Source organism: Phalacrocorax aristotelis, chromosome 6 (assembly GCF_949628215.1).
Source record: "Phalacrocorax aristotelis chromosome 6, bGulAri2.1, whole genome shotgun sequence".
Taxonomy (NCBI): Eukaryota; Metazoa; Chordata; class Aves; order Suliformes; family Phalacrocoracidae; genus Phalacrocorax; species Phalacrocorax aristotelis.
In genome coordinates this window covers 35,069,932-35,205,186 of record NC_134281.1, presented here as the reverse complement: position 1 = coordinate 35,205,186, position 135,255 = coordinate 35,069,932, and the positions used below count along the sequence as shown (strand labels likewise).

General features: G+C 45.1%; 1 protein-coding gene across 4 annotated transcripts; it reads right to left on the bottom strand.

Annotated features, from left to right (window-relative positions):
* Positions 1-56,682: 56,682 nt before the first annotated feature.
* On the bottom strand, positions 56,683-134,805 carry TEDC1 (tubulin epsilon and delta complex 1). 4 transcript variants are annotated; one of them, XM_075097157.1, is made up of 8 exons: positions 134,607-134,789; positions 133,167-133,245; positions 125,838-126,040; positions 112,076-112,246; positions 105,673-105,771; positions 83,911-83,997; positions 80,804-81,016; positions 56,683-57,921 (listed from the first exon to the last, which is right to left on the bottom strand). In XM_075097157.1, exons 1-8 carry the CDS (start codon positions 134,733-134,735, stop codon positions 57,565-57,567), a joined length of 1,338 nt encoding a protein of 445 aa, XP_074953258.1. In that variant the 5' UTR covers positions 134,736-134,789; the 3' UTR covers positions 56,683-57,564. The 4 variants fall into 4 exon arrangements, with proteins under 4 accessions (XP_074953258.1, XP_074953257.1, XP_074953259.1 ...); XM_075097156.1 differs by having other exon boundaries at positions 56,684-57,921; positions 134,626-134,805; XM_075097158.1 differs by lacking the exon at positions 105,673-105,771 and having other exon boundaries at positions 56,696-57,921; positions 134,626-134,805.
* Positions 134,806-135,255: the final 450 nt, after the last annotated feature.

The following is a 135,255-nucleotide window of genomic DNA, read 5'->3' as shown; positions in this document are numbered from 1 at the left end:
TGTGGCTGGTACACAGCTCTGCACAGCTGTAGAGACAGGGAAAAGCCACCTCCCCATTGTCCCCAGCCTGTCCTCCCCACTCAGCCACCCGCCAGAGAGGTGCCAGCACCCCAGGGACAGGCAGAGTCAGAGTGGTAGGCGCTGAGCAGCGTTGAGGGGCTGAGTCACAGGGAAGCCATGCCTCTGCATCCCAGGGAACATCATGGGAAGAGGAGAGAGAGATAAAGATTATTTATAGCTGCAAGAGCAATTATACAGAGCTGGTGTAGAGGAGCTGGCAGGCTGTCAGCCACGCAGGAACGGTCAGCCTGGGAGGTGGTGGGACAGGGGTCCAGGATCTCATGGAGGGTCTGGGGGGCAAGGCTGTTCCTGTCAGGGCCGGGGCATGCCTGAGGGTCCAGCTGGCTGCGCTCCATAGGAAAACCAGGAACAGTGACTGTCCGTCTCTGCCTTTCCCACATATAGCTCTGGGTTATAGTCCCCAGCTCCCCATCGCTCAGCTTCCTTCAGAGCATGAAAAATCCCCTTTGCTGTTTTCTTGCTCCCTTGGACCAGGGATTTGTTCGGCTCATTGCTTTTTCTTCCCAGAACAATTTGTTGCATTTCACATTCATTGCTGTCTATTTTCCCATTCTGGCTGTTGGTGGATTTTGCTTTTTATTGCTAATTACTCTTCTTTCTCCTCTACTGGGAGAAATACTTCCCAGTTCATTTTTAACTTATGTTAAGGAAGTTAAACAATATTTACTAGAGAGAAATATTTTTAAATCAGGGGGTCTAGACAGGCTTCTGGTGGCTGTTTTGGCTTTCAGCTCTTGCCAGAGGCCAGCGATACCCTGAAATACTCTCTTGTACCCAAACCCATCAGGACTGAGGTGACACCATGGTCTCACTGTGCAATTTATGGTTGGAGACCAAACGGCTGTATAGGGAATGCACAACTGGATGCCATCCGGGCAAGACAACCGCTCCCCACAGAAGACCAGGCAGCTGCAAAATTGGGTTATATTTAATTTCAAATGCCTTGAAGGTTCCTGTTTGATTTCTGGGAGGATTTCAGACGAAGAGCTAATAGCGGTTCAGTTGAGGAACATCTAAGACTCTTTGCAGGGCACTTGCTGTGCCTTTCTGGAGAAGCTGGGGTGTTACTGATTGCTTTTCTCAGTGAGGAGGAGAGGTCCCAGGTAGGAGGAAGGCCAGGGGAATGGTGGGTTGCACAGCTTGTAATGAGTCCCAGCACTATGCACATCACAGGCCGGGCAGTGGGCAGGCAGGCTTCAGGCAGCAGCCTGGCCCCAGGAGGATGAACTGCCTAGAAATGGCTTTGGAGGCAACTGATGGCCTTTCAATGCATGTTAGAAAGAGACAAATTATTCAGGCCCAGAGCTGCAGAGGAGCAATTTGGATAACAAGAACTTATGTCTGATGAGATAGATCTGTCAGCTGAGGTTTGTTAATCTGAAACTCTGGCTGAAGCTGTCAAGCCAATAAAGGACCGGAACTGCTGGCCTTGCTCCTTGTTCTGCGAGTCAGCTGGCTTGGTGAGGCAGAGGCACAGGAAGGCTCAGCACATCATCCCTCATCTCCCTTGGGTTTTTTTTTAGCCACTGGAAAACTTGAAAAAAAGGAGGTTGGGAAATCTCACCAAAGTCTCTGTTAAAAGGCTGCAAGCTCCAGCTTCAGAAATTGTGCAAGGCTAGTTTTATGGTAGGTGGTTTGACCTTTGTTCTGCCCCCACTTACATTATGTTGCAGTGTTTAGTTAAATGATCGCTTACTCCTTTCTCCTGGGGCTTTTCTCTCATTCCAGTGCACATGGAGCAAAATTAAAGTTGCACAGGAACCACAAATCTGGCTTTTCCCAACATTGGAGTTACTTAATTTGCTGCTTGAGCAATGTTTGTTTTTTTTTTAACAGAGCTATTTGTCTGTAATATCTTAAATAATTTGGTATTAGTTCCATTCCCATAGAATTCATGGGATAATTAGCTCTTTGTTGTAAGTGAGCAGCATATAGCACCATTACCTTGCCTCCCCTAACGTGAGGCTTTGCATGTCACCGTGGTATGGTTTTTCTATTAAAGGAGACTGGTTGGTAAATGCTCCAAGAGGCTTTCTTGATTCACATGCTGCCGACCAGGTTTCTATATTAAAAACCCAGTTGAAGTTCCCCAGCAAAATGTGTGAATTAAAAAAGTTAGATTGTATTAATTCTTTCTTGAATGTCCCAAGGATAAGCAAGCCCAGGATGCTGCTCTCTGTTCCCATACACTGCTCGGTGTTAATGTGCGCTAATTTTCCTGGGGAGCTAGAGATATCGCTGTCGAGTGTTACTCCTACAAATAGGTTACTGGAGCTTTGTGCAGGGAAAATGGGTTTATTTTCTGCAGAGAGGATGGTGCATCTCAATGAATACATTTTCCTTGAAGGAATTTTCCATTGTAGGAGTAATAAAGTCTTCTCTTGGGTAAACTGCTCTAACCCTCTCACCTGTGGGATGTGCGTCCCCAACCCTCGCAGCCTCATCACAAAGGTGCTGGCAGGGAAACCCTGGCCTGGCCAAAGGGTGCTATTAAAAGGCAAGGAGTGAAAACAAGCCATCCACGCTCTGTGGGCTGGCTGCATAGCACAAGTAACCAGGCTGGAGATGACTGGTACGATGGGCAACACTGCCTGGTGTCTACCTGAGACTGAAAATGCCACAGCAGCTGGAGGATTTTGTATTCCTCCCCAAACCCCGCAGCGGCTGGAGCTGGGGAGGGGCCATGGGGAGGGAGGTCATGAATTGTAGCTGCATGGGAAGACATGGCTCTGGAAAGGAGCAGATAATCGTGGTGGTGGTGAACTCCATGAATCATTTAGAGGGATGTAATCTTGCTCCATACGTTATGTGTCAGTACGTGGAGAACATGTTGCATTCATTAGGATAATAATTGCATAGTTAATCTTCTCTTTGGAAAAAAAAACCCCAAACTATATTCTCTAGACTCAGAGCATTTGCAGGGCAGAGACAGGCTGCCTGCTACACTGTGCTCCTGTAGTAGAGAGACTGGGTACCAAGCACAGGGGCCCAGGGAAGTGTCAGGCTGTGTCAAAGGAGGGGAAAGGGAAATAGCTGAGTGGGGAAGAGAGCTGGGGGTAGGAAATACTGCTTCAATAGGCCAAAAGGGCTAAATTAAACATGAACTTTTCTGTGGCCATCTGCAAGGAGGTCAGGGTGGATGCCAGGCCCAGGGTGTAGGAAAGCCAAAGGCTTTTGCACACTCACATCTCTCATTTCCAGCCAGAAATGCTCTGGCCTCTGAATTCTGTTAAGCCTTTTCTATGAGATTAAAAGCCGCCCTGCTGCTAGAGATGGTCTCCTTGCTAGGGCTCCGCAGTCGTGATGGGCTGAAGCTCTGCTGCCCTTCTGCAGCTCCCTGGAGGGCTGTGCTGGGGAGCCTTGCAGAGCAGGATGGGTGTCATGGGCACAGGACGAGCAGCTGCTGTCCCCAAAGGACCCCATGCACTACTGGGTGGTGTGGGGGCCCACAGCCACGCAGGCAGCCCCTGCGGGCACCACGTACAGAAAGTGCTGCCGCACATGCAGCCCAACTGCCCTCATGAGGTGTGCCAGGTACCAAGGCTCTGGGCAGGAATTAGTTTTCATTAGCAGTTTTCCAGGCTTTTAGGCAGCCAAGCAGCCATGCCTGAAAGACTCTGGGGTGAGCTATCATTATCACACAAAGGTAGCTAAGCTCCCAAATCCTATTAGTGGAGAGAGAAGAGATGCTGTGAATGGCCTGAGGCAAGACGGCATCCAGCTGTGACAGCCAGGGAAGGGCAGCATCACCTTCCCACACACCTCGCCTCACCCCACACTAGCAAGGCTGATGGTCTTTTCTCCCCCAGGCCAGCCAACATGGTGCAGCACGCATCCCTCCAGAACTATGCAGCATCCATGGTACCCACTATAGTCCCTGCTGGGGACTGCCTGTATCACCCACCTCCTGCCACTGTCACCCAAGGGGTCCACTGCCCACTCCCCACTCCGTGAGTGCCTTTATACATGAGGGAGCTAAAATCCAGCCCCTGGGCTCCCCTGTCAAGCAAAGATGAGGCTGTGGCTCTCCTGCTGACTTACATTGGCTTGGCAGGTGAAGGTTACTGTGCAAATTAACTATATTTAGCCTTCCAGGTTTTTGTAAGACACTTGATTCAAGCATTACATTACATTTCGATTTTAAAAATACTGTTGCCTAACATCAATAAAGCATAAGTTAAGAGGCAGAAAAATTGTCCAGGCTAGAAATTGCCATCAGCAGGACATCATCATCCACAGCTGCTGCCGCTGACCCAGGGAGGCCTCCGGTCTGTCCCATGCCGCAGGCAGGGAGCAGTGCCCTGCAGTGGGCAATGCCCTGGTGCAGTCCTGTGGGCATGTGCGAGCCCTTGCACACATGCGTGTGGATGCTCAAGGGCATGCGGCCACGTCTTTGCTCCAGGGGACTGAAGGAGAGCTCTCCTGCACAGCTTCTCCTGTCGTGTGCTGCCCATCCTGTCACGGGAGCCTCCTGCCCATCTCTGTGCAAGTCCTGCTAACAGCACTTGCTGAGACTCTTCCAATTTCACAGCTCTAATTTATCCTTCCTGCTCCTCCTCCTCTCCAGCGGCATAAGCCCATAAGGTTTTTAAAAGTGCAGTCACACTGAGAGACCTTCAAAGAGACATGTCCCCTGCAGCAAGCAAGTACCAGTGCCTCTTCTTTCCAAAAATCATGGCAGTGAGAGATGCTGAATCCCTTTCGAAACAAGAAGCCCCGTGGGACAGAGCTGTGCATGAGTGATGCCAGCCAGCCTGGGGGACCGGGATGGGTTGTGGGTGCCTGCAGCCCTGGAGGTGGTCTGCTGTCCCCAAAGCTCTTGGGGAGACACAGCAGCACCCCTAGCTGGGGATGCCTCTGCTCAGCTCACACACCATCGCCTTCCACGCTCCAGCATTGATTTTTCGGTCCAAAGGGCTGAAAATAATCACACAAGGGAAGGGTGGGCTGACTTTTCTTTGCAAGCAATTTTTATCCTTCTCTGATTGCCTGGAGTGTCCTTTGGACTTTCTAATGATAAACTGCCAAAAAAAAAGCTAGTGATCTTTGCCATTTCTGTATCCTTCTTAATGACAGAGCATTGCAAAGGGCTTAACAAGCCACCCCCATGCAACATGGCAGAACACTGGCTGTCCTGCATCTCCAGCTCCCAAACTGGGATGACTGGGAAATTTTTCATTCACCAGAAATTCCAGCAGAAATTCTAAGACAAAAATGCCATTACCCAGGAGGGTCCGTGGCCATGGCTGGACCTGTAGAGCAAGGACCAGTTGGGAGTTTGCCAAGGAAATGCACACTTATTGGAGATGTATGGGGCTACCTTTCAGGCCCAGCACCCAGACCAGGATTCTGGGGAGTGGACACCAACCTTGCACACCCAGAGACCTTTTAATTGCATTTCCCACCCTGATGGTGCAGTCAGAGCTGGGAGCAGGGGAGGATGAGAGCACAGCCAGCTCCAGAGAGCTTTCTGAGGCTTTCCGTGTGTTATACTCTCCATCAGGTGATTTTCACCCCACAGCAAGTTTGAGGGAGCACAGTGCGTAGCAAAGAATTACAATAAAATTGAATTATTCTGGCATGAGAAATTTTTCACCTTGCCATTTGTCAAGCTTTCTGCATCTTGTTCCGAAGCAAAGAAAAATCACCCGGTGATCTGTCAGAAAGAGGGAAAATTGGATGGCACAGCATCTGAGCAGCCCTTGCAGTGCTCAGACTGTCTGTCAGGCTGCTGGATGCCTCCAGCCCACCTCCCTGGTGTTGTGGCCTCTGTCCCCAGTGCCAGGTTATTGCTGACAAAATAACCTGCAGCAAAATAGCTAATGTATAACATCAGGCAGGACAGTCCCGCTGTTTCCAGGGACAGGTTTCCTTTGCCCCCCTGGGGACTTGAAGTGGGGTGGTATTACAGAAGTTGTGGTCTCCTGAGCCCCCCTGTACAGTGTACAGGAAGACTCACCTACAAAGATGAATTTCGTATTGATTTCTGTAGCTAGATACCCGGTCTACTGCAATTCTTTGTTAGAAAGCTGAGCAGCACACGGCAATGGGAAACTGCAAGGAGGGCTTGAACTACAAAAGGGTTTTCTGAAAATCCAGGAGAATCTCATTTTGGCACAGATCTTATAGAAATAACTTGGATTTTGTTAGCAATATAAGGAAATGAAGGAAATCCCTGCCCTTGCCTGCTCTGCCCAAAAAAATAATTTTGAATTTGTCAAACTTTGTGAAATTGGAGTGAAATGCAATTCATCTTGTATTTTTTACATTTTTTTCCCCAGAAAAGTCTTGGGGAAAAAAATGAATCAAAGGTTTGCCAAAGTACACCAAGATCTATTTCATTCAGAAAGCAGAAATCTAAATTTGGACTCTAACCAGGTATTTGACCACCCAATGCCATCCCCAGGCCAGCTCCACCAAACTGAAGTGGGCGGCATTCAAAAGAAAGACACCTCCTCCAAATGCCAACCATCTCTCCTTCTGCCTTTGCCATCTCTGCCACTGGGCCATGTACTACCTATGCTCAGGCTCTGAAAACCAAATTTTAGCCTTGGGGAAGTCCAGATCCCACCATGCATCATCCTCCCTCTGTGCTGTCACACCCAAAAATGAAGGAGACAAGGCTGGGATCCACCCAGTGCCTTGCTCCTGCTCAGCAAATTTGGTGATTGCAGAGAGCCTGGGTGTGCTTTTAGACATGGTGGGGGAGTGCTCTGGACCCCAGACCTTGGTCTCTGCCTGAGCCCTCTCCAGAGTCTCCTGACGTGCTTTATCCTGCTCCTTCGGAGGTCCTCATCAGGGCAGCGCCCTGCGAGCACCCCAGGCAGTGGGAGCACCCACTCCTCCTGCAGCCCCCAGCAGTTTGCACAATGCATAAGGGGGTTTTGCCTACTTGTACTGGGGTTTGTTGAAGTATACAGAAAATGCCACCATGAAGGAGGAAAGTGTTTTGCTCTAGAAGGGACAAATGGGGAGATGGGGAGTTTTGTAAGGAATGTGTTTCTTCTTTCCTCTGAAGTGAGATTACACACGAATTCACATCTTCCTCCAGAAGATTTTGATGATATAGCTTTTTTTTTGCATGAAATGACTGTGTCAAAGGGTATCCAGCCAACTCTCTTCTGCTTTACTACATCTGTTTTGTCTGTGAATACTGCTTCTCTCAACAGACCAAGTGCTTTTCTTCTATTCCCTTTTTTTTGGCCTAGAAAAGATCAAACTCATAGAGTTTGTTTCAACTTGGTAGAAGAAGGTGTATTGGACTTGGCATGTATCATTGAGGTGGACGAAGCAGCGAGACACAGCTTAGCGGCCAGATGGTTCGAGGGCTGGGGAAAGGGACGATTCAGCCCCCAAGGCAGCTCAGAGCAGAGCTGGGTCTGGCTGGGTGCTGGTGCCTGGTCTGAGGTGCTGAGTCCCCTCACCATCCTCTCCTGCCACACAGTTCAGCCAGGATCTTTGTCCACTCCACCCCCACTCCCCCCACCCCCCACATATTAGACACCCTCGTTAGTGCTGCTGGAACTGCAGCCCTGATTACAGCTACTGGCCCCGGCAGGGCATCTGTAGGGGCAGATAATGAGCCATGCGTTTGCACAATCCCATCGGTCACAATTATCAATGGCTTCTGCAAACGTTGGGGACCAGCCACAAGCACTGTGCTTGCTCAGGGTCTGCCGGAGGTGAGGTGCTGCTCCCCAGCCAAAGAGAGACAAAGCCCCACAGACCTCCCACCTGCCAGCCCCTCCGTGACCCCAGCCCAGTGGCTTCATGGCTGTTCATGGCGCATGGCGGGGGCTCCTGTTGCAGACATAGCACACCACCAGTTAGCTAAGGGCAGGCCCCTAAAACACAGGCAGAAGGAGCAGAATATCAGTGACGCCAGAAATCTTAATCCTTGCCTTGCAAAGGGTTGACTGTGCGTCTTAAGGGCTTTTTCCCCAGCCCTTCGAGCTCCTGGTGCTGCCTGCAGTACAATCCACCTCTCTTTGAGCCGAGGCTGCCTGCACAGTGCCAGCTGGCAGGAGTTCCCTTTGACAGCCCGAATCCGACAGCAACCAAACACCTTGAACTCCAAAAGGTATCACTGCAGATATTAAAGAGAAAAAAAAGGTGCTGTCCTTGTGAAGAATTTTTGTTTTTAAGAAGAAAAGAAAGCCACAAGCCTTTTTCCTGTTTTTTTTTTTTTTAAAAAAAGGTTAAAAGTCAGTGGTTTTTGCTTTGTTGTTTATAAAGCTGTTCTTAAAAATTGGTGTTGAGAGATGTGTTTTGCCCCTGCCCAGAGTTGGTACCCAGGGCTAGGCTCTGCCTCAGCACCACCCTGTTTCTGATGGGTGCAGAGCTGGACAAGTGAACAAATCGCTGCTCTTTTGCTTCTCTGACTATTTTGAATAGTAAGAAGGACCTGTCTTGGTTATTTTGTGTCAGCGTCCACACAAAATAGCACTCCTTCAGAGTTTTTGGTGGCTCAGAAATACCAAACAAATTAATAATGTCATTTACCGTTCTGCAAGAAACCATTTCCTTGAATCTCAAATGAGAGAGGCTTTCAGATGTGACTGGTTTGTCACTAGTCTTTACATTTTCCTTGTGACACAACTAATAATTCTGTTGCTTCAAATTAAAAAAAAAGAAAAAGGAAATATTACATATGGCGTGTTTTTTGAACTGAACACTTTACGTTTTTTTCCTCTTTTTTTGGCAGGGAGGAGACAAATCCAACTTTCCAAATTCTCCTCCAAGACATTTGGCAGGAGGTTTGCCCCGGCCCTGAACAGCAATGGACAGGAACCCCTGGCAGGAGCTTTGCTGCTGCCTTCCCTGACTGCCAGTGCCACCCCTCCGCCCCCTCCATCCGCTCCACAGCCTCTCCCAGCCAGCCCCAGGGAAATGCTGCTGCCACACAGAGGTCTCAGGCATGCATGCCATAGGGACCTCGGTGCCTTCCAAACCTGCTCTCAGATAAGCAAGAAATACACATTAATCTAATTACCAGTGTCCTGTAAGAGCAAATATTTAGCTAGTAAAGTCAAGCAAAGGAAAAAAGAGCTTGTTTAAAATAGAGCTGAGGAGGGTTTGTAGAAATGACATTTTCCCCAAAAGCAATGTCGTTCTTTGAGCTCATTGAAATGTCGCATCCCCAGCACGGCATCTCTGCCTGCCCATGTATCTCAGCCCACTGGAGATGGAGCACAAGGGACCTCGACCCAACTCTGAGCCCCAAACCTGGTGATAGCCTGCTCTTGCAGAGGAAAGGCAGTTTGCATCGCTCCCTCCGCAGAGGCTGCCGTCCCTGGCAAAGCCAGTCCCGGAGGAGTGTGCCGACCCCCTGCTGGGTCCAGCTTGCATGGATGCTCAGCTCCCAGCAGTGCTGAGCGCTCTTTCTCTGTTTCCCCCTGGCCATGGATCAGATGGCACCTCACCTGCCCTCTCCTTGTGTTGGCTCTTGCCCATGTCCCTCACCGCCCTTCCTCCCTGGGAGCTCCTTTCTCCCTCTCCACGGGTATGTGCAGCTCCAGCATAGGACCCGAACAGGTGTTACTGGTGAGAACTGGTTGGGACGTGTTTGTTGGGAAGCGTATGTGAGGTTTGTAGTCAGGAACCCCCAGCTCTCCAATGAAACTTTAACAACACACTGCCTTTGCTCCCAGAGTTATTGCTATTGGTCTGTGCCAGCTTGACTCATTAAGCTTGATGTTGTCTCTATGCATTTTGAGTCTCTCTGGAGCCTCAAACTGTACCCCTCTGAGGGTTAAAAGAGCCATTGCTCTTCCATGTTCCTGCAGGATCAGCTCCCCACATCCCTTACAGACCCCAGGCAACAAATGCAAAGGACTGTCCATAGGGAAAGCAAGAGCAGAGCCTTCTCTCCAGAGCTGGCCTTAACTACACAGTAAATTTGGGTTAATTATGAACACATGCGCCAAGATAAAACTTGAAGGAAGAGCTGAGCATCAAATACACAATGAATCTAATTAACGTGAACACAGCTAATTAGATTTGAATCTGCTCACAATATTGCATGTGTGCTTGAAACTGCTGGCTTTATGGGAGTAATTAAAAAAAGTTAAGTAGGGTTGGATTCACAAATTAAGCAGCCCCAATGATTTCCTTTTAAGCATGTGGTCTTTCCATATATTGTTTTATTTGATTTCTTGAAGCAACTCTTAGTTGTGGACCATTTATTCCTCCAGAAGCTGGCAGATTTGAGTTCCCTGAGCTGCCACTGCTCTTGCAGAGGGAGATGAGGATTTGCAGGAGGAGCCATTCAGCATAACCCTTGAGGGGGGAAAATGCCTTCTGCCTGGGAAATGGCCTGCAAAGCAGCAAGGGCAGGAGCCCAGCAGTCGCTTGGCCAATCAATTTGGTGCGGTCAGATCCAAACTTCTCCCATAGGCCCCTAGGGGCTTCCCATGGTTGGGAATGATGGAGATCAAGGCAGGTCCTGCCCATGCAGGCTGTCCACCCTGATGTGATCCTGCCCCGCTCCTGAGACTGGACCACAGCTGCTGAGCACACCTGGGAGACACTGGGAGGTGGTGGGTAGGAAGCTTCCCAGGGCCAGCCCAGGTGATGGGAATTGGCCTGGGGCAGGGCTGCTGGGGGATAAAAGGCAGCTCCAGGCTCCTTAAAAGGCTTTGGGGGTGGGAGCAGGGCTGGGGATGTGGCATAGGCTCTTAAGAAGAATTGGAAGCTGCTGTGAGGGCCTCATACCAGCTCTGGGATGCTGGGCGGGGAGAAGACAGTGAATTTATGGCTAAGAAACTAGTGTTTTGTTTCTTTCTATGATATCTAGAAATAGTGAATATCTGCTAGGGCAGCCCCTTTCTGTGGGAGGGAGCACCCAAGGGATGAAGCCTTTTGGGGTGAGCCTAGAGGGGGGGGATGTTCCTGGAGAAGGGCTGTGTGGGACAGCCAGCAAATTCTGCTAGTCCTCCCAAACCACAGCACAGCTCCTGGGACTCCTTGCGGTCTGCTGTCTAGTGGTGGAGGAGGCCTCTGTATGCAGTGGAAGTACATGCATTAAATAAGATGTATGACATATGTTAGAAGGGCTTAGCCCCTAATGAAATCGGACTACCTTGAGTCCTTAAAGCTGTCACTTTGGCAATTTATTTGACTTTTCTTCATCAACTGTAAAGGAGGAGGGAACTGTGCTCTTGGTCTGTGTTTCATGTTTCTAACTCCTGCTGCTTCTTCTTGCTGCCACATAAAGATGTGGTCTGGTTTAGGCTCCTGATAGCCTCTTTATAGCCAGAAATTCACCATGGCTGAAGCTGTTGGTTAAAGATTGCCAATGTATCCCCATGGTCTGATCAGTGGGATGGAGGTCCAGTCTGGACCAAAGGCCTGCATGCACCCTGCAACATGCACAGCCCCAGTGTGCATTTTGTGCCTCATCCCTGCTCTCTTGGGAGCCTTGTGTCTGTTTTTGAGGCCTAGTTTTTTTGTGTTATACCTAGGAAGAGGTGGCTTTTTGTTCAAACTAACTGTTTACAAAGCAGAGGAAATGAACTGCAGGGTTGGAGAAATGCACTTGCCTGGGAATTTTGGATACTAGTGCATCCAGCACAGGCAGTTGGCTTTACTTAATTAAAATGATTGTTGAGCTGAACAATCTGACAATTTGATTAGATTCAGGCACCTGTATCCAGATAACTGCAGTATTATGCATTAGCTGTTATGGCAGAAATGTTGCTACTGCACTCAACAGCTCTTGCCTGGCACTGTGTCAGATGGCTGCCCTGGTTTATTGGGGTTCCTCATGCTGTGTTCCCCTCCTGTCCCTGCCTGTGGGTCCACCCTGGAGAGACAGGAGAAAGTGTTGCATCCCTTGGTCATGGAGCAGGGGGCTGCTACAGGCTCCCACAGCTGAGATGCATGTTGCCTCTGCCTGCTCAGTCACGCTGTGCTCTGTTCTCAGTGTTCCCCCTGCCCCAGCAGTCTCTGTAGTTCAGGCTGAAACTTGTCACCCAGGTTGCATTGTGACAGTTCCCAGGGCATGAGCCTGCTGCAGCCCTTGGTGCGCCAGGTCCCAGTAGCATGGCCTGCAGAGCAATTTTCCAGTGTGAAAAAAAATGAGCCTGACCTTTCACGTGCTTCTTTTTCTCATCCAACGTGCCTGAAGGTTTAGCGGATCAGGAATCATCTTCTGTCACCATCCTGGTAGCAAACACTCAATGGGCACCGAGACAGGCCATAGAAGCAGCCCTGGCTTTTAGGGAAGTTAGGCTTTTAAAACTCCCAGCCCCAAGAGCAGAGGCTGGAAAAGTTAATTTCTATGGGATACATGCCTTGTTGGAAATGCCTAGGTCATATAAACATCTCTAGGGCTGTAAGGAGCTGGAACAGGCAGTGGTGTGCATGCTGGGCCACAGTCACGCATGCTGCATGCATGGCCCTGGGCATGGAGGGTGGTCTCAGCCTGTGCTGAAATGGCCACAGCGTGTGGCTACCTGCAGACCCTTGGGTTTGTGTCACTGCCTGATGGAATGGTGCAGTGTTCTGGCAGCAAATCCCAGGACCTGCCACTTGCAAGCTGTGCAAGTGGTGGCTGGCTGTGCAATGCTGCGTGGCACACAGACCACAACAGCACCCTCTGTCAGACCCTGCAGACCTCCCCCAAGCTGGCAGAAGCATCTCCGGGACATGGCTTGAGTGGCTGAGCAAAGCCAGCTCTATCAGGTCATCTGTGTGGGAGCTTGCTGGGGTCAAGACCAGGAGAGTGCCAAGTGCTGATGTGCAGCTTTATTGTATGATCGATCCAGTGATGGAGCTAGCTGGGAGTTAATGAAGCCAGCTGTGGAGTTAGACAGGTGAGGATTGCTTGTGTTCCCTTAATGGGGATGAATCACCAGCAATACCTTCCCATTCCTTACTGTCGGGGCAAGACGGATGGGCTCCCCAGCAGGCCCCAGCCCAGCTCAGGAGGTGCCATAGGGGCACAATGCAGCAGGGTGCCTGGTCCAGAAGCTGCAAGAGGGGCAACCACACCTCCTGGGGAGATGGGATGCTTCCCAGGGAGCAGCAGCCAGGCCACGATTTTGGGTGCTGGGAGGGAGAGTAAAATCCCTGAGCTGACAGAGCAATTTCATGAGTCACCGCGTCCTGAATTTCACTCCAACCCACCCATCTGTCATGACTTGGCTGCAAGACAGAGCCATGAATGAGTGATCTTCCCACACAGAGCAGAGCAGAAACAGACGGGAATACGCCCTGTATTTTCAAAGTGGAGGTTTTGATTACCATGGAGCACAATAACTGACAACCGTCTTGTGGAGTAATTATTGTTGTGAAAGTAAAAGCTACCACCACTTGCCACTGAATGTGCGGTGAAGCACTGCTTTGGCAGCACAAGATGCAGCACAAAAAGGGTTGTCTACTTGCAGCATTACAATGAATGTGTCTTGGGAGGAGGGATATGGGCTCTGATGGGGAGAGGGAAATGTGGCCACAGAGCATTGAAGCCTTTGCCTCTGCAGGATGTGCAAGCTCCTCCAGGAACCCAGCCAGGATGTGGCAAGGCTCCAGCAAAAGATCCTGTAGATCATTGTAATGGGACTATGTCTTACAACTGCACAGTTTGTGCAAGAAAGTGATGTTGAGATCAGCTGAGTTTTGTCCTTTTAGAAATTGCGAGCTGGTCTATTTCCCTGTTTGAAGACCTCTGACAGCTCAGTGATGTTCACAAGCCCCTGTGCCAGCAGCAGTGGATGGGGAGGCTGGAGAGATGGATGTGTGGTCTACTCCTCATGCCTAACCTGCTCCCTCCCATCAGCTGTGCAAATTGGAGTTATAGCCGCAGCATTTCCCAGCCTTCTTGGATCCAAAAGCACATCAGTACTTATTTTGTTTAATTTATGTTCAGTCTTCTGCAAAGAGCTTCTTACAGTTCTATCCCCAAAAATATGTGCAGAGGAAAAGGTCAGCTCTTCAGGGCCCACCACTTTATAAAGCCCGTATCCAAGGCACATAATATTGCAGCTATAGTAGAATTGGTTTCTCTGTTACCGAAGCATCCTCAGGTAGCTGGTGTGTTTGTCAGGCTCTGAGTAATTAATTTCTCTCCATCTCAGCTGTTTTCCACAGCACTGTCTGCATGTTCCTTGGCGACCCCACCACCCAGCGCAGAGCTGTGGGATGCAGAAAGCCTTGCTCTTGGGAGTATTCCCAAGTCTGGTGGTAGGATTTAGCTGGGTTTGGAAATGGCATTTGACCCTCCTTTTTCACAACACATTTGCTAGTGGCAAAGTGATATATCTGAGGATGGGGGGAAAACCCAACCTCTTTATTGCTCGGTGAACAGCTCACTTGTTCAGCTTTTACTGCTTGGGTAGTACCAGGCACTTTTGGAACCAGTCCCCATCCAAAGTCCATTTCATTTCAGAGCAAATCAAACTCTGGTTGTTTTCTTCCAATTGTGTTTCTGGCTTATGAGGAGCAGAGACAGTTCCAAACAACACTTTTTCTCTTGAATGTTAATGAATACTGGGTTTTATGGAGCTGTCAGAGATCTTCCCAGCAGACTCAATGTACCAGGCTTTTGTAAAGGGGCGGGGGGGGGAAGACTTTTCCCCTTCTAGCTTTGGATGGCTCCCTGCATATAGTGCTGAAACTCCCAAGGACATCTTTGCTTTCCCAGGAGAAAGAAGCTGGTCCATCCTCCAGTGGCATGTGTGACTTCCAAACTGGGGAGGGATGTACAGGGAAGCTGACATGAACCTGCGTCCTTGTGATTGGGGTTACTCGCACAACTGGGGAGCACTAGATGTCAGGCTGTGTAAAGCCTTGAACTGAATTCAGGGAAGCATCCAAACATGTATGTGACTTATTATAAGCCAAGTTACCTCCCTAAACTCATTTGCAGAGGTGCATTTCAAGCAGCATTCTGCAAAAAAAATGATTTTTCTTACTGGTTCAGTGACCAGAGGTTTGGGGTTTTTTTGAAAAAAAAAATCCTTATTTCACATTGAAGGAAGCACTTGTTTCAGTTCAAAAGAAAACACTTCAGTTTTGTTCTGCAGTACTTACTGTTCTCATTTAAATTTAGCTTGATTTCTAAATGAAACATTTCTAACGGATCACTGGAGCCTTTCAGGATTGTTTCTATTTAACATTATGACTTAGAAACCATAATATTTTGGGGAAGGAAAAACACTGCCAAATGTATGATCGTTTAGGTGAATCTGAAATGGTGAACAGCCTCTAAATGGATGACTCGATCCTGAGCCTTGTTTGGGGTCCACTGATGCCAAGGTAGCCAGGCTGAGCTGGTGCCTTGGATGTTCTTTCCAGGCATGAATAAGCCCCAGGTCTTTCTTTTCTTACATCCAAGGCTGGATGCTGTTTTGGCATGCCATGCAGGCAGGGGACCGGGGATGACAGACTTCCTGTGGGGAGGGGGTGGCTGGTTTTGGTTTTGGGGCATCCCCGGCCCCATCCTGGCTCATTTGGGTGCCAGGCTTCTTGCCCCCAGTCATGGGCTGGGTGGGGGACTTTTAAGCATCTTCCCCATTTCTCCCCCTGCCTCCCACACCCCTAAATTATTCAATTCATTGCAGAGAGCTCATGAATTATTGATCCCAAGTTTGGTGTCTCCTAGCAACCTGTTCACTTATTCCATCACCATCCCTGTCCAGTCTCTTGGATGCATGGGTTGTCTCTGGCCCTTATCCTGCAGTCTCCCCTTGCTCCCCATGCCTGGAGCATGGCTGAGCCCTTACCGCTAACTCTGCTGGGGGAGATGGGAAGGGTTTGTCTGAAGCTCTGAAATGAAACTGTCCTCTAAGAGCAAAACCTGTGGGCTTGCTGCCACCTCGGGAAGAGTCAGCGCTACCCTGTGGATGCTTTTGTCTACCCTAAGCTGCATCAGCTGCTCCAAAGCTGCTTGCTGCTGCCAGAGCCTAGACCACTGTGCGTCAATCTGGGAGTCACCTCTTGGAAACCTCTAGGAGGTCTCCTGCCTCTGCAAAGGCAGGGAATGGAGAATTAAGGAAAGCAAGCCAGCGGGGATGAACTTTTCCAAATAGTGTAGTTGGGAGGGGAAAAAACACCCCAAAACTAACTCTGTCTTGTTGTAGAAAACTAATTTATTTGATTATTTCTCTGGGAGAGCAGATGAGTAAGTGGCAGATGACAAAGAGCTTTGCAGCTCCTCCCAGCTGTCATCTCCCTCCTGTATCTCCACCTCTGCCCCATATCTGCAGCCTGCATGGCAGTTACTGGAGACCACCCAGCAGCTGGATGGGTGTGCAGGTGGGCTGCAGCTGGACCTACCTCTGACAGCTGCCAGAAGTTGATCTCTCCATCCAGCTGTGCAGGGTCCCAGAGGAGCCAGGGTGAGTGTTGGTGGATGGAGCTGTGCTTCCCTGCACAGCGTTGCTTCAAGCATTGCCTTGTTAAGCTGCTCCTTGGCACAGTTTTCTGCCTGGAGGGCACCGTGCTCAGGTGAGTGGGATCCAAGTGCTGTGTTTCTCAGGACTACCCCTGCGCTGCATGGGGAACCTCGAGCACTTTGGTCCCAAATCAGTGATCCTTCATAGCTCCCCTTCAATCTTCTCTGTGCTTTTGAGTTTGCAGCTGGCTTTGGGGCTGGCATGGGTTCAGAGGGTGTACTTGCAGCAAACCTTTCCTTCCAGCTTCTGCCAGGGTGGTCCCACACTCTCCGCAGGTGCCTGATTGAATCCCCAGTGACTGTGTTAAGATGGGGCTGATGCAGCCCCATGCTACAGTTTCCTATAAAATGCCACCTTGTCTCCCTATGTTTCATACATAATTAAGAGGATCCTCTAAAAATAAAGTTCTCCAGGCAGCCTCTGAAGCCTGAGTAATTTGCCTCCAGGGTCACAGGAGAGGTAAAGTGCTCTGTTCTCCCTTGGGGCTGCTCGTTAGCAGAGAGGCTGCGGTTTGGCCAAGGTCCCCGCAGGGCACTTGCTGCTGGTACAGCTCAGGGAGCAGAAACCTGCCTGGTGTCGTGCAAGATCATGGTCTCTGCCATGCAAGAGAGCCCAGCCCGGGCTCTGCCTTTCTCTTATTGCAGGGCCAGCCTGTGAAAAACCTCCACTGATGTTTTTTCTCCCTTGTTTTGTTGTCTTACCAGTGACCTGCAGTTAGTGTAGTGCCATGGGGGTTTCAGAGAAGCATGTCATACAGAGCAAGAACAGCATAGGTTGTTCTTGTAAGTTGCAAGGTAATAGCAAGGAGCTGACTATATTTAGTTGTTAAATGTTGACTTACATGAGTATACACAAATGCATGCTACCAAACTGAGAGCTGTGCAAGGTGAAATATAGCACAGCTGCCCATGGGAATGTCTTCTGAGATGCTACATCACCTCCAGCCTGAGATTTAATACCCCTAGGTAAGATAAAAAAAAAAAACCAAGATCTCACCATTCCCTCCAATGTCCCCTGTTCTTCTGAGATACCTTGATGTTGTTCTGCTTTACTAAATCCAGGTTTTATGCACCTATGTCCTACTATCCAACTACTTCTTATCTTTACCCATATTTAGTGACTCTCAGTATAATATTTTAACATTTGAAAGGCTAGAAAGGGCAAAGTTGGAAAAGTCTGTCCCCTCCTGTTTTCAGTGTGCTGGCAACCCACAGATTATCTGCTGCAGATTCTTTTTTGATCAATGGATTGATAAACCAAGGACCTTCCTTATGCTCTTAATTATGCCGACTAATTATGTTTCCTTCCGCCTGGAGAAAAATCCCTGCCAGTTTGCCTGCAAATCTGAGCAATGGCTGCTGTTTCCAAGGGTGGGAGTGACAGGTGGGCAGCACAGTGGATCCCAGTTCTTCCCTTGGTTAATGGCTTTGGTAGCAAATTCCAGTAAAAGCAGATCATGATCAAAGCAGCCCAACTGCTCTCTGCTTGGTGTTCACCCTGGGTGTTTCCAGGGCTCACTAATAGACTTGCTTGTGCCCAGAGGAACCCTGAACAGCCAGAGGTGGATGGTTTGGTCAGGAATAAGAACACAATGGGCAGCAGGCAAGAGTCCCGTTGCATTTTCTGCTGGTCCATTAGTCCTTTCCCGATTTCCCAAAATAGCAACCAAAACAAATAGTTCTTTTTTACTGGTATGACAATAATAAATGGTTCAGGAGCAGCTTCGTGCCCTGCTTAGGCAGGGATGCATTTCTGAGCTCCTCTTAACAAAGCATCCTACTGTACATGCCAGTGTGACTCCAAGTGTCAGCCCAGGGCCCCGTGCTGTTGAGGTCTGGAAGACCAGGAAAAATCCGTATATATTAGACCTCCTTACTACTTTCCATGTGGTAGATACTTAAATGGTGGACCTTAATGACACAAGGTACAGTGGTTAATAAGCATCTGCATGTCTTTGAAAAGATACTAAGCAATTAATTGAGAATAAGCCTGTCATGGACAATTATACATAGCAGCAGGGCTGGTTTTGCTCTTGGATGGCCATGCTCTGTCATGCCCCATACGTTGCCCGTGACTCTGCTATGCAGCTGATGGTGCCCACTGATTGCACAAGCATTTTTGCGCAAGTTCAGCTGCTATCCTGCAGCAAGGTGCCTGCCTGGGGTTTGCGGAGGTATGCGTGCAAAGGAGATTTGTCCAAAGGAATGATATTTGCAGCATTTCCAGTGCTCTGTGACAGGCAGGTGTGTGGTGATGCTTCTGTTACAGGCTGAGAGATAAGGGAACTGTCGATGAGAAAGCAGCTGGGGACTGTGCTAGACAATAGCTCTTAATTTAATATAATGTTTCCAGACTGTTGCTGTTGGTATAGGACTTCTACTTCTGACGCTTTTGAAACAGACCTCATCTCACTTTTGCTGTTTTATTTTGATCTAAGCTCTCTGGAAGGTGATGGTACAACTCCAAGTCTTGCTGACGGTCAAGGCTCTCCTTGCCCATGCCAGCCTGAGCGCGGGGCTCGTGTCCCATGGCTGCGACTTCAGCAAGGCTGGGAAATGGCTGAGATGTATCTTACTGGACAGGAAATCAATATCTAGTTTTAAGATACTTTTCTATTGCTGTTGATTGCTTTATATCAAGAGGCAGTATATTCACTTGGCTCGCTGGTACGTTATTTTAGAGCTTTGGGGTTCATGGCAATGTTGAATATTTTTTTTGGTCTTACATCAAAGATGTGAAGTCTTCCCCATCCTCTGACCTTCTTGTTTGCAAAAATAATGCTTCTTGCTTTGGAACTAAGGGTTTCAGAATGGAAAATGTGTAATTGAATTGGAGACAGCTGCTAGGATTTGCAGAGAGCCTGAAATAGTTACTGCAAGATACAGACTGCTGTGTGCATTTCACTGTGCTCCTACTCAAAGCGCGGGAGGCATTTTCATTACGTGCTTATCAGCACGTCCAAGGAAGAAAAGATCAAATAGAGCTGTAATGCAGGAAAATGAAGAGGGGAAGAAGAGGGAGATGAGCAAATTCAGCTGTGCCATCTGGTAGCAGCTTGTGAAGGCTGCAGGGAATGTCCCTAGATTCCTTGATGTTGCAGGGGCATCCTGTGCACAAAGCTCCTTCTTCACCAGGGTCAAAAAGTACAAACCTTGCTGGGGTCCAGGGATTGAAGCGGCTGGAAATTGGAGAAGTTCCCAGTCATCCCTGGGGCATATAGTTAGGCAAACCCCCTGGCTGCAGAGGAAGACAGCACCCCTACACCCAAACTCTGCTGTCCCTGGAGCAGCTGGGACACAAGGCAGCTGTTATTTTCTTTTTAATCTAAGCAAAGCAGGACCCTGGAGGAGACAGCAGAGCACGGCTCTGATGCCAGGGGCATTGTGTAAGTAGGAAGACTGAGGGACCCTTGATGGATCCTTAATCTCATTACCCATCTACAGGAATGGCAGGATTCACCTTTTGCTGTATTGTTCCCACCCAATTATCGAGTGCTGCTGGCCAAAGCTCTGGTCACAGAGTTGGCAGGATTGCTCTTGCAGGCAGCACAGGGGTCAACAGCTCTCTGCTGTTTTGAATGGATGGGCAGCGAGGGCTAAATGTGAGAGCTCAGCTGAGCTGACATATTAGGGATGAAACAGCCCATGCAGGCTCAGATCTCTGCACATCATCGGCTCCCTGCAGTCGGGAGGAGAGAGCGGCTCACACAAGCTCCAGGCTCTGTCTCTGAGTTGCACCACGGGCCAGGCCAGTGCCAATATCTGACATTGGTTCAACTGTTTTATTTTCCATGGAAGTGGCCAGCTGAGGATAACGCTATAGAATAGTTCAGGGAGAAAAGGAAATTTATGGAACACCGATAGCCCTTCCCCATGTCTTTTTGAAAACAAGGTGGTTTCGGCAAGCAGTTCCCTGCAAAGTGTTTCCAGCAGAGCTGATAAGAAGCTTTCCCTTTTGCTAGGAGACTCCTTTGGGACTTTTTCAAGATGCAAAGACAAGCCCTGTCTCACCAAGCATCTCTTGGCTACAGTGGGAACGTGCAGCGCATTGAAACAACCCACCACCACACACCTCTGCTGCGGTGTCCTTGCAAGATGAGCACCAAGCCCACAATGTCCTCATCCCTGGCCGTGCTTGTCAGCCTAGTGTTGGGTAGGTGGCACCTGCGTTTGTGGAGGTGCCATGTCAGAGACCCCAGCTGACTGGAAACTAAATGGGCTCATTTGGCCACCATTGAGGACCTCTGGGGAACACCACCTTCCCATCCTGAGCAGCACTGCCCTGCTTGGGGCAGCTCTGAGGACAGCCTGTTGCTCTTCCTCTGCTCTTTCAGCTGCTATGCCTAGCAGAGTGGTCCACAGTCCTGCCCAGCTTACAGGCTGTCCTCTGTAGACCCAAAGTATGATGGGAATCTGCCCCCATCACTGCAAGGGTCACAGCTTAAGTGGCTGGAAACAAAGTTTGGGGCAGGTGATGGTGCATCAGTAGTAAACCTGCCCTGCAACCAAGCTGTCCTCTGTTCAGGAGCAATGGGCAGCTGCCACCTATGTGGGCTTCTGCCTGCGAAAATCAGATGCTTGTTCTTCAGCACCTAGCAGGGTAACACACTCTGAGGGCTAAGCACAGCTTTCTGCTCCCTAATCCTGAAGTGCTGAGTGCAGCCACTTTTTGTAGATTACAGTTGTGCATTTCCAGCCCTGGGAGAAGGCTCTGCAGCCCTGCTTTACAGGCAGCTCACCCCATGCACTCCCACCTGCCCTGGCCAAGTGCAGCCCTGTGAAAGCCCACTCCTGCTTCTGCCATTTGCTGCTGTCAGATCCCTCCAACCTGCCCCTTGGGTTCCAATAAGCAGCCATGACCACCCTTTGCCTTGCTGGTGCACTTGTCTTGCATGGGAGTTCCTGTTTGCACAAAAGGAGCCTCAGCCATGCACCAGCACCTGAGTGATGCCGCAGCTGCTGGCTAGAGAGGGGCTCTGGATGCTGCAGCATTCAGATATCTGTCCGTTTACAGCACTTTATAAATTTAGGTTGGGAATATTTGTTTTAATGGCACGACCCATTTAGCACATTTGAACGTCTCCTGCCAAAGTGACAGTTTTAACGTTTCCCTTTAACCAGTACAGACTGTGCCACCCCTGAGTAATGTGTTAGCAAATCACATTGTTAGTGCTGCGCAATAAACCACTCTTATCTCATTCTGGGAGAAGCTGCAGAGGCCTCACCGAGATCACACTTGCTTCATGAGCCAGGGGCCAGATTTGGACCTGGCTGATATTGGCTGGCCAGCACCATGCACAAAGGCTAAGCCTCCAGGAAGGGGTGATGCTCTGCCTGAAACGGGAGGGTTGTGAGTCCCAGCGGTGCTGTGCACTGCTGTGGAAATGCTCTCAGCATCACTTGAGGGTGGAACAAGCAGCAGAGGCTGAACTCTCCTCTTGCCTCCCATTGCTTGCTCTGAAGAAGTGCCCTGGGACAAAGGGAAGGCAGCAATGGTGAACACCGAATCCTTCAGTAGTGGCAGCCCTGCCAGCCCCATGCTGAAGATATCCTAATTTGCAGTTCTCAAGCAGAATAAAAGTTGTCATTTGGTGTTCCTTTCAAATCCTGGAGGCAAGAAAATGGGACAAAGGGCCTCAATATCTCAACATCCCACCAGAGAGCCTGTCACAGGTCCCTATGACGGAAGACGCCTAAGGAAGCTTGGTATGATCTACTTATTATTCCCATAAAAATGAATTCTTCAAATTTTTTGTCAGATGGCTTCCTTGATACGGACTCATTTATTTACTGAGGTGGCCGTATCTATGTAACTTCAAACATTGGGAAAAGAGTAAGCATCGGAGAGCACCAAGGTAGCCCTTCAGGTTCTTCAAAGATGGCAATATGCTTTCTCCAGGAAAGCTTGCAGACCCAATCGTAACTGCCACCTCAAGTCCAGTGAAACAACAGCAATGTCTCAGGAGAAGGCAAATGGCTTAATCCAGAAGAAACAAAACCAAATATGGTTGGAGAGACGTGCAGCCTGTGCACTACCCCCAAACTGTAACCCTCCAGAAAATTTCTTCTTGCCTGCTGGGCTCCAGTCCAAGCCTGGCACTTCCCAGGAAGCATGGGCATCCTGCAGCTACCTCCCACCCACGCCTGCTCTTTGTGGTGCTCCTCATGCCATGGGCATCCCAGCCCCTGCCCTGAGCCCCTGCCCTGAGCCCCTGCACCAACCTCCTGCCCTTGGGGGATCAGAGACACCCCCCAGCAGTACGGTGCTCACTGAGCACGTGTCTGGGCCAGGCATGTGGGCCCTGTGACCCTCAGCACACCTTCAGCTGGATCCACGCTGCAGCTGATGCTTCTTGTATTTCTGTGTGCTGGCCTGGCACTGTAAATTACATCTAACTGTTGTTACCTGCAGAAAGCAAAAAATAAATCTCTTTGGCCAGGCATGCCTTGTAGGGCAGGTTGCTGTAGAAGTTCAGAGCACTTTTGGCAGCTTTGCAGGTTGGAGGTTCCTGTGTCTTGCTATGGGGAGGAGAGCAGCACTGGCCAGCCCACTGCAAGAGCTCTTAAATCCTGCAGCGGCACTAATGCCACACATATCAATTTGCACTGACCCTAAAAGCCACGGGATGAATTTGCCACTTAAGAAGAAGTTTTTAATGTACTTGCATGCTTTAGCATTGTTAATGGCTTAATGAATTAGGCTAATGATGACTTTTGCATTGCATATAGGCCTACATATTAATGCTTAGCTTGTTCCATGGGATGGAAAAGATAATTTCTCTTTCCTTTCAGGCCATTAGGCAGGCTGGAAAGAGGAGGAGATGAACAAATGTTGAAAGTGTTGGAGATGAGATGCCATGTCAGGCAGCACTGGTGAGTACCTGATCATCTGACCAGGAGAGCTCTGCAAGTCATGGGTCCCAGGAAGATGACTGAAGCCAAGCAAAGGAGCTGGGGAAACATGAGGAAAGGGTGTTACCTGCTCTTTGGGAGGAGGGTGAGAAAGAAACAGGTGTGGGGACCAGCAAGAGAATAAATGCAGGGGACAGAGCCTGGGACGTGGCAGCTGGGGAGAGGAGCCATGGTGGCTTCAGTTCCTTCTCAAAGACCACTTGCAACAAAGCTACATGCTCTCCACGAGGCCATTTCTGGAGCATTTAACCCACGTTGCTCCCTGACATCCTTGCACAGCCAGCCATAATGCTGGGCAGCCAGCAGGGAGTCGGGTCTGGACAGGTTAGTGACCTAACAGCCTGTGTTTCAGTACAGCTGCTATCCTGTCCCTTCCACAGTTGTACCATGGGGTCTCTGCAAACCCTGGCCCTGCAGAACCTGGAGGTCCTCGGTTTGGCTGTTTGCCCTGGGATGCTCAGGGCTGTTATTGTGGGAAGGATTTAGCTGATGTCTCTGCCTAAAAGTACATGATACACTGCTTCCAGACCTGCTGCCAGCACTATTTTTTCTTCACTAAGTAAAAGAGAGGAGGAACTGGTGCACTGTAATGATTTTCCTCTCCCTAGGCTTGGCTGAATATTGATATTGGCTCAAACACAAGGAGGCACAACAATACCTAAGGAGCAGCAGTTGCAGGCAGGCCCTCAGGAAAGCCTTTCATCTCTAAACCAGGCCTGGCCTCACAGCTGCAAGGCTCAGAGAGGAGCAAAACAACCATTTCTGCCCTGGACACACAAGAAAAAGGAGCAGCACAAAAGGATGTAGATATACTGGCATGAGTCCAGTGGAGGCCACCAAGATGTTGAGGTGGACAGAGCACAGGACAGACTAGGAGAGGCCAAGAACACTGGGTCTTCTCAGAAAAGAAGGCTTGGGGGATGATACTGCTGTCTGCAGCTACCAAACCAGGGGGGTTTTTGAGGGGACAAATGAATGCAACACGAAGAAATTCAGAGTAAAGCTTCCCAAGGAAGAGACCCAAAGGAAATGCAATGCTTCCCACCATCCCCAAATCTCTGTGCTCCCTTTCTCTTGCCCCTTCTGAACTGGCAAGGCACCTTGCATGGGTTTTGTTTGCACACCTCCAGCTGTTCCCCCCCAGTGCAATCTCTTCCTTTTTAAATAGCACTCCCAGCAGCCACAAGATGGAAAGCTGAGTTATGTCTGGCTTATGAAGTTGCTAGCCGGAGTTACAATGAACTGTACTTATATCACAAATCATGTGCCCGACCCCTTTTCCAACCATGGCTCAGTTACAACTTCTCTAATGTGAAAAATGCTCGAAGGGTGGAAGCAGCACTTTGTGCTGGTCAGGAATAAGAAGATCACAGCTTCCAGCTGGTACTTGGGTGAGGTTATCCCCAAAAGCTCTCCTAGAGGATTACTCCTCTAAAAAATATTACACTCGTGATTCAATGGGACATTGATCATGCAGGCTTTTATTAATGATTGAGGACTGTGATGATACAGTGTAATTCTTCCAAAGTGCTGTGCAGTTGCAGATGAAGGCACCGTCAGGACGCAGAGGAATTACGAGCGCTCACGAGGAGTTTAATGCTGCACACAAATGGACCGATGAGATCCTTGGGCAGATGAAAAGGAAAAAGCTAAGCAGAGATATGGGCTGGTATTGCCACTTATTGATTTGCCTACACGTCTAAAAGCACATGTAGGAAAACCAGGATTGCTCAGAGAAGGGTAATCTCTAAAAGCCCCTTGACAGGGAGAAACCTAATGGTCTCAATTCATTTAGTTTGTCTGAAGATTGAGACGGTTTGAACACAATTTTGTAAGAATCTATGTGAGGAGATTATACTTCCAGGTCTATTTATTTAAGGGCTTGTTTATATACAGGGCTCTTAAATCTAGCAGGCAAAGCCATAAAAAAGATTAAGGACAGAATGTTTTTATGCAGGGAGCATAATTGACCCTCAGACACTCCGCCACAACTCCAAGCAAGCTGTTCCATCATGAGGCGTTTTAAAGCCAGGTTTCTATGACTCTTTAAAGAGCCACGATGTAGCTAGGAGTAAAATCTCTTACTAAGCCATCTAGAACAAGTAAATGTTGCTCTGGGGGATCTGAGCAATGCCCAATGCAGGGTATCTCGGAGCAGATGCCCTCCCATGGAGTAAGGAGCACCCATGGGTGTCCAGGGACTGTCCCCACACCTTGCCAAGGAGCAGGCTTGTCACACATCAGCCTCCAAACAAAGAGTTGGCGTGCTAGCACAAAAGACAGTGACCAGCCAGGCAGCAGCTGATGGCCCAGGAGATGCAGCAGTTCAGGATGTCCACCCTTGCATTTGCAGACAGAACCCACCAAGGACATCAGGGAGAAAACAGGGGCTGCTCCTCTCCCCCATCGCCTCCCTTTATTTTTTCCTGCCTTGTTACTGGGTAACTTTGTTTGCCCACCATGATTCTGTTTTCAGAAGAACTCAAAACCAAAGTGTTTCTTCTTCAAACATAAGAAATGATTAATCAGAAACTTTGCTTGTCTTTTTTTTTTTTCTCTATATAACTACAGCTGGTAGGAAAACAAAAAAAAGCTTAAATAATTTTGACTGCAGACATCAACAGATCTTTTTGCTGCTCTTGACTAACCTCACCTTAAAATGAAAGCTGATTTTGAGGTTTTAAGGTTGTCATAGGTGTGTAGCACTTAAGACAAGCAGAGTGAGGTGCTGGTGTGGCATGGTAGGGGGAGAGTCCTTCCTCCAGCCAGGCAGAGGCCCCCTTTGCCCTGTTTGATGCATGGTCTTCCAGACCATGGGCTGATTTTCCTCTTGAGGACAACCCGCTTCTGGTGCTCCTCCTGCAGGATTTGCAAATGCCCAGAGGCTTCTCTATGTTAAGCAGAGGCCCTCAGCAAAGCCAGGGAAAGCTTTGATTTCTCTCTTCTTTCATGGCACAGAACCTGCTCATGGGGCTTATTGCAGGCTTAAAGATAGCTTGAAAAATGGTCAAGTTAGACTGCCCAAATACCTCCCAGCGCTTCTTTTGAGAATGGGTCACTTCTCTGCAGCGACGGGTATGGAAGCAGGCAGTGTCTCTGCCTTGTATGCTGCCTTCGTGGACCTGGACTTTCCCTGGCAGATTTTTCTTTCCCAAGAGCAGATCAGATTAAACTGTTATCTCAATCTAAAATGCAATGGATTTCTCTTCTGGCTGCCGCAGCCCACGTCAGAAGTAGATATTATAGCACAACACAGCTTGTGAAGCGCTAATCAGACACCTAATGGGAAATGCTTAGAATAATGAGCTGAGAAAAAGGTCTGAAATTCATTCCCCATGGCAAAGGGGAAGCTGGAGGGAAGACAATTTGCTGGGGTCCAGGAAAGTACTATATTCTCAAAAAGAGATATGTGAAACAGTCCTAAGCCTATCTTCTGAAAATTACTTAGCACACCCTAAATCAGTTAAAATGGGACTGATGGGTTTTTTCATATAGCAGAGGGTCACTGCCTCGCTTTTATTTGTGTGTATAAATAAAGTGTGTAGGGAAGAGTCTATTAATGCGAGTGAAGGATTCAGAAGCCACTGGGATGCGCCTTAACCCAGGCAAGCATCACCATGTCCAGGCTGTGACAAATTCACAGCGGTGACCACCCAGAGCTTTGGGGTAGGTGGTCCCTCCTCTCCCTCTGCTCCTTCTGCCTTTAAGCTGCACCCTGCCCCAACCCACGCTCCTGCTGCCAGCCATTGCCGTTGCGCTCAGGCTTCATCTCGGCGTTCATCAAAGTGCAGGATGCTGATGGATGTGATCTCATTGATCTCATGCAAACTCTGGTGAGAAATACATAATACATGATCCTGGATTTAGATCTAGCAAGCTGAATCACTGCTTCTTCCTCAGGATGTTTTAAAGTCTCTTTTTGGCTGTACAGGACCTTGGGTCAGATTAGGGGTGGTTGGATTTGCTGGCTTACATCAGCGGCATATAAGCGTTTTCCTTGGTGTTCATAGGAGTACCTGTATTTTCCCATGCACAGATGCTTGGGCTTCATCTTCTGCCTCCAAGGCCAAGGAGGATGGGACTCAGAAAATGCACATATTTTATTGCACCTCCCTGCAGGTAGAAAAGCACCAAAGGGAAGCATGATTGACATCAATGTATATAACCCGCCAAATCGTTTCATCTTGGTGCTGGTATTAGCAGCTCCCTGGTCACAAACTCTGCTCAGAGGCTCTCCATGGAATGACTTCTTGTATGTATGCCAAGCCTGGACTGCAACCAGCTCCAACAAATAAATGGGTAAAAACTGGGTAAAACAAGAGACAATCTTTTTCTCAATACCTAATGGTTAAAAGTGCTGGTTTTAGTCCCCACCAGTGGGGGAAGGATGGAGGCCAGGGGAGCTGGTGTTCCCCCTCCATCCGCCCCACTCTCCTGGCTGGGCAGGGGCAGCCGTGGGCACTGGCCAGCTCTGGGCAGCATGGCTTGGTCCTCCCTTGGGATTTACTCCTCCAAGCAGCTTCCCTGGCTTTTTGCTGCTGTACAATCACGCTTGATTAGTTTCTGGAAATATAGACCAATATTTCCATTGCAATTTCTTACAGTCACTGAGATGTAAATTCAGGAGGAAGGGAACAATAGGATGGTGCAGGAAAAGGCTTTCAGAAGGCAGGGGAAAAGGAAAACCCCCTCCATTTATTAGCATAGAAAGGCTTATTGTAACTTAATGCTTTTGAGGAGCCACACCTGCCTGGAGAGTTGTTTGCAAGGACGCTGCTGGGAGGCAGTCCTGAAGCAAAGGAACTGGATGGCAGAGCAGAAAGTAGGGGACCAGGATAGGCATGGCACAGCAGTGAGTGCTGAGAAAAGGCTAACAGGAAGAGAAGAGTTAATTGCACTTGGAGTGGATTCAGCCACTGCCTTTGCTCTCACAGGATGCATTGCCCTTTGCACCCCCTCAGAGAGAGATTGAGAGGAGATGTACTTCTGAATATTGAAAATCAATGCTTCTGTTGGTATTTAGAGAATTACTCCCAGGTCCTACATGTCAGTATTGCATCAGATAATGGAGCAAAATATGGCAAGAGTTGAGGTTTGCTGCTGCAGCTCCAGGGTGCCCACCTGGGAGCACATGCCTCACCCAGGAGCAGCATCCCATCTCCTCAGCAGCGTGCTTATCATTGCACAGACGCCTGCCAGAGCAGCAAGAGCAGTCCTTCAGTGTGAGGAGGAGGCACTTCACTGGCGCTTGGTTAAATTCAAACTGAAATCAGCCTGTGGGTGGTTGCTTGAATCCTTGCCAGTGGGAAAGAAGGGGGGAAAGAGAAATTATTTCTTTACAAATGACCTTTTTCTCTTGGGTTTATCTCTATTTTCAGTGTTGGTTTTGATCAGCCAAAGAAGACAAAATGAAAGGAAAATTAATTTAATTAAAACATAGCTAAAAAGAAAATACATTGGTCAGAAATAATGATACCCTAGTGTAAATGTCCAACACATCTCACTTTGCAAGGCCAGTAGGTGAATGGTCCCCCTGCAATCCCTGTAAAAACACCAAAAATGGAGAGGCAGCTGAACAAGGAAACCCCAGGAACAGATTGAGCTGGTTTTGGCATGTTTCGTGGGTGAGTCACATCTGCGTGAGAGACGAAAGCTGGTCAGGACATCATAGGGACTTCATTGCTGTGCATTTCCAGCACACATATGCTGTGCTGGGCATCCCACTGGGGGCCAGAAAATCGTTTCCATGCTCCAAATTAATCTCCTCCACAGGGTCCAGCCAGGCAGTGCAAGGGCTGAAGCATGTTGACTGCTTTGCGTCAACAGACTTAAGCACTGAAAAACCATGGGGGTTCTGCTCAATAACACACATGCAGGGGAAGAAAACCTATGAATTTAAAGTTATTTGTGATTCAAGCATTGAGGCCAGGTACAGGTGTGATGGACACACTCTCTTGCTACTTTAGCAACAGCAAAGGCCAGGGCTGAGGAGTGTCCTGCAGGAGGGACGCAACTGAGAGCAGCTCCCAAAACCCCAGAAGAGTCAGTTCTCAGTACATCGCATTTAAGCACAGGATTGCAGTCAGATGATGCATTTAAGGGGCGAGGGATGTCAGGATGGAAACTACTCCAGCCACCAAGAATATCTCTGTGGAGCTGCAGCCAGGCCCTGGAAGGGCTGGACTGAAGGATGGGGCTGGAGACACTGAGGTTTTCATGGGCCGACTGAGGATGAACCATGTGGCAACCAAGTGGCTTTAAGGCATGTGCAAATAACACACAGCCCTGGCATGTCATCCTTCCCTCGCCACAGAGAGTAGTGGGGAGAAATGACTGCGGAGGCAGGGCCAGGGAGGAAGGAGAGGGAAGGAGCCAGCAAGCATTACAGAAGTCCCCCGAAAGCTCAGCGGGAAGGTGTGGATCTCCAACCAGAAGAGCAGCAATTACATGTGAAGCAGGAAATGTGATGAGGATGGTGATGCTGATGGAGTAAAACACTCACTCAGGTGGCTGTCAACACATGTGTCACTTAGCTTTGATGTCTCCCTGGCTTGAACAATCTCAAGGTGCCAAGAGCCTGAATTTGAGGTTCAGCTTGCACAAAAAAACTGCGTGCACAGTGCAAATGGGAAAAAGCACATGGGGTGAGGGACTCCTGCCTATGCTGCCTGGCACGGTAGCTTCTGGCAAGGGATTCCAGAGCTGGATGTGCAAAGAAGTAATCGCCTGTGGCCAGCAGTACCCCAGGGCTTGGAGTTTCTGATGGAGGCAAAATCTTTTGAACAGACTATCTAATCAGTGGAGGGGAGCGGATGTGGTCAGCCAGACCCTGCCATAGAAATAGGTCTGGTGTTGCTGAATTGGTAATTGGTGATGATTTTAACGGTGTGCTCGAGCCCCACAGGAGAAGCCGCTCTGCTTCAGAGAAGATGAGCCTTGACACAGGTTTCTAACAAGGCCAGGCAAAACACCGCAATGAGAAATGCAATCAGAGATGATCCTGCTAGTGTCAGCATCTCACTGGGAAGCTGGTGTCAAAAGGAATAGATCCAAGAGGCTTAGAAAGCCCAGGCAATTCTGGCGCCAGGCAGAGCCTCAGGCACCTTGCAGGGCTAGGCAGGGAAGATGGGCATGCCTAGGCTGCGGGCAGGGCAATGGCTGGCATCAGCAGGCAGTGCCCGTGAATCTCTAGGGTCACATTTCCCCTGGGTTTTAAGCTTGGCAGAACAGATGGCCTCATGGCCACAGCCAAAACTCATTTATTCTGAGAGCTGAGCTCAGCCCCTCTATGAGAATAACCCAGCCTGCAGATAACATCTTGTGCAGCTGTGAAGGGCCGAGGCTGATTTACTAGCTTCCTTGTAAATTTAGTAACTTAGAGTTAACAAGAACAAATGGAGGCTCAGACCGTAAGCACGGGCATGCGGATGACGGGTCTCTCCTCCCTCTGTAGAAGAAGTCGTCTCTTATGGCTGCAATGTTGCCTGAACTGAGATTTTCCATGTTTTAAAGGATTTGCATTTGGGGATGCAACTGGGGAACCCTAAAACCAGCTTAGAGCTCCCCAGTGGTCCCTTCTGGCCCTCAGGGAGCTCACAGGTAGCAGGGTCTGGCTCTAGCAGCACCCAGATCATGTCGCAAGAGGGCTTTGGGGTGTTTTCTGCTAAATAACACATCAGCCCTGAAGTTAAGCACACACTGAATAATTCATAAGAAGAAATGAATTATTTAATAACTTCTCATTATTGCCATTCTAATTACACACCGTTAACTTCATACCTAAAAGATGCTGTAATATTCTTCCTGAATCATATCTTGCTGGTCTCACATTTGAGGGTTTCAACACGCCTGTGGGGTTGGAAGATAAAAGCAAAGCTGGGGGGAGCCAGGACAAGCCTTTCAGGGGCAGGTCTGCAATTCCACCATTCACTTTGCAGCAAAATGAAATAATTGTGAAAATCCCCTTTCCCCAAACCCAGGGCAATTTCCAATCCCCCGAATCATTGTGTGCTTTTTTCTTTTACTGTATACAACTAAAATATATTTTAATGGGAGGGGTAGTCTGGAAGCCAGAGGGTCAATGTGCAGGAGTAGAGCTGTTTATAGGAAACCAAAGCTTTTCCAAAGGGTCTCGCGGCGCCCAGGTACTCATGCAGGCTGTCCGCGATGCTGCGTCAGGCCCAGGGAGCTGCATTTTCTGGGAGAGCCGCCGCACTGGGACCTCTCCAGGTGGCTCCCCATCGTGGGCTGTGTGCTTTGGCAGCTTCCCCAGCATCGCCGGGGTCTCCGAGGAGTGCGCTAATGGACTCTGCACAGGCCTCTGCTGCTGAGAGACGAAAGGATAATTCCGGGGAAATGGCAGTTTTGCCTGATTTGTGGGAGTTTCCTGTGCTTTTATGGCAGCCCATAAAATGGATCATCTGTCTTAAAAGACGTGGGCTGGTAATCTCAAGCTCGGCTGAGGTCTGCCTTGCATACTGGGGACTGCTGGGGACCGTGGGAGGGCCCCGGGGGAGGCTCCAAGCCATTGGCCCCATCCAGAACATGTCATTGATGCATTTTCATCAGCAGATTGAGCTATCTGGGGACTTTTTGGAAAAAGTGCCTGGGCGGGGGGGATGCTCCATTCTCCTTAGGAGAGCAGGAGACAGCCACAACTCTATTTTCAGCTGAGGTTTCCAAGGCACTTGTTTACCAGCACTGCCAACAAAATCTGTTAGCACATCGGCACTGCTGACAGCTCTGTCTGGAGCTGACTTTTCAGGGAAAGCAGCTCAAGTGCTGGAGGCAGTGCTGGGGCTTTATAGGAAGGATACAGCAGCCATGTGCTTGCCCACCCCTGAAACCTGTTAATCAACACCTGAGCCCAGGGACCCTGCTCTCCTTACCCTTGCTGGGATGAAACCAGTCCCTGATGACTGGTGCCAGGGATTGGTGTGTCCCCTTGGGGTGCTGCATGTTCTGGGAGCACAACCTGACCTCTCCCCACTGGAAAGCAGTCCCTGGGAGCTGGATCCTTACCAGCCATCAGTGGGGTTATGTGTCTGGGGGTGGCTGGTGCCACAATGATCCTGGCTCAGCATTTCCCTCTGAGCCTGTCTCATCAGCCAGGTCTAAACCTGCTGCATTTGTACCTGATGTTCTTGCCACACCTGGGTTGTTGCAGGACTCAGGAAGGGCCCTCCTGGAGACTGTGGTGTCATATCTGCTGTGCTCCTCTCAGCTAGTCATTAGGTAATTGCCTGGAAAGTCACTTGGGTTTGCCTGGATGAGTTTATTTATTGCACCCATCCTGCTGATTTCTCCCAGGCCCACAAGCCATGAAGAGCTTCTCCCAGGCAGTGATGCAAGTGGTTGGCATCCTCAGGAGCTCCACCAGAAGACACTGAACTGCCCTAGGGGAATAGAGAGCAGTGCCAGGACAGGCACAACCACCCTCCCCGTGCCCTTTGCAGGGTAGCATCCATACAGGGGCCTTGTCCTGTGCCCCAGGCGCTGCTGTCACTGCCGGGACCCCCATCCTATGTACCCTGACTACCTGGTGTCACATCAAGGCAAGCCCAGGAGTCGGTGTGCTGCTGCTCTGGCAGCAGTCTGGTGCATCCAGCCCTGGTCCAGGCAGGGCCTCCATCCCTGCAGAGCTGCTAAGGATACCCAGGGGAGCAATGGTACGCTTCTCCCTGCAGAAACGGAGGTGAGCCGGGGGCTGCAAGGTCCTATCCAGTCCCATGGAGCAGGGTGGAGGACGCAATTTGGGGAGCGTTGTGTGAAGTTTCCAGCCTCATGTCAGTCTCCCATCAATTTCCTGAAGTAATGAAGAGGTAATTAAATTTTGCAGGGGAAGGGAAACTTCACCAATGGCAAGAGCATATTGAAGCTCCCGATCTCATCAGGGGAAATGCTAAGCTCCAAATTAAATGCATTTACTGTTTCATGTACTGTCGCTTAAAATCGTTGTAATGAATCTGGGAATTAATTGTTTGCCCATTTAAAACAAGCCCCTCTTGCACTGTGCTGTGCTTCCCTCCTCCCTGCCTGCCATAATTTGATATTCTGGTTAGAAAACAAATCGGCATTCATTGGAAAATCAATCTTTTCATTGTTTAACTCTCATTTCTCCAGGGAATGTGTGGGAATGCAATTACAACCTCTGATATGAACCCTCTCTGAATGCTGAACTGTAGCTGGGGAGCAGGGAGGCTGCCCAGATCCCGGGAGTCACCAGGACCCTGCGCTGGCAGCATCCATGATGCTGCCTAAGGAGGAGTGCAGCATTGGTCCACACTGGAGAATAGCAACCAGTTGCCCCAGTAATGAGCCCAATAATAGAGTCTGCCATTTATCACCTGGGATAAAATGGAAAGTCCTTGTTATGGTGTGGGAGACGACAAGAAACTGTGCGAATAAAAGCCTGAGGAGACACTGTAATGTGTTTATTCAGGCTGAGAAGTGGAAGAACAAACAAAATATGGCCTTGATAGTTTGAGAAGAACCTGGCTCCTGCACTTCCACGTCCTAACATGCCACTGCTCTTGCAGTGCTTGGCCTTGGGCCACCGGGGTCCCCAGGGACAGGGGCTGCTGGCTACCCAGGGAGTTCTCACAGCCTACACCAGCCGTCCCCTCTGCACAAGGACAGAGCAATACCCACTCTGGGGTACTTTTTCCTTGTAAGAGGGCACTTTCTAACCATGCCAGGCAGCTGGCCTGGCAATGATGCTTTTGCTTCCTGTGGAGACACTTGCTCCTGAAATAAACTGCTATTTTTATTGGTAACATTGGTTGTCTTTTACACTTACTGCAGGAAAATGAATAGCCACTTTTATGCAAAAAGGTTTTACTGTGATATCAGAAAGCACTAATGAATATACAGAACCAAATCATACAGTACCCCATGAGCCAAAACTGCTGGACAAAGATTTACAGCAAAACAAGTAGCAGGCAAAGATAAAAGCCTGCAACAAAAGCGGGTCATATAATTAATGAGGGACAATAAATTTCTGAAAAATTGAGCGGTCAGTCCCTTCCATGCAGATGCCCAGCTCCATTTTAAAGCTAAATAACTTGTAGTTGCAAAGAGTTAATGCAGCAGATAAAGCACCACTGCGAAAGCAGCTTGTGCATTTGCAAGGGAGGAGGTTTTCCCCAACCCACCTGGCACCTGCCAGGGTGCGCTGGGCAGGCGCTTTGGTGCACAGATGCCCCCGGAGCATCGCCCCCCCCCTCAGGGCATGGGCAGCAGAAGGGCTCTTTGCCCACCTGCTAGAGGTGCAAACCTCTGCCAGCAGCTTCCCCCCTGCCAAAACAAAAGGTCCTATCGCTTGGCTCCATGGGACAACACCGCATTTGTCTGCGAGCCTGGGGCACACATTTGTCCCCCAGCTGAACTGTCACTCACTGTTTGCTTTTCCTCGTCCCCTCCCTCTCCCTGTTCACAAATTAGCAACAAATACATCCAGGTTGTACTAATTAGTTGTTTGAAAGATTTCAAGGGACAGTTTGGATGAGCATATGCCACCGCTGGGAGCTGTCTCTGGCAGGCTGCTTCCCCACTGCCACCTGGCAGCTGCCCCACAGCCACCCTGGGGGCACCCACTGCCCACTGGTGTCCCCCATGGGGCACTTGCCCAACGCAGGGGGCAGGTCGACCCCCTCTTCCTACAGCCCCAGCAGGTCTCAAGGGAATATTTGGAGTCCCCAAAGTTGAGTGTACAAGTACGGTCATGCTGCCAGCATCCTTTTGCACGGTGGGTCTACAGCTCCCCATAACCAGCCTCCCCCTCCCATTTCGGCTTCAACATGCATTTGGCATGGGGGGGGCATCAGCAGTGGTGCCATGAAAGATAGCATAGTGCTCTCTGCAGCACCATAATTGCATTCCCTCCCTTTTCTCATAGTCTCACTTAGCAATACTATATGAGCGCTTTTGTCAGGCACATATTAGGAACCATTTTTCATAAAAAATTAAGGGCTATGGAAATAAAGTGACCTCTCCAAGGGCTTCAATTACACTGTAAGGTAATTGTGTCTTCCCCCGGCCTCTGCCACAGTGTTTGGGAGTCTTCAGCAACAATTTATGTATTTATTACAGTTTAAGTATCCTTAGCCCTCAGCTCTTTCCAGTAATGAAAATATATAATGCAAAACCTGGCGAATACAGACCGAGCCATGTGTAAAATATGACGGCAATCCTCCTGGCCATCACACCACGGAGAGAAGCGGCAGTAACCCCCTACATCCTCACAGGGCTGCAAATCTGGTCCCATGTGCCAGGCTTTGTGAGACCTCCGTAGGGCATGCATAGGTGGCAGGACAAGGGGAACTGCGGCAAAGGGTTGGGGCTAGAAGTGGCTGGACGGCGACTGGTGTCAGGGCAAGGCAGAAAGCCTTTCCTGGGGAAAAAAAAAAATATGTATTTATTATTCTTGGCACTAAAGGATGCTTGGAATTGGGACAGAAAGGCAAAAAAATACTTAATTTTTTTTTTTTTCTGGAAAAGCCTACTTCTTTGTGCAAACTTTTCTTATGCATGGAAGGGCTGCAGCAGCAGGAGGCAGGCTCAGCTCGTTACACATCAGGCTAGGGCTTTATCTCCCTGGGAGTTTGCCCAAAGAAGAGCTAGGACAGTAAGGCTTTTCTTCACCTCCTGTGAGGTGCTGCAGGTGAACCCCAGCACTCGTAACTATGCCCTGATGCTGCTGTGTGTTTCCATGTGAGCTGGTGGATCTGATCAGGGCAGCCACTGTGACAGGAGAAAAAATGGTGTAAAACAAACAAAAAAAAGCCCTAAGGTAATTTGGGTCCTTCCTCTCCATCCCCAGCCTTGAAGGGGGCTAAGCATGTTGACAGAAAAAAGTAGTCTGAAGGGACCAGGCTTTCTTTCCCCCTTGGCTCTGAGGAGCAGGTCCTCCTGGGCTGCTCAGCACAGCAGAAGCCTGTACTGAAGATGCAATAGGAAAAAGAACCTTGTAAGATGGCATTGGAATAAGGAAAGACAAAAAGCAATTTTTTTTTTTCCTGTCAGAAAGACACTGAGTCCTATACCTTGGGTGAGAAAAGATGCTTTAACAAGAAAAAGATGTCACTAAATCACGGGGCTATAAATCACTCTTCTTGCAATCTTGCAGCAAAAATACTTAACAGCTGTTCTGTCCAATATCAATGCAGGAGCTTGTGTTGGGGATTGCAGCTGATCTAAAGAATTTGGGCAAATGGGGCCTGGCCTCTTGTTTTATAGTTGTAAGAGAATTATACAGCAGCCAGGAACTATTTCCTGCCCTGCTGTGCTGCTGGCTTATGCCACGAAGGCAGTGCAATTGGCATTGGATGTGCCTGAAAGCCTCAAGGACTATCTGCTGGGGACTCCCTGGGAGAAAGGTGTTGTAATAAAAGCCTTTTGATCATTCATTCATGTGGCATCATCAGGCAATCTAGGATATTTTTTTTCTACTAAAAGGAAAGAATTAAAAAGTCTGCCAATTTAAAGCAGAGATCAGCACCCACTCCCAGCAACCTCCTTCCTGCAGGGTCCAGATGGTGATGCTGTGGGGAAACCTCCACTGGGGATGTGGGTGACCAGGGTGAGTGTCAGGAGAGTTTCCAAAGGGAACGTTGGACGGTTCCTGATATAGAAACTGCTAAGCCGGATGCAAGAGGATGCTGTATTGCTGCAATGATTTAATTGCTGAAGGCGTGGTAATTGCTTAGGGAGTAGCAACCATGATCTGATTATAGTCCATGCAAGCAAACAGAGGGCAGCCCCAGCCAGTAATACAGCTACTAGGTGTTTCAAAAAGGCTAGCATAAATCAGGGGAAATTACCAGCAAAACTGACTGGGTGGAAAAAAAACAATAATTAAATGATTGTGAATGGAAAGTTAAAGAGCTCTTCAAGAAGTGTTTAAGAAACAGTGAAGGAAGCAATTTTGACAGAAGGTTAGCCTGACAGCTGTTAAAAATAAGAAAACAATAGTTGGAAAACAAGGAAGGGAAAGGTGTCTGTGAAAAAAGATGCTATGAGAAAGCACAGGAAATTGGGATGAGAAGCAAAGTAAGAAGAAAATTTTCAGCATTGGTATAGATGCCACTGTTCCAAGGAGAAGAATTTAAACAGAGTTAGAAAAGAGAACGTGGATCTTCCTGTGGGCAGGAAAGGCTTGCAATTTGGAAGGGGCAGGCAGGTGTGATTGAAAAAAGGAGGGCATGTGTTTATTCCAGCTGAAGACGATGGATGCTCTCTCTTCTATTTGCACTAAAGAGGCATATTTCAAATTTGGCTGACCTACCTAGCTGCCTCTCTGGAGCCTGAATCATTGCCTGGGCGACTCCTGCCCTGTGGTTAGTGGCTGAACCAGAGCGAAGCCACCTTCCCCTGACTGGAGCACATGAAAACAGATGGAAACTGTGGGTCTCTGGACACCATCCAGTGATGGATGGGGACTGTGCCCAAGCCACAGTGATGCCACTCCTGCCCCCTGCTCCCCATGACTTTGGAGGGCTGATCTCATGGGAGGACGTGTGGTACCAATGAGAGCAGCCATATGCCCACTGCTCCCCAGTGCCCACATGCTGGGCAGGAAAGGGCCAAGAACAGTGTGATCAGCTGTGAGCTGGGAAGCCCACCCAAGTCTTGGTGTGCCGGCTTTTAGGCACCTGGTATGGCCTTGACATTGACTTGCTAGACCTGAGCTCAACTTCTGCTTCAAGGGTAAGTGAAGAAGGCTTTCAGGTATATTCCAACCCAGTGACATTGGGTGCAATAGGCAATGTCCCCTTGGGGAAAGGCCAGCGGGTTCAGCTGAGCAGCAGCATCCCTGCCTGGAGAGGCAGGAGCTGCCGCAGTTGGGCTGTTTCAGGAGCATCACTGCTCGCCCGCCCTTCTCCAGGCAGCTTTGCTCATCTGAGGGAAGCCACTGTCCTGGTAAGTGACTGCTCAGTATTTTATTGCCCCTTCACCCATGGAAGCTTTCTGGAAGAAAGCACTTCAGAAACCCTCTGCCCTGATTTTCAGGTTCAGCTAAGCATCAAAAGCAGATCTGCTGCCTAGACAGAGCGCAATTTGGAGAGCTGCTGGCACAGCTGAGGACATCACCTCCTAATTGCAGCAGGGTCACCTCTTGGGTTGCCTGCTTTGCCATCAGACCAAAATGACTTGATCATGTTTTACTTTTGGTTTAAATCTTTCCATTTTGATCCTAAGGAGAGCAGCTGGGAGTTAATGAGTAGTGTTTCTTTTCCTGAACCCTGCCAGTGCCACAGCAATGAAGGTGTAATTATCTCGAGCTGGACATTAATCTAAATATGAGCCCGGTCTCGCTGCTTTTCATTCCCTTGTCTTTATTGATCCTTTTTGGGTTTTTTTTGACTTGTTCTTGCTTTCTCTTTTTAAAGACTTCTAAATTTATGGCCAGCTCAAAGGGAGCACTGCTAGCATAATGAAAAAATATAGCAGTTTGGTGCTGTAACTATCTCGCTGTTTTCTTGGGCCCTTGTTATGTTTTCATGTGAACACCATTTCCGTATAACCATTGCAAACAATATTGTATTAGCCTTAATTTTGACCTTGCCACAGTTTCTACCAGAAAATTGTTTTGGCTCAGGAAAGGCCAGATTTACTCTTCAGGCTGATGAAAATAAGTCCGCAAGGTTGAAAAGATGTCAAAAGCAGGCACTAAAGATCACGTTAAATGATAACAGCTGTACTTGAAGCAAAAATAATATACAAAGCTTTCATCTAGCAATTTTCATCCTTGGACAGCAAAGTGCTTTACAGTCAAATTCACTGTCAGCAGTCCTGTTTTTAAAGGTGAGCAGAAATACGGCTTTTGCTTTCTTTGCTTTGTTCCTCTACTCCAAACCAACTTGTTAATCTAAGACTCGCCGGCCCTCCTGCTCCTCCAGGACATGCCCATGCCCTCCTGGCTACACAAAGACATTCACAGCGACTGCCCATGGACTTGCAGGGTCCAGTACTGAGGCCAAGAGGAGGTTTGCTCTTGCCTGATTTGCTGAATCTTCCTTTTTTTTTCTGTCTTTCAATTGAATATAGAGAGCTGGCTTTAGTCTGAAGGCAGGTAACACAGATGCTTGGCTTTTGTGCCCTGTTGGTTCATCCTTGTGCTGCAGAGGTGACTGGAGCCAAGGCCTTGCTACCCCACCAAATCATGTCCCGTATCCCCTGATCCCGGGTCGTGTGGCCATTCCTTGGGGGCTGAGCACCATGGCATGGGCTGAGCCAAACCTTAGCCTGGGACAGGGCAAATCCAGGTGACAGCACAAATGCACCCTGCATGTCCCCAGACTCATCAGAGCTGCTCTATGCATAAAGATGATGCATCCTGCAAAAGAAGGTACCAGGACTGGCATGGACACCTGAGACTGCTTTAATCCCTCAGCTGCTGTCATGTCTGAAGGCAAAACACTTCTCCCCATACTGAACAGGGCAGAGTCAACCCGCTGGGGTGGGGGGCTGAAATGGGAAGTAAAATGGCAACCTCCGGCTCACTAGGACTTTGTTTTGCAGGGGCATGGGGCACTGCAGGGCCTTGCTGCAGTTCCCTGTGCAACACCCCAGTGTGTTTTGTCTCTGTGGGTGAACAATTTATTAAATAAACCTTGGTGTCTCACATTAGTAGTTCCAGAAGACTGTTTCTTATCTTTTTGTCCCCAGGGATGAGGACTAATCGGGATAAAACACTTGCTGCGCAGGCTGAATTAAAGGAGACACTGCTGGGAGGTCTCCCTTGCCCCAGGAGTGGCTGGTCTTCATCCCAAAAATGCAGCTGCAGAATGCAGGTGCCTTTTAAGGTCTGATGCCTGGGGAAATGCAGGCAGGGCACAGCCCTGCAGTGCTGCCTACCGGCTCCTCCCTCTGCATGTAGGTGCGGGATCCCATGGGGGACAGTGGGACCCTCTTCGCCCCACAGCTTGGCTAGGCGGCTGCACAGGGCGCACAGCACCTGTAAAGCTGTGACACCGACTGCCTGGCTGCCTGCTGGGGAGCCAAAGCTTGCTGTCTGCTGCCTGCCCTGTGGCTAGCAGGCACTTTCTCCCTGTTTCTGAGATGAACTCTGCTCATTTTAATTGAGTCGTTTTCCTAAGTGCTGCTGGAGACAGGATGGGTTTCTTCTGAGCTGAAAGCTGCCTAATGGCACCCTGCTACCTAACCACTGTTTTGTTTCGTTTTTTTTTCTCACACCATCCTTACACCCTTTCTGCAGAGAAAAAAAATATCTGAGTAAGACCTGAGATACACCAGAAATCCCCACTGAAACAGCTGCAAATGGTCTTTCTTTAATCCTGTCAGCTGGCCAAAAGGTGAGAGGTCCCACTTCTGGCTGGGCTCGTGCTGGGCCTTGCCTCTGTACCTCCTTACTGCTATAGAAATGCTGGCACTGCAGAGTTTGCTGCAGGGTAAAGCTCAGCAAGGAAATAGTTCCTGTAGGAAGTTTAATTGCAGCCATTAAGTCTTTAATCTAACTATGGTTTGTATCTCTAATGGTGATGCCATTCCTGAAATACAGGCATACATCCACATACCTGCTCACTGCTTGTTTAGCATTGTGTTTACAGCTATTTTTAGTGAACCAGAAGAAGGTAGTTATACACTTATTTGGCTATAAAATGAATTTAAAATATATATATATATAAAAACCCCACTCAAAAGCAAACCTATCCATCCTTGAAAAATAGCCCCCAGCTTACAGTCCCCCAATGGTGAGAACTGTTTGCAGCTGGCTGCCTCTGCTTAGTTTTCTGCTGTCAAGGCCCCATTGCCTGAGCCCATGCAGGACACAGAGAGCCCCTCACCTCCCTGACTCAGCCCCCTCCCCACCACTGCAGCCGAGTGCTGGCCCCAGCGTGGGGCTGGAGCTGGAGCTGCTCTGCAGGGTGTACAGGGGTGCGCAGCTGCGGGGAAAAGCCCGTCAGGGAATGGCAGTCCGGTCTCTGTCATTAGTGCAGATCAGCCTAACCCGACTGAACGGCTCCCCTTCTTGTGCTTGTGACTGAGCCGTCCCATCACGCTGTGTGCAGTCCTTCCAGCGTGCTCACAGATGCTCACAACAATTAGCAATCCTAGAACTCAGGATGAACACATGCTCCAGACCTTAATAGTAACAGGATGCATTGCATGGTGATTAAAAGAAAGCAGGACCAGCATGGCTCACCTGGTGGGGCTGGGGAAGAAGATGATGGTGACCACCATGGGCTCATTTGCCAAAAGAGGCTGCTGGTATGTCTGTGCTGCAAGTCCCTTCCACTGGCTCCTTGTGGTCTTCATCAGCAAGGAGAAGCCCAGGAGATACCAGCAGAGCCCTTTGGAGCTGTGTGATGGGCATGAAGCCTCCCCATGGGGATGGATGGCTGCCAGAGGCCCACCGGCTTCCCAGCCCACCTTACAACCAGGGTTCAGGACTCTCAGCTGTAAAGCAGAAAGAGCTTTTTTTCTTTTCCCCAGGCAAGTTTAAATGAGCTGTCCTGCAAAGAAACAGATACTTAAAAATTATAGACAAACACGTACAAAGTGGGATACCCCCCAGAAGACTGCTTTAAATAGAGACTTCCTTTCATCTGGATGTCTTATTCCAATAAAATCTTATCTGCAAGTTTCAGGGCTGCCTGGGAAATCTTGCTGCCTCACCAGGGAAAAGGATATTTAAAAAGGATTAAATCTGACAGTCTTATACTGAAAGTGGATTTTTAACACATAAGCAAAGATTCAAGAGGAAAAGGTTAGTGGGCTGTTGAAAACACAACTGCATTTAGGCTTATAAAGCTTAATTTCTAGTTAGATATTAACAGACTGAATGTGATGAGCCATGATGACTGCTGGGCTCAGGCACTGATGAAGGCAGGAAGATGCTGCAGCAGTGATGGGAAGGGAGGGGAGCCAGAACCCCTCTTTCAGCACAGGCTCACACCAGCCATGTGTCCCCATTGGGCCACTCACCCCCAAACGCTTCTGAGGCCCTGGGTGAGCAGCACGTTTCAGGGGTGAACAACAGCAGGGTCATGAAAGCAGGTATTAAGGAAGGGTTGGTGTATTTATTCACCAGAGTCAAGAAAAGTTTTGACCTGAATTTAAAGTATATTAGACACCAAAGAGCCTCCTCCTTCTCCTAGGTCTAGGAGGTCTCACTCTCCCCCCCATCGCACAGGAAAATTCTTGCATTCATTAGGACTCAGCTCACCCTACAGCTATGGAGTAACTCAAATCAAACACATCAGCTCCTTGGCCATTAAGGTTTGCTCCAATTAGCTTCAGCTTTAAAACAGAGCAAGTAAGATATAAATTCTGTTTCACAAAGCTCCTGTCTATATTTCTCCCCAAATACTGAAATTATATTTCTGCCCATTGAAAATAGGACCTTGGAAAAGACTATCTGGATAGCTCGTTTGCTGGAAAAAGAACTGACAGCCCAATTAATCTCACAGCCTGTGACTTTTAAAGCAGGACTGTCAGCGTAGGCACTCTGGGATGTAAGCAAGAGAGACTGGATAAGTATCACAAGATGCTGCTGTCCCAGGGCAGAGACATCAAGCCTCTCCCCGGTGCCTGGCACCATGCCCCGGTCTGCCTACCGGAACAGCGTAACTAACCAGGTGTCCACGTGCTGCCCCGAGCTCAGCCCTGGCTCCATGTCCCTTTGTGCATAGCTGGCATGGACACAGCTGATGGGAAGGGGACCAGTGTCCCTCACACAAATTAGCTCCAAACTCGCCTGGCACGGCGCAGCCACCCAGCCGTGCCATGCTGTGCTGTACCACACTGTGCCGCAGAGGCTGTCAGTCAAAGCTGCTGTCCCACACAGGGCGCCCGCAGCCTGCAGCCAGCACAGAAAAGGCCCCCCCAAAAACAAAGCACTTGCCATTTTCTTTTCTAGCTAACTATATCTCTGTGTGATCTCCTCCCTCCATTGGGAGGGATGCTCTCCAGAAATTCATCTCTTGTTTTCACTGTGGAGAAGCCTGTGGCCAGGCAATTCACGCACAGTGAGCTCCTTACCACAGCCCTCCATCAGCTGCAAACACAAACACCCCTTGCAAAGTAACTCCGCATGCACCTGTGAATGGGCAGCCACCACCATGTAGTTCAGCCCCACCAAACAAGCCCACCAAGCCATGGCAGCTGCAGCTCTCCAAGGATGAGTCTTCAGCACAGGCCTAACCCCCAGCATGGATTTAGGGGTGTAGTTCACACCACCATGCCTGGTGCCATGTTGGCTGTGCTTTAGGGAGGTGTGGGCAGAGAGAGGTGGTGATGGCTTTGCAGGCAGCTGGATGTGTCTGTGACCTTACCAAGTACAATACAAACCATTCCCACACAAATGATCGGGTTGGCCTTTCAGTCCATCTTAGAGAAAGCATTAATTACCTTGTTCCTAATTTTATTATTATTATTACTACCTTCTCTCCTCATATAGAAACACCTCAGGCTATTAGGCACTGCTGTGGCAACAGCCTAAATCCTCTCTGACTCCTGTGCTTAATCTTTGCCATGAAAAAGGATCTGAGTATCAATTTCCTCGGTCCCACCTCTAATGTGCCAGAGGAAACAGCAGTGCTTTCATGACGTTTTGTTCTTGCTGCTATCTCCTGATCTGCAGATTGGATACATTACACTGTCTTCTCCTAGCCTTGATCCCGAGGCCAGATTTATGGGATTAACTTCCAGCTTTCTGTACAAACTTTCTCCCAAGAGCTAACTCAAGTAATGCGCAGTGATGTCCCTCAGCATCCCGTGCTGTACCCCGGCAGGCACCGGAGTCCCCTTGCATCTTTCCTGGGCAGCAGTTTCCAGGCAAAAAGATGCCCCAGGAGGACAGGACAGTCCAAAACCTGACGGCACAAATGCTGCTGAGGCAGGACTGCTGTGACCCGAGCCATGTCAAGTGCTATCAGGAGCCTGGCAATCACTGGGAGCTGCCCCACTGCCTCCCCACCCCACCCACAGCCTGTTTCTAAATTCACTGGGAAATGGAGCAGCTCTTTCCGATGCAGACCAAAAATTCCCACTGTGGCTCACGCCACAAACGAGTTAGACCTCTGCGCTGCCCCTAACGCGCAGAAAAATTGCCTTTCAGCCCTGCACTAACAAAAAGCAGCCATGCATCACTTACCAATGCCAGGTCCATTAAAAAAAAAACATGTTTTTGCTCTGCTCTAATTGCTTCAAATGAAGCAATTGCATTATGTTCCCTCCCTTCATTGTACTTCACCAACAGACGCTCCTCACCAGCTCACTAAGTTTGCCCTCAACGTTAATTAGATCACGATGCTCAGGCGGTGGAAAAGGGGCTGCCCCACCTGTCATACCTTGCTGGGATGTGAAGAGGCTCTCAGAGGTTTCCTGAACCCCTAACGCAGGTTGGCAGCATGGGACCAGAAATCGACCAGGCTGGGCAAACGGCCTCTTCCACCTTCACCAGGGGGTTAATTTAGGAAAGAGAGAGGCTAGGCAGACCTCTGCAAGGCAGGAATGCAGCCACGCTCCTTTGCTTACTCTTGGCTCCTAACCGGGACTTTTGGTGCTCTTTCTGCATCCTGAGGCTCAGCCTGGCTCTGCTCCCATCCCAGCATCCAGGTTTCCAGGCACCCAGGGGATGCCTGGAGTCTTGCAAGCTCCAGACACATGTGGTTGCTTCTGTGTTAACCTAGCACTTAGGGTGAAAAGCAGAATAAATAGTCTTATGTAGCTGGCACATTGTAAATATGACACAGGTTAGGCCATAACTCACCTGACCTTGTATTTCATGTCATTTCTAATGGCATTTGTCATTAATAAGCAGTTCATAGCTTCCCTCTGCTCCCAGGCTGCCACTGCAGAGCACAGGGAGTCCCTCCTGCAGGCATGTACACCCGGGAGACGCTCCCCTTCAGTGGGCTGGCCGCAATGCCACTGCTCTGGGTTCATTCCCTCTCCTGCCATAGTTTTCCCATGCAACGTTTAGCAGCCAGCAAGGGACACAAGACCGAAGGGACTAGGACCCTTCTGCTTTGGATTGGCCCTATGCCACCATGTCCAAGCCAGCAAGCGCTGGGCTCCTTAGCAGAGGGACTCAAAGCTTCTCCAGGGACAGCACCATGAGCGATGGAGCAGGAACACCACCTCCTCACCGCCTCGAGCTGAACAACCCTGGGCTTCGCTGCACAAGAGCTGACCAAAGGAGAGCGCTGGGACACGAGGGCTCCAGCATCAGCAGCATCGGGACTGCTGGTGCAACAGCGTGCGCGCACACACACACTCTCCTCCTGCCTGCCTCCGGAATCTGCTTATTGCCATGGAAACGGTGGTGACATAAGGCACTCCTAACGTTACTCCAATGACTAATTGCGTTACAAACAGAGAGCCAAATTACTGGAAAAATTCCCAGGACCCAGAGCTTTGTACCTAATGCCCCAGGCAGATGCCAGAATGTGTCCTTCACCTGCAGGGATGCCAGGCAGAGCTGGACAGGGACAGCTGGGGACACTCACCTGGGCTCAGATGTGAGGCATGGAGGGGCTGTTTGGGCTCCCACCCACTTTCACTTTGAATCCTAATTTTCTGAGGCTCCTTGAGAGCGGTCTTGCACCTGTTTAAGCTGCCTGGGTAGTGCCTCAAGGGCTGCTCTCACTGGCACCTTGCTGCAGCAAGGCTGGTGGCACCACTGCTGCATGGTGTGCAGGAGGAGATGCTGCACAGCCAGGATGGGGGCCTGGACACCCAGAGAGGGTCACCATGGACTGCTGGCATCTGCCTCTGCAAAAACACAGCCAGGCTTCTTTATTCCACCCACCCCCCAAAAGTTTTTTAAGTTTAGCAATTTGCCCAAGACCTTTAAGGGCAGCCTTCCACCCTGTTGGTGCAGCAGGGAGGAGCATCGTACCCAGAGCCATCCCACTGCACGGTGAGTGTCTGGGCCAGGGAATGCTGGTTATCGCTCAGTACAAAATTTCAGAGATTTCATCCGACTGCAGAACAAGGAAGAACTCTGGGGAGGAGGCACTTCGCCACAACAGCTGATGTGAAAGGCAGTCAAGGCGTTAGCTATTCAACTATTTTGCTCTTAAAAGACAAATACCCTAAAAAGGGCCCCAGTCAGAGGCAACTCACGGGGCAGGACGATGAAATTCTTGCTCTCAGCAGAGAGCAGCCATGTGCAGGGCTGACTGCTTGTGGGCTCCTTTTCTCGGTAATCTGCTGGAACTTGGAGCCATCTGAAAAAAAGCAGGCCATCTCTGTGTGTTTATTCATTTGTATATTTTAAATCCTTTCCTTAAGATAACATGATAGCTTATTGCATCAGCAATTTATAACTCCTGGCTCCCTACACCATCCTAGCTGTTTACGGCTCTGTATTATTTACTGCCTGATACTGAAATGTTAAGGAGTTATTTGGGCACCCCAGATGGAGCCCGACACACACTGGTGTTCACATCCCTCTAAATATCCCCTCTAAGGTATTTAACCCTTCATTGCCCAACCTACAGGCAGGCCAGTAGCGGCCCCTTCCTCCCCGCAGCTCCCACCCATCACATCCTCCTCCAGGCCCTTGAGGACAGCAGGAGCAGGCGCTGACTGTGCGTAATCATGTTAATTAGTGAAAGACACTGATTTCACCCTTGCGCCACTCTAGGAAGCATTAATTACAGCAGAAGGCGGCACTATCACAGCGGCATTTCTCCCTGTGCCCGAGACACTGCTGATGCCCGGCCACTGAGGACGGGTGGTGCGCCAGCATTTAGGAATTATCGCAGTACCTTCTTACAGGGCTCCACAAATACTTTTAGCACAGCAACTCTACTCATGAATCCCCATCCAACACAAAATGTTTGTCGCTCCCAGGATGAAGTCCTTCAAGTGAAAGCCAGCCCAGTCTTTTTTTTTTTTCCCCACTAACAAATAAAAAAAATATTATTTCTCCTTTTTTTTGGTTGTTTTATTTTCTACACAAAAATGCACTTTCCCATGCTGGATTGGTTTCCCCGCAGTCTGGTGGGGACTCAGGCTGCAGCCCGGGTGAACTGCTCCACTACAGCTGATGGTGGCAGGGAGCCTGCATCAACTCTTCCCCATTAATAGGCTCATTTAGGCAGCCGTCCCCTGCAGCGCCCATTAACACACATGAGAGAGTGCCCGGAGGTGAGAGCTTCACTAATCAAATGTGCTATTAAGATACTAATCCATTTCATTAGCCCATTTCATTTGACACTTAGTGAGGCTCAGAGATGCTCTGTGTAACTGGGATGACCATGCATGGCCTGTCCTGTGGAAAAATAATCCTTTTCATTAGACTCATAATTCCTTTTTACTCTTTTATTAGTTTATTTCTAAAGCAAAAGGGCACTGGGGACATGCAGCTCTGGCAGAGATGCCGTGGATTTTTCCCTTTGTGTGTGTGTCACCATGCAGAGTGTAAGACAGGGGGTGGGGAGGATGCACAGACAGCAGCAATATCCAAAAGAAAAAAAAAAAATCCCTGAAAAATAGTCCATTCCATTGTTTGATTACATATTACTGGACTACATTTGGGGGATGTTAACTAGAAGACCCTCCACTGAATATTTGGGAGACTGACATGATTAAACACCTCAGTCCCACCTGAAATAATTTCTGATTTCTTTCTTCCTTTGATTGGTAGCCACGTGAGATGGTCTCAAGTCAGCAGACAGGCCGGATACGGAATTAAATACAGATCATTCAGGGGGCTGATAAACCAGCAAGCTAAACTTGTACCAATGCATTAGGCAGATAGGCTGACACCACTTAATTTTCAGTACGGATTCTGTGTCGCCTCTTCAAAAGAAATGAACATGACGATGCGTGACTCCGCCTGGGAACTGTACACGACCGTGGGGATTTTGTGCATGGGGAGAGGTTGTAAGTTATCAGATGAGCAGGTCTTAAGTTATCAAATAAGCATTCCTGGATATGCAGACTTTCCACAAAGAAACACACTTGAAACTGCATTAAACCTTCATTCTATTATAGAACTATTTTATGAAATAATACTTTCATCACTATAATATTCATCTCAAGGACTAGGTCTTCTGGAATAGCCAGGGAAAATACCTACATCTCACTGAAATGCTCCCACCGAGCAAAGCTATAATGCTTCAACCACAGGTTTCGCAAGCTCCTACCTGAAAGTAACATTCACCCTGGGTGTCTGAGGGTTATCTGGGAGCTGGTAGGACATGAGCAGGTAGATGCAGCCCTGGAGCACCCTGTACCATCCTGCCCAGGACACATAGTGTCATTGGCCGAGCTCCCAGGTCTGCCCAGATTCACTTTGCTCATGAATGCATCATTGCCCTCTGTCCAGGACAGCAGCACATACCTTGGTTTCCAACCCCAACATGTGAAAAGAGAGTTGATACAGCCTGGTGACATCCTCCTCGCTTTTTCTCACTGAGATTGCTTCTTGAGTCCGGGAAATGGGGAGAGTCCCTGTCCTCACACCCAGAGGTGGCAATGGGGGGGATGGGTGGCAGCCGGAGCAGCTCTCACACCAGGGCTCTTAGGGGGACTGAGGCCCTATTCATAATTTATTAGCATACAGAGTCCCTGCAGCCAAAACAGAAAAATCCCTGTTTCTTCCTCTGTTCTAACCAGTTTCTTTTGAGATAAACAATTTATGAGTAATTGATGCAAAAAAAAGTATTTTAAAAAGCATCTTTGCCCTTAGAAATTCAATCCCAGCTACTCCCTCAGCATTGTCCGGTGCATTTGCCGCCCCCCAAGCATCTGGTGGAGGAAAGCCAGATCCCACCTGTGCCCATTGGGACCCCTGGGCTGCCGCTTCGGAGCGCTCCTGGGCAGGATCCCCAAGAAGGCGGCTCTGTCCCAGGCACTGAGGCACTGCAGCACTCTGTCGGGTCCTCACAGGAAAAATGGAGCTTGAAGCTGAGTGCCACATTGCTGTGCTTGGGAAAATTGTGCCGAGAGGGGAGCAATGTGCAGCACTGCTCATGGGGATAGCAGATGGGTGGCAGGGAGCAAGCGAAAAATCCCCGCTGAGCAGTAAGACCATGAATCGCTCCCTTTCGTACCACTGCCAGCCACAGAGGCTGGAGCATGGCCGTGGCCAGTGGGCAGAGGCGCGCTCTTGCAGAAAGCATGTTCTTCTACCCCCTGGGCTCTGCAGTTGTCTCCCCGGGAAGTTTCAGAGCCCTGGGAGCGCACCCCGTCCCCATCCGCATTGCTCCCGGGGGGGCGGCAGAGCTGTGCACCGCTGCGGCTGGGGTGGCCGCAGTGGCACATCCCTGTGGCACCCGCAGGTGGATGGCAGCTCGGGATGATGGCATTCCTGCCCATCCCATCCTACAGTCCCTTCCTTCCCCGCAGCACTTACAGCCCAAATTGTGGCCGTCTGACCTTCTGCGGCAATGCCTGTTTGTCCCTGTCCTCTGCCATGAGCCACCGTCCCCCTGCCTGACCACAGCCATGCAACGGAGCCGGGAGGTGCAGACCCCAAGCACGTCAGTGAAAAGCTCTTCTTGACTTAGTGAAATAAATTACAGCATGATATAAAGGCCTATTAAAGGCCATTTTCTAGAACAAATGCTGCTCCCGTGGCTAATCAGCAGAATATTCCCTTCATTGAGAGACAAAATTAATATCGTTGTTTGGCAGATGCAACAATGCCAAGTAAATAACTCGCAATTGAGCTTTATTGTTATGATGCCTTTTGTTGCGGGTCTTGGCATCAAGACAGTGGCAATGAGAAAGGGGGAATACAAATAGAAACCTGTAAGACCCTGAAAAAAATGCATGCCCTGAAATTGCGGGGAGCTGGGTGTTAATAAGGGACATCACCACGCACAGCACAGCCTGGCCACGCTGCCCTGTCCCCTGCAGTGGTACCCAGCAGGCAGGGGGACAGGCACGTAGCCTTGGCCAGGACATCTCCCCATGCCCTGGGCAATGAGCAGCCCCACAGGCAGCCCCAACCCTTGGCTGTGGGCCTTACAAGTGCACTTCCATTTTTTAAAAGGGTTTGTAAAGAGAGAAGACGCTATGTCAGCACCATGAAAGCTGGCTTTAATCAAGGGTGATAGCATGGCCTCCTCGCGGGTGTGTTAGGATTATAAAATACATATTAGCATTTTTAATATTAATCTGTATAAGGAAGAAAAATCCTTTTTAAAAAGCTAATTAGAAAGCTCATTTACTTAGAGGACCAGAATGAATTAATACCACGTCTCAGGGCTGTGAAGCATTTTCACAGAGTGAACTTCCCCAGGCTCGTGGCTCATCCACACTTCACACGTCCGGGCTCTTCCCGCACCCCACTCAGGACACTCTTCTCCTAGCCTAGATCAGGGGCTAGTCCTGTTCTAGGAGTCACAAACCATCTCATGCCAAACATGGGATGAACTGCGCTTCAGAACTCACCATCAGCCTAAACCTTTTTGCAGCTCCCTGCTGAGTCCACGGCAGGAGTGGGCATTTTATGGCATTAACGATGCAACCCAGAGATGTCAAGTCATTACAGGGCCCTGACGCTGTCAAATGATGAGGCTGGGCAAGCACAAGAGGCAGCAACTTTTGTGCTTACAGAAGACACACAGGCTTTCACCTGCCTTTCATCCCTTGCCAGTCAGGGATGCAAGGGGACCGCAGGGGCAGGAGAATGGGGGCTGGGGGACACACCAGCTCCCCCGCCACGCTCCATGGCCAATCCGGGTCAACAGAGAGCCTACAAGTAAAATCATCCTGAGAAAAATCTCTGCCTGTCCCTTTTCCACAGCCAGACCCCTCGTGCCCTGCATCTTCCTCCCAGGGCTGGGACCTGGCTGTTAGCACAGCCCCAGCACCCATCAGCAGACAGCCCAGGGAAGCTGCAAACTCCACATGAAAGACAAAAATGCAGGCATGATTAAGCAAAATCCTTTAGTTGCCCCCCCAAGTGCTGGGGCAGATTTTGCCAGCTGAGCAGTTGCAATAGCAGCAAATATGAGCTTTTTACTTTGGATTTGTATTCGTAACACAAAGGGCATTTGGTGGCTCCTGCAAGCCCAAGGGCAGGCATGGTCCTGCCGTGCTGGCTCACCCCCTGCATCCCGCTCCCTCCCAGCACTCCGGTTGTGCTCCACTGAGCCATTCAGTCCTTCCAGAGGTTTCACAGCTCTGCTCCCTCCAGAGCAGCCGTGGGCCGCTGCGAGGCAAAGAAGGCGTCTTGCAAAACAACCAGGCTGCATTAATAAGGTCAGATGGGAGAAGGAGAGCATTACTGGGAGCTAAGAGCCTGCTTTGACAGCTACCCTAGCGAATTCGTTGTTTGCTTGTCTTTGAGGCAGTCAGCCACGCTAGAAAGCTAATGCTCAAATATTTCTTAGTTGTACTTAATGCTAAATCAAAGCATAAGGCAGCAAGAGAGTACAGCTCCCTCCCAGCCCTCGCTGCCCACCCAGAGCAGCCTGGCTGCGAGGGCCGTGCTTCTGCCCTCCCTCCCTGCTGCCCAGTTCAGCCCCAGCTCCCAGCTGGAGCTGGACCCCGGGGAGCTGCAGGGGATTGCTTTCCCCAGCTGCTGGGGGCTCCCCAAGGCACAGTCATCTACCCGGGGATCCTGCAGGACTGAAGAGAGGTCAGCCATCTGCCTCCCACTTCAAAAGAGTGAAACAAATAAGAGCCAAGAGGCAAGGTCAAACACTGGGTAACCTGCCTTACAGGCTTGCAAAGTGCTTGCACTCCCTTTATTCATGTTCAGTGCCTAGATGGACCTGCATAACGAATATATCTAGCTACACAGTGCAAGCCAGAGTTTTCAGCCAATTAAGTGTTTATGGCCATTTCCACTGCTAGATGTTTCGAAAGCAAGCACCGGAATCAGGGAAATGGGTTAAACTGTGCTCTTCTGTGTATGTCTTGGTGAGTAAATGGCTCACCAGCCCTGCAGAAAACAAACCAGAAGAACTGGATGGAGACCCTAAGTCTCATGCTGGGAAATAAAGTGGCACGGTTAACAGTGAAGGTACCTGACTGCTACAGCTCCTTGGCTTAGCAGTGGCACGGCTGCGTTGTCACTGAGGGGTGATGGTGCAGGACTGGCAGAGCCGTTTGTATGCACAAAGCCTGTCAGACCCAGAAGCTGGGCTGGGACAGGCACCACCAGCCCGGGCCTGGAGCTTGCACTACACAAGACCGGGTGCTTGCACAGTCCCCACGGGCTGTACACCTCTGTTTTCCTTGTCACCCATTTCAGAGCAGCTGGGGAGCAAAACCATTTGGAAAGGGATAAGGATAGAACTCTGGCCACGGCCCAGCAGCTGCGACACTGGGCAGGTACAGAGGGGCTGGGAGGATGAGAAGCTTCCCAGCCTGGAGGCTACAGGACACTGGTGGCAAGGACCTGGACTGTCAGTCTAGGAGCAGCAGGTACCGGCAGACTGCTTCACACAAGCTGTTGGCTCCAGGAGGCGAAGGGTGAGGATGAAAGAGCCGAGGTTCTCGCTGCAAGTGGCTGAGGGGCAGAGGAGCGGGAGCGCGATCATCAGGCATGTGTTAACTCCCACTAAGTGTGCACCACGCTGCCACACACACATGCTCACACCAACTGCTACCAGCTCATCCTCCTGCAGGAGCTGGTGGAGGAATCCTGCAGGGAACCCAAAACACTCTATGCTGGAAATCACTCCTCCCAGCAGCTCTTATTTTTAAACATAGGTTGCAGCCCTTATTTACCAGCAGGCGCAATGTTGTCAGGAGCAGTGACTGCAGATGCCTCACTTGCCTTTTGCAAAGTAAACCTCCTGTTTTGACTGCAAGCTGATTGATGCTCAGTTATTTGGGGAGGAATATTTCTAGCTACACAGTGCGAGCCAGAGTTATCAGCCAATTAAGTGTTTATGGCCAATTCCATTTTCCTTGCAAGATGTTTGGAAATCAAGCACCGGTTACATCAGAGAAATGGGTTAAACTGTGCTCTTCTATGAATACCTCCCCGCTGGCCTACCAGAAACTACACACACAGAAGTCCTGTAAAAGCTTCTCTTAAGGATATGCTTGGAAGCAATCCATCACCAGAGAGTGTGGCTTAAACACTGCACCAGTAACTCAGCCTGTCTTCAGCGAAGAATTACCAGAGCATGAAGCAAAAGGCCATGCACTCCCAGCCCCACAAGGAGGGTTAGCTGCTATGGGGGCTTCTTACAGGCAGGCTTTGCTGTAAGCCATCACCAGGCAAATGTGTGGAACAGCTCTTTACTGCCTGACCCTTGTCAGGTGTACCCCACAACCAGCATCTCTGGCAGGTGCTGATTGAACCTGGGTTTCCTGCTTTTCCAGCATGGGCCATCACCTCCCATGTGCCCATTTTCCAGAGATCACTTAGAAACAATGGATCTGAACCCAAACCAAACTAACTCCCTTTAGGATGCACCAACAGGGAGAACTGCTGTTGTAGCCTCTCTAAAAACAAAACAAACCCTGCTGCCCATTCCAGGTGTTAGTACAGCATCACCACCAGCCTTCCCCCACCCCTTGAGTTTAGCAACCCATTGCACGCAAGGTAAAACTCATTCTCTCCCAGTTTCTCCAGGCAATAACCACCCTTCTCTATTCAAATACATCAACAATTTTAGGGCAGATTCCTGCTTTCACGAGGAAACGTACAACCAGCGTGGTGATATTGCAAAAGAAAAACCACTTCACAGCTCGTATCTTTGCGTTTCAGTCTGTAGTGGGTTGTTTACACTACTCTCCAATTTCTGTGAAGTAATACTTAACATTTACCAAGCATGCTTGTGCCCATGGATGAAAGGTACTGCTTGAGTCATCTTCTGCCTGTTGCAGCATCTGCCAGAGACCAACCAGTCACTTGGTTGCTGGTTGCCAAATGTCTCCTGGAGCGGCCATTCTCCCTTCTACAACATCTTTGACTGCTGACGCAGGGCCAAGCCCAGTGACCAAGAAGATCACTGCAGCCTTTAAAACCACTGGGCTATGATGGTGGGTGAGAGAAGTCAGCCTAAACAAGGAAATGAAAACACTTCAAATGCCACAGTAATGGTATGAGGTGACAAACATCTATTTGCTCCTAGGTTATATCCCATTAAGTGTGACTGCAGTCACTCAGTTCACTTTCCTTCCCTCACTGCAGCTGGTGTTAATCCAGAGGTAATTTTCTCAAGCTTTTGAGTGGCATTCATCATAAAGCATCTCCCAGCAGTACTAGAGAGACAGCTGATGTCTTGCCAAGCTCACAAGGACCAGAAAGCATCTGTATTTCAGATGCATCGGCATGCCTCAAAAGCAAAAGCTGTGACCAGTCACTGAGGCATGACCACAGCTCAGTCCCCTGGTATCCAACTCCCGTGGAGGTGCTGTGATTTTTAAAAGGCAGCCTTCACAGGAAAACCACCCTCCAAAATTTGGTGTGTGAGAGCTTCAAGCCCTTAAAGTACCTCCTGCATTGTGCTTTCTCTGCTGGTGCCGAGATGAGGTATTGGTTTTAAAAACACTGCCGGCTCAAAACACCCTGCTCACCTTCAGTGGGGGCTGCAGAATATCTGCTTTGGTTTAAACTGCTAATTGGTGCCCGAAACAAAAGGCAGTGGGAAATTGGTGCCAGGAAATACAAACTACACTTGCCTGGGTCTTCATACAAGGTGTCTGAAGTGCACAATGCCAGCACAGCACCACGGCAGCAAAGGCGATCTTCTTTGAGGCTGTTTTCAGCCGTAGCCTGCCTCTCTTTACGTACACGCCAGGACAAGCAGCTCCAGCTCCAACCCGCTGGCTCTCCTGACAGCTTCCCATTCATAGTACAGCCACCTCAGTACAGTGATTTAAGCTGTGCGGTAAATGCAGCTGTCTGTAATTCACTGTAAACACTTTTATACTTCACGCACACACACATACATATACACAGACACATTGAGGGCCATCACTTTTACATTTCACCAGAGAGAAAAATTATTCCTCAGTGTCAAGCAGGGGAAAGGCGCTGCCAGTTGTGGTCTCTGCCGAAACAGGATCCTTGGATGAACACTGAGAGCACTGCACTAAGTGCTGTGTGGTGACAAATATTTGATACTAGCAAATAAGTCATCCCACGAGTGACTACTGCCAGTTTAAGTGGACAGCAGCATAATTTGTCATGGCATTCAGCATTAAGCCAACTCTAATAAGCCACAGCAAGGCATGAGCTAGACCTGCACTTGAATCTGAGTGCTCTTGCCACGCTCAAGAATATTTGCCCGCTCTTCTCTGCTGAAAATCCCAGGAGAACAAAGGATCTTTTGAGGGCAATGTTTTAAACCTAAATGCATGCTGTATGAAAATTCCATTGTATACAAGCTAAAAGAGGACCTAAAATGCTCAGAGATAGACTGGTGCTGCCACTCTTGTGAGCTCTAGAATATATGAATATGTTTCCCATTCATGAATAATTTTCTGTGAAATCCATGTCTGAATAGGTCCTCTTGTGCATTAAATTTCAGCAGCCCTGGAGCCAACACTGTCCCCAGGTTATACCAGCTTGAAAGAGTTGAGTGCTTGGTACCCTGCACTTACTGAGATGGTTTGAAAAGCACAGCAATGTGGATTGGCTTTTTAAGGCTGGGGCTATTCTTCCAGGAGCAGCAGCCTGAGGCTGCTTGCCCCAGAGGTGGATCTCGCTAGCCCACTGGGGTTTTCTTCTCCAGGACTATGCTTGTCACCCTCCGTGCCAGCTGACAGCACGCACACTGGTTGTGACTGACAGCCTTGGTCAACACACATGAACACCCCGCTCCCAGGGGCTGTCCCATCTGTATAGGGCTGACTGGAGTTGAGGTCCCTGGCTGAGAACTGCACTTCCCACCAGCCCTCCTCAAGCTTGGTCCTTGCAGAGGCCACCGTGTCCACACAGAGGAAAGGCTGTCTGAAACTTGCCCCATATTAAACTGAGCTGGCATACTCCTGGCTTACTAGCAATGCCACGTTCAACAGGGTGAAACCAGGGCAAAGCAGCCCTCCCTGTGCGGCTCTCCACTCACGTTTGCATTGCCACTCACTTCTGCAAAAACTGCATGAGAACCGATACAGGTGGTGCAGATGAGCAGAGGGTCTGGAAGCATGTGAAGTTTACTTGGTGCAGCAGCAACCAGGACACCTGAGCTTTGTCCACCCACTCCCACCTGCACATGGTTTCCCTGCAGAGCAGCAGTCATACTGATGCCTGGAAAGAGGTCCTTAAAGGTTCCTCGTGTTTCACTGCTGTGTAAGCCAAGAGCAGCAACAGCACCGAGCTGGGGTAGTAGAGAGAAATCCAGATTGAGGAAAGCCCATTGCTCATAGCAATTCACAAATGAAAAGCAAACTTTTTTTTTTAATTTATTTATTCCTGAAAGTGTACAACTAGAATACAAAAATATTCCTTGGTGAAAGCAAAACAGAAAAGGGTAGGAAATGAATGCCAAGAGAAAAACATTTGCATGTTTCAGGGGAAGAAGCCTCCAGAGACAGAGCTTGGAGACTCTGCAAGCTTGGAAGTTAGGGTCATATTTCTATTTTACAGAAATATCCTATAGAAGATCCATAAGTTATCTCATTGTGACTCACAAGTCAGTGGAATGGATTTCTAGTTTGTTCTCTTTGAGAACCCAATTATTTCAAGGGCATCACACCAGTAAATGAAATCAGTGTGCTCCTTTATTTATTATTAGGCATTTGTTTTTCCTTATGGTGACGGCATTATAGCTGCCACAAACATGCAAACCAGCTGAATTAAAACAGCACACTTTCTTGAGCATTTCCACTCTCTCTAAGCCTTGGTACTTTACATGTTCTCCAATACCTGTATTTTTCTGACTAATGAACTCTTCCATTTGCTGGAAAATACTGAATGCAATTAGTGCTTCAATGCACAGCCTCAAAGTATGCCATGCCTAGCAGCTGAGCACTGTAAAAGAGCTGAGTGCTTGGCAGAAGAACTAGAAATCCAAAAGATAAAAGGAAGATTTACACACACTCCCACCAAGGCCTGCCGCAGAACTTAATTGGCAAGGCCAGCAATAAAGGGGCTGCAGAGAGAACCACCAAGGTTATGGCCCCAGTGCAAGTCACAAAGCAGTAACAAGTTATGATTCCCAGGCTTAAAAGTTAGAAATTACATTTGGTTCCTCACCTTGCACTCCCCCAAGCTGAACTGCTCAATGTGTTCTGATCAAGTCAGTCTCTTCCTTTGCTCTTCGCAGGCCAGCTTTCTCTCTTCAAGGGGAGATACAAATCACTCCATCCAACCCTTCTGCAATTTCACCCAGCCTCTGCCTACACTCTTCCTGCAGCTGCTTCAGCTCTTTCTCCAGGCTGGCCTCTCTCATCTGCAGTTCTCTGATCACCTCTGTAGCACTGACAGCTGAAACAGACTCCTTGGATATAGACCTACCTGAGCCCGTTTTGCTGGCAGGGTGTTTGCTTCTGAACACCAGTCTGCATGAACCATGCTTTTTTTTTTTTTCTGGAGCACAAAGGTGTGCAAGATCTAGCAGTTTTAGTTCAACACTTTCCTGTGCCTTTCTAGCAATGGCAGAGAACCACTCCTTCTGTAGTTCCTCTCTTGTTTTCACCTGTAGAGAGAAAAAAAGGGGGGGGGGGGGAAGAAGAGTATGGTAGATTTCTGTGAAAAAAATCCTCTCACCAGGAAACAACATAAAATATGTTTGGACTAGGCTGTACCAAAGAGAAGAGAGCCAACTGTGAGTATAAACCTAAGTGGTGGCTGAGAAAACTGAATTATGCTAACACATGCTTTCTATCAGGTAGCAGCCTCCGTGACCAAAAAGCTGCCTGTAGTAATTTGTTTGCAGCTTCACAGCCTACCAGCCCCTCCACTGATGACTAATACACAAGGGCTCTGCACACTTCCTTCTCACCGAGGAGTGGGCGGTTTGACTTCAGAGCAGAACACACGGAGCAAAAAGGGAGACCCAGCACAGTGACCTTCATCACCGCTGCGCTTTAAACCACTACATTGTCATAACAGATTAATTGCCTCATGGATGGATAACAGTATCAATTGAGTTTGCAAATGCTTTCTGTACTTGTCGATGCTAAAATGGAGGGATGACAACTGTAAGCTAGAAATTCCTTAATTCTCAATTCTCATTATGGGGCAACAAATAGTAAAAGGAAAATAATGGAGCAGAGACAAAATAGTGAGGCTAAGACCAAAATGAATACCAGGGACCACAATTTCACTGAAGATCGGCCCAATAAAACAAAGCTTTCCTTGTGACAGAACCACAGTCTGGATGATAAAAACAATTGTATATACTGGGATTTCTCAAAAACATATGATTTAATGTACTCTAACAATTTGATGTGAAGAACATGCAGGATGGTAACTGCCTTGCCAATTTTACTAGTGGATTAAACATGAATTCAGTGACTCATCTCAAAGTGTTGCTGCCAGTGGGGAAACATCCATAAGAGGTACCTGAACTAAGGCCTTCAGGGAAATGGTTCTTGGTCCAATGGCATTTTCTGTTTCTGCTACAGCAACAAGCTGCCAAATCAGCTCAACCAAAATGCAGCAAAGTTTCATCTGCAGAAAAGCGATGCTGCCTCTGCAACCTGCACAAGTCCCAGAGCTCTCCTGGAACTTGTGAGCAATTCTGGAGTCCATGCTTAAAAAAAAAAACAAAAACCACAGGGAAACAGTGGGATTCAAAGACAAGTCACCCAATGACTCACAGCCCAGAAACAAGCCTTATAGTATGAAACTTCAAGAGCTCAAACTATTCCATTCATGGAGACAGATGTATAATTTGTTTTATATTCTAAAAGAAAGTGGAAGAGAAAGTTGTGAGAGACCAGACTTTGCTGACAAAGCCATAAGAAGATCAAATAGATGAAAATTTGAGCTAGATATTCAGCTTCAGAATAAGACATTGTTTCCTACTGTGAGGAAAATGAACCATGAAATGCTTCATTGCTGCTCCAGGGATGAATCCTTTAGCCAAAGCTCAGCTCAGGTCAAGCTCAGTGCTAAAGATACCCCCTTCCAGCTGGAAGAATTGCTGCTCTGCAACCTCTCCCTTCCCTGGCCATGGGCGAAGCCGAGCAGCAACTTGGGGTTTTAAATCTGCATATCTGCATTAAGATATTGGCATCTCACATATTAGGGCTTTCACAAGTTCCCTGTAAAGTGAGGGATATTTTGGCATCTCTCTGATGCACCAGAGATTGGTCAGAGATCAAAGCACCACCAGCTGCAAGGACAAGAGTCCTAAGGTAGCAAAGCCGCTCCACCTTTGCCATTGCCAAGCTACAACTGCTCAGGGTCAAACCAGCTGCCATGTCTGCCGACAAAAGGGTTTCTTCCATAGCCCAGAAGGGAGGGTTTCACTACTGAAACAAATTCAGATGCTTATGACATACAGGAGATCAGACCACGTTCTCTTACGGTGTGGAACACCGCAGGCATGAGGGCCACAGTCACAGTTAAAATTCCCACTGACACCAACTTCACCAGGGCTTCACTCATTCCACATCTTTCATCAGAATATCTTCATGAGTTTTGCAGCCAAGTAATTAATCCTCTCCATAGTTCTCATGTGTTATTCTACCCCCCACCCCTCCTCAAAAAAGATTAAGAAATTCAGTGTAAATTTCTCTGAATTTTTCCTAACACTTTAAAGGCTTTGTCAATGCAGAATCATCCGTTAATCAACAGAGGTCTCCTTTAAGGCACTTAAATAGAGAGTTGAAGCTGCAAGGAGTCTGTCTTTGCCCTTGTCCAAGAACCAAAGGTCCCCCTTTATCATAATCCCCAAGGAATCCCAGGGCATTTCTTGCTGTTAGCTAAAAGAATATCTGAGGTCCAATTCTCTACCATCACTTTAGAAGAAACAAAACTGAAAAAATTAATTCAATGTTTTCTGGTCTCCCCACTGCCAAAGAATAAATGGAAAACAATGTTTGCACAAAGTGGAGTTAACACTGGAATCCAGGATGGGAAAATTTTCCTGTTATTTACAAAGAACAAAATCACTCAGCAAACAGATCCCACAAAATGTTTGTGGTTTTTTTTGCATTAACTTCAGGCAGAATATCAGCAGTGCTGTATAAAAGGATTCCTAATGAAACGTAGGTTTTCATACTCTCCACCGGCCAAAATTGGAGAATTTTATTATCCATTGTGCAAGGCACATGACGGAAGAGCACGCTCCTCTCAGCAGTAAGTGCACTGAGTTCTAACTCATTGCAACAGCAGGAATAGGAATTACTACACTGCAGCAAGAGCAGCTGTAAGGGCAAGGACAACAGCTTTACAGTTTGGCAGTCAGGGAAGCAGAAGTATAACAAATTCTGACATCCAAGTATCAGAAGGGCACTGCGCATGTTGTCTTCTGTAGAGAGGACCAATACTTCCTGGGACAACATTAGCTAAATTTAACGGGAAATTTTCAAAATAATGAATATGAAATAAAATAAGTTGTTTAGCAAAGCAGTATTTATTTCGTATCAGCACAATCTGGAGTTGGAGAGCTAGCTCGAGTTTTTTTGCACTGTTCTCCCTGGTAAGCCCTGCAACCACATGTACAGCCACAAATACTCTTGTTGCGGCTTGTAAACTTCAGTAACTAAAAACTCTCTGGGGGTTACCTTCAAGTAACATTCTTTACTCTTCTCATCCTGAACACTTGTGAAAACACTCAATAACCTCCTCCTGTATGGTTAATTGATGCTCTTTAACAGCTTGCTGTCTCCCATTAGTCAGCACACAATGATTACTCTACACTGCAAAACAATCTCAGCAGACCACTTTGTATTAAACAAACATATTGTAAAAGATTACGAGCCTCAGCATTTTGTGCCTGCCCGTCTCGATCCCACAGCTCTGCCTTTCAGTCTCAATCTACCAGCTGGAAGTTGAATTCCCAATTAGGCAAGTAGTGCTGTCTGACAACGGCTGCACATCCTCTCTGAATAAATACAACAACATGATAATAATCATTTCCACTTCTACAGAACCAACCTCATCCCAAAGGGACCTAGTGCATTTTGAGAAAAGCCAGGCCAAACGTAGAGGGAATCAGCTGATGAGGAATCAGCATCTTCAAACTGACATATCCCGCTCTGCAGTGAGTGCTGATCTGGTTAGCTGTTCAGGACAGAACAGGGCAGTCACTCACAGACACTGTAACTGAGCCCATGGAAGCGCGCTGTCCCTCTGCGCACTGCAGGGTCAATGTACCCTACCAGGTTTCGCACTCCCAAGACCATGACAAGCTATAGCAGGAACCTCCCACGGTATGCAAGTGCCCTCATCAGCCCTGTGAGGGCTGCAGATGGACAGATGCCCCGAGTGTCCACTGAGGCAAGTACTCCTGGCTGGATTCCTTCTAGCTCTTCGCCTCACTATGCCACCAACTACTGTTTGGGACAGGGCAGTGGCCAAACTGCCCCGAGTGCTCCTAGATGGGTTCCTTTAAAAGAACTTAAGTCTTCCAAAAAGGAACCATAGGTTTTCAAAATGTATTAAAAATTAAAAGCTAAAGGGAAAACTATAACAATTTTCATGTTCTAAGAAGCAGCCAACAAGCTAGTATAGTTGCAGATATGAGTATTGCGTCTTAGATGACACAGAGTGAAAGGGACTGAAGCGACAGATGGCCTGTGCTGCCCTTCCCAAACCCGGCACAGTGCAAAGGGTTGCAGTATTCATGGACACTGCTGGCAGATTCATACACAGGAATACGCAAAGGAATACACCCTAGAATAAAACAGATCTTGCCAACATCAGCCCGAGGATGGGCTGATGGAAGCCTAATTCCTGATGTGGTGGAATTAAGCCAGGCAGGACATCCATCTAGCGTGGAAAGGATTTCCCATCTCCCCAGGCACAGCACCATGACTGATGCTGCACTTCCCAAAACGTTCAGGCTGAAGTCTGATCGAGGAAAATGGCCAAGTGAAAACAAAAAAAGGTGGGCCCAGCCCAGAGTTGGAAAGGAGCAGTGAGGTGAGGCACATCCAAAAAAGAGGCTGAGCAGGCAGCTTGGCTCAGTCCCCACCATGGTGGATTAACTTATGCACTGATGTAGAGAAGAGACCTCAAGCCTGCAAACACCTACACACATTATTAACTTCCCCAGCACTTCCTCACCCCTACCTTCTCTGAAATTTCTTCTAACCTCAGGTCCTTTTCATCCAGACAGCTATCTCAGCTATTTTCAGTCCTGTGAATCTCCTGACTTTGAATAAACTTTACAGAGATGAGCTCAGCAGGCAAATCATGGAAAAGGTAATGTGCCACACATTTCTAATAAGCTGCTTTCTTGTTTCTTGGCATGTTCCACTGTTTTGAGGCCAGAACAGCAATACCCAAATTCACCTCCTCTGGACATGAGCTAATTTGTCACATGGAGAGTCTCAGTCATTCAGTTGCCCATCTTGTGGAGATCATCTTCTGTCAACTGCTTAGATGACCTACACATTTAGCTCATTTGATCTCTCCTCAAAGAGGAGACCTTCCAGCTCTTCACAATTACTGCTGTGGCTTCCTCAGCTCCCTCACATTCGCCAGCACCTTGCTGGTAACGAGCTTCCCAGAACTTCGTGTCTCATTCCACATGGCTCAGAAACATCCGAGAGGCTGATCAGTCTCAGTTCTAACAGCTCACTAATGAAAAGTGCAGTAAAAATTATGCAGAAAATAGTTTTTTTTTCCTGCTAATCAGCAATCTGGATGTGAACTTACTTGGAGAGAATGTTACCAACATGCAAGGCAACCCAAAGAGATGCTAAGAGATCTAGGTAACCACATCATGCTATTTAAATAATTTCCAGTAATGACCTAACAAAAGTGACAATCTTCCAAATGCTGGAAGTCAACATTTCAGCTTGTTAAAACTTCATGCGGCAACCTGAAAGCCTCAGAAAGCAAATGAACACCCTGCCTCTCAGTTACGTACTTGAATGAAGCCACTAGCTAGAGATGAAATTTAAAACACAGCAGCAATGAAAGGTCCAAACACTTATTTCGATGAAGAGAGCGGGGGGAGGCATAGGAGCATTTCCATTTTGTGATCGCATTGTTGCCAGCTTTGAGGAAAGAGCAGTGAACCAAATTGTTGGAGCTCCTTTTGAAGTGGATGAAAAAGACCAGAATCATGTCATTATTTTTAAATCACAATCTCTTAAAATTATTTTAGGAGTTTTGCAGAAATGGCTGTAATAACGGTATTGTTCAGAAAAACAACTGCGCAAGCCTAGAAATGGCACATTTTCTTCCTCCAGTCCTATCTGTCCACTCATTCTCTCTTGTATTTCTCTTATGAATAGAGACAAGACCCCATATGCATACAGCATGAAATACAAATTATTCATGCCATTCTGCAGAGATACTACAAACCACGATGCCTGTCTTTGCTGGAAACACAGTGCAACCTGCTCCTTTGTGCTCTGAATCACAAGGAACAAACAAAAATCTCAGATCTTGTCTTTTTGTGTTGGGGAGTGAAAGGAAATTAGGAAATATGAACAGATGCAATATCCAAGCCACCAAGTCATACTGCCTTTGCTATCAGGGCATAATCACCCAACACCTTTCATAAACTCATCTAATTTCTCTGAAAACACCAAACAGCATTTGACTTGCAGAATTTATTATTCCTAAAGGAAGCTCATTTCTAAGCTTTATTTTAAACCTATCATGTCTTAAGATAGCCCCCTGTACCTGGGGAGTTGAATAGGGTGAAGTGAAATATTACACACTTGGAAGTATATGATTAATGAAGGGTCAGATAGCATAAATAGAAAAGACCTGTCAGGCCAGGTGGTGCACTCACCTGCCTGGCTCTGAACGGCTCCCCAGCACATCAGAATATCCCAAGGACAGGCACTGAGAGGCATTCCCCAGGTTAGAGGAGCTGCCCAGAGCTCTCAGTTTCCATGTATACTGAGCAGACTCTAATTCAACAGACAAGCATCAATTAAAGATCTGTAAGTAAAACTGAAAGTGGCATAAGCACGGAGATAGCGGCATCATTCAGAGACTGTCGGCACCGATGCTGTGCAAAAATCCTGAGAGCTTGAAACAGGCTGGTTTTAGGAGTTTTCAGTTTCCAGACTGGAATCCAGATCAATCCATGTGCTGAACCTTGCAAACACTTGTCTTTAATCAGTACAAGCCTGAATAACACTTTATAAATGATCATTATTTATACCTTTTGCTGTCTTACAGTTCATATCTAGTGTTTATTCCACCACCACCCCCTCCCACCTCCCAAGAAAAATCTTGCAGAACTGCAAACCCAGCTGACAGTCTATCTGGGATACAGAAAACGGGACAGAGAAGGATGTGCAGACTACTTTTAAGCCCTCCTTGTCAGCACTGAAAAAAACAGCACAGAGTACAAAAGGAAAGCAAGCAAAAGGAAATAATAAGCAAAAGTATCAATAACAAAAAGGGGAAGAGCAGAGTCCACTATAAACATAAAGATCTGTAAGTATTAAATAAAAGTAGAATACAATAGAAATAGTTACAAGGATCCCACAAGTCCCACCCTCAACCTCTTTGTGCTCCTATACAAGAATTTCCTGGCTATACAATACACATTGCGCCCCTTGCTGCGCACAGAGCAGCACTGGAAAACATGCACCATGGTCTGTCTGTCTGTGAAAGAAGATGCCCAAGCAGAGTTTGTCTCAAACAACATTAGAAATAGCAAGAACTGAACAAGCCAACACAGTTGCTCTCCATGTTTGTCACTGTAAAGAACAGAACAGTTATGAATAACCCAAGTGTTTTGTGTGCTTGTGTGTCCCCGAAGGCATAAAAATAAAACCTTTTTCACAGAGCAGTAGGGTGAGGGCTTTACACTTGTTTAACAATAAACAAAGAATAATTTGGCTAGGAGGCCAGTTTCTTTCCACAAAAATGTTTTGTTTGGTTGGTTTGGGGTTCTGTTTTGGTTTATTTTTTTTTTTGAACAGTGATTAAGTGTATGACAAATGCCTTCTTTCCTTAGCTGTAGACAGTGACCCATTCAGCCTCAGAGAAGCAGAGGAAGGCACCATTTCAAGGGATGCTGTGAATGCATAAGTGATGGAAAAATCAAATCCTATAGCTCGTACTTCTGGGAAAAATTATGGGGGGGGGGGGGGGGCGGGGAACAGGACCCTGCAGAGGCTATAAAGGTCAACTATCTGCTGAACAGTGATTTCCAAGAAAATTCAACCCCCAACTTTCAGAAAAACATCTAAAGGCATTTGCTACTTATAAAAAACAAAAACGAAACCCATGAGTTAAAGCAAAAGCAACATCTGCAATCAGCCGTTCTGGAAACAACACAACACCGAGTATGCAGGTGTTTTACTATTAAAAAAAACTTACTCTAATTTCAAATTCATGTCTTATAGTAACTTGCCCAAATGTAATTTCAAACCTCTAAGAAAGTCATAGAGTTAGTACTGCAGCTCTATAAAACTTGTCTCATTGAATCAAGCTTCTTTGCTGTAAGCTTTCAAGGTTTTTAATTTTCTGCAGCAATTTCTACACACTGAAGAGTAACCAGTTAAAAACGCTGGAAACCATAATTTTCTATTTTAATAGCTGAACACTTCCCACACTGTCCTGCCTAAATGAGGTTTCTTTCTTCTTGTGAGATCCTTGACTGTACACAGAGACTTGATGTTCTTCTGAAATAGCCCATTTAATACCAATGCTTATGCATTTATGGATTTAAAGTCATAACAAACTGTTTGATCAATCTAACCTACTACAAAGCACAGGCTACAGTATCTCACCCAGTAATTTCTACAATGTTCTACTACATTTTTGGTAAGCTACAAGGCCTCTTCTAGAAACATGTATTGTTTTTTTAAACACAGGTTCCAGCCGACCAAGAAACTGCACTATCCCTGCACTATCTCAGCAGTGAAATACATTTATGGTTAAAAATATGCTCCTTTTAAGTGAGTTCCACCTCAGCTACTGGGTCTTCTCATACCATCTTTCAGCTAAAGTCTTATACCATCAAAACACCACTTCTAAGAACTTGAAGAACACGATCCAGCTATAACTTTGCCTTGGTTAAATTACACGTTTCTCACCTCTCAGAAAGACCAAATAATTCCTTTATTAACCCTCCCTTAATCCTTTATAACCTTTCAACCATTTTCAACTGTGATGGTGGTATAAGTGGGGCCAACACATTTCATTGAGCTCTGAATTGTGATCTATATCTTATCCATCATTTAATGACCAGCAGCAGATAGCAACACTTAGTTGCCAATAGCCTAACAACTTTTCCATGACCCATTACCATTACCTTCTATTTCATCAGGCCATGAAATGGAAAGGTTTGCACACATCCAAAACCTGATGCTGTAGGCAGATCAAACTGGTTTGAGGTACACACATGGGTATTTCTTACTAAACTCAAATGCCTGCAACAGTAAGAGAAACAAATAATTTCTTTTAGCTTAACAGTAATTGTAACAGCTAAAGAAAAATTTCACTTTCATATAATTACTAATTTCTAATACTCGTTATTAGTTCAGGAAGAGGAAAATCTTCGGCCTTGGGAACTGGTGGTGACTAAACGAATGGGGTGATCCCAAAGTAATATTAATGGGGCATTATTTGTACCATAAACTATGAAGATATTCTAGAAGGGTTGTAAAGCTGAGCTATAGCAACTGACAGAAGATGTAATTATACAAACAGCTGCATTCCAAATTTTGCCCGGATTTGCAATTTCCTGCAATTAGAGAGGAATGTATGCATCTCCATCTTATGCATTTTAAGCAAGACATTCACTATTCAAATGCTAGCTCCCAGGCACACCTATAGTCATTTCAAAACAAATTGACAGGGAAGCCACAGAGAGGCAACATACCTATTTTATCTAGAAATAGAAGGCCGTCTTTTAACCGGGGGAGGAGTCCTCTGAGGAGAAACTAAAAACCGGGTTTTAATACCAGAAACGCACATAGCTGCACTTGACCAGAACAGCCACCTCGGTCTGGCAGGGCACTGCTGCTCTGTGCTTCCTTTTATTATATATTGAATGCTGCAAAGCATTTCATAAGCCCTCAGAACCTCATCCATGCTGTTGTCCAACAGAAAGCTTTTAGATGGTGAGGAAGCACAGTAATGGAAAGTTAGAAGTTAATTGAATCATTTAAACGAGATAATTTAATAAAGACAAGTGACCTGATCTTGTCTGAATGGATACAATTTTTAAATTTTTGGTGGGTTTGTTTGGTTTGTTCTGGGTTTTGTGTTGGGTTTTTTTTTTGCCACCCCCTTTTTCTTTTTTAGTTTTAAGATAATCAAATGGGTCTGTACTTAGACTCATGTCTCTAAATACCACATTGATAGGAGTCCAAAAAGTCAGTTTAGCTTAAGATAAAGGAAAAGGATATAGGATTAAGAAAACAGGAAAAGAACATTAAGATTTTTCAGGGTCTTTCCCTCAAAAATGCAAAGTATACTTCCAAATATCAATATGAAACACAAAAGCACGTAACTCATAAAAGCACTGCCTGTTTGCTGAGCCTACAAATATCTATTACACAGTAAGGGCTTCACCCAGCTCCCCTCCTGCGACCGAGCTGCACTGGATCCTATCCCTGAAGAGATGCACAAAGAGGCAGCTGCCTCAAGGACAGCCTTGGGTTGGATTGCTAAAGGACACACCTGAGGCAAACAGCCCAGAATGAAGGCAGCTATGCTGAAAGCCTCATGAGATGCATCCCTCTTCCACAAAGCAACAAAAAAGTTTCCTGTTGTACGGATATTTTCTGAACTTTCTGTTCCTGAGTTTTTGGCATGAGCAATTTGCTTTTCCAGCAGTTAGCTTTTGAGTAGAACAACTGAACTCAAAAGAATAAAAAAAAAAAAAAGATGGGAGTCAAAAATGTGATTATTCTATTGCAGCAACTCTGCAGGCAGAACCAGCCAGCGACAAATCTGAAAATAATAAATGGTCTTCAAAGAAATTAGCAATTTCTGCATCACCTCTGGTCAGCTAAAGAGGATGCCAACAATGCCAGCACAAAAAGAGGAGCCATGAAGCATCAACAAGATGGCCAGGATCACTGTGCTCTGGGGCCAGGAGCTCATCTAAACCTCTTTATCTACGTCTCAAGAAAATATGCAAGCCTGCCACCTGCTATGGTCCCGCTGCTCTCAGGAAGGTGGGCCAGCTCCAGGCAGGAGCATCAAACTTGCATATTTTGCCATCAACTATGAGGAAACACAGTTCAGCCTTGAGAAAGTCCCATATGCCGCACAATTCTGAATGCACACTATAGGGAATAAGAGATAAACACCTATATCCTCCTCCAAATTATAAACCTTCAGCATTTTACAGTAATAAAATTCCATTCTAACAGCCCAGCCTTTTATAATGCATTTCTTTTTAACTACAGTTTTATCTCTAGACTTTTCAAAAGCCTTGAATTCAATTAGAAGATGACACAAATTAATGTAGTAATAGGCACATACTGAAAATATATGATATGAAAACCAGAGTACGTCAGTCTAAGTAATTTAGACACTGGCAAAAAGGCTGCAGTGCTACTTTGAAAAAGACCCTGACAACTACAAATTACAAAAGAAGGCAACTGACAAGTATTGTTTTGTATAATAAATTGCTCACTTATTTTTCAATTTGTTCTTCCAAACTTTTATCTTGGGCAGCAGAGACAAACACTGATGATACGAGATATCATCTCAGATCTAAGTGACTTGGAGGGCCCCACTTTGTTTTAAGCAGAACTTTATCACTGTGCAACATGAAAGTAGCCACTTTAGAAAAAGAGTGCTCCTCATGACTTGTACTTCTCTATATTATCCTGCTTTGGGAGAACAGGATGTGAAACAAATTCAAGCATTGTAGTCCCTGTACACACAGCAAAAAAAAAAAAAAGGAATGTTTATACAAACCACTCATAAAACACATAGGTGAAAGTGTTACCACCTAGTCATGCAAATTTTCAGAAAAGGGTTTTTCTTATGCAAAAATTACAAGCGAAATTTTAAAAAAAAAACCACAACACACAAAACAAAGCAAACCACACACACAAAAAAAAGTGGACACACACACACCAAAAATAAAAATCAAACCCCATGACTTTTAGGGAGTTTCTTAACCCCCAAACTGGTTTGGTTTTCAGTTAGAAAATACTCCCTTGTCCCCTCCAGGAACTCTGCATGACCGCTGCACAACCTCCACCAGCACCCAGCCCCACAGCTATTTTCTTTGCATTTGGGGATGGCAGAAGCAGTGCATATCCAGAGCAGCAAAGGTCACTCTAGCAACCCAGCCTATCCACAACTATGGCATGGGGCAAATGAACTTTAACTCCCAGGAGGAGATTTGTCTACATAAAACATTTTCAGAGTTTCAGTGAAAAAGCACACATTTTCTTAAGCCATTACTCTGAAAATGCAGTTTCTCTTATTAGCTCACAGTTTTGATGGTGAGTAGCAGCTGTAGGTGCACGTGAAGCTGCTTGAATGGCCATCATGACTTTTGCAGCAGTCAAAGGCTGAATCCTACAGCTAACCTGCCAAGGGAAAAATCGAACAGCTCTTACGGTTTTGAGGGAGCTGATAAGATGAAGAGTTAAAAGTAGTGAGTTCTGAGCTCAGAAGTGTACTAAAGCTTTATTTAGATGAGTTTCTGGCTCAGTAGAAGAGATGTGACAATCAGGTTTACTTTTATGTCAGCTCTTCCACAAGCGCAAGGGACAAAGACACAGAAATGAGTTGGATACATTTTTCTCTTACGATCAAGTACTCTCGATTTCAGGGCAGACAACTGAGAACAAGGCCAAGGTTTTAAAAAAAGAGGAAAGTTAAGGTTAAGCTTTGAATGCATCAATGCAAACAGTCCTTCCGAAAGCACCTCTATTAACTCACCTAAAAACCAAGCAGTACTGCAAAGTACGCAATGCTTGTAACTCTTGCTGGCAGAGGAGGAACCCATCCCGACAGCCTGCCCGGAGCTGTAAAGCAAGCCAGATACCTCCTGGAAGTTACTGTCCCCAAAACCCACTCTGAAAGGTTCGGTAAAACACACTAATAGTGTTTCAGTTAGAGCTGCTCTAAAATACAGCCACTGGCCATGGTGTTTAATACAGCCTGTCAGCCAAAATTAGCTACGTCCCCAAGATATTGCCCTTGTGGAGGACATTTGTTGCAGTGACTCACCACTTGCAAAACAGTCTTGAAATCCAGCAACCTTGTGGTCACAGGTACCTCAAATCCCACCCATCATCCTCCAGGCTTTTCACATTCAGAAGATAAAGGTGGTGCTGGGCCCTGTGATCTTATATACCTTGCCTTCTGAGCCCTACAGCCATTCCTAGTCTTTGTTCATGTTTTATTGTGCTTAAACTGTGAGAACATAAGTACTACACTTATTTCTTAAAAACGCACTAAAACATTTACAGTGGCTACAAAACATGTTCTCTCATTGGAATGGGGTTTTTTTTTACAGTTTATTGTTAAATAAAGCTCATCTAAAATTTATTGGAGTATAATTCTTCAGCTGCATTTACTACATGTTTCATTGCCTTGGTCGGTATCCAACATCTTGGCAAATAATGTGAGTAAAATATTAACACTGGTTATTGATTATACTTTAACTGATCCTGTCACCAGAGCAAACATTCTGCATTTCAGTAAAGGAAGGGAAAACACCATCTTCTGGGAAGCAAGAAAAACTTTCACCCACGCTTACTTCAAACCCCAGAGTTCTGCACACAAAACAGGAGACAGCACTCAAGTTTTTCATGTTTCTCTCTTCCCTGAGGAGCTGGAGTCTTTTAGAATATGTAAGACCCATGAAAAATGTCAGGCTGGGTAATTTATTTTCAGTTACAGTTTTTGTGTGTGTTTGAAATCAGTTTGCTGATTTAGCAACTGGTACATAGAACCTCTCTCACACAGTTCAGTACTCATTCAGCGATCTGCACAGCAAGTTGTATCTGCAAATGGAGAAGAAATACTTATCTTTTTCATCTCTCTGTATGCTGCAAGCTTAACATTGACTGTTCGAGTCTGACCAATCTGCACAGATTTCTCAGAAGTGAGCAAGATTCTTCCAAGAATCTCCCAGCTCTGCTTATCGGCAGTAATTTTCCACATGCGTGCCAGCCTTAAACCAGGCTAATTAGGGGCTTTAGGTCTAACACAAATGTTAGATCCTGCTGTTAAGAGAACTGATGTACAGAGACGGCTTCTTTCCTCCTTCCAACACACGGCAGAGCACACTGCCCTCCAAGAACGATCACTTGGATCTCCACCACAGTCTCCATGGGCACTTCCCAGAAGTAAGCAGCCTCAGATCTCCTGCTAGGAATATTGATGAGCGACAAATAAACCAATGCAAGAAAAATACATGAGCAAAAAGTGAATACAAACATTAGCATCTTACTTCCTACTGTTTACAGCAGGTCCATGCTTTCTAATAACCTAAATCTGCCAATACCAGGGCAATTCCAGCAGCAGCAAATTTAATCCTACATTTAACTAATTAAGAACTACACATAAAAGCCATTAGCTGTGTCCATCCTTGCCATCCTCTTGTCCGTGTCCTCCATTGCCCCTATGATGGATGTTTCTGTTGATCTTTCTGGGTTTCCTCCCCCCCTACCCAGGCATCTAGGCCCAGCTAACCATACATTTCTAAAAGCTGCTCTTGTGGCCCTGGTAGTTCTTCAATTCCTTTTTGCTTGAAAAGCTCTGCTGACAGCTGCTCAGTGCTCCAGATGGAGGTTTGCAAATACAAAGTGGAACATAGCAACGCTCTGGGACCGGGGAAGGGGCAGGGAAGGGAATGTGCTGACTGAAGAAATACACAACACTGAGCCATCCCCGACCACTCCTCCACTTTCTGCACCCCAGACAGCCTGGATAATTAACTACTCACTACACTAACATCTTCATGTTAGCAAAGCCCAGAGAACTAGAATAAACAGCAGAAATAGCAAAGATGCAACGTGAACAGTCTGCTTTAACAAAAAAAAAAAAGCTTTTGACAACCTTCAGAGAGTTCTCCAGCAAAAGCTCAGCTGTCCCTTTGCCACAAGTCCCAGGTTTAAGGCAGCAGAAACACAAGCTGGCCCCACACTGGGGGAGGAAGGACTGCAGCATACCAGGAGCCAGCCCAATCCCCACTGTCACCCCTTGCTGTTCACAGGGTGGAGAAAATAATGAGACTTTGTTTCCCCCATCCACATACATACACTGCACATGCCTTTATTTTCATGTATGTTAACTGCACACACAGCACAGCTACCAAGCACTGCCAGTGGCTACTAGGGTACCCACAGCTCCTCATCCCCCCCCTCCAATTCATTACAAGGCTTACAGAAAAACTGGATGTGCACTTGTTTGAGTAGATAAAATTCAACTCAATCTCAGCAAGAAAAACAAAAAAAAACCCCAAGCAAAACTAGAAGGATGCAGGATTATGTTTCAGCATCAGCCTCTGGAGCTGCTTCCCTGCTTCAAATAGTGAAGCCTTAAATCAAAGCACATCAAAATCCATTCAGTCTTTTATAAATGTAAGGTCCTTAGAAACAATTTTTCCTTTTGTTAGAATCTACAAGGTCTCCAGCAGTGTGCTGTGATGAACTGGTGGTGGCAAAAAGTTTGAGTGAATCACAGGACTCCTGGGATGGCACGAAAGCCTCTCTGCATTTCAGCCTCCACCATCCCCACTTGATGGGGTGTCCCAGGTCATTCCTGCCACCACCGCTGACAATCCTTGCACCTCCCCCTCTCCCCAGCAAGAGAAAACAAAGCATCATCCCATTCCCATACACCCCCACCCCAACACACTATGAATCCAAGGAGTGTCTCTTCCAAAGTGGACAGCCCTGCATCCTCCCATCCCCATCAAGGCTGCAGGTTCAACAGGTTGGGAAGGTTAGGGGTTACTGAATTGAAAGGGGGGTGACCGATCAGGGGAAAAATACAGAAACAAAGAGAAAATGCAGGTTTCAGTGTGTCTTCTACTGTCATTAAGGAAGTCTGATATGGGCCAGGGATTAAAACCTCTTAAGTCTCAACTCTGGGTACTCCGGCACAATGTGAGCCAAGCATGCAAGCACAGCCACCACTATTCCCGGGGAGGACTCTAGTGGGGAGGGAGCATGTTCAAGCTCAGATTAATGACTTAAGTTTTTCTGGGCTGTGCTTCAGAGGCATATGCATGAGCAAGCTCCATCCCATCATATCACTGTGTCAAAGGAGTCTGGCTTGCTTTTACACGCTAGTGAACACAGAGGATCCCAAGATACAATATCCCAAGTTTCAACAAACGCTCAGTATGGTGTGAGCATTTATGTGTTGAAAACTGAAATGATCACCATTTGGAGTCAAATACTCTGCATTCCAGCTTGTGGATGCCAAATGTTTAACACAGACTGAAATCAAATCCCCCCTCGCAAAGTGTTTGCTTCTGGAATTAGGAGATTTCACCTTTTACAGTTAAGTTTGCTTCTAAGAGGAGAAACATTTTTAAAGCTTAACCATTTCACTCAACTTTTTGATCATTTACAAATCCCCAAAATGTCACCAAAGAAATGAGGATTATTTGCCCAGTACTGCACGGAAAAGAACAAAGCTAACAGTAAGAAAGCCCCATATTCAGATCAGACCTCTGTTATATACCTTTCTCCTCCAAGATACTGAACATAGTGCTGCCTAGCGATGGATATCAGTTAAAATGTCATATTAATCAGGGATTCACAAATCACCGAAATCCCATGGCAACACAGATGTCTTCTAGTGAATGTCCCTGAAAGGGGAAATGGTTTCAGGGTCATTCCAAGCACATAACCAAAGAAAGAGCTGGGGGCAGACAGAAGCAAACAAAAGAAAAAATAAGGAAACAAAGAAAGAAAAAAAAAATAAAAAAAAGAAAATAAGTTCCCTAATTTTATAAGATTTAAGACTGATAGCTTTAACTACCGGAATCACAGTGTGCAAATGATCAAAATTGCAACAAACAGATGCACTGGCCCTGAAAACACATCCTGAATAAATAAGCAGTTGTGTTTAGTGGTGCAAACCAGACATCGTGGCATAGCAATGACTAACACACCTGAAACACCTCTATGTAGTCCAGCATAAATCAATCAATCTGTCACAGGCTTGCATAAGTGAAAGAGACTTCAACAGCTTGTCAAACCCAATCCACAGCCTTAGAGTGGGTCCAACTCTTCTTCAGCTACCCCTCACGGGTATTTGCATAACCTGGTTTGTGCAGGGTCCAAGCAGTTGAGAGAAATGAAGACTCCCAAGAGACTTCGCAGCTCACCAGACAGCCTACTTCAACATTTCTCTGCCCTGGGCATTAGGAATTTTTTTCCTTAGTATCTAATTAGAATCTCTGGGTTGCCATTTACACACATTCTTGTCCCATTCACTGAAGACATGGGGAAAAAGCTAAAAATAAAAATCTTTCCTCCATAGAAAACTTCTTCCTATTCAAAGAATCAAATACCTAACCTTAGCCTTTTCCATTTTCAACATAAAGACCTTCAAAGACCTTACATTCCAGACTTATGATGAATTTAATTTTTCTCTTCTGGACTCTCCCCAATTTCTCTCCTGAACTGTGATGCCCAAAACTGGACGTAAAGAAGGAGCAACCTTGTTATGTCAAAGCTCCATCTAACCCAGCACTGTGCCAATAGTCTTAAATATCAAACAGCTAGGGAATAAGTCTAGGACTAGACAAATACATAACAAAGCCCCACTGGAAGATACAACTTCCTAAAATCCAATAGTTTGTGACTGAAGGATTTACATGACCAGAGAATACTGTCCATATTTCTTCCTGAACAATTATTTTGTTCCTTCACTGATTTGTCCAGTAATTCCCTCTAGGTTCACCCATCGTGAGAACCAAGGAGCATCAGGAGTACAGTAAAAAAAATGTTTCCCCCTGCACCACTGTAATACCCCTCTTCATTCTCTCCTCTCCTAGTGCAAGGAGCCCTAACCTCAGTAAATTTCCCTTGCAGAGAAACATGTTCACAACTTGGGTCATCCTCGCTTCCCCCTCCCCCCCGCCCTTTTCAGCTCAACCACATCAGTTTTTAGAGTTAGGACTGGGACCAGAACTACACACAGCATTCCAGGAATATTTTAAGTTTTGCTTTCTTCTGCTTTCCTAAGAATTCTTAGGGTTCAGTTTGCTATTTTTGACCATGACGTTGCCACAGAACTATTATTATAACCCTAAGATCTTATTTACATGACAGAAAAAAAACCCACACGCAGAATTGTGATCCTCCCTTCAGATGCATTTTGTTAGATTTACCTCCATCCAATTTTAGCTGACATTTTACCACTTCACTGCTCAGTTCAAGGGCCCTCAACAACCCTTTGCTGTTGTCCATCACATGTGCCCTCAGGGATTTAGTCTCATCTCAACCTGGGCACCTCACTATCCACCTCCTTTCCCAGAGCACTTACATACACACCGAGCAGCACAGGCCCATGCTGCTCCACTGGTGACCACCTCCACAAACCGATCACAGCCACCTCCTCTCCGCTTCCTGCTCTGCGGTTTGCTTAAGGGTAAGAGGAAAAAGACATCCACGTGGGCAGTTTGTTTCTGCTGAGAATCTTTTCAGGGACTTTATCAAATGCCATTTGTAAATGCAATTAAACGACGTCAGTTCAACCTCCCTTGCCTACACACTCACTGGTCCCTTCAAAGAGCTCCAAAAGATTTTAGATTCATGATTCCTCTCTGCAGAAACTGTGTTGGCTCTTCCCCAGTATATCACGTTTCATCATATGCCCTCAATTCTTTTCTTCAGAACAGTTTCTACTCAGTTGCCTGGCACAGACATCAGGCCTACTGGTAACAACAGACATAATTACTCTGTGGATTATCACATTTTTCGTGAAGTACAAGGTGGTGGGCGCAAAAGCTATAATAAACTGTACTGTCCCTCAGCCAGACATGCATGTGAGAGCCAAGATAATTTCCAGATATCTCAGTATTGCAAGATACAAAGTTAGAGATAATGACCACTTTAGCTACCGCTATATCTTCTCTTTGTTTGACTTAAAAAAAAAAAAAAATAAGGAAAGATTTGATAAGCTTATTTCTCCAGGGAAAAGACCGAAGGGGGCATAAACCCACAATTGGTAGAGGAGCCTGCATTCAGCAACCATCCTGACTGGGGTGGGGGGAAGACAGACTACAGGCAGAAAGCATCACATAAGCACCCACACTCTTCAGAGGAAGGGTTGAGATAAAGAAGATTGATGGAGAGTCATCTGACCCCCAGCATTCCAAAAAAATGCTGTCCTGTAGCATTACAAAACAATTCTGTTCCATGGCATGTAGAAGAGGAGACACTTGTGATAAACCATCCTTTTAACAACACACTAAGATGCACTCCATTTGTTTCCCACAGTCATAAACTCGTATGACATTCACTGAATCTCAGAAACACTGGAAGTTGACCAACCATCATTCAAATCCAATTTGAATATTTCAAACTACAATGAAGAATTCATTGGTTAATCTTTTTGGACTTCATTTCCAAATTTAAGCATTAAAAATTCCAATGTGATTATTATATATAATATTTAACAAAAAAGCAGGAAAAAATGAGAGTTTATGACCTTTGGAAGAAGGGGCAAGCAACTCAGGCAGACAAGGATGTCATGAAATTAATGCTGGAAGAAAAATCAGAACAGCCACAGCTCCACTAGAACGTAATCTGGCTACTGCCATAAAAGACAATAAAAGTGTTCCTATAAATACATTAGCAGCAAAAGGAGTGCTAAGCAGAATCTCCACCCATTATTAATGTAGGGGGAAACATTGTGACAAACGATGAAGAAAAGGCTGAGGTACTTAATGCCTTCTTTGCCTCAGCCTTTAACAGTAAGACCAGTAGTTGTCCAGGTACCCAGCCCCCTGACCTGGAAGACAGGGATGGGGATGAGAATGGAGACCCCATAATCCAAGAGGAAATGGTTAACAACCTGCTACACCACTTAAACACACACAGGTCTATGGGGCAAGATGGGATCCACCAAAGGGTACTCAGGGTGCTGGCGGAAGTGCTCACCAAGCTGCTTTCCATCATTTATCAGCAGTTCCCTAACAAGCAGGGAAGTCCCAGTTGAAGGTTAGCAAATCATAGAATCATTAAGGTTGGAAAAGACCTCTAAGATCATCAAGTCTAACCATCAACCCAACGCCACCATGCCTCCTAAACCATGTACCAAAGTGCCACGAATACATGTTTTTTTGAACCCGTCCAGGGATGGTGACACCACCACCTCTCTGGGCAGCCCGTTCCAATGCCTGACCACTATTTCAGTAAAGAAATGTCTCCTATCACCCAATCTAAACCTCCCCTGAAGCAGCTTGGGACCATCTCTTCTCATCCTATCTCTAGTAACTTGGGAGAAGATACCAACACCCACCTCACTACAGGTAGTTGTAAAGATCAGTAAGGTCTCCCCTCAGCCTCCTCTTCTCCAGGCTAAACAACCCCAGCTCCCTCAGCCGCTCCTCATAAGACTTGTTCTCCAGACCCTTCACCAGCTTCATTGCCCTTCTTTGGACATGCTCCAGCACCTCAATGTTTGTCTTGTACTGAGGGGCCCAAAACTGAACACAGCATTCGACATGCGGCCTCACCAGTGCCAAGGACAGGGGCGCAGTCACTTCCCTACTCCTGCTGGCCACACTGTTCCTGATACAAGCCAGGATGCTGTTGGCTGTCTTGGCCACCTGGGCACACTGCTGGCTCATGTTCAGTCAGCTGTCAACCAACACCCCCAGGTCCTTCTCCACCAGTAGCTTTCCAGCCACTCTTCCCCATGCCTGCAGTGTTGCATGGGATAGGTGTGACCCAAGCACAGGACCCAGCACTTGGCCTTGTTAAACTTCATACAACTGACCTTGGCCCATTGATCCAGCCTGTCCAGATCCCTCTGCAGAGCCTTCCTACCCTCGGGCAGATCAACACTCCCATTCAATTTGGTGTCACCTGCAAACTTTACTGAGGGTGCACTCAATCCCCTCATCCAGATCATTGATAAAGATATTAAACGGAACTGGCCCCAACACTGAGCCCTGGGGGACACACCGCTCGTGACGCTGCCAACTGGATTTAGCTCTGTGTAACACAACTCTGGGCTCGGCCACCCAGCCAGTTTCTTACCCAGTGACGAGTACACCTGTCTAAGCCATGAGCCACCAGCTTCTCTAGGAAGATGCTGTGGAAGACAGTGCCAAAGGCTTTACTAAAGTCCAGGTAGATAACATGCTGTAAGAGGCTGCACTGTGGAACTTTTGTTTCAAAGACTGCACGTATGAGAAACTGACCTGTGGATTGCTTGTCTAAGCAAAAAATTCTGACTTCTGTTGAGTGGCTGCAATGCCTTGGAAATCAGGAATGCAGAGACATGCTGTGGCCCTGGAAGCAACCACTGTTATCAGAAACCACAGCCCTTGAGCAGAGATAAAAGGACTGTTAAGACAGGCCCTGGTGCAATTGCCCACCGCTAAAGGACCGAAAGGCTTGGACCCCTGGGATGCCGCAGATCCATGGTGGTGACTATTCTTGCAATTCTATTCCGATTGCTTGCTTGTTTTCTGCCCTGTTATTCTATCCTATCACTATTATTTTTTTACTTTTTGATAATAAAAACTGCTTCTGGCATATGACATTTGACCTCGTCTGTCTTAATCTCATTCTTGGGATCACATTGAACCCCCCCCTCCCCCCCACCACCCAACATTGGATCGGGACACATGCACAGCCTTTTCCTCATCCACTAGGCAGGTCACCCTGCCATAGAAGGAGATCAGGCTGGTCAGGCAGGACCTGCCTTTCATGAAGCCATGCTGGCTGGGCCTGATCCCCTGGTTGTCCTGCACGTGCCTGGTGAGAAAACCTTGCATTGGAAATTTTATTTTTAGAATTCAGGGTCTCAGTTGGCCTGCAACAGTCACATCTCTTTTGCCATAAAATCAACCAAACCTGATGACACTAGAGACCTGTCTAGTCCAGTAGTCCATCGCTGACAGTGATCAACAGCAAGTGCCTAGAGAAGACTATAAGATGAAGGCAAATATATAGAGATACTTCCTCAGAATATTCCCCAGCCTGGAACAACTTGTACTCCCGCAACTTCCTAAGCCTGTAATTCCTACGCATATATTTAAGTCTGATAGATTTCTTATTCCAAGAACGTGTCCAACAGATTTCAAATCCATGTACATAGTGCCCTGTGGGAAGAAGTTCCATACTTTGTGTAAAGCAGGAGCTGCTTCTGCCTGTCTCTATCCAACCAATCTTGACTAGTTCCTTATCCTTACAGTGGAAGGGAGAGTGATCAGCTCTGCACGCACTTTTTCCATGCTAGACCCTTCTGAACTCTCGAGCAAATACCTCTTGATCTGACAACTTGCCTCTTTTCATTTTGTCAGCTGTTCTGTAATCCTGTCTACCAACATTTCAATCTAAAAAAAAAACAAACAAAAAAACCAAGAACCAAAGCAAACAAAAAAAAAACAAGCAAAACCCCCCTCTCTTGGGTTTACACAGACACGGAATAGTGATACAGCATTTTTGTTACTGCTCAGTCTGCCCCAACTGTTTCTTTCACTTTTTCTCCATCCACGGGTTTCATAGATTCTCTGGTATCCTTCTTTCCTCTTGATGCCTGAAAAAAATTACTAGTTTTTATGCCTGCATCTTCATAATATCTTGTCCTTGTGGAAGCATGTTAATATTCAGATTACCCTTCTATATTTACATTAACAGCTCCTTTATTTATGCCCCACCACCCCCTCCGGGTGCTTCCCAGTGTCTCCCCGTCCCTGTGTCAGTGAATACCACGTACACTTCCTTCATATCACCTGCTTTCCTCCACAGCCAGCCTCCCACAGCCAGTCTGTTCTTCCACCAGCTCTTGTGCTTAGTCCCTTCTCTCACTTCACAGGTTTCAAATCCTTCTTATTCCTTCCCCCATCAGACATTTCAAAGACTAACTCAGTGAAAGATGACAAGCTCTGGCCTCTCCCACCCTCTTTTCCCTGTGAATACTTATCTTTATTTTTCTCACTATAACCGTTACTGATGCTTTCAACCTGCTGCCTCTATCCCTCCAGGGGCTACCATGATTTCCTCCTCTACTCTTCTCTTTCTACAACCCCTATCCTTTGATGCCTTCCCTTCCAGAAGAACACTTACTTTGTTTCAGCATGCTGCCTCTCTGGGACAGATGCCTACTTTGTGTCTGAAAGAGAACCTGGCATGCTGTGGGCATAAACAGACAAGAAACTGTACATCTGACATGGAGATTGGAGCAAGGTTGACACAGAGCAGCCACAGGGAGGCTGCCCTAGGACAGGCTGCAGCAAGACAGCTGAAAAATATAGGATCTTAAAAGCCGCTAATGATCAAGAATGCCACCCAAAGCCTTACCTTCTCACACCACGCAGCCTTTCTATGAGTTACAAGATCATGCAGTTGCTCATGGAGAGTCATTAGATCTCTGGATAATCTGTCAATTTGCCCAATCAGACTGTCAGCCCAGGGGCAGCATGAGGTCGCCTTCGGCAGCCCTTTTTTCTCCACATGAGTGTCCTGGGATTTGCACGTATTTCCCTCTTCAGCCATATTATCTAACACAGTTTCCTACAGGAAAAACAATAAAAATTACTTTTCAGCAGGAGCTAAAATGGTTGCCACACACACATACTCCTGATAATTCATAACTAGGAATTCACTGCTGCCATTGCAGTATACAGTTGCTCCACAATTTCAGTTGTTTTAAGAGATAACCTCCTCAGTCCACTATAACATATTTCTAAGTTAATGAAAACTTATGTTGCTAACCTAGCTTAATTTAGAAAGCACTGCATACTGTAAGCTACTCTCCACTGCACTAAAGCATAAAGTAAGACTCATGGCACAGAGATCACTAGTACTGCAGAAGCTCCGGGTATGCCCTTTCCCTTCAAACTCTGAGGCTGGATGCACTTCTATGGCTTTTTGTAACAACTTCATGACCAGGGTGGAGATATGTGCTTACACTGTTCAGGAGAGCCCCATCTGCTACGTGGCACAGTAAATTGTAACACCCACAGGATCAGCTGTGTCCATGTAAAACTCTACAAGTTGAAGAACCTTAAGAGCACCCTTGCTCCAGGCTGGTCAGGAGCTCTGTCAGCTCTGCTTGACCATGACCACCTAGCTGGTTCTACAATTAATTCTTGCAACTGCCTTTGGAGATAGCAACCATTTCTTGAAACACCCAAAAAATACCAAATTACTTCAGAGTCCTTGAAATGCATGTACCTATACACCGTGGCGCACAGATTATGTAGAAACACACAGTTTTCAAGCCAGGGTAGCACAGTATAACTAAAGGACCCAGGCCTCCTTTCCATATTGTTATCAAGACGACATTAAATGGGAGAGATCATAATCTCTTTTAAGGACACAATTTGCATTGAAAATTGTATTTAGAAACTGGAGAAGTCATTTGAAAACAGTAATAGGAAATTCAGCAGTTGAGCAGCATGGTCTGTACACAGGGAAGGAAAAACCAAATGCATAATTACTGGCTCAGCAGCAACACTGCTGGAAGGGATGTCAGAAAACTAGAAGTCACCCATGTTACGCTGTTAAAGTCAAGTATCATTTTAGAAAGTATAAAAGCAAGTCTCCAGGATAGAAGAGCGCTGACCATAACACTGATGTACAGGTGAGGCACCTGAAGTTAACACAGACAAATAGGAAGGAAAGTCCTTCCCACGAGAGCAGCAATAACCATCAGAAGTTTGAAGGAATAGCTTAAAAGGAGACATGAAGAGAACAATTTTGTTTAGCCTAGCAAGGGGGACTGGGAAGGCGGTGACACGCTAACAGCCTTTGCTTATATAAGATTGCTATAAAGAAGATGAGAATATTTCTCCCCCCACCTTTCTCTTCTCTGCAGGTAGGTTAAAAACCCTGGCTTAACTTACAGCAAGAGATTTTTAGGCTCATACAAGAAAAGACATTGTAAGATAGCTAAGAATGGCAAAAGACACCCTACAAAACCTCCTTGCTCAGTGAGCATCAGCATTGCAAATTGGCACAAAGCAGCGCTGAGGCCAGCAGCTCATGATGACCAAAGGCCCAGCTCACAACAATGCAGACACGTTCTGGGCACTGACAGGCTAATAAACTGCACGGAAATAAAACAAAGCTATTCTGGTTTTGTTGGGGGTTTTAAATTTTGTTTTGTTTAAATTTTTTAATTTGAAATTCATTAAACAACAGAATTTTAAACTAACATTACTCCAGTCACTCCAGTTGCTAAGGTTAACTCATGATCTGCCATGCTCCTGCCTACAACTATCAGGAAGAGCTGGCAGTAGCTGGGCAAGAATCATATCATCCATCAGATCAGCAATGCAAAACATGGGTTAAGTGGAAAGAGAAAACTATTGTATCCTCAAAGCACATCTCATTCCCACACATCCTAGAGCATCCGGGGACGACATCAGCAGCAAAACAGAAGAAAAATGCAAATTTTCCATCCAGCCCGTAGAACGATTTAAAAGATGTGCTGGTCAGGTTTCTTGCAAGTATTAATTTAGGACTTTACTCCAGGAAGCACACACACACTAACGCTCACAATAATCCCCATGCTGTTCAACACATCAGATGGGAATGTTTTGGTGGATACGCTGAAATGCTGTAACACAGTTATATTTTGCCTATTGGGAGCCAGGCTTATGCTAGTGTTGATGCTTTCCAAATAACCATAAGATGGCAGACAAGTCAAAACCACTATATAACTAATGGCAATTTGAATGGCTCTGCATTGGAAGTACTCTTCAAGACAGGTGAGGTAATTTTACACTCCTGTGCCTTGCTTTTAGTGTAGAACAAGGCATATGGGCAATTAACAGTCAGCTCACTAACTCTCAAAATTTTGTAAATGCATACAGCTAATGCGGTGCTCTAAAGAATTATTTTCAGCAACTATGAATAGGCAAAAGTTGGAGAGAGAAGTGAGATGTATGGTACCATTTACACTCACTTGAGAAATCGTAAGAAAGGCTTATTGATTTTCTTATGATCATTCAACACAGTTCAAGGGGAAATTGGCAATTTCAACACATTATTTGGCTGGAAAAATGAAGTTGTTTTCAATATCAGCTGCTTGCAAATTTAGTTGTTCTCAAGCCTGCAATAAAGCTTAGAGGCCCTCTTCTGAAAAGCCATTTAATTTTAACAAAATGTATGATCGCTACATTTAAAAAACATTAAAGAGATGAAGACCAGACATTTTCATTTGTGTTAACTGTACGAAATTCTGCCACTCTGCCCCGCGATTTCTCAGCTTAGCTGGGCGAGCTTAATCAAGAAAACAGAAGGATGAGGGAGAACTAAGAAAGCACTCCTTACTTCACCAAAGGCATTTTTCCCTTCTTCTCAAGTGCTGTTGAACTTTGTATGAAGGGGCCTTTGGGAGTGGTCAGGTATTTGTTAGAGCCAAGAAAGCTGCACCCTTTGAAATTAGTTTGATTCATTACCATCCACTGCCAATAAACTGGTTCCAGTTGTTTCCACTCCAGAAAGGCTTCTAGTTGCATGGTTTCAGACTCCAGAAGCTGTAACAGCTAGAGGAAAGGAGAAAAAGGAAAGAAAATCATGTAACACTAGTCACTTGTGAACTAAATGAAATGTGTGTTTGGTCTAAATTACAAAAAGACTCTCAGTGGTGCACAGAACAGCACTGGCTTACTTTACAAGAAGATTGTAAAACCAGCTGAGGAAGCATTATGTGAAACACTTTTCCCAGTATCACTGATTTATTCCTCACCCCAAATATACTAACACCATCAGCTTTTACCTAAATGTGAGTTTCCATATTGTTCTGAAGGATCAAAAAGCCGTAATTCTGATATATTAAGGCCTAGATGCATGACCATCTTCAAATCTTCTGCACTTTTAGACTACCAAAATAAGCTATGTTTCTCCAAGAGTGTTTTTTTTTCCATCTATTCATTCACTCACGTTTATTAAGGCTGTAGGGTCTAGACACCTTCTCTTCCAGGCCACGTACAGCCTTCTCTTAGCTAAAACTTACACAGCTGGTCTTTGACTGGGTCTTCTCATATTCAGTAGTAGTGACACCAGCTGCAATACACAGGGACATCCACTAATTCAATACATCTCCTTCCCATGCTGCTCCCACACCTGGAGAAAACTCAGAACTCCAGGATCTCCATTCCTCTCTGCCTCCTCCCCCAAAAACCTTTCATCCTTATTCAGATCACTCAGACTGAGATGATCTCTCATGCATGGAAGAACCTCCTCTAAAAATGTTATGTGTTTTATAAATTGTCTGATCTGCTGCTTAAGGAATCCCTCCCTTTACCTGAAGGACAGAGGTTATGTCCTAACTATATTAATCACAATTTTTTCGTAAATATATACATAACATGCATGTATGCACACACATATATGGAGAAAGTGACAATCCAAGACTAATTATTTAAACACCAGTAAAACGAAAGTTCTTGGAAAGAAAAATAGATGAACAAATTAGGTATAAATCAGAGCTTACCAGCTTTCACAGTTTCAGTACTGGCCATATATTTGAAATGAACAATCCTAACACCAGTATGACACCAATGGCAACTTTTTAAGACAACACACAAACAGTATACAGTATCAGAAAGGATGATAAAGAACAGATCAGTACCAGTTAAACCCACCTGATAGACACAACTATCTTCTGATAGCTTTATTGGGTTTAGTTACTTACTACATAACATATAATTTAAGTAACTGCAAAGCATGAGTTGACTTTGCAATTTTATTCTGCAGATATAACTTGAAGATAAAGAGATCAAAGGAATGCACTTTGCAAGAATAACTGCTGGAAATTATGAGCAGTTTGCTCTAAAACACTGCTGGATCCAAAATACAATTATTACACATTTGTTTGCACAACTGACACTTGGGATTATGCTTAATTACTTTGCTAGTTTCAAGCTCAGCTGGTATACGAAAGTGGAAGAATGAGTTTCTGTCTCCTTTTTTCTTTTCTCCTTTTTCATAGGTATATCTGCAGCACAAACTGCTTCTATTATGGAACTGATCCTGGCAATAAAACCCAGACAAAAAGTTGATTAAATATTCAGGCAACAGCCAAGTTACTTGATTTTAAAGTAGCTTTGTAATGTCATCATGAGCTGCATGTGATTGCTGTATGAACATGCCTTGTGACAGCTAAAGAGGGCTGAAGCTTGGAATGGGAAGCTTTTCATTTTAAGCCTTAAAAAAAAATCTTAGTAAAAACATAGTCATCATCTTTAGTTTTAGTCTCACTAGAGGAGCTCCTGAATGTTAAAAAAGCCGTATGCCACTTGCTTGCAAGCCACAACTCAAAGAATATGGTTCTGAAACTTCACCAAACCTGTAAAAGATCTGTTGGAGTTAACTGACCATAGCAACAATCAAAGCTTTCTAAGAAGTCTCCTCTGATCTCAAGCCTTTTGCATTGTCGGGGGTGGGGGGTGGGTTGCCTTTTTTTTTTTTTTTAACCTGCTCCATTAGTCATGTAAAACTTGAACAGCTCATCTGAAAGTTCACCTGACTCACGTACTTATGGGCATCCTCACCTTTCACTAAGGTACTACACCCCTCAGAAATATCAGGCCAGCAACTGTGAACTAGATTTTTTTTCAGCCATATATCAGGAATGGGATGACTACACTGCTCATCCTAGGAGGACAGCTTTCAATCTAACAGGAATGCACGGTGACAGAATTAGGCAACCTGCAATAACCAACACCTGAGTTTCTGCCCCAAGGGACTGAAGACACTGTTCCTGGATGCCAATATCCTCTGCCACCCTTTATATGGGCCTTGCAAGACTCTGATGTTATTGCAGCCTAGAGAATAAAACAGAACACAATAAAACTAATAAAAACTAATGTACTACAAATATCCTTGAGATACCTTAGCAAAAACCATAAAAACAAGTAACGTTCAAGACAGGAACAGGACAATGGATTATATGTCTGCGTGCCATGAATTTGGGCACAAGGACAGTCTCCACATGACCCAGTGGTACAGGCTTTCACTCAGACATACCTGCACTTAGCAGATGAACAGCTATTTATATCAGCCAGCGTCTTTTCCCCAACCTCATCCTTTACTCAAGCTTCTCATGAGCATTTATTTTTCTTTAACTAAACTATGCATTTTGTGACTTGGAGGTCAACGGTGTAGATTTTCATAGGTCACTCATTGCAGTCACAGCACAGCTAGTATTTCAGCTGTATTTGCAATTAAGGAAACCAAAGCCCAAATTGTACCTCTCCTTTTTCACCAGATACAGTGCCTTTTCTTATTCATTTAGTACCAACAACAGTTCAGAGATGCTTTTACATGTGAAGAGCAGTTCGCACTTCTGCTGCTAAATAAACCTCTCAAACACCAGACAAATTCACAAGCTGCAACTAAAGCTGCCTGCTCATTTTCTTTGACCTAAGGAGCCAGATGTTGTCATGCCTCCTAATGAAATTTCAAGACTAACATCTGCAAAAGAACATTAGTTTTGTCTCATGAAGAAAGCGAAGCAACAAGTCAAAAATGTGCTTCATGTGGATATCTAACTGTTGCTTAGGGATAACGTATGAAAATTGTCTTTCCCTCCACACAAAATTAAGGCAATGAAATCCATTTCTTTCATTCTTCTGGAGGAAGTTATTGCTTTAAAATACTTATACTGAGAGAAAAAGTAATGACAAAATCTCTGCGGAGATGTAATTCCATAATGAACACTGAGAGCAAACACTTTGCAGTAACAACTTCTCTAAACCAGTGTAGAAACCATCACTGGTGCAAACGACTTGCAAGCAACAGCTTTGCTGTAGAGGCTAAACTGTGCTTAACTGAGCTGTCTCAGAGCAGGCTGCCAGGAAACCTCAGAGTGATGCAGAAGAATGCAAACTCTGTAAAGAACAAGCCTCGCTTCCTCTGGCATGCGGCTGTGATCTTCAAAGCCAAACATCCAGCATCCAACACAGTTCACAGAACTCAGGAACCTTTGGGAACTTCAGCTGCAAAAGTCCTAGGTGACAACATCTTCTAGGTGGTTTTGGACAATCAACAAGAGGCCGAAGTTGAGTCCTCTTTGGTATCCGCAAGTCTAACTCACACCAAAATTATTTAAACATATTTGTAATAAATTTTTCCATTAAGATATTATTCTTATTCATATTATTTTCTAGCATATTGCTAAATTCATTGATGCCTGAAGACTGTTACAGAAATCAATATTTAATAGTTTGCAGCATAATACACCCTCTTCATAGGCTCAGTTCTAGAGAGCTCCCTGCAACAAGTATTTAATCTCTGATGCCCACAGATCATAATTCAGCTACCATGTCACAAGCAAAAGTATTTTTAATCAAAAATTGCTCTGCTCTGCCTAAATATTCAGAAAATCATCCTATTGTTAGACAGACAAAAAACAGTCTTTCAACAATAAATTATATTTCTTGGCTCAGGGACAAAATACTGCTGATTGATCACTTTATTCACATATGACTGTAGACAGAAAACTTGCATTGGACTCCAGATCACTGCAAGCCTCACTCCAAATGCCAACATCTCTGAAGTACAACTCGAGGCTCGAGACAGGGTTGAACAGGGTTGGCTTAGTATGAAAGCTTATATGGGGAAAGTATCAAGAGCCTATTTTGTACTTTTATTTGTTTAATAGGAAATGGCTTTATTCAACTTGGATTTTGTTAATCTGAATATGCAACAACTGCAGGAGAGAAGATAAGTGAAAAACTTCCTTCCAAAAAACCACAAAGAAAGGGGTAAATGCTCCTGAAAAAAAACTTGTGGTAATGTAAATTGTGTAAGTAAACCATAAACAGGATTAAGGCTTTAGAGACCTAACCAAGCTTCAGATGAAATAAACAAACCACAACACAGCTTCATCTCTGCTACCAATACAAAACTCCATTACCAAGCAAACCTTGACAAAGGAAAGCCTCTCAGCAGGCAGGCTATTAGGTAGATGACATTTGGTTTAAAATGGCACATGCTGCCCAAATTGCACTTCAGCAGGGCTAAGTTTTGAGACCTCTCCACCAAAGAGAAGATCTCGATATCATAAATGTCTCAGGCAGGGACAAAAAACCAACACTGTAGGTGGACATGCTCGGTGCTCCAAGATTCAGTTCCACATTGTGATTTCTTCAGAAGCAAAGCTGGTTTAAGACAGTCCTGTATATCCCTTGAAGGCTGAAGCAAAAATAAATAGGCCTGAAAACCAGAAAGTCACACTGAAGCAGTGTGATATACAAGCAGCTGAAGAACAAAACCAACAGACCAATAAGCAGCCTCTAGCCATAAGGCAAATAAAGATCTACTCAAGTGATTTCTCTGCCTGTGAAATGTTACTGCGGGTTGAGCCAGAGGAGGAGAAACACTTCAGCCCAACCATCACAAGGCAGGTGGATCAGAAAGGCTCCTGGATGACTGAAGTGGATGAGAACTTCTCCCACCACCAGCTATGGAGCCCACAGGGACCTTGACTGAAGCACTAACAGGGATGGGGAAGGGCCCTCTGTGGCTCCAGAAGCAGGTACTTCCATGTCTGCTGAGCATCATCTCTTTTGGAATTGTAATGGGTTTTTTTTTTTTGTGGTGCAGATTGTAAGGGAAAACAGGACTTGGATCTTTTTACACAAGATAAAATACATAAAGTACAAAACACAGCAGCTTTGGGCAGGAGTGTCATTCCAGATGCTTGGATGTGTGCAAAACCTCCAACATCTAAACCAAAATATGTGACTTTTCCACTCGCCAACACCAGTTTTATACCACCGCAGCTCGAACTTCAACTGAGCTAGCTCAGTTTTACATTGCTGAGAGCAGGGAACCAAACCACTAGTTAAAAACTTAAGTGACAAAGATCATAATTATAAAACATAATTGCTATTTGTGGTGGGATTTAGAAAGCAGCTGTTTAAAATGAAACTGAAAGAAAATGGAATTTAAAGCAAACAAAATGAGGCATTTGGCACATAAAAATTGTACTACAGCTTTCACATTGATAGGCAATGAACTGGGATGTACTAACAACAACATTCATTTGCAGAGAAACCGGTCAATGAATGGACTACTTTGCATTTTTCCCCTGTGGAAATGGCACATACTAAAATGGGGGGGGGGGGGGGGAAATCAGGAAAAAGAAGGCTGAAGTGCAAGTTTTATACTTTAGCAACCAAGATCAAGATGTATGAGAACGGAAGAGGTACACATTTTCTTCTCCAAAGGTACTACTGACTTTGGGTGCCTCACTTGGCATACCTGAAGAACCAAATTTTCAGGCCTAAGTACCTTTAGCTGAATACATGCTCAGTTAAAGCACATCCGGTAGGCACCAAAAAAATCACAATTTAGAGAAATCTCAGCCAGAGGATTTCAAAGGACAGCACCAAATTGTATCACAGTACTGCCTGACAGCTGTTCATATTGTACTGCCAACCAGAACCCCCGTGTAGCTGATGTCAAAAAAAGACCATTATTCATCTGCTTTTATTCAGACTGTTTCTGTACACAGAACAAAGCATTATCCATACCAATTTTTTTTATTTTCCCCCCGTATACTTGCCCATTTTCCTATATTTTTAACAGACCACAAAAATACACATAGAAATCAACAGGAGAAAGGGAGTCTCCACCTTCTTTGTAGTACTTAAGGGGCAGCTACAAAGAAGGAGACTCCCTTTTTACAAGAAGTCCCATGAAGAGGACAAGGGAGAATGGACACAAGTTGCTCTTGAGGAGATTCTGATTGGACATGAGAGGGAAATTTTTCACAGTGAGGACAGTCACCACTGGAATAATCTCCCCAGGGAAGTGGTTGACTCGGCCACATAGGACACTTTCAAGAGTCGGCTGGACAGGGTGCTGGGCCATCTTGTCTAGACTGTGCTCTTCCTAGAAAGGTTGGACTAGATGATCCCTGAGGTCCCTTCCAACCTGGGATTCTGTGATTCTGTGTAATTTCAAATTTGCTTTTTAAACTCATCTGAATTCAGAATTGATGTTACACTTCTGAACAGTACCAATATCCTGGTGTCTGTATATTTCCACGGTAGATGTAACTACAACATGAAGAGGTGCTAGTCATAGGAAGAGCATTTCCTTTCCTTTGTGTGTATGTGTGTTATGACTACTAACTAACTAAGCAGGGGAACTAACCCTTTAGGTTTTACCCTTACCACTTTATCACCACATCCATCCTTACCACCATCTTATTATCTCTACCTACTGTGTCCTTCCTTCACATCCTTATCCTGCATTTGGCAATGAATAGACAAAAACACTATCCTTATACAAAGCCAAAGAAATGTCTTTTTTTTTTCCTTTTTTTAAAATCAGCCTGTATCACACACCCCTACTAAGCCAAGGGGTTGGCTTTTTTTCTTCCCTTGAGCTTTAGTACTTTCTCTTCAAAATAAAGGGCTATGTAGCACAAGTTGCACACAAGTGGTATCTTAAACTCCTGTGGGTGCTTTTCCATATGGTTTCATCTATTCTCAACTAAGTACACTACCGGCTGCTAGTCCCAAAGGCCACGTAAGGCTCCCAAGCCTCCTCTTCCCTCCCTCTCTGCTACCTGCAAGAACAGGGGCTCAGAGGCACAAGTGAAGTGCATTTCTGGTGCAGACCTTCCCACAGGTGCCTGCCAGCTCCCTACCACCTTCTTTGCCTACTGGCCTGTAAGGACCAGCTGGTTCTTAACCTCACAGTGGATGAGCAGTGACATTCAGGGATTCCTCAGTTCTGCTTCAAGGGATGGCTCGTCCGGCACAGAGCTGCATGGCTTCACCTGCACTCCTGGGGCATCATCAGATGTACACTGTGACCAGGACTGGCTCGTACAGCATCCGCAGCAACAGACACCCAACCTCTAAGCATTAACAAATAAGTGTTAAATAACATTTAGAATGCACCCAAAGACAGAAAAAGAAAATTAAAGAAGAACGGCTTCCATCACTGGAGATCTAACAGCACACAGAATTATCAAAGATGTTCATGTTAGTTAAACAATTAATTTAAAAAGTTATTTGATATGCTGATTAGCCTAAGCCTGCCACCTTGATATGAATCTGTGATTCTGACTTGATATGATTTCTCCCAGCCTAGCTCTTCTTTGACAAGCCATCATAGCCTATCACGCACACAGGTATTTTCACACATTTTAAAATACACATTATTGATTAGAGAAACTACTAATTTAAAGTCTGCTACAGTCTCCCTGATGTTAATTCATTTCTTTTGCTCTTAACACAGTCCTTTCTCTTACATCATTCTTTAAATTAAGTGATAAACATATTTAAAAAGAACCACAAATGCAAAACCACGTGCAAAGCATGAGTAACAGCTGATTTTATAACTCTATTTCCTTGGCTATTTAAAAAACCAAAAATACCTACCAGTAGAGCTGAGTGAACATTATAGGCCAACTGCACACAAAGTTAAATTTTACAAGGCTATAAAAAAAAGCTCTACACCAGTCTCCTCTCAATATGAGCTGCATTGTCACCTCTAAAAACCAGAGTTGAGTTCAGTTTTCCAACAACGGTTCAGTTGTGGCCAAAGCTATTGCCATACATGAATTTAACCATAGTTTGATTCTGCAACTAGCATGAGGCTGGAGAATGCAGTGGTCCTGTTTTGCTTGACTTTCTGGATGGGTCAAGTATCTTTTTGATGCAGTGGTGCATGCAAGACAACAGAGGTCCCAGGGAGGGATCACAAGATCGTCATAGCTCTGGGACACTTCAGGATCAGCCTTCATCGACAGCCAAATTTTGGCACAAGAGAGGAGTAACAAGCCTGAAGTCCCTTTTCTGTTAGAAGCTGATAACTGATTTCTTTTTTGATTGAAAACAACTCAGTGAAGACTCCACAAGCAAAGATGCTCTGCGCTCTCTAGTAGCTATTATTAGCTTCAAGGCACATTTCAAGAGACATGGTATGAGTTTTAAAGCCTTAACATTTTTCGCCCCTGAGATTTAATTTGTTCCTTCAGGGCCCAATACCCCAGTTAAGATCCACTAGGCTGGACCAGTGAGACCCTTTCAGGCTCTATCACCAAAGAATGGTAGCAAGTAAGCAACTCTCACTCTGAAGTCTCCTACCAAGGAAGGTTAAAAGGCAGCATGACCAGGATATTTTTATATGAATGCAGAAGCAAGACACACCTCTCACACCACACATGCCCTTGCACATCAGCCTTAGCTGACCCAGCTGAAAAACCATAGCACTGTATGGGACCACAGAGTCTGCCTGGCCTCCCTGTGCCAGCCCAAAGCATCACCTCAGCTGGGGCAGCTTGCTCCCACCAGTGGGTTTGCTGGCACTTCCACCAAAAAGCATTATTCAATGACAGCTGATGACAAAGCACCTCAGCCTTGTCTCTCCAGCTTATTAATTCCAGCTGCATTTTCTCAGGTGGAATTATATTATAGTATGTCACTGTCATTGCCATTGTCACAGCATTCAAATTATGTTAAGCACGGCATAAAACAAGCAAAAGCACAAAAGTAGCAATGAAATTCAGTATCATCCTATCAGTTTTTCTGTCACCAGCAATCATAACCAAGTGTTCGTATCAGTCAAGCCACATAAGTACTGCATTGAAGTAGGAACTGCACTATCTACTGTGTTTCAGAGAGATCTTCCTTTCTTATGGTATAGGAGGCTAAGATATTGGTGCTACACAGTCCAGCAATTTATGGAGTCTGTGATGAACCACTGCATCATTTTTCAAGGACCAAGAACTCTACATGCTTGGTCAATAAAATATACTAAGTAATAACTCATCCCCTAAAAACGATGATGGCAACTCCAGAACTGCAGCTCTATTAACTTTTTTTTTTTTTGTATGAGTAAGTTTAGCTGAAGGCAATATTAGTGACAAATTGCAGCCTGGGGAAATTTTCAGATCAAGGTAATAATGCCATGAGGTGGAATGATTTGCTTTAGTGTTGCTATATAATGCTCCCATTTCTTCCAATGGGACACTAATTGCAGCCAGAGGCCACCTCGCTTAAAAATATCTAAAGAAATATTTTAGCACTAAAACTGTCTGGAGTAATAAAAAAATAAAGCATCCGTCCTACGATGGGGCACTGGTAAAGTGAGATCAGGTACAGAGTTCAACAACTAAATGATTCATGGCTGGCTGACAAGCTAGAGCTTGTCAACTGAAGAAGCTGGTCTCATGCTAACATTGTCTGCTGGTGAGCAGAACCATGTAGGTGGGAATGGTCCTCTGGAGGTCTCTAATCCAATCTCCTGCTGAAAGGAAGGTGCTCAGGGCTCTGTCCAGCAAGTCCTGAACATCAACAACAGATATGTCACCCCTTCTCTAGGATCTGCTTCCAGAGTTTGACCACTCTCATGGCAATTTTTTCCCCTTATATCAGGCCAGAATTTCTCATGTTCCAACTTGTGTCTGTTGCCCCTTCTCTTGTCCCAGTGCACCTCTGAGAAAAGCCTGGTCCCTGCTCCAGTCCTGACCTCAGTGGCCTTAACTGGACTTGCTTGTGTATTCCACTGTCCTTATGCTGAGGAGCCCAAACCGGACACCTAGCACTCAGTCTCACGAGCACTGGGCAGTGGGACAGGATCCTTCCCTTCATCCTGCCAGCTGCGCTCCTGCTAACAAAGCCTGGGATGCAGTCAGCCTTTGCTCCCTGGGTGCACTACTGGCTCCTGGGCAATTTCTTGTCCACCTGGACCCCCAGGGGTTGGTCTTTTTTGCAAAGCTGCTTATTAAGCAGTCGGCTCCCAGCCTGTACCGTCGCAAGGGGTTATTCCACCCCAGATGCAGGCCTTTGCACTAGCCTTTACCAAGCTTCCTGAGGCTCCTCTCCATTTCTCCAGCCCATCTCAGGCCCCCTGAACAGCAGCGCTTCCCTCCGGTGTATTCACTAGTACGCTCAATTTGGTACTGTCCGCACACTTGCCGGTGGCATGTTCCCTCCCATCATTCAAGCCATGAATAAGATGTACTGGCCCAAAAGCTGATCCCTGATTCTAGCCTGTCTCTAACCAACTTGGCTATAAGGATATAAAGATTTTCCTTTAGGTGATACATAAACACAGGCACATTCTCTGTCCCTATCTACCCTTCTCAAAGCTCTTGAATTACATGTCTTTGTCTCCCCCTGGGACGGGATACCCCACACTGCTTTGAAAGGGAACCACCAGCAGGATCTGAGAACTGCAGAGGTGGAAAGTGCTTGTCCCAGAGCAGGCAGAACTGAACCAGCCAGTAACAGCAGGCATCAGATGAGCAGAAAACCATCTGACACCGCAGACAGTTGCAGGGAAGGCAAAACAGAGGAGATTGTTTTGATCATATTCATTCTCTGAAATTTAAAGCACTTCAGCTCCTGCAGAGGCTTCTTTCTTTCTTTCTAAAGCATGAGGAAGAGTCACTCCATACATGTCTAGACTCTCCAACCTCCCTAAATTAACTCTCCCACGGGTATCCATTCATCCCTTCTCCTGTTACGAACCCCAAACTTCCATCTTGACCTTCAGCTGCTTCTGGGCTCTGGACAGTCCTTGACCATCTTCCCAGACAGGATCTGGAAGCCAAGCCCACTGCTTCTGGAGGGCAGTAGAACCTCCAGCAGCAGCACAACAAGGATGACCAGGGAAGTTAGGAATTCCTCACCCACAACAACTGGTCCACTATGTGTCCCGACACAAAGCATCCAAAGGCAAGTAATTTATACTTTACTTTTTTTTCCAAAGTCATCCCTTCTAAAATTGACTTTAATCTGCCTTAGAAATGTCAATATATTTTATCTTGCACAATTTGATTGCTCTTGCTTCTACAGTGCCCAGATAGCCAGAGCCTTTCACTTTCTTAAGAAGGATCAGGATCCCAACTATAAGTAGACACTGTCTAAAAGCAGCTTGGAAGCCATTTGACCTCTGTAATTCTTCCTGATTTTACACGGATGACAAGTGTTGCATCTGCTCTGCCTCATTTTTGCAAATGAGTACCTGATCCACTATTTCCAACAGGTTTTAATAACTATTACAGCAAACCATGTTTTATGTGATAAATGTCAGCAAGTGAACTGAAAACCAATTGCCTACAGTATTTTGGAAGGAAAATGACACGGCAGCCTACCCCCTCCTTCTGTAGAGTGAATCATTTAAAAAGGCAAGAATAAAATTCTTTGTTCCTGCCACGCAGTACAGGGTGGGCAGCACATGCTGTCACTGACTGTTTCTTTGCTTTCTTAGTGCTTATTCTTTCCTTGTGATGAAATGTGAGAAGGAAGAATGGTATCTGAATCACTGAGAGGTTTTTTTTTTCATTTTTAAATTGTTTTCTCAGTACCCACTCCTACCCTACAGGAAATACATAACACCCACCAGATCACCCCATTTGTAAGAGAGTATCCACTGCTGCTCCACTAATTGTAAGGGGGGGTTCCCATGTACATACCCAAAAGAAACAAAATACAACAGCTTTTTCCAATTTCAGTAACCTTCAATATATGAAGCTTCAAACCAACAGAGCCTTCTCCCAGAAAAAACAACAATAAGTAGTAAGTATTCTGTATATTAAAGATGATCTAGGCAGTCCCACTAAGAGGACCAAAAGACTTTAATGTATTGTGCTGAACATCCTCATGCATGAGGAAAATGTGGGTTTCCCAGTACAGTTCATCCTCCCTGCAGGCTCTGAAACTCTCCCCATCCCAGTGTAGCAGATTTCACTGTGCACAGCACCGCAGCAGGCACTCCGTTCCTGACATTACACCACCAAAAGACCTAACTGGAGATATCTAGAGAGAAAAACTAAATCTTTCAACCAACATAACCTATGGGGGTTTAAAGCCAGTTCTTGCTCCATCATTCAGTTTACCAATATCAGGGCACCAAGGGGAAAGCAGTAGCCTAGGACAGGGCAGGACTCTCAAACAGGTTCAGAATGCCAGCTCAGACCAACCCAGTATCACTGATGCGCTCCTGACCCTGCTCATCATAAAGCAGCACAGAGGCTATATTTCATCTGAGCCTGCAAGTGACCCTTCATATTAAACCCATCCTTCCAGCCTCCACTCTTTCTTATTTGAACAACCACCATCAAAAACAGTACTCTGGATCATTCGGCTCCCTCGAGCTTTCTTGTGTGAGCCTCCAGGCCTCCTGCATTTAGGTGCTAGAGCCCCATATATAATTCAACATGTTATCAGATCTGCTTTCTTCTGCAATATTAATATGTCAGCTCCCATGTTAGTTCTAACCAATCTGACTACCGTGCATGTAAAATGTCTAAAGTAACTGTGGCTGGAACAACAACACAAAACATTAAGTAATTTAGCGGGGGGGAGAAGCATTGGCTTTGACTGCAGCATTGTTCGGAGCACATGGCAGTGTTTTACACTTTTAATGCACAATCCAGCAAGATAACTGCTAAGGTTAGAAAGTCAAAGTGTGCCAGAATTCAAGCTGCCTAAACAACACTATTTTGACCATCCCATGTGTATAAGGTCTAGAATTATGTGACCAAAATATTCCCCTTCATAATCTGTCTCACCAAGGGCACTGAATGGCTACTGCTCAGTCCACAAGCTATTCCTTTTCCTTTTAAATTGCATATTATTCTGTCTATTCTTCAGAGGGAAGCCGTGGACTTATTTGACATACATCATTCAAATCCCATTCTGAAGACAGAATTTTTATCTTCCCCATAAACAAGTTATCTTTCCTAATGACCCATGTGAGATGAGATTATAGTATTATTGTCATTTTACAAATGGGAAATGAAAGCAAAGAGATGAAAGTAAAATGCTTCCATTTCTTTTGGATGCCTTAACTGACTTCTGAGACCCAATTTTCAGAGAATTTAGAAGTTACTACAAAGCACTTCATGGATACATCTACCCAGGGCAACTCAACAACGTGCAGAGATGCGTTAGGTAGTTTTCGCTGAGTTAGTTCCTAAGCCAACATAGCCACAGCATGCTGCCTCAGCTGATCCGCTCTAGTGGAAGAAACCAGGCAGCTGGCCCAGGCTGCATTAACGCACACCACTCTATGGACTCTAGGATCCAGCCTAATTCTTCAGCAGCAGTGTGCTGCAAGGACCTACTACACCATCCGGGGTTAAATCGGACATTTCTAGATAATGCTGCCTGCACTGCTGAAACTCGTGACGGGCTCCAAGCAGAGGTCCCACGAATTTCAGTAGCACCTAGGAACACTCAACATTTCCAGAAATCAGATCTCTCAGCATCAAATGGGGCACACAAAAAAATGTGAACGTCCCATCGGCAGCCCACCATGAAAAGTCTAGTTTAAGTAACTTGCTGCAGGGAACTTGAAAACCCAAAGGCAGAAGTATTGCAGCTCTCCAGGACAAAGCTCTGCTGCCTTGGCTGTTAAGGTTCCCCTTCATCTTCCAACAGTTCTCTCAGTCTTACTGCTACTTCTTCACCACAGCTCTGACTCAGAAACAAGGCACTCTGCAGTCTGAATGACACGATAGTTCCAGGATAAAATATCCTAATAAACATAAATACTACTAATGTTTCACTGCATCATCTTACTCCAACTTAGACTATTAATTTCTTTTTTTTTTTTTTTTAAGCATACTTTTGATAATTCCTCCCGCAGCAGCAGAGATAGCCATTTCTTATCTGCAGGGTCACACTCTTGGGTCAACAGACTAACTAGCAGCAGTAATAAGTTGTCCACAGGACCATCGCTGAAGAGAGATGTTTTCCTGCAGGTAAGATATTTCTTGGAATCCCACAAAGAGCAAGACAGTGATTCAAGTCACTAGACAGAGTCATCTTCCTGTTCACAGCTCCCGGTCCTAAGTCCCCTCTCCAGTCTTGACCTTATTTTCCATATTCAGCTCCTCCTGCCACAGCTTCTCTTCAGTGCCTCACTCAGTCTCTTCTCACCCAGATAGTCTGAATTCTTCCACATCATCAGAGCCACTTTGCCTCCCCGCGGCCCTCATGCAGGCCTCTTGTCCAGGGGACTTTTCCAGCTCCTGACTTCATTGAACAAGAGCCAGAGCAAAGAGGCTCTTCACTGTCCATCTCACCCCTTTCCTCTGCCTGTCCAGAGCCTACTTCTGCTCCCAGCCCACAGCTCCTAACACGGTCAGCCCATGTCCCCTGTGTTCTTCAATGAATAATGTTAGAATGTTTTAGTAAAAGAAAGTTAAAGACAGAAAGAGAGGAGAACCTGAATGCTTTAAAAGGGCAAAGTATTTGCTATTTTTATCCAAAGTGCTGTGGCGAGCATAATTATGCAGATTCAAAAAACTTGTCATAATTGACCTTTTCAAAGCATGTGTGTCCGTGGGTCTAACATACAATTCATTGGTGAACCCTGAAATTTATTAAAGGTCAGCAGTTCTAGAACTTTCTCATTTCATCATTGAAGAACTTATTTAAGAGGCACCCAGCAGAAGTCATCAATGAAATACAAACTTGCTTAAAAACAGGTAAAAACTTTGATGCATTGGATTAGAAAAGCCTGCACCTTTAAAAAAGTTTTGTAAAAGGAAAAGAAAAACAATTGCTCTTGCTACAGAATCTATCAGCTTACTTGTTGTTCTGAAAATTCAACAATGCCAGAATCCAAAATTCTGGTCATCTGAAACCTTGTAAGCAGATTCAGTAAATGACCAGGAGTCACTCCTGATTCAAACTAAGTTTATTCTGGCAGTATGTAAAGTCTAAAATCTCATTGTGCTGAGATCCTCTGGGGCTTGGCTGTCTCTTCTACCCTACTGCTCCAAGAATTGTCACAGACCTTTGTATTCCTTTGGGGAGGATTGTTCTCTACCTTTCCAATCTCGTTCACAAGCAACACAGTCTCTCCCCACCTTGAAAATTCGTTCGTGCTACAATCTTTCTATGAAGAGGTCACAAAGGCTGGCATAGCACCTAGTAAAATGTATCTCCATGAAGATTCCTGTGGAGTCAACACAGGCCAAGAGGGATTTCAGAGAGAACATGCAAAGAAAAAATCCCAAAACATAAAACACCCCCATATTTTCAAATACTAACAAGGCCCAACACATTTACTGTTGAACTTCATGCTGTGTTATTTTTTATGCAGGGTCCATTTGAGAAATTTCAAGTATTTTTTCCTTTCAAGAAACTGAAAGACAATGACAAATAGGCAAAGCTGTCCTGAATTAGAATGGTAGTTACAACATGAAATACTGATCCTATTCCATGACAGAAATGACAGAACTATGGCTTTTACCAGGGGAATAAAGCAATGAACATAAAAGCTGAGGGCCAGATCAAACAGAATTAGTTGCCAGAGCATCACGGAAGATAATGAATCTACAACAACTTATACCAATGAAGGCAGCTTGTCCTTGAAGCTCAGAGTATTTTTTTCAGAAAAGAAGAAATCTTCTAGAATCTGCATGCAGTACAAGCCTTCGCTTCCTGAATTAATGTTCTACACAGCATCATCACAGACTGCAGCACAAATGTGATTTTTCTCCATTGGTACCTACACTCTGAGAAATGCATTGGTTCAACCGCTTCTTGTACAGCAGATGGAAGGACATCATAAAATATCAGAAGGTCCCCTAGCAGGCTCTTTGAAATTCAAATAAGGCTACATATCCTTCATCCCTGCTATATAATCCATAACAGGTTTGATAACAGAAATACTACATACTAGCACAGGTCTGTGTCAAATTAGTAATGTGACACAGCATCAAGCTTAGCAGCAGGGTTTCAACTGTTTATTTTCATTTAGCGCCTGCCTGCAGTGTGTGTCACCACCAGGGACATTCCATGATCCCAAACAACCAGCACAAGGACACCAAATATAGCCCAGCACACAGCAGCTGGAATCCTCCTGCCATAGTTACTCCATTTTCATCCAAAACAGTCAGCAACTTAGGATCCATTTCTGGAGATGATGAAATACCATAGCAATTATTCAGTAACCAGGTGAATAACTTGTTTTAGGTACCAGACTTCACTTTTGCTGCCCTGCCTTCACATACATTCCAGGAGATGGTGCTGTCACTTGGATGGAAATGGACCAAAAGTTCTCCCATGGTGTCTGTGCACTGAATATACTGGTTGATCTTACCCTTTAACATACCTATGCAGATAAAATACTTCAGCAGATTAGGAGGACTTTATGCCAGAAGTGTACAAGCTTACATGTGCATGCGCATGACAAACTGAAACCTCAAATTTCATGCAAAGTAATAATAAATGCATGCTCAACATTTTTGAAAATTCAAAGCCTATCCGTTCTAATGCTCCCAACTTGACTGTACTTGTTCTGAAAAGAACAGAAGCTCTTTAGTGCTTTGCATGAATTCAAACCAAGGGCTATTACAGAGATCAAACCTGTTGTGTCACCTGTCTGTAACAGCCATATGGGACAGATGTTTTAAATTGAAGCTGCCATTAGATTTAGGGTCCACAATTAACTTATCTTACAACTTGATCATTTACCCCTTGAATGTACCAATGAGAAATTATGGAGTCCCATCTGACTGAAGGAAGCAATATACACACTGTACATTGGCTTCCTTCCCTGATACATGAACAGTCCAGAAAGCAGATCAATGCTATGCCCATACCATCTTATCCCATCCCACCCAATCCCTGCTGCTTGGAGATCTAAAGCTCACCTGAATTTTTTATGGACATGGAATTGACTATACATTACGTATGCAAAGTCAGACAGACTGTTTGCTCCTGCTCACTTGCTATCAAGGACCTTTGTTCCTTAAGCCCTTTAAAACGTGTTAATGATCAACGAGTATAAATTTTTTTCATAAAATTCTGAAACAAAGTTATTAGCTATTCACATCCAAGTTCTACGAATTTCACTGCATGTCCATCTGGCAGACAGCTGCATTATTTATTTGCTGTCACAGTAAATTGATCTACTGGCATTTAAAGGTGACATCTTTATTCATTGCAAATTCAATGATCACTCCATCACTGCCAGCATTGTACCGATGACCTGAGTTCTGACTATGACTTCTAATCTGTGCTAATCACAAAACCTGCAAGATGGGATTCCACATATAAAGCAGTATAAGAAGAGACAGAAGAAACTGAAGGACTAGGCTGCTTTGCTTCAGAGTTCATTGATCTCTATATGGTAACAATTTGATGAGAAAGTTAATTTAATGACTCTGAAGTGCAACATACAGATTTTGAGCTCGTGAGAACTGGTGACACTGCAATGCAGAATTAAGGTAAATGGGCTTCACAGACAAGAATGAGATAATATTATGTTCACAATGATGAAAAACTAACCAATTGGTTCCACGTCACAACCATTGTCCTTACAGTCACAAGAGGAATGTGACTGCCTTCTCACAGATAGATGATACTGCCCTGGCGAGTTTGGGTCAGATGTTGCTTACCCTGAGCTACATCCTCTGCATGCTCTCCCCAATACAATTCCGAACTATTTTAGCCACAGTGCCAGAGACCAGAAGTCTAGTTCCACCCTGAGATATTTCAGGCTGGCAAATAAGAGCAGCCCCCCAGTCACACTGGGGAACCATTTAAAAACAAGCATTGATACAGCTTGGAAAACATACCAAAACACAAGACATTCAAGATGTGCTAGACTATATTCTAGTATACCCTAGATGATACCTGCAAGAGGTTTTAAAGAAAAGACACAATGAACACCCAAGCTCCCGAGCAATGCACAGGCTGTTGCACGCTGCCGTGCTGTAATTGTCCCCAATTTGCACGCTCTAGCAGGACCTTGCAGGCAAACAGCTCCGTAACCACCACCACTGACTGAGGCGCTTCTGCTGAGAAAATGACCACCAGCATATTTCTCATGCAACACCCTGCAAGCCAGAGTGTGTTCAAAAAGTCATGACAGCATCATGGGAAAGAAAGGGCATGCATGTAGAGGTCAAGAGCCAACACGAGCATGCACATGTACTTCAACTGGAAACTGAACACTAGCTGAAATAACATCACCTCCCCTTCACTGACACCTCTGGGCGGCACAGGAACTAAACCCAGCGGCAACTTGCGACTCTCAGCCACACACACACACACATATATAGCCACAGCCAAGCCAAACCGCAGGAAAAGTTGGAATTTTGATCATGCCTCACTAGAAAAAAAAACATAATTAAAACTATTACGCTTGGAAAACTTCCAGCTCTGAAAGACATTTACGATGATAAAAGAATAATAATGTCCAGTAAAATCCGTCTACATAAAAGCACACTAAAATAGTTTTATAGTCAGAAATCCAAGGAAAGAACATTTTAAACAAGTTAATGTGCAACTTCCATAAAAAAAGGAGTAGCATGACTTTTCCATTTCATAAACTGAAGTTTAACTTCATAGCTCTCTGTTTCATATCATACTTTTCCCATAGGACTAAACATGTCTTGTTTTATTACAGGACAAAGCAACATATCTCTTAGGATATTTTTGATGAAAATGAACTCTAGGCTTCAATAAAGCCAGCCCAATGACCCTTCTGTGATAGCTAATTTTTGACACTTTGATTCACTCTGCATTTCTATCCTTTGAAGGATGCCTACCATGAGAAGAAATTCATGACACCATCCACCAACAGGGGTGCATTACAATAAGACATATTGACATGCTTGCTCTTTTCATTGATCCATGCAGCAGGTCATTATTTGAGGTAACTAAAAGAAATGTCACATTACTTAGAGAAAAAATTATTTCACAGTTTTTGGAAAAAACATTTGGCAGAGTGCTGCCATCTGCACAAATATTTGAAAACCAAGCTACTCAAATATGCGTAATTTACTTAATCTTATCAAGATATTTGAAAATTAAAGGCTTTTTATTATTTTCCAAAGAAGCATCACTTTGCATATTGAATATTATATCCATCTGGAAAACTGACACTTGAAACAGCCGTGCCTTTTCAAGTCTGTACCACCTTGTTATACCGGGCTCTTCATACATACTGAGTATATGACTCCTGGAAGCTGCTTTTGGGAAATAAGGGTAAAGGGAGACAAAAACTACAAAGATTGCTCAAATGATGACAATAAGAATTTTAAGTCTCTCAAAAATATGTATACTGAAGTGTTGTGACAATTCCCTGTAATTTTAATTTTTTACTTTAGAATCAGACACAAGCCAGCAGCTTAGAGGAACTCCTTCCCTTGAATATGTTTGAGAGCTTCAAGAGGTTAAAAATTTCACAGCTGATTACGCTGACAAACAATTCCAATTTTGGACCAGTCCGAGCAGTAAGTGACATAAGAAAACAATTTCTAACACACATGCACTGCAGCTGGAGCCTGTTTGGGATTGCACCTGCTAGAGACCAGAAACTGGAGATGGAGGCTGTGGCTACCCATAGTTTTATCTGAGAAAACATCTTCTGTCACCCTGCCTCTGTCCCTCTCAGTGATCACCCTTGTTTTGAAGGGGTATATTCTTCATATGATTTATCTGCTATTTAAGCCTGGGAAAGGTGGAATGAAATCTCCACCAATTTTAACTAAGCAACATAGCTGCCCACTAAACCTTCTTGGCTATAGCACTTTACCTAACCACAATATTTAAAACGTAAAAAGATTCTTTCCATTTTACCCTCACAGCCTCCACTGTACAGCACACCTGAAGCAGTCATCCAGGAAAGGGAACAGCATGCAAGACAGACCACCCCTGGAATGATTCACTAACAGCGCAGTCAAAACCAAACAGGCTTTTAGAGTATCATTATGCTTTACTGCAACAGATCAGTGACATATTCAGGGTAAGGCTTTGGAAAAACGTAACTGCAAAGCCCTTCTACTCAGCTTGGAAGTTTCTAGTATCAGCCCACCAGACCTTTCCGGATATTTGCTAAGTTCTGAAAGACTATAAAATACAGGCTTCAGAGGACTGTGCACGTTCTGAGCTGCTGAGCAAATTGTAAGAGGGGGACTGTGAAGCAGAAATGAAAAAAATCTCAAGCTGACTTAGCCATTTGCTCTAGAAAAGCAATAATTTTCCAGGAAAATGTTCTAAACAGCTGAACCTTATCAAGAGGCTGGATGTGAACTGTTCATCAAAGGAACGCTCAGTAACGAAAGATTAACGTGCACTTTAATGGGTTTGAACATAAGTCTACCTCCCATCTTTAAATCTATTTCTCTGAATTTCTTTGCGCACGATATTTACAATGCCCACTTCTGATCTTGAGGTAGCAGCAGAAAGAACATCTTTGAGTAAACAGATTTGGACAGACTGCAGAAATTTGCCAAATATTGATTTTGTTACGGCTGAGCTTAAAATTTCAATCTTGTTTCAGTTTCACATAGAATGAACTTTTACAAGCTGATTTGTAAAACAAATTATGTTGTATTAAAACAAGTGAATTGTACTACTTAAAGTAATAACCCGAAACATCTATGATAATTGAGTATTTGAAAGCAGCAGAAATATATACCTAAGAGTAAAACAGTACACTAGGAAAAATGATGTTGCCCTAGGAGGTTCTGTCTCAACACATGAAGAAACACTTTTTTTACTGTGAAGATGACTGAGCATGGAGCAGGTCACCCGGAGAAGCTGTGGAGTCTCCATCCTTGGAGATATTCAAAAGCAATCTAGACATGGTCTTCGGCAGCCTGCTCTGGGTGACTCTGCTTGAGCAGGGGGGTTGGACCAGCTGACCTCCAGAGGTCCCTTCCATCCTCAACCATTCCCTGCTTCTAAAATATTTCTCAAAATAAAGCCCCTTACTACCACCCAAAAAGGTAGTCAACTTGTATGATTTCTGGAAGTAATGATGCTAGCATCAGGTGTGCTTTGGCTCTCCTGGAGAGATAAATCAGATCTCTCCACGTTCTCACTGACAACCTGCTCAGGCAAGGTCACAGGCAGACACTGCCTGGGTGGCCCAGAGGTGGTTACTGGTAGTATACAACAGTAGGCAGCCAACTGATCTGGAATATTTTATTCTACAAGCCTTTTCTTCAGTGGCACTTTCAGTCAGGTCTCTCCCCACTCCCTGTCTACCAGTTTTTACAAAACTTAGCCTAATACCTTTGTGTCTATGTTCTATCAAACTGAAAGAAACCATTCGGTGAATACAAGTTGTAAGTGAGGAAACTGACAATTCAATATATAAGCTCTTACTTCTGTTGGAAACCAAGTTAAAAACATGTTACAAAGAGTGCAGTCTTCTGCTGAACAAATGTTTGTATAAAGCATACTAAGCATCCAAGATTACAGGAGAAGCATTACCTGCTTGTAGTTCTCTGGTTGTCTAATGAGATCTGTTTCTGTGACAGAAAAATGTCCAAGGATCTGGTCCATATGGGAGCCACTAGTGAATAAATGGATCTGGAATAGATTCATTTAAAAGATATTTGTCAGTACAAGGACCAGATCATTAACAACATCATTAGCTACCATCTAACAGCTGCATGGATTGGAACGGTGATGTGGACCAGTGGTTACAAGCGCATTCCCAATGGACAAGTACAAATATAACTATTACTACCAATACAACAAACCTTTCTAAAACAAACTGCAGGGAATGATGATCATGCACCACAACCATCTCACAAAATGCTCCATCTGGTATTGTTACCAAAAGCACATCCAGAAATTGCTATTGCTGCCGCCACAATAAAACTGGAAGATTTCTCTTTTTATCCTGTCTTAAAGTCTTTTTGCTTACACTACTCATGCTCTTGTGCATAAACATGAAAGGAGAAGCCATTTACACAGACAGCAGAAGTCCTAACAGAGGTAAAGGATACCCTCAGAATAATTTTTGGTTTCCTTCTTTTGAAGCAGAAAATGCTACCTAGTTACAGTAAGTTCCTCTATTGCTGCTATATATTGTTGGCTTTTGCTTATTGGGACCTTGTCCCAGCTGCGCTAGTGATGGTATCATCAATTACTTGATGAAGAAGCTTCCCAAGTTAGTCAAGGGATCAATAAAAAGCAATTCCTCCTATTCAGAGCTGATCCCTTTGTTACTGTAATAACTGCAGCTGCCAAACAAGATAGCAGTGCACATTTGTCAGACAATCGCTCATATTTCATTAATATTTCTGCCAGAAGACAGAGAACGTTTCCTGCTTTTCTTCCTTTATTCTAATATGAACTTTATCATACACTTGGGTATTGACAACTATTTTAAAGTTGACAGGCACTGGGTAATTATCAACCCTTCCCTGAAACTTCAGGATATTTTAGCGTTCCTTTCCCAAAACTCACTTCTGGTGACAACCATCTGTCACATGTGCAGAGCTATGTGAGTTTAAAAATAAAAGAGCACCTCCCCACACGATGTTCTTCCTTTCTACTTGCCACTCTTCTCCCTGCTGCATTCTTACGTAACTCTGACGGCCAAACCTTCGGGCCTCCAGCACCAGGAATTAATTTCAGCCCCTCTTCAAAAGTATGTTGCATCAGCATCACTGGCTAAAGCCTGAAATAAATACTCTAAAGCAATAACAACAGAGGAACAAGGTGTTCCCCTGGGACCAGACTAGATGGGCACTGGAATAATCCAGTATTTGTAGTTTTACAATCTGTAACTAATAGCCACAACATACTGAAGATGAAATAAGGCTTAAAAAGGGAAACGGTACCAAGGAAAAAGAAGCAGGTGGGAGAGGGCACGTGTAGCTGTTACTGAACGGCAGTGGAATGGACTGAGGTGAAGGCAGATCTGATTTAACCTTACACCAATCTTTGCATGAGAGTACAGGCACAGACCCCATCGAGCACCACTTCTGGGGAGTTCCCAGTACCAAATCCTAAATGCCCTCAAGCTTAGACACCCCAGAGGGAGATCAGCTTGTCTAATTCACTTAAGAAAAGATGAAAAGGGGACTTGTTCATAGTTCACACACTTGCACGAGAAGAAAATCTTCTACTGCATTAAAGAATGTGCTATTGAGATCTAACGGCAAAGTCACTTCAGGAAAAAAACAAAGATTTTCAAACTAAATATCTCAAGACAAAAAAGATAATTAACCAATGTAGTAATTTGCAGAGATTCTTCACACCAAGATGCAGATACATCTCTCAACTGCAGTTTAGCTCACTCGTTAATTACTGACAATGAGGTAATCACCCAGCACCATTCTGTCCTCTGTTATTCGGAGATGTTGACTTTGTCCTTGTCCCCTTTCTTTACTCTTTTACTACAACATCAGATATATAGACACAACCAATCCAATCCACTGTAGTACATCTTATTTTATAGTACTTAATCTTAGAGGAGGTACAAGAAAACTCCGTTCATAGGAAGTATTTCCCAGTGCTGCTCTGCATTCTTACTGACAGAATACCACTCTAGTTATTACAGTTTCCAAGCATATTACAACCATTATTGTCATTTTACCATGATCTGATACTGCCAATTATGTTAAACTCTTCTTCTATCATCAAGAATTCCATTTAACAGAACTTTATTCCTACTAACTTATATCCATAGTCCACAATCAGATGTTCACCTGCTTAACAAAATTCACCTCTGAACCCTATCTAACCTTCCCCCTATTTCAGATGTGATTTCTGTCCTAGTCTTTAGTGGACAGAGGACAGCTGAAAATACCCACAAGACATCCATCAGTTTTGCAAAAACTCACTTGTTCCGCTATTTCTTTTCACGTGTTGTTTGTGGCACAGTGCATTTAACGGACACAAAAAACAATGCCAAACTATACAGGTTCCTACCTGCTTTTCTGAAACTACACAAGGCTTCTCATTCACCTTTTTTAAGGCAAACTGGTAATTCAAACCCTAACTAAAACCAGCTGCTCTCTCCTATGAATTCAAAAGATCAAAAACCAGGCAGATAGGTATTCCTCTGGCATTTCACAGAAAGAGGAAGAACCAAAACAGAAGGGGCCAAGAGGCATGCCTTAACAGAGTAATTTATCCTTGATGCTTCCATATATTTGAAAGTTTATCAGGTAAATATGATTCACTGAGAATTTCCAGGGAATTATAATGGTATTACTGTATTATATTTTCAAAGCAGGCCAACCTGTCCATGTTGAGAAGCCATTATAATGTTATTCAACAGCTCATAGCCTCAGGCTGCAAAATTCCTCAGCAACAGAGAGGTTAAGATCTCCCTAAGGAAGTCTTCCTCCTACAGTAGGACATGTGTGTGTGTCTCTGTAAGCTTCAACGTGCCTTCTGGGAGCTGAAGTCACTGAAAGGCAGCTCGTCAGAAGAACCAGCAGAGAGGAACAGCCAGTCAGACCACCTAACAAGCAATTCCAAACAAGACCTGCTGTAGCTCCAGGAAGGCTTCTCTCTTTGGTAATCTACACTGGTTACTACAAAACTTCATACCACCAACCTTAAGTGGCTGCGGGCAGGAAAGAGTGGATAGGGGCACCAGCAATCAGTTTCAGTTATGATTTGTGTAGTTTAGAGAAAGAACAGCCATTTATTTTTGCCTGTTTTCCCCTTGTATTTCCCTCCTACTGCTCCTTTACCCTTTCTTCAGGCAGTACAGTACTACTTCATTAAGACATGAGTCATCATTTCTAACCTGAAAGCACATGTCCCTGATCACCCAAGCAATTAAGAATTTCTTCACAAAAATATAGAAACTGAAAAAGACCTTTGGAGGTCTCCAGTCCTGTCTCTTGCTCTCACAAGGACTACCGCCAATACCAGTTTGTGGCTTTGTGTATGAGAGTCTCGGAAACCTCCAAGGATGGAGGCCACTCAGCACCTTTGGTGGCCTGCTCCAATGCTGCCCATCATCCCAGACAAGCTTTTTCTAATATGCTTGAACGTTCCAAGCTATAGTCAGCGGCACCTTCCCCTTTGTCTTCTGGTACTGCTGAGAAGACCATGGATCCATCTTTGTAACTACCATCCCTGTAACTGAACTACCATCAAATATCTGAAGACAGCTATTCAGTGACCTCTCCCTCCTCTCCACCAGAGTAAACAAGCCCAACTCCCTCAACTTCTTCTTGGAGGTCATGCCCAACTTAGCTAGTCCTCGACTATCTTGGTAACCTCTTGCTGCATCCTCTATATACAATTCTTACTTCCAGTAGCAATATCCATATGTAAAAAAATAGAGTGGCAAAGCAGTCATCTCCTGAATAAGGACATATTTTCCAAGTGTGATGTGTTTTTCTCAGAAGGCCCCAAATAGAGAATATGGTATTTTAGAGCCTGTGTGAGTCACAGAATGAAATCTGTGGAAGTGTCGCCACTACTTGGCAAAAATTGTAGCTCATAATCAGCAGTAAATAAGACTGTTCCACAGTTGAGATACATAACCTGTTAAGTTATTAAACAGAGTGAATAAAAGCCATAATTATAATTTTGTAAAGAAAGCCCTCTGTAAATCTGTCAGCATAATTAAAAAACATAACACTTATTAGCCTTTTGCATACTGTTTGTGGTTTATACGAGAAAAGCAGCAGCTCATACAGAGATCATATTGGGTCAGCTCAGTCTTCTAACACATAGCAGACTAGTTTAAAAGTTTTCAAATTAATGCAGTAGCACAGCCAAAATTTCTCTATAAAGAGTCAGGAAACATCAATTATTGTTTATGCAGCTGTTAAATTGTATAAGTATGTTATATTTTGTGTTACCATAAATGTTAACATTAATGTGGCCCAGTAATGAAGTCCCTTCCAAAGTCACTGTTACCTTTCAATTTTCCAGCTTTTAATTCAGGCTAAAATATAAATCAGAGCACTGCACTTTATTACAGCTCTGCAAGGAGCTCCCACTGTTGCACATACATATTCCAGCATGCATAATATCAGTGTGTGATCACATATGGAAGTGGGCTCCAATCTATCCTTCTATGTACACATCCATGATGGCAGCCCTCTACATACACTGCAGAGCACAATCTGATCCTAAGAGTCATCACCAGCACCGCTTATTGCTTTCAGTTTAGGCCAGTGATGACTGCTGGAAAAGGCAGTAATGGCAGCTTTGGGAAACTGGATGAACACAGAAACATTCTCCCTCCTGCTTATTCTTCCAGATTCTGGAAATGCAGGGAACTGCAGCATAACTAACCTGTCTTTTATATTTGTCTGACTGTAACAGTCCTACCTTTAGCAAAGATTTTTCCTTGGATAGCGACAGGGAAAAAAAAAATCCAAGTTTATTTCCAACTTCAATCCCATAGGAGGTCATCTCCCCATCAACAAGTTTAGCATGTTGCCCAATCAGCACATCTCTTCATCATTTCAGTGCCTGATCTGGACCATTGAGAGTATCTGTCTGTACTTGAGGCCCCAGGTTTGACCTGCTCTTAATTCTTCCTTGGTCTCATTAACTGCAAGCTGAGGTACTGAAGCTGCCTAATGATTTGTTACTGCCAAGTACTACATAAATCAGGGCACTGATGATGAGTTATGGAGATATTTGCCTCACCTACAAAATCAGCATACCTTAAATAGAGGTAGCTTATCAAGGGGAGAAGATGCCAATCATTTGAGTTTTATATCAATAAGCCACCTCGCCCAATAGCATCACTGTCTGTAATCTCAGTTCAAAAGCCAAGGACTGCACCTACACTTCCAGTGAATTGCTATCTTTATTCCCAGATCAGGAAAGCAGATTAGCAATGGGCAATGAGAAGCAAAAGGTTATTTTAGATGCTGCACACACAGCACCTGATCTTTCCCCTAGGGCTATCAGACATCTTCCCTAGCAATCAATTCACGTAAAGAACAAAATGTAACCTCAGTTTTCAGCATTGCTCTGCCAGACACAGGATTAAAAACAAGAAGGCATCTTCATTCAAAACCCTCTTGTTCTGATTCTGACAACTTTCTGATAAATGACCTTTGAGAAGAAATTTCTCAAAATTGTTCTTAGTCTCAAAAAGGTTTTCTGTGAAGGTTCTGGGTACAATACCCGGTGGCTCCATATACATTACCTGAAGAGGTACGAAAGGAGAAAGGGGGCATGGGGAAAACATTACTGAATAACTTTTAGGCCTATCTTTAGAACCATCTTTTAAAAATCTGTCTCTGCAGTCACCATCACTGTCAATTTTGGGACTGCAGGCTGTTTCATCCTAAGCAGACATGATGCTCCCAGATGTCTGTGATTTTCAGACAGGCATATAAACATTATTCATAAATGGGAACAGCACTGGAGTCTTAGCAATGTAGAGACCACTGTTGATTCCCAATTTAAAAGCAGGTAGATTTTGGGTTCTGCTCGGATGTTCCCTAGTACTTCAGAAAGGGAAACTGCATTTTATTTTGCTTCTGTTACTTCCAACACCCAAGCTTAATGTTTTGAGTCCACATTTCCAATGAACTTATAGTTCTGAATCACCATTTCTTGTCTGTGGGACCAGAATGCTCTGTCTTGCTTCTACCAGGCATTTTCTGAGAAAAATGGAGACAGCCTATGTTTGCAGAAGTGACTAATGTACCAACCTGCAAGTAAGACTTTTATACAACAATAATGACCTTATGAACACTGTACATACTTCATTTTCTCATGGTTTTGCCCCACTGGGGAAGGGTGGGGGTATTTATATTTAGAGTAATTCACTCTTACCTACAGAAAACGCAGAACTAGCAAGCGAGAATAATTTGTACATTTAGCACTGGCTGACAAGGCTTTTAAATAATAAACAATGCCACAGTGAGTTAGAAGAATCATTTACCTTGTGCAAAAGTTTGCACTGCTCCTGGTGCTGAGCATGCAAACTGCGCCACTGGAACCTCAGCCTTCCATTTAACCACTGAAGGTAACGAACGTCTACTCTGTCTTCTAGCCCATATTCAGGTGCTATTTTAGTTGTGCCTTTCTGGCTGTTAGGCAGATCATCTTCACACTAAAAGCAGAAGAAAATACCAAAATGCTTTAGGTTAGCTTCAAAATTTTCAAATCATTCAGTAGTGAAGAACATACACGGCAGAGAGGCCAAAGAGGAAAAAAAAAATTCCCCAAAAAAGGAAGTAAGTTCCAGCACTAGAGAGAAATTGTAATCTTTTATAATACAGGACTGAGAACAGCCTAAATAAGTACTGAGGTCTGGAATAAATATCAGCTTCTCTGCTATGATGTGGTGAGCTGTCTCCTCTCCTGTCTTTCATTTTCCGTACCCAGGAATACACAGTGTTCCTGAGACAGCAAGCATGTTCTTTACCCAGATGGGGGTAGAAAAGAAAAAAAAATATCACATTTTCACTACACTCTAATAAGTCAAAGAACATAAAAACCAGACTTAGCTCCTCCAGTGTCTTCCCGAAAGCACTGTAGACTGTATTCAGTGACCCCATTTCGTATATCAATGCCTTATACAGGGACAAAACTGTGGGCCTCTGCTTACCCAGCTTTTTTTTTTTTTCCTCCATCCAGCATCTCCCTTCTTGCAGGATAGAGCAAATGAAACAATCATCCAGCCGACATCGGCCAGGCGTCCACACAGGCACTCCCAGCTACAGTTGTACCACCTGTCTTGCCCTGTTTTGCCTTTCTCTAGAGTAATTTGGAAAGAAGGGAGAAGCTAAGAGTTTTATTACGTTCATCCTGTCCCACTTTCCTTCTGCTGCAGGAAAAAAAGAAAAAGAACGAACCACCATCTTCACCCTCTGGATGAAATTTTGCCTGGCATAAAGCAAGACATTTCTGTCCTATCTCTTTCCCAAGGAACATGGAGGGAATTCCACTTGCTGAATACCATTCCAGCCTCTTGCACAAAGAGGTCATTCACATTTACAAACAGGTCTCTCTCTCCATTTTCAGCTAAGACCCCTGCAAATTAAAGAGGGAGGAAGACATGGGTTGTTTTACTGCTGATGCCAGTAATACCACTTACAGTAAGGCTGAGCCATCAACTTCATCCAGTCTATAGAAAGTACATACAATAAACACAACATGTAATTCTGACATTTTTACTACAGCATATCATAAGTAGAAGAAATAACAGAAATGTGAAGACCTGGTTACTCAGAACGAGAGTTCACCTGCTAAGAAAGTGTCTCCCCGTTGCTGGATTCTCAAGACATTTCTTTAAAGTGGAAATTTAAAAAACCTACTTGAAACACAACTGTTTTCAAGAAAACACTTAAGCAGATATTTGGACCCATAGACCTTGATGGTATTTAAACATATGTGCTTCCCTGCTTCACAGTCTTCCATATTCAATAAAAATCTTACAAAGATTCAGCTGGCAGGCTAAGCTTGAATCTACTTCCAATTTGGATCCTAAACTAAAAATGCAAACTGTAAAATGAAGAGAGTTTAATCTTGCCTTAACTGCAGATTTCAGCAGAAGTATATCTGTAACTGTGATCAAATAACCTCCTAATGCTTGTTTTAACCTAAATATCACCTCAGTTGACAGGGCCTCTAATACAGTGAGTGTTCATATTATTTATAAGCACAAAAATGCTGTTCTGGTCACACAACAAAACGTATCAAGATTACAGGTTTTTTCCCTTTGCTCTGTGGCTCAGATAAATGTATGCTATAAATCACAGGGGTGCAGGGTTGGTAAATGGCTTTTCTTTTTAAAGGCACAGTTTCATCTTAAAAAAAAAAAAAGGACAGTATCTCCTTTGTGCCAACTGCAGTGTCACTCTTTTTCCTCAGATGCCTTCAGCCCCTTGCCCCTAAATCAAAAGGCACTGTGTCCTAGGGCTCTGCAGTCCTAGCTAAGGACCTTCATGGTTCAGATTGTCTTGCCCCCACCAGGAGAGATTTCTGGACTATGAAACCATACAGATATGATTACCAAGTTGTCCATAAACATGATGAGCCAAGCAATTGGATATCATTCACTACAGCAGAAAAAACCCGTGTGTAAACAACATTAAAACATTTCACATAAGCAGCCAGAAAGCCACGAGGCCAAAGACAGACTTGGGATTCCCAGATTAAAATCTGTATTTTCCATAATTTACAGCTGAACTACAACTTCGCTGGTTAGAGATTTCAGAACAGCACAAATACTGCTCTCCTGGGGATTCATTTCAGGAAGGAATGTATTAGACTCGATTGCTTTGGCAGTACAGTGACAAACACCATGCAGAGCTAATTTTATTGTAGCAACCTGCCTTATTAATATTAAAATAAGGAAGCCAGCCAATGCATTTTTAACAGGATCTCTCTATTATTTATTTCACAAACTGCACAAAAAACTTACTTTTTCTATGAAATACTTAGCCTGGCAAAAAGTAAACAAGGTAAAAAAAAAATTTCACATATCATACCATGACCTCAATTTCTAGTCCCATCTTTACAATCTAAGACTGTTCACTGCTCCCCCAGTGGGAGAAAAATCACTAAAATACCAGCCCAAGCTAGAGTATTTGCTTCAAATACCACTGTGAATTTATCTAATCTATGTAGCAATATGGGCATGCACCTACATTCACTTCTGAGATACAGAAGTGCATATTATTTAGCCAAAGTCATAAAGAGAGCAGCCAAGGCAACTACCCAGGGCTCTCAATGGCCTCCCTGCACTTAGAACGCTCCACACCAGCTCTGGAAGAGATCATTTCATAGCCACTTACCAGAAAAGTGTTTTGCTTGTAAACTGTTTCTCTGATTCTCTTTCAGAGAAGGGAGGCACGTGGACTCCAGCTACAGAATGGTGCTACTGGCTTGCAGTACAGAAGCCAGATCAGCACGTGCTGATATCCTTATTGCAGTGTCAGAGTCTTTTCCCATTACACTGGCAATATCAGAGCTAGTCTTGCCACACTGGATCACATGGTCTCACCAGAGCACCTGCGATAACTTAAGCAGAAGCTAGAATGTAGCGCCTCAATTCCACTCCCTCTGTAATTCACCACAAATGAGCTTTTCTGTCCTAACAGCTCAAGGTACTGCCATTTATTGGCAAGACTCAGAAAAGTAAGCACAAGCCTGATGAAGATGACATGCATATATTTACATGAACTTTCTTCAAGTCAATTCCCGAACTACACACTTAGGCAGAACTTAAACCCAGCTCTCCTGTGGTAAAAGATCCAGGCAAATAGCCAGCTAAGCCCCATAATAAATACACTTTCCAGGACACCACACATCACCATCCCAACTAAGGTAGCTCACAAACTACAAAACCTACTCCAATGCTCATAAATACATCTCTGGCTTAGTCAGAGCTAAACACGGTTTATGTCCTAAGAGCATGTATTCAAAATTTCTGCAAGGCAGCCTAAAATTCAGTCTCCAACATCACATGAGTTTTGCCCTACGCATTCCTTCCCAGGCTATTTAAAGTCCAATTGTTATAAAAAAAAAGATGCCAGGTCATTCTTCAAAATGTGTGAATGCACTTATGGTTAGACAATGCAGAAAGTGCAAAAACAGCCAACACAGTCCTCATGGCATGAGTGCTCTGAGCAGACAAGACAGATTCACAATACACACTGCACTAAAAAAGCTACCAGATATAAAAGTACTTAGTGGAAAAGAATAAGGGGTGGGAGAAAGGAGGGTGTGAAAAACAAGACACAGGGATATATCAATTTTCATTCACATTCAATGCATCTGAGCAAACAACTTGTATGCTGCTTGCTTAGAAATTAAAGATTAAGAAGTTTCAGCTTTTATAGCAGAAATAAAGCTCTCCTTTTTGAATTTAAATGCAAAGCAATTACATGGTACTGGAAATCAAGGAGCAGTTCTACCAACAGTGGACGGAGATAAATTAAACAAGTACTTCTTCATATAAACAGCTTATCAAAGAACAACATAAGCATCTATGTGTTTGTAGACATGTGAGAAGCAAGCATTTTTTGCACTACTTGCTCTGAGGACTTGGTATGCGGCTGACATTGCTCTGTACACTTTGAATTAAACAAACTCCAAACATTGTTTTAAAGCAAAATTCCTTGCAGATTCAGTGGAGATCTTACAATATGCCACAAACAGTACTGCAAAGAAAACCCTTTGTTGTACAACTTCACACTTCTACACCTCCTGTGCTTTTTCAATTCATATAGCTATCTTAATGCTTGTAAATTCTTACCTTAATAAGTTTACTATGCCCTACACACACAATGGAAATGAAAGGGCCTAAGCTGCCTGCACTGCTGTAAAAGCAAGGTTATGGCAGGGCTAGCTGCCCAGGAGATGCTCTTTTCTGACTACGAGCTGCCACCTATCGGTAAAGGACAGACAGCCGGCTCATCCCCGGCGTGCTGTGGCTTTTCCCAAGACATCTTGCAAGGATCAGCTCTCTGCTTCCATATGTGGACAGCCAGCAAACAGTCCACTGTTCTTCCCGTGGAGAAGCAGCCCTACCGGAACACGGACAACATGTTTAACCCATGGATATATGCATTAAGTCAACTCCCTGACATTAATCCTTGAGCACAGCAAAATAAAGCAACTGCTAGTTAAAACGACTAATACATGCTTTCCCCCCCACTACTCACTTTCACCTGAGTTAATCTGGGCCTAGACAAAAACTATTTATGCTCAGGTACTACTCAAATCTTAACTACGCTAAGCACGCAGCCTGGCTTCACAAAGGTGGGAAGGAGCATATCTAGATCCCTTACTGCAGGAATCAAGAAAGGCAAAGCAATCACATAAATCAGGCCAATATAGTGCTTCTGCAACCTTTACAGAGCGCTCGTTCTGAACTGCTCATAATTCAGACAACGGTTTTGATGTGACATAACATATGTTAACCTGTGCAATTACAGATCTTTAAACAGAGTAATTTTTTTTTTTAATTAAACACCATAGCCAGAAACAACACTATCAGACATGCTTTCCTAATTAATACAGCCATATATCTATCTGCAGGAGGGGAAAATGTGAAAAGGAACAATTTGAGCAGATGAATGCGAAACAGACAACACTATTTTCATTAACAGCACCATCAACAACACTAATTGGATTTCCTCCTAGACAAGGTAGGATCCAGATTAGACATATGCATGGCAAGACAGATGGTGTAAGAACCCCCTCCCACATGATGCACATACCAATTAAACAGCCAGATACTTGCACAGAAGAATGTTTTCCACAAACATAAGTGCTCACAATGTAGAAGTTATGCTCACAGCATATTCAGCAAATTAATAAAAAGAAGTAAAACCCTGTGTTTCCACAAGGCCATTTAGCTTTCAAATTTCAACGCCTTTTGTAAAAATTACTACTCACAACAGCATTCCCGAGAGCTCTGCTAGTATCCGAATGGCAAAGAGTGAAAAAGAGAAGGTGCTGGGGGAAGACACAAAATGTGAACACAGCTTCTACCCGCTCCTGCCTTGTTCAAACAAGCCTGACAGGCAGCAGCCACAGGCCTGAGGCACTAGAGCAAGTCAGTCCCTTATCCCATCCCTCCTCACTCATTCAGGAGGTTACTTAAGAGCTCTGTGACAGAGCAAAAGCACTATGCCTTTAACAGAGCACAGCAGCACTGCCTAATTTTTGGAGCTGCAAGGTTGAGGGTACCACTTTTAAAATAATATTTCAATCCAAAGCTCACTGCATCATGTATGCAAACAAAACAGGAAAACCACATACACTAAAACACCCACATGGCAGGGTAGACCTTAACTCACAGAGCACTGCAATTTGCAGAGCTCAGGAAATGCAATATCGATAATGCCTTGCACTGCATTTCCTCTGCCTGCAGCTGCAGGCCTGTTTGCCCACATCCATTCTCCTCCACTGTGGCAAGCTGCTGAGCAGGGGGTAATCAGTGAAGAGAGAAAGATGCAGCATGCTACCTCAGCAGTAAATCTGGAGCAAGAGGCCAGCAGGAGGAGAAACAGTAACTGCCCTCCAGGAGAAGAGAGGCAGAGCTCTGCCATATACAGAAGGCCTGCCATGCCCTTCTTTGCACGTTCCTTTTGTCCTCCTGAGGAAAAAGTGCCTTATTTCAAAAGATCCTCCAATGAAAGTTAAACCCTGATCAATTAAGAAGGGGGACAGCAAAAGCCAAAAGGCCGTAGAGAGAAGATAGGTACCAAAGGTACCGGCTGCTCCCTGCCACTGGAGGGCAAGAGAGGCACTAAACATCTGAACATCACGTGGCGTCTCCCATGGACAAGGGAGGCACTCTGTACACAGCATTTCAGTAACATAGAGTACCAGTACGACCACGCTAAGCCTTCCTATGAGCACATCAGTCCTTATCTTCCTCTCCTTACATGAAAGCTAAAGTGACTCCAGTGCCTGGTGGGAGAATCCCATCCAGAACACATCAGCTGTAACGTCAGATTCAAGAAATTTTGTGTTTATTTGAAATTCAGACTTTACCTAGAGAAACGGCAAAATCAAATTTTAAGCCTTTTTGATAATTTCAGACTCCTCTTTTAGTGTTTTACCTTGACATGCTGTCTAAAAAAAATCTCAAAAGTGTATTCACTGTGTCAGGCAAAAATAAATGTTTTTAACTATACATTTTCCAGTGCACCACAGGAAATTGTTTTCATCAGGGAAAAAGGTTCCATGACAAGTCCAAAGCATGGAATAAAAAAAACAACCCACACAAAAGATCAGAAGGAACAGCATGTACATATGCACATGCAGAATGACAGGGAGACAATTTCAGCTACTGCCTGTAACTTGTGTTTTAACACACACCAAAAAAGCATATTTCAAGAATTCAAACTGAAATGTGCCTGAGTTCTTGTAGGGCAAAAACATATTCCTAATTTAACCACTTCTGACCACAAAATAAGCAGTGTCAGTAACTAAGGAGATAAAAATTAATACTTCAGGGTTCAATAGCTACCTATTTAGGAAGTGACTTTAAAAAGTACAATAGGCAGAAAAGCAAAATTCAAGCATTTTTTAGTTTCTGGTGTAAGCCTTTACAGGGCAGGTGACAGTGCAACAATAGACTTGTCAGCCACGCAGGAGCCCAGTGAGCTGCGGAAGGGCGGCCCGGGTGCCACCCCAGCAGAGGCAGCATGCAGAGGGATGCCACAGACATGCCAAACACACGATGCTGCCCCAGGCAAAGCAGCGCTGCTCGCTGGCAAAAACGAGGTGAGGGAAATTCTGCAGAAGAAACTTTAGGGATCCTGTGCCCCCTGTTTGGGTTTCAGGGAAGGCTTTTTAAAAATCGTTCCTTAGCAGCTACTGAATACAGCAACAATAGTAGCACAGAAGGGCAAAAAGATAAATGGTGAGAGTTACTACAAAGACAGGAGGACAAAGAATAGAAGTGTAAGCACACAGAAAAGGGGAGGGAAATCAAAAAATGAGAGCTGACAGACTAATATAGCCCATAAAGATCGGCAAAGTAGTTATGCTTCTGAGTCAGAATCAATAGGTTAATAAAATTCCCTCCTCTGCCTCCACTGGAATAGGTGAAGAAGGGGAAAAAAACCCAGAAAATTCATATTTACTGACACTAGTGCCAAAGGTTATCTGGTTTTCTGCTGGGGGGAACATCAAGCCTGGCTGCTCCGTTAACGCTTTCCTCTAATAACATGGTTTATGGAACAGCAGTGACGGTCAAGATCTCTATAAGAGAAAGGCATTTCAGCAACAAGGTTAGACCAAGCATAAGCCTTACACTATATTGGAAATATCCAGTGAGCCAAACTAGACCGTGACAAACAAAAGATTAATCAAATTGCAAACCTAAGAGTCAAATGGCACGTTTAGTTTCATTTTCCCCACCAGAAGTAATTAAACTGATTTCACTTTGCCATGCTAGAGACACACACATGAATTTCAATAGCTATAATAGCTCTATTTGTTGATTACTATAAATTCACAACAGGGGAGGGATATCCAATTTCACTCAGAGGGCAACAGGCAGGCAGAGGGAATTAGTGGAACCCAGAACCAGTGTTTGTACAACATGCCCTGGTGATAATGAGGGATATAACATCACTACACCCATCTAAAAAACTCAACAGCCTCCACACATAATTAAATTACGGGCACACAGACTATTTTCAGCTGTAGAAATAATACCAGTACAGGCAGTACTCCTCCCTGGAAACAGAAGGAATACGTGCTCACAGACTACTATTATCTGCACAAACCATCGTAGATTTGGAGAAGGCTGTTGACGGTATCACTAGAATTTAAAAAGCGAGGCAAGAAAAAAATTATTCAAATACTGAATGTGCTAAAAAGGCAGGTTTATATCAAACAATTATCTGCTTCTTGGAGAGAGAGAATATGAGAACTCCTCAGGTCTGCCTTACATGTTCAGTGAAGGACAGCGTTTCACCTACCAGTTTTCAGATGTGTTTTGTACTCTAGAATTTTCATGCGTAAACAGGAAACAATGAATGGCACTTGAGAATAATCTGCATGTACATGATCACCAAAGCAACAAAAGATGTTAAGACTGACATCACAGCAGTGCATATTTGGGATAGAAATCCACAAGGGGTGTAAAAAGCCTTTGAAGACAACACCCATCAATTAATTGCCTATTGCTTTAAGGCAATAACAACAGGGGAGAATTCCCAAGTAGACATTTCAGTAAATCAGTGTGAACCTCCAATTCAGATTGTACTTAAGTCTTTATAGGTCTAACAGAATTCGTGATTTTATTTTTATTTTTTTAAGGCACTGACCAAGGCAAGGTTTGAACTTTCACTTACTGCCTCTGAAGTCGCCAACCTACTGACACATCAGCACAAGTACATTCAGGGAACAGACTCGCACTACAGCAGCCAGGTACTAGAGTTCGACATGCACCATCAATCCCCTCTTCCCTCTCCTGTTCCTCCTGCACAGCAACACGGGCTCCAGTCAGCTCTTTTAACTGTCAACCCCCTCAGTTTATAAACCTCACATACTGGAAGAGAGCTGTGAGTGGAAGGCTAGAGGCGGCAGTAGCTCCTTCAGTCCTGCTAAGGAATCCTGCAGCAGGCACGCAGGACCCTGGCTCAGGAGAGACTGCAGCACTTGCAGCATTGCCCTTGCAAACAAAATTAGCTGGAGGATACATGAGACAAGGCACTCGGAAGAATTTTCTTACTTAACACACAAAAGTAGTCAACCCATATAACCACCCTAGGCTACTAACCATATTGTCCCTACCAACAACTACCTCAAGATTTTTAAATATTTTTTTTTCGGGATTTTGTTAGCCACATTAAGCACTACTTCCTACCATCTCAACCCTTTCATCATGTTTTTACCACTGTTCAATTTATAATTTTAGGAATCACTTAACTTTTGATTCTGAAGATTTAAGTGCATGTAAGAGTAAGCTTGTGGAAGCCTTCCCCTGCTCAGGATCTTAAGATTATGAATTCCATGGAGTGACTGAGTTCCATGTCCATCACGTGTCATGAATACCCTTGTCCCTCTATAAATAAGGCCTGAAAGCCTTTAGAGCTGATAGAAGTGTTCAATTTGCAGAGGAAGAAAACTGTGTTGCTAAGGAACTGCAAAGAAGAAAAGGCCAGAGAGTGGTAATCTGAAATGAAATGAAAGGAATTAATTTAATTGATTCTTGATATGTTGGGTATTTGGCATATTACCAGCAATTTAGGAGGCTAAAGGCTGTTTTTCAAACTTAGGCTGAAAGAATAGTCAGAACACACCTGTACCCTTAATTTAGGGATTAGCTGTATTCTCTCTTCTCCATACAACAGATCCTGTCCACTTTTCAGTCAAAATTTTAATAGCACACCACATGAATACCAGTTTGACCTACAGCTATGCCTACAGTTCTTGAGACTCCATTTTTTAGATGAAGACAAAGGGTAAGGATTTTCTTCACATTTATTCTCACTTGTAGACCAACAGATGTGCTTTGCCAGTAAGTACTGGTTTTCATGCTTTGCTGGATTTGGCAGAGATCTCAGCAATGCACCAAACCAAATACTATTTCATGGATTTTTGTTTTGTAACATTTTCATTTCAGGAAAATATGTTCAGTTGTTTATATTCACTTAAAAAAAGACTCCATGTAGTGGAAGATTTTTCAAGCTCTTTCTCAGCTGAGAATTTCAGTTGTTTTAAAGAGCATTTCCTTTTCTTTCCTCTTTTTTGAGGCAAATCTTTCTCTAGTGAAGCTTTTTTTCCTCCTCCTTTTACCTTTTTCCTTCAATGTACTTGAATAGAAGCTACTACTCCAGGGACTACATCTCTGGCATGTTTAGCAATGCCTTTACAATTTGTTACGCACCTTCTAACACCTTGCTTAAGTATCACAGATGCCTGGAATTTAACATTCCCAGAGTCAAAATTCCAGCACTTTAATTGTTCAAGTTGTACTTTAACTCACAAGATGTCAGGTATGAAACTAACAACCTCATCTTCTTCCTTTCTTACTATGATTTTAGGGACTACATTGTTGTATGCTGACTGATGAGTAGACTTTGCCACATGAAGGTACCCCATAAAATAACAATAGCTATCAAACAACAACATATTAATAATAACAAAACTACCACACTTTCATGCAAAAAATAATAGGCTTTCATGTGTTTACAAGGAACTGACATACTAATCAAAATGAGGTGTGTGACCCACCTACTTTCTCCTTCAACACTCACCATTACCTCCTTAACTGTGCATTCCTAGATCTCAATTTGGTTATGTCTTACTGGTTGAATTTGTTGGTTTTGTAATGCCTTATTGATCAAAAGGTAAGACCTGTCCCTCAGAACTCAGTTTAACTTTCTCATGATGCAGAATCACAAAACACACTATCTACACATTCTCCACTGTAACTATGTTCTATTGGTTTTTTCCCCTGTGAATATTATTTTTATTGGAGTATGAAAACTTGCTAGAGGAACACCATGCAAGAAATATTGTCATTAATACAATGAGCTTTATATACACATGCTAACTCCAACTCCCAATCTATAAAATTTTTGTCTGGCCTATTGAAAAAAAATGTCCAGACCTGTAAACCTTTTCAAACACTGTTTCAAACAGTTATTGGATAAAAACATGAAACATGTATTTAATGCATTTTGAGAAACACAGGTAGAGCAGGTTAGAACTGCAGTAAACACATTTTCTCACTGTGCCTCTGTATGGCCACAAAAGATAACACTGTATTACCATAGTTCTTTTACCTCCTTTTGGAAAATGCAAAACTTAAGACCTTCAGAGAAAGTAACATAGGTGCTGCCCATTTCCTGAATCCATGTCGCTGCAACACTTTACTCATCACTCTTTTGTAACAGCGATAGACACAAAAAATAATCCGCTACCACACAAGAAAAACAAGAAAACAATAAGAGAAATTTAAAGTAAAAAGTTCTCCAGAGTGTGTTTTTCCTAAAGTTTCATGGCACCCTTCATATCACCATATCATCAGAGGGCACCACCACCCACACCCAGTGCTCCAAGCATGGCCTCCTGTGCTCCCTCTTCTGTGCAAACAATTGTAGCATAGCATGAGCAGTCCGTTTCCTCAAAATACTGTTAATAATGTTGTTACAAAGGTGACTCTTCCCTTTGAACTGTTTTCCATTTGTACAAGTATTTTCCTTCTGAAGACACTGTATCTATATTGTAGCCTTCCAAACTTTCACTTTCTCGATTTGCTGTTGCCTGAAAAGATTCTAGAAAACCAGGCAGCCTACAGTCTAGGGGAGCGCATATATGAGATCATAAAGACCACAAGGTTTTAGACATTACAAGTCATCAGCAGGTAGGATTTCTGACCTACAATGTCCTTTAGTTCAAAATTACAAGCTCACAGAATTGTCTCATGTTTTGGCAGACTGACAGCAATTAATGTCTGACCAGATGGAGATGACTTAGAACAAACTCACAACCATCTAAAGGGGCCTCAGCCGCACTAATGCATTGCACTGACCAGTTTAAATTCAGCCTGTTATCTGTTGTTTTAAGAGGAGGGGCAGTTTATTTGCAACAAAGAAGATATAAATATGGAAAGAACTTAATCTCCTCGTCTGAGCTTCTCACTCTATGCTCCAGAGCAATTGTATATACAGTAAGATGTGCATGCAGCCTTAAATGCAAGGAATGGATTTTAAAAGCAGTATTACCAAACATTATTAGACTGTGCGGTGGGGGGGTGGGGTGGCGTTTGCCCTTTTTGTTTTTTTGATCATGTGTATATATTGCAGCTAAAGCAGACACACAGCTATTCTTACCTTACTTCAGAGCAGGATTTCACGTGTTAACATATTTTTATTGATGGAAACAGAGTAACATACCCCACTGCTCTCTCAAGGAGGCTACAATCTCATTAGTTACCCCAAGCGCAGTAGCTGTCATTTAAGATCTTGATGTTTTTAAAAAGTACTCTTTCTCTAAGGATTACTTGCTCTACCCAATGCCAACATACACAGCATTCACAGCTCACCTGTCTGCCTACTCTGTAGAACCACCCATGCTACATTCTGAAACCACAAAACTCAGAAGCACAGAGATCAAAGACATTCAGAGGGACCTGGGCAAGCTTGAGAAGCGGGACCATGTGAACCTAATGAGGTTCAACAAGGCGAAGTGGAAGGTCCTGCACCTGGGTCAGGGCAACTCCCAGTATCAGTACAGGCCGGGGGATGAAGGGGTTGAGAGCAGCCCTATGGAGAATGACTTGGGGGTGCTGGTGGATTAAAAGCTGGACATGAGCCAACAACGTGTGCTTGCAGTCCAGAAAGCCAACCATATCCTGGGCTGCATCAAAAGTGTGGCCAGCAAGTCGAGGGAGGTGATTCTGCCCCTCTGTTCTGCTCTGGCGAGACCCCACCCGGAGTCCTGTCTCCAGCGCTGGGGTCCTCAGCACAGGAAAGACATGGACTTGTTGGAGCAGGTCCAGAGGAGGGCCACAAAAATGATCCAAGAGATGGAACACCTCTCAGGGACTTGGCGTTGTTCAGCCTGTAGAAGGCTCCGGGGAGACCTTATTGCAGCCTTTCAGTACTTTCAGGGGCTTATAAGAAAGATGGGGCTAGACTTTTTAGCAAGGCCTGTTGCAATCGGACAAGGGGTAATGGTTTTAAACGAAAAGAGGGCAAGTTTAGACTAGATATAAGGAAGAAATTTTCTACAATGAGGGTGGTGAAACACTGGCACAGGTTGCCCAAAGAGGTGATAGACGCCCTGTGCCTGGAAACATTCAGGATCAGGCTGGACAGGGCTCTGAGCAACCTGATCTAGTTGAAGATGTCCCTGCTCATTGCAGGGGGGTTGGACTACATGACCTCTAAAGGTCCCTTCCAACCCAAACCATTCTGTGATTCACTTACTTGCACTCCTCCACACTGGTCTCACCTATACTGGAAATAAAAATCAGGGAATTTAGGCAGGGGTGGGAGTTTGAGAAGGAACCCAGATCATGTGAACACAGAGTCTAGAGAAGGGAAAGGAAACAGCTTCCAGATGCTGACCCCTTTAAGGTTTTTTTAAAGCTGGAGTAAGGCATTTATTTGTAAACGTGCCACGACACCACACATTACACACTAGTGATGACACAGCTGCTTGTCACAGAAAGTTACTTATGGACAGATAGGGTGGAAGGACACAAAGAGGCTCACCGTACACACAGAGGTTTCATCTCCAGTCTTTACTCTGTTCCGAGCCAAAAGCTGCTCCAAGAGGCTGAGTCTGTGCAGCAGCCAGGAAAATGCCAGCAGCAGCTCCCGACTACCTGCTGAGCCATCGGAGGGGAGCTGATAGAGTTCTGGCCTGCCATAGCCATGGTACCAAAACGCTGATTTTACAAACCTAATTTGGTTATCTGAAAAAGAAGAAAACAATAATTACACACTGCACTTACCTGTAACTCAATGCATTTACCCATTCAGTTCCAGAAACTACTGCATCCTCTGAGAGCAAGATTTTTAATCAAGCCTAAGATTAGTGGAAGACAGTAGAGACTACTCTTTACCAACAAGTGACTACAGTCTTTACCAACAAGTGACAACAGACAGGAGGTAAAGGGTAAAAGCCTTTCTTATGCTGCCCCATTCTGATCTACAGGTACTACTGCTAAGAGAAAAGAAGAAATTAAAGGTTGAGATCAAGCCCATAACGGCCTCTTGGAGATTAACAAACACAAAAAAGGTACATAGCCATCCCCACTGTAACAGGACTCCACCTATTCATTTTTTATGAGCCACCAAGCATGCTATGAATTAGTAACCACTCTGAGTCACTTTACTCCTGAATGAAACTGAAATTTAGAGATAGGAGTTTCACAGCCTGCTGCAAATCTCTGAGCACCAATGAGCAGGCAGAGATAACGCAGCACACCACACTGCATACTAGACCATGGGGACTATTTAATTCTCAGGAATGCTCTGATCCATATTCCTTCACACCAGCAAATGTTACCTGACAGCTACAAGACAGGCACTGTAGAACTGTAAAATACTGAGGAAACACAGAGGAAATTATTATTTAAAAAGGTTCTGACCAGTAAGTCTCAACTCTGTACTAACTCAGAACCATAATCAAGAACATAATTATGGTGACAATGATAAACAATACGTACTGGGGAAGAACAGTTATTGTAAAAGGAATTCCTGCTCAAAAAGCTACTGGAATTCTCCAAAGGCAACAAGAAGCAAGCGATTAAGGAAGATTCAACCAATGCAGGATATTTACACTTCCCACTTTAGGAAGCTTTAAGGAAACTTTAGGATTCAACTAGCACAAGGAAACTAAGCCACAGTGGCGGAGGGAGAGGGAAAGCCCTTGAATCAATGACAAGTGCCTAGCAGACAAGAACCAAAGGGTAGGAACAAATGGTGGTTTCACATGAGGGCTCTGAGCTAAAAAACTGCTGATCAAACAACTCAAAATGACACACTGACAACGTGAGAGCGACAGAAAATTTGGTGCTGATGTGATATCACTCAGTAGTAAGGAATGCAGGCAGATCATGAAGGATTGCAGAACCTAGTGAGCCCAAACTTTAAAATGACAGATAAAATTCTTTTTTAGAAAAAAAATGAGAAATGATGCACACACGGGAAAAAGCAATCCTAACTTTACTGACATAGCAACGGGCTTGGAGCTGACCACTGGACTCAGGAACACAGCTTTAGATGGTAAGATTTTTCAGTCCAATATCACACTCAGTTCTCATATGCATCCAAAAGCAAATGAATGTGAGAAACCTAGAAAGGAAACTAAACAGAACACAGGGAACAGCATTATATTGTTGTTTATATCCACTGTGACCCCACATCTCAAATTCACAGTGTTATTTTATTTCTTCAGCTCCAAAAAGGCTACAGACGACTTGGAAAAAAACAAAGGGAAAGGACAAGCATGATCACAAGTACAGAACAGCTTCACTGTAAGAACTGACAACATAGGCCAAGAAAATGACTGAGAATGGATATGACAAAACTCTTTCAAGCCACGAGTGCTGTGGAATGGGTGATTAAGGAATAATTTGTTTGCATGACATTCAATGCAAGAACTGTGAGCCACGAAACAAAGTTAGCAAGCATGTGAGTCAAAACAAATCAGAGATGTTCTTCACACATACAGCAAAGCTCTGAGATTTCTGGCCACGGGACACTATGGACACAGAGTTACAGAGGCTCAGGGAGGAACCAGATTTACAAAGCAAGAGTTCATGGAAGCTTATGGAATACAAAGATATCCTCTCTGGTTTGGGAAGTCTGAGATGTAAATTACTGGAGGCTGAAAGGATACCCTGCTGAAAGCATCCCTCTATATTTGCTCTTTCCTTTCCCCAGGCATCCACTTCTGACAGCTGCCACAGCTGGATGGAGCTAGAGGAACCTTCAGTTTGATCCATTTTAGGCATTCTTACAATGCAAGGAAGAAAGCTGCTCCCCTTTTCCAGTGTAATGCTTCGGTATCCTCCATAGGGTTTTATAAAAAAGGTACACACTCACACACACAAAAATAACAGGAAATACAAACCTTGCACAACCAGGGATTGTCACTTCTGTCCTTAATTAACATACCAATTCATCACATTACATACCCATTTGCCTGTGCCTTGCCACTTGTAGTAAAAACATCCCTTAGCATTGACATATATTGTAATCTTTCTTTGTCTGGCATCAGCTGCTGAAACTCAAAAAACACACAATGACCAACTTCAAAACAAAAACCAAGAAAAAGCAATGCTGCTGCTGCTCAAAAGGAATTTGTTAATTACAGGAGACTCTCACATTGAAGACCAGCTGATTTAACTTGATTTGCAAAATGCTGAAGAAGTCTTATCCACCAAAAGTAATACAAAGCCAAGACGCAGGGAGGAGCTATAAGCTGACCTATGCTAGTAACCCTATAGGAGCAGTACATTGCTACAGCTCTGCTCAGGCTGTAAGGAGCTGGTAGTCATAAAGAGCCAACGAGCCCTTTGCGCCTTGACAAACAGAGGAAGGTATATTGTTTGCACTATTTAAGCAGCTTTAGGATTTAGGGAAACAAGAATGTGGATCCTTAAGGACATGCCTACTTCCAGAGTGCTCCTCAGTTCAAATACACAGCTGAAACTGTTACACAGAATACTGCACATCTGCAGCAGTAGGACTGGGAATACGCAACTGGCCATGTGAAAGCTACAAATGAATTCCTGACAAAGACATTAACCATGGCTGAAGAACAAAAAAACCAAGATCAGGAGTGTGATTAAGCAGGTGACATGAGGGTGCAGAGCTACTAATTTTTTTGCAGGACTAGTGTTTTGCATAGCAGTGCTTTTGCAGATGCACCTGACAGTTGGACAATTGGTTTTAAACCTAGCTTGTTTCTGCACGACAGACACCAAAGGACCCAAACACCTAAATCACTCCGTTGGCTCTTTTTGCAGGACCTGCGAACATGAAAATAAGTACCTTCCCTTCATGGCAGAAATGCCTATGGCTTGCTAAAAATCTTGCTGTAGATACACACTCCAATCCCTCATGCACAGGGGGAGCACTCAGATGTTAGAGATTTTCTTTTGATCACTCTTGTACATTCTCACATGAGCTACGTTTTCGTGTTGGCCTTTTCTTTTCTTTGTGCATTTGTCAAGAAAGAAACAGCCATAACAGGTAAAGGCAGAAATACTCCAAAAAGAAGGAAAATAAGTACATATTTTCCCCTTTTTCAAAGCCAACAAGCATCCCATGCTGCCATCTGCAGCTCAGGGAGCTCCCCAAGAAATCACATATCAAAGAGAAGGAATAGAGAGCAAGCCAGGTTGGTTTTTTTCCTTTATCACCATTTCTCTGATCTGATATACCACTCAGGACCAGATCCACCCAAGTAAATCGCCACCTGAATTTCTGTGTTGCTCTAGGTCCTTTGTCTCCCCCAGTTTCACCTCTCCCTCTGCAAAACATTGCCCTCACATGAGAAGGTACGATCAGTGTGAGTATCAGGCAGGAATTGTGGGTGAGCAGTCAAAGTACAGGTCTGGAATTGGGGCTCAAAGAGTCTTTCCATGACCTTAAAGAAGTCAATTTTCCTCACCTCTACAGTGCTCAGATAAATGGCAGTAGAGGCTATGTAAGTACCCAAGACTAAGATGGATTCCTCCACAATGTGCAGCTGAGAAAGAGGAAAAAACATCACTCAGACAGCAGATAACACCAGTCACTCAAACACCTCCTCTTTGACAACATCTCCTTACGGCATTTCATTAGGATTAGGCAATTTATACAGAAAGACCCACACAGTCCTTCCAACTAATCCACTTCTGCACGCATATTCTTTATAAAAAGTACATTCAGCAAGTAAGACCAAGCTGTGGATGAACCTCAGGGTTCAGCTCTCTTAAAATTACTTTCAAGCTGTGCTCCTCCACTTTATGAATCCTGCAGAATATTTTCAGTGAATTACAACATGATATTCAAATAAGCATTATGTGTTAGCCTTGCTAAGATGGAAAGGAACTAAATCAAGTACAAGAACTGACACAAATACATTACTTCATGCACTCAGGCAAGAACCACCTGCATAGGTAGTGGTATTACAGGAAACTATTGCTGCAGAAGAACATTTTCTGCTTCATTTGTCAAACAAACAAAAATATATTGCAGATCCAGACCTCTTTCCCGTACTATAAAAAAAGAATTGTGACTCCAGAAAAGAAACATTTCCTGCAACTATCTAAATGCATATTGCAGTGCTACCTGATGCAGTGTTAGGTTGTTAACCAAGTCCATCAGCCTCTGAAGAAAGAGCAGCCTGAAACCACTAATCCGGACCTCATCAGTAAGGTTATGCCCAGAGTACTCTTACACAGCTTGCTTTGACTCATACTCCACTGATGAGAGACCCATTGTTCTGACCTGTTTAAGGGGCTGGAGTGTATTAATGGCTTCCCAAAGTTTATAGTAAGTGTTTTTTACTGTGTGAAGAAAGAATTCTTCCAAAATGAGAAACCAAAAGAGCCATTAGCAGAATTTTACCTGCCACTGACTGGCAGGCTTCAGTGGGATTTCTGGTTTCTTTCTGCAATAGTTCCTATATTTTAAAACAGCAAACTCGGGATTTTTTTTTTATATATGTGATTTTTCAAATATTTTCTTTTCTGCTAGCTAGGCAATAAAATACATCAACCATTTAAAAACACGATGCAGGAAGTTTTTCTAAACAATATCACATCACAACCATAACAAGGAAATGACTAGTAGCTGTTCTATTCAAAGCAATTTTTAACCTCCTCTAAAATTCACCTATATGACAAGATCAGATCAAAAAACGACTAATGAAAACTACTAACTTGAAACAGAAATACACACTGGGGTGCAACCTCAAAAGCCACTGGATAAAAAGGACTTCCCAGATCAAGGAAAAATTTTCTGGGGAAAATCTGTAAGAGCATTCTGTCCTTGCAATGCACCGCTTTCTTCTAGCACCTCATGACAGCAAACGGCCCAACATCCCAAATGAAATGTACGTCTCACTCTACAGAGTAGTGAGAAGAACCACTGTGACCCCAACAACGCACACCGACTACAGGCCAAAACTTGCTGAGAGACAGTGGGATCAAGTGCACCATGTCATTGATGAAGATGTTAAACGGTGCTGGTCCCAATACCGACCCCTGAAGAATGCCACTCATCATTGGTCTCCACTTTGCAGCAGACAACTCCTTCACTTGGCCAAGCAAAGGTAATAGTGTAATTTGAAAGACAGTACAGCTACCCAAACCAAGTTTCAGCCTTAATCACCAAATTGTGACTAAACAAGCTTCTTAAAATTCAGCTCAGCAGTTCTGAGCAGAACCACACATTCCTACCTTGTGATCTACCAACAGGGGCTGGGTTTACTCTCTCCAGACCCAGCAACGTGCCACATGCACATGGAAATCCTGCCTCCAAACGCTAGAAGCAATTAGTATGGGAGCAGCGACGATTCAAGGAGGCTGCACTTGTGCAGGACCACCTCCACAAAGCTGTGGAGGCAGCCAGTAAATTGACTTACCATACACAGCCGATTGTGGATGAGTAGAAAAGCAAAAATAGCCAGATGAAAAATAGCAGTCCTGTGAGTAACACAGAACCATGCTGATTTCCTGCTGAGCTACCAGCAAAACTATGTCAGTTTTGCTCCACACTCCTTGAGAGATAGCATCCAAAATACTTAGCCTTTTTTAACTCTGCTTACAGAGCCTCAGACTGCCAGCTCTTCAGGGGCTTACACACTGTTGCTGAGGTTTGTTTTGCCTTTTTTTTTTTGCACTTTCAAGGGCAGAAGTGGATTTTAAGTGGTTTTGGTCTGAGGAGACCTCTATCCATCACAGGCAATCCCATTCTCAAAACTTTCTCTGACAATGAAAGGGCTCTAGAAAGACATCTTCCAAGAGAGAAGTCTGCAGAGTAGTATCGTATGTAGAATAACAAACATTTAAGAAATTAGTGCTCTGTCACTGTGAGAAGCCAACCTGTATTCAGCTTCCCTCTGGAGCAGTGGCCCTGTCCATAGAGATATTTATGGTCCCTCTAAAATATTCACTTTACTTTTTGTTTTGTCTAGAACTTCAATCCAAAATGCTGCCTTTATAGAATCATAGAATTATTTAGCTCGGAAAAGAAAAGATCATCAAGTCCAACCATTAACCTAGCACTGCCAAGTCCACCACTGCATATACACATCTTTTAAATACTTTCAGGGATGGTGACTCACCCACTCCCCTGGGCAGCCTGTACCAGTGCTTGACAACCCTTCCACTGAAGAAATATTTCCTAATATCAAATCGAAACCTCCCCTGACACAGCTTGAGGCCGTTTCCTCTTGCCTTATCACTAGTAACTTGAGAGAAGAGACCAACACCCACCTCACTACAACCTCCTTTCAGGTAGCTGTAGAGAGCGATAAGGTCTCCCCTCAGCCTCCTCTTCTCCAGGCTAAACAACCCCAGCTCCCTCAGCCGCTCCTCATAAGGCTTGTCCTCCAGACCCTTCACCAGCTTCATTGCCATTCTTGGGTACATGCTGCAGCATCACAATGACCTTCTTGTAGTTCATATGCTATAATGCATTGCCCTGACATAGGACTTGACAGAAAATTAACCACAGAATCACGTGTCATATCTGGAATAGGGACAGAAGGGATCAAAGGAAAAATAAATCTATTTCTGTAATTAACTCTGCAGATGCTGAGAATGCATAAGATCATTGCAGTGAAATGTCCAAGGGAAGGAAGAGTACCTAGCAGACACAAAAACATCCCAGTTTCCTGGGCAAAGCAAGGCAAAGAGGCGTAAACCTGCCTGCACACCTGTGATGCAATGGTAAGAATCAGTGGCTTAAACAAAGGCATTCAAAATGAAGCACTTCTGACTGGGAGCAATGAGCCAAAGGGAAGATGCTACAAAACCAGTCCCAGTAGTTCCCTGGGACAGACAGAAATAGCACACTCAGCCAGACTGACTAGGTTACCTATGGCATCAGACTCGCTCCACTTGCCTCCATGGATTTGTTTCAGAAGAGCGTAGAGCAGCCTCCAGAAATCCAGGCTCTGCAAAAGAAAGAGGGGTGGGGGGAAATCAGCAGACAAAAGATCTGTCACATACTTAGCCTTAATTAGGCAATTAAACTCATATCTAAGCATCAACTGTTACATGGAAGAGTACACCTGCATCCGGCCAACACTGTTGAATCTGGCAGGTTCATGCATTAGCTGTCTTATGAACACTACCTACAGTAAGGTGCACTCAGAAAGAGAGGAGCTACTAATGCTGAAGGTACAGCAAAACCGAGCACTTCTACTTTGAGGCACAGGCATAGAGGAGTGCGGCTTCCAAAGCATATGCTCTGATATAACCACATATGGCACAACTCGCCTGTAGTCAAACAAGCACTTGAAGATGCTGAATAGATCTGACTATTAAAAACTCACAAATAAGAGGCAGGACACAATGAGTTGGAACTGAAAATCATTTCTTGGCCACACAAGGGCAGTATGCCGACAAACATGCCGAAACAGTGCTTCTTACAGTTGGAATTTCAGTCAACACTTGTAAAATGCTTAAAATAGCTAACTGAGCAAGTGGAGCACCCTGTGTGTGAGATGGAGGCCTCACAAGCATTGCTCCGTAAAGCCCCGAAGCAGAAAGTCCCAAGTGGGCGTATGGTAAAGGGAAGCAAACCTCAGGTAACACTAGAAAAGGTGTTGCAGACCACAGTGAAATACTGAGCTTTAAGTTAAAACCACAGAATGGTTTAGGTTGGGAGGGACCTTTAGAGATCATCTAGTCCAACCCCCCTGCAGTGAGCAGGAGGGACACCTTCAACTAGATCAGGCCGCTCAGAGCCACGTCCAGCCTGACCTTGAACGTCTCTAGGGATGGAGCCTCCACAACCTCTCTGGGCAACCCGTTCCAGCGCTTCACCACCCTCACTGCAAAAAATTTTTTCCTTATATCTAGCCTAATCTCCCCTCCTTTAGTCTAAAACCATTACCCCTTTTCCTGTCAAAACAGGCCTTGCTAAAGAGGTTGCTCTAATCCTTCCTATAGTCCCACTTTTAAGTACTGGAAGGCCACAATAAGGTCTCCCCGCAGCCTTCTCTTCTCCAGGCTGAACAACCCCAGAAAGCAAAGCCCTTCCAAGAGCAGCGAGCTTGCGGAGTGACACAAGGCAGCGCCGGCCGGGCCCACGCAGAAGCCCCGACCCAGTCCCTGTCCCCACGCAGCTGTCCCTGTCCCCGTGTCCCCCCACCACGCGGGGCCCGGCCCCGCACAGGGCTCCTCGTTCCCCCCGGGGGGACCCGAACAGCTGCCCCCGTGCCCCAGGAGGGCGCGGCGGGAGGCGGCAGCGGGTGGCTACACAACAGCGGGGGCCGCCGGTGAAGGGTGTCCCGGAGCGGCCCGCGCTCACCGCCTGCGGCCGGTCGAACCTGGCGCGGCGGAGGGTGTCGGGGGCGGGCCGGGCGCGGGGCGGCAGGGCCCGGCACAGCGCACCGACTGCACTCGGCAGCGACCGGCCCCGCTCCTGCCGCCGCCACATCCCGCTCCGCTGCCGCCGCTTCCCGCCCTCCAACGGTGTGCGGCGGGAGCATGCGCAGTACGGCGGGGCGGGCCCCGCCAGACCCCTGAGCCCACCTGCGGCGGCGCCCCCTGGCGGCTGGGAGGGCGGACTGCGCCGCCGCGGGGATGGGGGCACGCGTGGGCTGGAGCGACGGGGTGCCGCCCGCCCGGGCGTCCCGGGGCCGTTCTCCCTGGCTTCTCACAGCTCAGTGGTCTTGCCATTATTTATTCTCCCCGTGCTCATGCCTTAGGGAGAGAGAGAGAGCTCACTTCTTGCCTCCACTGGGAACTGTCCCGAGTGGGAAGTGCCCAGAGGACAGCAAGCCTGCAGGTCACCTCTTGCCATCTGCGTGAGGCAAGGCAGGCTCACCCTGAGCCACAGCCGCATCTCCTGGCCAGCCGAAAACTCCAAGCAAGCCCTACGAGCTTGCCCCACCCTTCCTGGCCGAAAGAGTTATTGCAAAACCTCAACTTCGGCTTTTCTAAAAATACAACTTTGC

Excerpts from the sequence above, each read along its gene's own strand:
- TEDC1 (XM_075097156.1), bottom strand. The coding sequence starts at position 134,787 with ATGCTCCCGCCGCACACCGTTGGAGGGCGGGAAGCGGCGGCAGCGGAG. Across the intron at positions 133,246-134,625 it reads GACACCCTCCGCCGCGCCAG|AGCCTGGATTTCTGGAGGCT; the intron begins GTTCGACCGGCC and ends TTTCTTTTGCAG. Across the intron at positions 105,772-112,075 it reads AGTGCAAACTTTTGCACAAG|ATCCATTTATTCACTAGTGG; the intron begins GTAAATGATTCT and ends AATCTATTCCAG.